The sequence below is a fragment of the Chelonia mydas genome, chromosome 21 (genome assembly GCF_015237465.2).
Source record: "Chelonia mydas isolate rCheMyd1 chromosome 21, rCheMyd1.pri.v2, whole genome shotgun sequence".
In the NCBI taxonomy this organism is placed as follows: Eukaryota; Metazoa; Chordata; order Testudines; family Cheloniidae; genus Chelonia; species Chelonia mydas.
The window spans coordinates 14,114,942-14,257,051 of record NC_051261.2 but is presented as its reverse complement, the minus strand read 5'-3'; the positions used below and the strand labels follow the sequence as shown (position 1 = coordinate 14,257,051).

General features: G+C 52.0%; 2 protein-coding genes across 4 annotated transcripts; one reads left to right on the top strand and one right to left on the bottom strand.

The window, feature by feature from the left end:
* The first annotated feature begins 5,701 nt into the window (after window positions 1-5,701).
* On the top strand, window positions 5,702-33,427 carry MYBPH (myosin binding protein H). Its single transcript, XM_043533762.1, has 11 exons — window positions 5,702-6,446; window positions 8,257-8,391; window positions 13,669-13,836; window positions 18,499-18,587; window positions 20,638-20,833; window positions 21,680-21,819; window positions 27,004-27,163; window positions 28,030-28,166; window positions 29,131-29,317; window positions 32,343-32,384; window positions 33,210-33,427. Exons 1-10 carry the CDS (start codon window positions 6,281-6,283, stop codon window positions 32,351-32,353), a joined length of 1,389 nt encoding a protein of 462 aa, XP_043389697.1. The 5' UTR covers window positions 5,702-6,280; the 3' UTR covers window positions 32,354-32,384; window positions 33,210-33,427.
* A 10,904-nt stretch (window positions 33,428-44,331) lies between these two features.
* On the bottom strand, window positions 44,332-137,555 carry ADORA1 (adenosine A1 receptor). 3 transcript variants are annotated; one of them, XM_043533741.1, is made up of 4 exons: window positions 137,438-137,555; window positions 118,763-119,087; window positions 111,075-111,455; window positions 44,332-47,362 (listed from the first exon to the last, which is right to left on the bottom strand). In XM_043533741.1, the coding sequence occupies exons 3-4, from the start codon at window positions 111,413-111,415 to the stop codon at window positions 46,609-46,611; spliced, it is 1,095 nt and encodes a 364-aa protein (XP_043389676.1). In that variant the 5' UTR covers window positions 111,416-111,455; window positions 118,763-119,087; window positions 137,438-137,555; the 3' UTR covers window positions 44,332-46,608. The 3 variants fall into 3 exon arrangements, with proteins under 3 accessions (XP_043389676.1, XP_037741144.1, XP_037741146.1); XM_037885216.2 differs by lacking the exons at window positions 118,763-119,087; window positions 137,438-137,555 and adding an exon at window positions 112,573-113,137; XM_037885218.2 differs by lacking the exons at window positions 118,763-119,087; window positions 137,438-137,555 and adding an exon at window positions 111,974-112,269.
* Window positions 137,556-142,110: the final 4,555 nt, after the last annotated feature.

Sequence of the window (142,110 nt, the reverse complement as noted above, 5' to 3'; positions counted from 1 at the left end):
CAGTTCTGTGCAGGGATGTTACACTTACCTTGTGCAGAAGGTGTGCTCCCCCGAGTTACACATTTTAGCTGGTATTATATATATGATTTTACAAGTTACACATTTCTTTACACATCACTAAAATTCAATCCATCAGCTTGTCCCAGTTCCCTAACTTGTTCTGGTCTTTCCTTCTCTTTGTTTTGGATCTTTGTTTTGGTATTGATCCATGAAGGTCCTTCTCTAGCTTGTTCTAAGACATAGAACAAATGTATCTTGATTTTGACAAGTTTCCTATCTGCTTAAGTGAAATGCTTACTTCAGCAAATCTAAGGTGTTATTGGATACTTAGCATAAGTGAATGGGATTTTGATACAGGCCTGTTTATGCTATATCACTGTTATAATATTTGTGATTAATGTTGTTGGTGCTTAATGTATACTAATATGTATATATATGGTGCAGATAATATGTATTATTGATATATATTTATGTTAGCCAGCATATATAGTCAACAAGGCCCCTGCTTGCTGTCTGGTTTGTTGTAGTCAAGGTGATACTTTTGCCAATTTAATATATGAATTAGTGGTGAGGACCCTTTATATGTAATTAAAAGTGTTTTAACAAACGGTGTAAGCGGCAATACATAATTACCACAGCTAAAACGAATCCACCTTGTAACACAAGCAAAGCCTTAAACACAACTTCATCCAAGTGCAGGAAATCAGCATGTCGAGATCCCCACTATGGACCAAGTTACCCGAGGCCTGTTTTGCCTTGTGCATGTTATTGCTAATGTGAATAATGTGTGTGGCTTTTTTGGCTAGTCATGTTTTAAAGTGATTAATACGCACATTAAAACTGGTAGGTAAATGTTAACTTCGTTTTGGTATTGAGCTTACTTCGGATAACAGATTTGTTTTGATAAACTGGGAAAGGCGTTATGAGTGTGTTCCAAAGGCTCGTACAGGAGGAGCAAAACAGAAATCTGGAGCAGTGACATTACAAGTGACATTTCTTGTCATTAGTGACTACACAGTACTGTCTATTCATGTTACAGGTCACCCTTCCCGCTGACGTTTACCATTTGGTAAGCTTTACTGGGCAGGAGATAGGAGCGTCGAGCTTCTCTGTCTCCGATGCTGGGCTGAGCCTTTCTGGAGTTGTGATGTTAAAAACATCCCTGGCATAAGAAGCTGCGTGGGGTGCTTATCAGGTGTGCGTTGGTGCATGATACACCAGTAGTTGACGTAGATTCAGCTGTTTTTGTAGATAATGCCTTCCAGTTCAGTGTAGATACTGCTGAATGGACAGTACCCAATTTATTAAATATTGCGGTGCCAGGATCCAATATCGGTAGTGATACCGTAAGAGAAGTATACATGGAACCAGATACTAAGCAAGATTGTTTTGAATAACATGTGCCTTAATTAGGATGTCGTGTTACTGACCTCAGATGGTTCTTAAAGGGAATTTGGTTACATGCTTTAACACACTGTCAGTTAGCTAGAGTTTTTATCAATTAGCTAACTGTTTATTGTTAATAAGGTTGGGCAATTTTCCTTTTTCAGTGTTTTCTAACGAGCTGGTTATGGGAGTTACACAGTAAGTGGTACATATAATTTCCCTACCATGATTTCCCCTTGCCTTTAGGTTGTTTACTGTAAATAATGTATTAATTTGTACTTGTGTTTTTACAGTTTAGCATATTGCATATTGTAAATAGTGTACCATTTCTTAGTGGCCAGGCCGTCAGTACCATACAATGGTTTCCACTGCCTGGTGGTCAAAATAGTTCATGATTTATATCTATCTATCTATTATATCTATCTATCTATTACCCCTGTTTCAAGAAGATATTTAGATTTAGATCATCTTGAAATGTAGCCAAGAATTTCGTCTGGATTTTGGAGTGTTCTACAGTATTTTGAAAGACACCAGACTGTGAAATAGTTTTTTGACCAGCCCTTGAGTTTTGTGCTCATTTCTGATAAGATGCTATCATATTAATTAATCAAGAAATATGCAGTAATGATACATTTGTTTTTACGCAGTAACCAAATTTCGCCATATTTTAGTGAGAAAGATTTAAAACCACAGGTATATCCGTGAACTTACTTTGCTAAATAATATACAGTTTAAATAACAGTTTGACCTGGCCCGCCTATTGGTTTTTATAATGTTTCCATAGTTGATTGCATCCTCATTTGTCCATGTATAGTAAGCAGAAGTGTAGTGGACCAGTCTGTTATTTATAACATACTTAAAAAAATATTTTCAACATGGCAGGTTTTTTCCACTGTGTACTGATATTTCCTGGTGTTTGTGGTCTGTGGGATGCACCCTTAAATAGCTTAAGTTGGTTAACAGGATATATTGTTTGTTTGTTTGTTTGTCTGGTGTTACATTTCCCTTGTTTTTAGTAACCCGAGTGTATACACAGATTAATTTAGTTTATTTACAATATAATACGGCTCAAGTCATTTATAACACAAGCTGTGCTTTGGTACAGCATATGAGAGAAAAATGACCTGTTTTTTCACTCTTTATCCCCCCCCCTTTGTTAAAATACATTTTTGCTTTTTATTCTGATTTTTCAGTTCTTTAGCATAACTAGACATGTTTTAGGTGCTTTTGCAGTTTTTGCAAAGACATTTATTTTTAACTTGTGCATTACTAGTGTTCCATAATAAACATGGGTGCACTCTTCTTGGACGTGATTTTGAGTTGTAGTCAAGGGAGGGGCACCAACCACCCTCAACAGCACCTTCTGTCCCAGCCCCGCAACCCTAATCCCAGCCTGGTGAGAGGGGAGGCCCTGGGTGGTGGTGGTGGTCTGGAGAGCTAGCCCACTCCTCACTCACCCCACAGCAGCAGCTCCTGTCCATTGGGTCTAGGCTTAGCTCCCTGCACCCGGCGTCCTGACCTGGTGCATGGGGTCACAGCGCCACTCAAGTTTGGCACCCTTGGTTTCATGATTTCTGGGGGTGGAAAGGAACCCAGGCTAAACCCACGCCTGCATCTAACACAGCAAAAAATAGCAGAAATGCTGAAGGAAATCTGAGTCAGGCCCAGAGCCTCAATGGACATTATGAGCCTAAATACCCTTGTGGATCTATCTGGGCCTCAGACCCACTTCCTTCCTAGCTTGTGAAAGTGACTTGACAACAGCTAGGACTACTACTAACAGATATTGTCAATACCCCTTTTCAGACGGGTCTGTGCATGTGGTATCCAACTGGTACCCAAGAAGCCATCTCTTGATTTAACAGACATTACCTGCTACTGCCTGGTATCCTTCTTACTTTTGAATATAGTAACTGAAAAACCAGCAAAGAGCCATTTACAACTACACCGGTGTTCTAGATCCCTCCGGGCTGGGATGTGGAGTGACAATAATGCTGGCCATGCTACTGAATGGACAGAGGGCGAATGACCCTGGACTGTGGTCAGAATGTCCATATCCGTATTAGTGGATCTCTCGGTGGTTTTGGATGCTAATGATCACGATCAATTACTCTCCTGGTGTGAAGCTAAAGCAGGAGTTAACAGAAAAGTGGCCAGATGGGCCCAACCCTTTCTTTCTGCAGTTCCTAGAGAACAGTGACTACCTTGTGGAGTTACACCTGGTTCTGTTCTTTTCCTCATCCTATTTAACATCTCCACGAGGCCACGGCGGGATCAAGAGATATCATGGACACATCGGCAGGTGAGCGCTGTGCTGGAGAATGCAAATACTGGAAATACTGGAAGTGCCAGCAGATGCTGTTCTGGCTCCCCATAAAAGTATCGGAACGACGTCCTGGAGGGTTTTGGCAGGACTCAAGGACTGAGTCTCAAGTGCCGGCAACATGCAGATTACACGTCGTTTAACATATCATTTACGTCTGCCACTGTGAATGCTCCTGTCTCTCAGCAGGCCCAGTGCCTGGCTGACATTGGCACCTGGATGGTTGGCGGTTGGCTGAAACTAAACCTGGTGACTGAAGAGGGAAACATTCGGAAGATCTGGCCACCGCTATAACTTTGCCCTCTCTTGAGTCTGCTTTCAGATGGTCAGAGCAGTGTGCAGCCTGGGGCCTTCTGGACCTTGCGCTGCTGATGTTGGATACGCAGATGACTACAGTGGCTAAAAATGTCTCCTCCACGGCGCAGCTGCCCAGAGCTTGTCGCTCTCCTTGCAGATGCTGACTAGGCCGCAGTGTTCTACACTTTCATGCCCTCCCTCTTGGATTACTGCAACTCACCCCACCTAGGAATGAGCCCCCCCAACATTAAAAATGCTTTAATTAGTCCAGCATGCAGCAGCCCATCTTCTCAGCCAAATGGGCTGCTGCGAGAACATCACCCTGGTGCACTGCTCCCTATACCCCAGAGTGGCTTAGATTCAGGCTTTAATACCTTCCAGATAACTGGCCCAAGCCTGCCTCTCTGCAGCCATGATCTCCCTAGGCAGGCAGGTTTCTCAGGGACTATGAAATCGTGCGGCCCCAGGGCAAAGCCCACCAGGGCAGCGGACAGAGCTTTCTCTGCAGCTGGTCCAGAAGGGTGGAAACAGACACCGTAAAACTTTTCCCCGGCCATAACATAGACAACTACAAATGTGGAGAAAGAGGAGAAAACTTTCTGGCTGCCTCAGGGAAAGGTAGGGAGGAAAAGAGACCACATGGGGCCTTTATTCAGTGGTGATGACACTTCTGTTAGGCACTGGCATGCAGAGATGAGTGTGGTAAAAATGGAGAGAGAGAGAGAGAGAACAAAGAGTGCTTAATCCTTCAGTGCTATTCTTGCTTTGTGGGTGAATTTGATATAACTTGAGTGGACTTTATTTCTGTTAAAAGAACAAAGCCTCCTCCCCTCTTGGCCCACAGGCAGCTGGACAGAGTAACCCCTGCTCCCATGTCCACGAGACCCTGTTGGGAAGGAGGGGGCACCTGCTCACCTTGTTTGCAACCCAAGATGACTAATATGGATGCCAGGGACTCAGGAAGTGCCAGGCGGGAGCAGATGAGTCACTCATGGAATTCAGGTTTCAGAGTAGCAGCTGTGTTAGTCTGTATCTGCAAAAAGAACAGGAGGACTTGTGGCATCTTAGAGACTAACACATTTATTTGAGCATAAGCTTTCGTGGGCTACAGCCCACTTCATCGGATGCATAGAATGGAACACCTAGTAAGAAGATATATATATACATCCAGAGAAGGTGGAAGTTGCCATACAAACTGTGAGAGGCTAATTAATTAAGATGAGCTATTATCAGCAAGAGAAAAAAACTTTTGTAGTGATACTCAAGATGGCCCATTTAGACAGTTGACAAGAAGGTGTGAGGATACTTAACAGGGTAGGTCAGGGGGGTGACTCAGGGAGTGGGGGTCAGGGTAGGTCAGGGGGATGACTCAGGGAGTGGGGGTCAGGGGAGGTCAGGGGGGTCAGGGAGTGGGGGGTGACTCAGGGAGTGGGGGTCGGGGGGGGTGACTCTGGGAATGGGGGTCAGGGGAGCGGTACCCACAGCCGGCTCACTTTAGGAGACTCTGTGGCCATCGGGTTTGGGGAGCGCCCCGCTCTGCCCTGGGGGCGCTGGGGGCCCGCTGCGGGGCGGCGGCGCACTGGGCCGGTCCCGGGCGGGCGGAGTCAGGAGCCCCACAGCTCCGGGCCGGGTCGGGGTGGCCGGGTGGGGGGAGTCGGGGACGCGCAGCTCCCGGGCGGCTATTCCTGGCGGCGGCCCCCACCCGCGGCAGGGGGCTGCGGGGAGGTGACAGGTGGCAGCCGGAGCCTATAAAAATTCCCGAGCCTCCAGCGACTCACAGACCCGGTCTCCTCGCGCGGAGACCCCCCAGATCCGGAGCAGAGACCAGGTCCCAGCCGGAGCGGACCCCCCAGATCCGGAGCAGAGACCCGGTCTCCTCGCGCGGAGACCCCCCAGATCCGGAGCAGAGACCCGGTCCCAGCCGGAGCGGACCCCCCAGATCCGGAGCAGAGACCCGGTAACAGCCGGAGCGGACCCCCCAGATCCGGAGCAGAGACCCGGTCTCCTCGCGCGGAGACCCCCCAGATCCGGAGCAGAGACCAGGTCCCAGCCGGAGCGGACCCCCCAGATCCGGAGCAGAGACCCGGTCTCCTCGCGCGGAGACCCCCCAGATCCGGAGCAGAGACCCGGTCCCAGCCGGAGCGGACCCCCCAGATCCGGAGCAGAGACCCGGTAACAGCCGGAGCGGACCCCCCAGATCCGGAGCAGAGACCCGGTAACAGCCGGAGCAGAGCCCTCTTCCCCCCTAGAGCGGAGCCCCCAGACCTTACGGTCATGCCCGGCAAAGAACCAGACCCAGAGCTGGCCCAGGCGACCCCAGCAGCCGAACCGGCCGAAACCCGGGCAGCAGAAGCGGCTCCCGCCTCGCCAGCAGGGGGCGCCCTGCCGCCTGAGCCCCAGCCCCCGGCCGCTGCTCCGGAGCGCGGGGAGCCTAAAGCAGGTGAAGGGGGGCTGGGGGGGGTGGGAACAGGGATCTGATCAGAGAGGAGCGTCTGTGCAGGGGGAGCCAGGCGGACCTGGGAGCCCATCCTCGGGGTTCGGGGTGGGCAGGGGGAGGCTGGGGTGCAAAGAGGGGAGGAGGTTAGGCTGGTGGGGGAGGGGTGTATTTAGGGGATGGGGTGGGCAGGGGGAGGCTGGGGAGCATAAGGAGGGGAGAGGGTTAGTCTGGCGGGTGGGGGAGGGGTGTATTTAGGGGATGGGGTGGGCAGGGGGAGGCTGGGGAGCATAAGGAGGGGAGAGGGTTAGTCTGGTGGGTGGGGGAGGGGTGTATTTAGGGGATGGGGGGGCAGAGGGAGGCTGGGGAGCATAAGGAGGGCAGAGGGTTAGTCTGGCGGGTGGGGGAGGGGTGTATTTAGGGGATGGGGTGGGCAGGGGGAGGCTGGGGAGCATAAGGAGGGGAGAGGGTTAATCTGGCGGGTGGGGGAGGGGTGTATTTAGGGGATGGGGTGGGCAGGGGGAGGCTGGGGGGCATAAGGAGGGGAGAGGGTTAGTCTGGCGGGTGGGGGAGGGGTGTATTTAGGGGATGGGGTGGGCAGGGGGAGGCTGGGGGGCATAAGGAGGGGAGAGGGTTAGTCTGGTGGGTGGGGGAGGGGTGTATTTAGGGGATGGGGTGGGCAGGGGGAGGCTGGGGGTGCAAAGAGGGGAGGAGGTTAGGCTGGCGGGGGGAGGGGATGTATTTAGGGGATGGGGTAGGCAGCGGGAGGCTGAGGTGCCCAAAGTATGACTGGGTTCCAAAGGAGCTGGATAAGTCCATGGAGGACAGGTCCATCAATGGCTATTAGTCAAGATTGTCAGGGACACACTCCATGCTCTGGGTGTCCCAAAACCTCCAACTGGACAGCAGGGGATGGGTCACTCATTAATTGCCCTGTTTTGCTCATTCCCTTTGAAGTACCTGGCCCTGTCTGTCAGAGACAGGATACTGGTCTAGACAGACCATTGGTCTGACCTGGTATGGCCCCTCTTACGTTGATAGGTATCTGGGAGTAGGGGGGTGGGCAGTGTAGGATGGGGGGTGTGAATTGGGGGATGAGGGTGGGTGGAGAGGTGGGGGGTGTATTGGGAGGCTGGGATGGGCAGGGGAGGCTGGGATGTGTGTCTCTGGGTGCATGGGTGTGGGCAAGGGGCTGAGATGGGTGTATTGGGGGCTGGGGGGGCAGACGGGAATGGGGTGAGTGTGTGGGGCTGGGCTGGGTGTGTTTTGGGTCATGGGGAAGCTGGTGGGTGCATTTAAGAGGGAATGGGTTGGGCAGGGGAAACTGGGGTGGGTGTATTTGGGTGGATGGGGGTGGGCGAGGGAGGCTGGGGTGAGTGTCTTGTGCGGGGTGGGCGAGGGAGGCTGGGGTGGGTTTCTCAGGGGATGGGCAGGGGAGGCTGGGGTGGGTGTCTTGTGGGGGTTGGGTGGGGAAAACTGAGGTGGATGTCCATGGGTGGATGGGGGGCCAGGGGAGGCTGGGGTGGGTGTCTCAGTGTCTCGTGGGGGTGGGTGAGGGAGGCTGAGGTGGGTGTCAATGGGTGGATGGGGGGCCAGGGGAGGCTGGGGTGGGTGGCTGGGGTGGGTATCTCTGGGTGGATGGGGTGGGCGGTGGAGGCTGGGGTGGGAGTCCCGGGGTGGCGGTGGGAGGCTGGGGTGGGAGTGTGTTAGGCACTTGGGGAATGCATTGAGAGGCTGTGTGTGGCGAACAGGCCTAGCCAGAGGGGTTGTGTCGGGGGGGTTCTGTGTCTTTCTAACATGCCTGTGTTTGTTACAGAGCCGCCCAGCTGCCCATTGCACCTGGCAGTGGAGGACGTGAATGATAACTCGGTGTCCCTGACATGGAAGGCCCCAGAGCAGGCGGGCTCCACTGGCCTGGATGGATACCTGGTGGAGTGCTGCAGAGATGGAAGTAGGCTTGAGCTTTACTCCTTTATAAGCATGAAGAGCTGTGTGTTAATGGGGAAGATGGTGTGACACACTGGCTGAGTGTGTCATGTCCCTGACTCATGGACAGGCCACACAGGGGAGGAGCTGGTTGAAAACCAGCAAAACATTTTTGTGTAAAATTTCTTTTTCTTTGAAAGTTCCAAATAAGTAACAGTTGGCCAGCTCTCTGTAGAGGATAGGAGCTTCCTATTGCTGCCAGATAGTGGGTTGACGCCAATAACTCCACGGGAAGAGGGCCATGCTTTTGGTGCTGAAGGCCACAGGTTTAATGTCCAGTGACGACCTGTAGTGGAAGCGTTGCTCCCATGGGATAAAGGGACTTGATTATGTCGATAAGTAGCTACACGGGGAACATATTTTTAATACTGGGCTCTTCAGTCTAGCAGAGGAAGGTCTAACACGATCCAATGGCTGGAGGTTGAAGCTAGACAAATTCAATCTGGAAATTAGGGGTATAGTTTTAATGGCAAGGGTAATTAACCATTGGGACAATTTACTGTGGATCGTGGTGGATTCTGCATGGCTGACCATTTTAAAATCACGATAGGGTGTCTTTCTAAAAGTTCTGCTCTAGGAATTATACTGGGGCAGATCTCTGGCCTGTGTTATACCAGAGGTCAGACTGGATGTCACAGCAGTCCCTTCTGGCCTTGAAATCTGTGAATCTATGAACCCAAGTCTCTCTTCCTGAGCTGCATACTGGAGTCAGGAGACAGCGGTGGGAACAGCAGGGTGGTTCCTTGCCCTATGTTGGGGTCTCTGAACATCTGAATCACTACATATGAATGTGGATCTGGATGCCAGAAAGCCGTAAAAACATCGGGAGGAGGAAAACGTTTGCAGAGGAACAGGAAGGGGTGGGGGGCTAGGGCCAAATGGAGGGACACTAAGAAGGTCAGTCCCATATTTTCAAACTTTTGTACTTCACTTCAGGGCCCTGTGGCCCAGATCCTCAAAGGTATTTAGGCACCTGATTCCCATTGATTTCAATGGACATTAGGTGCCTAAATCCTTTTGAGGATATACGTCTGTGTCTCTATTTTGTCTCCTAAATAAATGACCTGATTTTCAGTGGTCTATTGAAATCAGCAGGTACTGTGGCTGTTCAGTGCCTCTGAAAAGCAGTTCATATATTTAGGTGCCTATATATAGACATAGATCCCTAATTTGAGGCACCGAATTTTGAACATGTTGGCGTTATGTTTGGTCAGCAGGTGCAATATGTTTTGGCTTCAGACTCAGGATGATTGGTGAGGGGGTGGAGATGGGCAGGGAGAGGGGAAATATTTAATCCTCATGGACCTGAAAGGAAATGTAAGGATTAGGAAGAGAGGGTTGGGGAGAGCTGGCAAGTCATGCTTGGCTGAAGCTGTAGGTGTTGGTTCCTGGGTTGAGGACTGGTGGTGAGCTGGATGGTGGCAAAGTGGATTGGACGAGGCCAGTGAAACTTGGCGGGCTGGTGGCAGCTGGCAGGCTCTGGTTGGCAAGTTGATGGTCTTTGATTAGCCCACTGGTTGCTTTGCTGGTTGATGGAATAGGGCAGGCTAGGGAGGGAGACCTTATCGGCTGGTGGCATTTGGCAAGTTCTCATTGGGGCCACTGGCAGGCGTCGGCTGGCTGATTCTTTGGGGCTGATCCCTGGCTGGTGGCAGGATTTGCTCCATCGTGTTTTTCAGACTGGTGGTTGGGGGATGGTTGGGGATTCCCCATTTGCATTTGTTGGTGGCTTGGGTTTTGGAGGATGCTGGGGAGCTGTGGCTGGGTTTGTTGGTGGGAGCTGGATGTGTGGCGCGGTTCCTGAGCCTGGCAGGGCTGTGTGAGCGGGATGCTATGTGAATCTTTGGTTGTTCAGTTGGATAGTGGGGGTCCCTGATGTCTGGTTGCAGCAGACCCTGGTTGGTGGGTTTGGGGCAGAGTGCTAGCCATAGCTGGCTGATACGGAGAGGTTTACGGGCACTGGCTGGCTTGGGGTAGCCCATGAGCCTTGGTAGGATGGGAAGCTGCCTTACTGGAGGTTACATCGCCACCAGCCCCTAACACTGAACTGTGTAGTGAAGGAGGAAAAAGTGCTTCCCAACCTGGCACTCCCAAGTCTGGTGCTAAACCAAGCACCTGTTTGGACAGAGCTGGGCTAATATCCAATCTGTTATGATCCTTGATTGTATCGGGCCTGGTTAGTTGGTAAGGGAGCCCTGGCCATCTGGCAGTGGGTAGCTCTTGCGCCCTGGCTAGCTAGTTGGATCTGGGCTGTTGGTTGGTTGGGGCCAGCATGAGAGTTTTGGCTGGTTGGAAAGTTTTGGCTGATGCACAGACCTTGCTGGTGGTTAGGGGTGGAAGGGAGGGCTTGTGACCATCGCCTGTTTGGGTGCTGAGGCAAGCTAGCTCTGGGGGGCTGCTTTGGTGGGGACGGACTGGTGGGTCTTGAGGACTTCTTCCAGGGCGTGGATGTTTCTGGTTGGATGGCATGGCTGGCAATCCTTACTTTGATTGACTTTTGGAGGCTCCCAAGCCTTGGCTGTCTAGCACGTTAGAGGCTTTGTGCTCCCAAGCTGTGGCTGGTTGAAGGCAGCTGATTAGCCCTGGCTGAGGTTGACTAACAAGCCCTAGTTAGTGTTTAGCGGATGGTAGAGGAGTCCTACTCTTGCTTATTTTGGTGCAGCTGTCAAGCCCTGGTCAGGAAGCCCCGGTGAGTTGGCTTGGGGAGGCCAGGGCATGTAGATTGGTTTGTTCGGGTGGCTGACAAGCCCTGCTATGTGGCTGTCAACTCACCAGCAACTCGTGGTGTTGCCTGCTACGCTACTGATTCACCAGAGGCGCAGTGGGAACGCGCAAAGCGGAGCAGGATGGAGCCTGAGGCTCGCAGCTGTACGGTCCCGAGGGGGAAGCAGCAGTGCGCGAGCTTCTGTGCAGCTCCTGAAAGTGCAAAGTTCCCCACTTTGTGGGCCATTCCCCTTCTGCAGGCTCTTCCCCACTGGGACGCCGGATGGCACGCCAGTTTTCTCTCTGAGAGGCGGATAAGTACGAATGAGTTGGCTGGTGGGGATGGCTAACAAGCTCTGGTTGGTTGGTGGATCCGAGGGGGCTGGTGAGTGTTGGTTGGCTGGGGCCGAGCGTTGGGTGAACAGTTCAGAACGAGCAATTTATTCAGTGAGTTTCGCCCCTTTTTCCTGTTTGAAAGGTGTCTGCTGTTCCGGATTGTTTGATGGATATTTTGTGTGAGTAAATTTCAGCCTGCATGAGCACTCCTTCCAGTATCTGATATTCACCGTTCCATAGTCACACTGTGCAAATGGTCACCTCTAGCCGCATGGCATTGTTTCTGTTCCCTGCCTGGATAACCTGACCTTTATAACTTTCTGCTGCCTTTGCCTGAATCAAAGCAGGTGTTGCAATGCAGTGGCATTTGGCTCTGAGCCTAGTGTAAAGGGATTGTTGGCCCCTTACTAACATTCAGTGGGGGTGTTTTGGTTGCTAGCTCCAGTACTAAAAGGGGGAAGGGTCTATGGCAAATCAGGACTCTGAGACTGACAGTCCCCAGGAACAATGGGGAGAGGCCATTGCTCTAGGTCAGTCTCAATGACAGGGCCGGCAGGCTAATCAGGGAGTCAGGAGGCCAGGGAGGTCCCGTCCACCGTGTGAGCTGGAATTGCCTGGGTCAGACAGAGTGGGGTCGAGCTGAGGAGAAAGCAGGGGCCCAAACTGAGCTGGGGGGCAGAGCTGGGCCAGATCTAGAGGGACCAGAAAAGCAGCCCAGAGAGAGCAGACCCTGTCCTGGGAGCAGAGCTGCAGCCCCAAAGCCAGAGGCACAGCCCTGAGAGAGCAGACTTGCCCTGGGAGCAGAGCTGCAGCAACCAGAGCCAGAGGGGCCAGAAAAGCAGCCCAGGAAGCAGGTCAGTGCTGGGAGCAGAGTCACAGAAGCAGCCTGCAGAGCAGACCTGTTCTGGGAGCAGAGCCGCAGCAGCCAGAGCCAGAGGGGCCAGAGCAGCAGCCCAGGGAGCTGGAGGCAGAGTAGCAGCAGTGCAGAGACCGAGTGGTGGAGCTGGGGCTGGAGCAGTCCGGAGCTGGGTGCGGTGAGCAGCTGGGGAGAGCGAGGGGGACCCTGGGCAGCGGGCCCAGCACAGGGAGACACCTCAGCCAAGAGGCTCTGCAGGCCAGGCTTGGATCGTAACCCCGACAGGGCGGGGGCGACACTGGGAAGAAGGGTCCCACCACTTAGAGCCTGAGAGCGTGTGGCTACCACCAGAGCGAGTGTCCAACCCGCAGCATCCCTGCAACACAGCCAGGGCCTGAGCAGGGGCCTGGGATTTACAAGGAACAGACTGTGAACTGCCCTGACATTCCAGAGACACTGTTTGTGATGTTCCCTGCCACAGAGCGGGGTGATGTGTTTCCTTTCACCTTTCCCATTTTTCCTTATTCTTTTTAAAATTAATTGTTGATTAAATAACTTGCATTTGCTTTAAATTGTGTGTAATGGTCAGTGGGTCAGAGAAGTGCCCAGTGCAGAGAGAGTACCCCGGAGTGGGGACACCCTAGCCCCTGTCCTAGGTGACCACAGCAGGGTTGGGGGTCGAGCCCCCCAGGAATCTTCGGCCCAGCCTTGTTGGGGTTACAAGGACTCTGCCAGACAGGAGAGTGGAAGGGGAGTCCTCAAGGGCAGCAAGGCCACTGGGTAAAGGAAGTCAGAGCGAGGACTCAGATCCTTTCGCTAGCCCACTTCACTGGGGTCGTGCAGAAGCCAGGAAAGTTCCCCACAAGAGCGGGACTATTCCCCCGCTTACACTAGCTCTGAGAAAGCTGCTCTCTGGGAACATTAACGCAGTCACGAATGCTCAGGAAAAGTGAGGGAAAGAGTAAGTGAGCGGAGTCCCACTGAAAGTCTGATCAAAACTCACCAAACCAGCATTACTCACTCTTTAGCCAGCTCTGCTGGGGATGAAGGAGGCTGCACAGAGGTCTTTTGGGTTGCATTCTGCGGGGAATGAAATTGACAACTTGCTAGCTAAGGATTTGAACGGTGGCACAGGTGCACTGAAGTAGTTTTGGGAAACTCCCGTATGGAGAGAATTAGATTTTGTAGACAGGTGCATTGCACTGCCACAAAACTGGTCCCACGCTGGGCCTATGAACATTGTCAGAATCCATTTAACTTCCGTCATTTACTTTATTTGGCAGTTAGGTTTTTTCCGCTTGTCACCTGCTGTCTTATTAAGGAAGATCTTTTGTTTGTTTGCTCCAGCTGAAGACTGGGAAGCTGCTAACAAAGAACTCTTTCTTTCTGTCCGGTACACGATCCGCAACCTGACACCCGGAGATAGACTTCAGATTCGCGTGAAGGCAGTGAATGCTGGGGGCATGAGTGTTCCAGCTGTCCTGGAACAGCCTGTCGTCATCAGAGAGATACTCGGTACGGTATTGTCCTCACTCCATGCAGCCTATACAGAGGCGACACTGGTGCATCGTTATGGTAGCACAAAGACGCACACAAGTCAGTATGTGCTCAGCTAAGGTTGAACTCTCATGAACCCTTAACTCTGCCCACTGATGCATTACAGTGTGGCTTTCGATTGTGATCAACTGCTATTTCTCAAATAATAGTTACTGGGTCAAATTCAGCCAGGATGTAAATGGGTGCAACTTCCATTGATTTCAGGGCACTCCGTTTGGACGTCCCTGACCTGTGTCTAGACACTTCCTGACAGACCACTAGATAGCTCATGGAATGCCCATGTATCGTCAGACCGCCAGCAAAAGGCGTTCATTTGAACGTTCTAATCATTGAAATAAACATTTGCTGTGTTATTTCAATGTGTGCACTTACACACCTCTATTTATACACTCATAGCATCTGGGGCTCACTTGTCCTTTGCACACTCCTGTGTTGTTGCACATTCACACACATGTATGCAACTGTCTGTGTGCTAGAATGATGCCGGTTTATTTTGCTCGGAAGAGTTACGCACTGTCTGTGTGCAACATGGGAACGTGACTCACTTCGAACTGGCTAAAGAATCATGGTCCCCACACTCAGCAAGGCTCCTGTTCCTCTCGGCGGGCTAGGAACATGCCACTCGTGACATGGGAACACAAAGCTGTTTGTCAGCTAGCCGAGAGCAGACAGGACTGAGAAATTGTTAATCTGTGTGTTTTCATGTTCCTGTAACTCAAAGAGCTCAGTGGATTTTCTTTAAACACTCCCCCCGCCCCCACAAAAGAAAATAAATAGCTTCTGAGAAATGATAACCCCAGAGGAAAACTCCGATAAAGCTATCAGCAGCTGAAAAAGGGATGTAAAGCTTGAATGGCCATTGCTATTCCTGCCCTGCAGTATCCCGTGTGGAATGCTGAGGCCCTGTACACCGTTAGTAGCAGGATTGTGCGTCCCATCAGCTCCCGTGGGTTTCTCTGATCACTGTGGAGACGGATTAGGATTAGACTGTCGTGCTGGTGGACGACGTTCTCTCGATGAGCCCCCTCCCCAGCAACGCAGTTGACGGCGGAGGTAATGCAGTTTGTAATCCCGTCAGGCAGGAGCACAAACTGTGTCGGTATTCACATAAGGATTCTTTGATGTATCTGATTTGATGTATTTTGATTACTACAGCAACCTTAGCTCCAGTGTGTTATTAGCATACACAGGGCCTCTGGCCTCTGCCAGGATGTTGCAGGCAGCGTTGTCTAACCCTGCTGAGATCAGTTGTGCCCAAACCAGTGTTTAATATGCCTGCAGCCACCAGCACCTTGTCAACACCTGTGCTCCCAGAAGCAGAACAACGGGTAACTTTAGCAGATATCCTAGTGGAGATGAGGCCAGTTTTAGTTTACTCTGCAAGTGAATTAAACTAAATCAAATTAAGGCCATTTATTTCCAAATGAGCGTCCACGTAGGAGTTTAATGTGGTTTCACGAATCCACTGTAAATTCACACCTTAAGTTAGTTCAGATTAATTTTCCTAAGTGTCCCTGTGTAGACATGCCAGGGCTCATCTACATGGTGATTTGCTGGGTGGGAAGCCAGGCATGTGACTCTATAGTGCACCAATTTCCATGTGAACTAAGCCACACTCTGGGACTTTCACTGCACTGTAGCACTGTGCAAAGGATGAGTTATTGCACGGCAAGCTGGTGCGCTCTAGAGTCACATGCCTGGCTTGCCACGCAGTAAGCCGAGCCCACAGAGTTTAAGGTCAGAAGAGATCAACATCAAATCTGAACTCCTGTATCTCCCAGGCCGCTAACCATCACCCAGCTGCTTTCTGAAAACACAGTCTCTTCTGAAAACGCATGCTAAATACAGAACACTGCACTACCGTGGGCAAATGTTTGAATCAGGAAATTCAAAGATGGGTCCTGAATAGTACAGGGTGAACTTTTGTTAGTGAATAAAGCAATTCTTTTGCTTTGTTTTTTGCTGAAAAATGCATTTTTCAGGGTCCGAAACATTTGCCGAATTTGAATTCGATGAATAGTTTCAACTGGAAATTGTTTCCAGAAAAGGTGACATTTTTTATTTCGACTGTTTTGTTTTAAAACGTTTTGTTTAGATTTTTTCATTCAAAACAGTGTTTCAGTTTTAAATCTGGCCAGTTTAAAAAAACACACACACACATAAAGGGTGGGAAACACCTGAAAAGGCCAACATTGGAATGAAAAACTAAAAAATAATAATTTTATTTTGAGTCGACCAACATTTTGATTCCAAATGAAACTTTTTCGAGTTATTTGATGAAAACGTTTATTTCAGGTTGAATCAAACAAGACTTTTGGGGGGGGGGGGTGGATCTTTTGGGTCAGCCACCAAACCGAAAAAATTGGAAATGAAAAAAGGAACACTGCTCCTGAGCAAACTGTAACTTGGCCACCTTGCGTGGTATTTTATTTTTCTGTATCTATGGTATGTTGGCCAGTTTGATGCCTTCATGCTTATGCCCTGGGGCCAAGTTACAGTTTTGAGTGTCCTGGTTTCTGTTAAGCTAAAATCTCAACCAAAAAGTGGCATTAATCTAATTTTTGCATTTCATTCTCAATGTGTACCTGTCACTGCTTTCCTCGCTGTGCTGGGAACAAATACTGTGCATGGCTTATTAATGTTGCATGTTTGTTCTGCTAAACCCTACTGTGCGTACGTCACTCTGCTCCATCTGTTATCTTCCATTTTCACTTATTTATTGATGCAGTTCACTTGTTTCAACAAATCATGTGGAGTGCTCAGAAGAGATTTTAAATAGCAGCAGACAGTTAAAAGCAGGAATGGGGAATTGTGATGTATCTGTTGGACAGTCAACACAATGCACATTTCACATGTAACTAGGGCAGGAAGAAGTGTTTCACACCTGGGGAAACAATTATCATGAGGTCTCTGCCAGGGTAAGGTACACCTGACGATGTGTGCGTATAGGCGCTGAGACGGATACACGTGAATTAACATTTTTTCTTGGAGGGGTGTGAGATTTCTTTGTTCCACCGAGACTGATAAGGGCAAGCGTGGGCATCAGGAAGAAATTCCAGGACCAAATAGAAGCATGCGAGGAGGGGATGCTAGCTCAGCTGTTGGGCAGGCCATCTGGGAATGTCAGGCATTCCTTCGCTACCCGCACCGCACTGCCTGTGTTTTACTCTCACAGCTGTTTAGGCATCATTCAACTCAGATTTAATTCTAGACACCCCCACCATACAATATCCCTCCTAGAGGTAAGCCCCTGCACGTTTAATCCTGGGAGAGGCATACGCGTCTTTTATTATGTATTAGCATAAACCCTTTGCCCCCAAAGGAACTGCCAGCAAATGCAGCCATATTAGTTACCCTGCTGCTATTTTGACTCTGGGAAAGGAGACAGAAAGTCCGTATACACGCGCAAACATTTTCTGCTTCCCTCTGTTATGTTCCCCAGGGAACACAGAAGTAAGTTTCCAGCACATGGTGCTAGCACCAGAGGTCCCAGTTAGTACCCCTCACCGTCCAGCCTGCACTCTTCTCTCAGCTCACAGTCAGGCAGGGAACCCCAGCTGCTGCAGGAAATGGTGCTGCGTGACTTAGAAGTGCTCTCTCTCCTGCGTCCGTAGAGAACCAATTTCCCCACTAGGAGGCGCTGTGCTACAGGGAGGGGTGTTGGATGACTCTGTAGGGGGCGCTCTCTCCAGCGGGTGAGCACTGACCCCAATGACCCGGTGTGGTGCTAGGGGGCGCTGTGCTGCAGGGAGCGGCACGGGTGACTCAGCAGGGGGCGCTCTCTCCAGCGGGTGAGCACTGACCCCAATGACCCGGTGTGGTGCTAGGGGGCGCTGTGCTGCAGGGAGCGACACGGGTGACTCTGTAGGGGGCTCTCTCTCCAGCGGGTGAGCCCTGACCCCAATGACCCGGTGTGGTGCTAGGGGGCGCTGTGCTGCAGGGAGCGACACGGGTGACTCTGTAGGGGGCGCTCTCTCCAGCGGGTGAGCACTGACCCCAATGACCCGGTGTGGTGCTAGGGGGCGCTGTGCTGCAGGGAGCGGCACGGGTGACTCTGTAGGGGGCGCTCTCTCCAGCGGGTGAGCACTGACCCCAATGACCCGGTGTGGTGCTAGGGGGCGCTGTGCTGCAGGGAGCGGCACAGGTGACTCAGCAGGGGGCGCTCTCTCTGGAGCGAGTTCCAGGCCCAGCAACAGCGTTATTTAGTACTACGCTGCAGGAGGCACAGCCATGAAGATGCAATAAAATACCAACCCCGTGACCACCTGTGGGCAGTAACAGCTCCGCAGCCCCTGTTCATTAGAGACGGGATGTTCTGGCCCAACAGCAGCCTGCCCAGGTTCTGCTGGAGAAGTAATTCCCCACTTGCTCCGTAATCCCCTTGTGTTGTGTTACTGGTGTGAGCTGGCAGCCACGCTCCAGCCAAGAGGTGGCTGCATTTTAGTGCCAAGTCAGCCAATCCTGTGCTGCCCAGGCGGGGAGCGGCTGGGGATACCTGGGACAAGAAGTGCTCTGGGGGCCCGAGATCCTGCTGTGGGAACTCCCGCTGAGAGCGCGGGGCTGTGATTTCCCGAAGCTCTCATGAAAATGACGGGCGTGTGTGACGTCTGCTTTGTCTAGAGCACCCGAAGATCCGAGTGCCGCGCCACCTGCGGCAGACGTACCTCCGGCTCGTGGGGGAGGCGGTGAACCTGCTAATCCCTTTCCAGGTAGGTGATTGATGTTTCCAGTGAATGGCTCTTGGGCTTGGCCTCTGTCTACACAGCAAACCCCCTCCCATGTGTGGAGCTGCTGGGGGGCTCCGTCCTTGCAGCAGGTGGCTCAGGGGAGACCAGCAGAACAGACAGGAGCGGACACGTGGGGAGGGGAGAGGAAGCTTGAACTTGGTGGGGTGAAACGGGGAGCTAGTGGAGGGATCCAAGGGGCATGTGGAGAGCAAAGGGAAAAGAGTGGTTAGGCTGCGACTCAAGAGCCGCTGGTTCAATGCCTGGCTCTGCCACAGAGTCCCTGTGCGACCTTGGGCACGTCCCTTAGTCTCTCTGTGCCTCAGTTCCCCAGCTGGCCAATGGGGAGTAGCAGTGCCCTGCCTCTCAGGCCTGTGTGAAGGTAAGTATGGTCAAGGTCGGCAGGTGCTCAGAGGCGCGAGGTGAGGAGAGCCAGGAAAGCACCATTCAGAGGTGTCAGCAGCTGCACTTGGCTTGGCTCAAGGGGGTCTAGGCAGAGGAGACCTGGTGGGGAGTTTAGGCCCCCGGGACAGAACGGGAAGGCCACATGCCGGAGGAAGAAGAGATGAGAATGGGATGCTGCCTGGCTCTGGAGGGTTGATGAGGAGGCCTGGGTGAGATCCCAGGTGGTGGCCTTGGGAGGTCAGCTGGGCCCACGCTACCCGGGAGATGGCGGAGAGCTGGGCTGAGATATGGGACAGGCTGGAGGGAGAAAGGAGCTCTGCCAATTACAGGGCATGGGGAAATGCCCTTTCTCCCCTCAGTCAAAGCCATTCACCCCTCCCCCAGCTCCTCGGCACCAGGTCTTGGGGGCAGGCCCCAGTGGGATTTTACCCCCCAACCACATGGGGGGCACTGGGAACATATTTTCTGCTCCACTGACTGGGTGGGAGGGGCTAGAGCCATACCATCAGGGTCTTCACACCCGGCAGGAGCAGGAAGGCTGCTGCATCCCCAGGGCTGTCCTCCATGCCCTGCCCCAACGCAGAGAGAGGGGTTGGTGGGACCCCTGCAGAGTGGAGGAGGGGGTTCCTGCCTGCTCCCAGGAGCGTGACTTGGGAGCTTGGGGCTGTGTTTCCCTCGCTCACCTTGCACGCCACGTGCACCAGTGACTGGCTAGGACAGGGCATCCTCCAACTCACTTTGGCCCCAATGGTAGAGGTTGGCCCCAACACCACGTCAACAGCCTAGGGGCCCCAACGGGGGCTGAGCGTCCTGTCCAGCCCCAGGGTCCGCCCTGTCTGTTTACCTAACCAAGCAGCTGCAAAGGTCTATTCTGCATACCCTGCGATCCTCCTGCTCTGGCTCGTGCGGGCGAGTAGGTGCCTGCAAAGTGCCGTGCATTCTCCAGCCAGGTGCCTGGTGCTGTGATCTGGGTATCGTGCCAATTAAAGCACGGCTGTAATGAACTGTCAGTGCCCTTCAGTAGGTGACACTCAATGCAAATGCTGAGCGCTCCAGAGCAGCAACACCCCCCTCGTCCCCCGCTGTCTGCACATTCTGGTCTCTCTAGCAAAGACAAAACGAGAATTTGACACTGCTGCAGCTAATTAGACTAGATTGTAAGAGTGGGTGGCCGGAGCGGGGCAGGGGCCATGGAGATGATCCTCTGTGGCTCCCACTGGAGGATCAGGGCCACAGGCTATCCGCTTTCGGATGGATGCTGTATTTTCGTGTCACAGCTGACACGTTAGCCGTAGTCTTAGCATGCGTGGGCCCAGCCGGCATTGTCCTCTTGAGGCTGTTGACTAGCCGCGACTGCTCCCAGGGACCACAGCTGCAGGGGAGATCAGAAGACGGGCGTTGGAAATGGCATCGCAGCCAAGCCACAGATTGAGCCACTAGGCAAAGCCACCCGCCCCCTAAAAAACTGACGTCTCAAAAGTGCTCTCAGAAGGCACGTCTCTGCCCTATCCTGCGCATCGCCAGCAAAGACCGCATAGGGACCACTGGCAGAGAGCTGGCTGGGTGGTGCCCGGCTGGTGGAATGGAGCTGAACTGCTCTCCTGAGCTTTCTCCTCCGCCTTTGTCCTAGGGACAGCCGAGGCCCCAGGTGAGCTGGAGCAAAGACGGCCAGCCTCTGGATCCCAAGAGGGTGACCGTGCGCAACGGTGACAGGGACACCATTTTCTTCATTCGCAAGGCAGAGCGCAGTGACTCTGGCCAGTACCAGCTGAGCGTCAAGATAGACAGGCTGGAGGACAAAGCTACCATTGACATCCGCGTCATCGGTAAGAACGGAGCAAGCACTGGGCGCGGGGCAGTGCCTGGATGGAGTTTTGCGGCCTCTGCCGGCTCTCATGGGCCTGCAGCCATCAAGCAAGATTCCCTGCAGCACGGGACCCCTAGAATTCACTTCTGCCACATGGCAGCTCCAGCTGGGCTAGCCAAGCCCTGGTGTGGCTGGGGATGGCGTTGCCAGCAAAACGCCCTGCTGGCCAGCACCCAGCAATGGGGGGAGAGAGTCCAGGGCAGAGGGTGGGTGTGTTGTCCTTATGTGTGAGACGCTGGAAGCTCCTGCAGCACCCCCCCGAGCAGGGCGCTCTGCCCGCTGCCCTGTGTGCGGTCAGGAGGAAAGGTCTGCATGAGAAACACTGCAGGGTTTGGGGCTTGCTTCTGGGCATAAGGCTAAGATGCCCTAAAGGGATGAATAAGAGGGTACAAAATGGATAGAAGGTAGGGACGGAGAGAGGGTCATTATGGGCTGGGGGACAGGATGCATATTCTTGCTAGACTCCTGGATGCTGCTGTAGGCTCCTGCACCCATGAATAACCCATGAAATCAGACAGACACACATGCAGGTCTCTCCCTGCTCTGACACCATGGTGATGGGCACTATAGATTCGTAAGAGAGGGGGCAGATTCTGGGTGAGGGACCAGCCAGGGTTCCCCAAGTTACTCCCACGCCATACAGATCCACAGAGCCGCAACCCATGGACTCAGCAAAGCAGCTGCCGTCTCCGCAGGCAGGTGGCTGTGTGAGCTCTCTGGCTACTGCTGTGAGCTGCCGTGCCCACCCCGTACCTGCCAGGGGATGGCCTCAGGGGCTGGTATGAGCCTCTGGTTGTCATTGCAGAGCAGCCGGGCCCTCCAGAGAACCTGAAGCTGGTTGACGTGTGGGGGTTTAACGTGGCGCTGGAGTGGAGCCCGCCGAAGGACAACGGGAACGCAGCCCTCAAAGGGTACACGGTCCAGAAATCGGACAGGAAGAGTGGGGTGAGTCTGCGGCCTCTGCCTGGCGTACCCCTCTGAGCAGCGGGACCTGGGGAGGGTGTATGGCCTGAGCTGAGTCAGATGCTGCGGACATGGCAGCGGGGGGGTTGGTATCGATAGCCTCCTAACCTCCCCCAGCAGGCAGCACCGTGGAGATGGAGCCCCCTCCTGGGGTCTGTTTGCGCGGTGTAGGAGAGTCCTCACGTCGCGGCGCAGGAGTGGTTTGCACGGGGCGTTCTTGGGTGCCTCCGAAAGGGTTTGGTTCCCAGCTCTGCATGTGTTCGGTTATTTGCACGAGAGCCCCAGTCGGGATCCGGGTCCCGTTGGGCCGGGTGCTGCACGGCCAGGGCTCGCAGGCGAAGGCAAGACAAAGCAAGAGGCTGTAACAGGCAGCTGGAAAGAATGGGGTGGGAGGTGGCCCATGCCTTTACCCAGGCCAGCTCTGTTCACAGTGACGTGGTTTGATATCAGCTATTTCCAAAAAATAACAAAGCGAGTGAGAAATCAGGTGTCTGTCCAAGGTCCCTATAGACCCGACGTTCTCAGCTGGGAGTCACCCATAGGTGACCCAGTGAAGTGAACTTCCGAGAGGGGCTTGAAAGAGGCGAGGGCAGAGGTCACTCCAGGAGGATGCTGCCCACCCCAATGGCGTGCTCCGAAGAAGATGCATCGGTGGCTTTGGGCGTGGAGGTTGGCGCTGTAGGGGCAGCAGAGCGGGGGAAGTCAGGGCCGTGTGGTGTGGATAAGCAGGGAGGCACTAAGCTGTGTAGGACCTGAAAAGAAAGGAGCAGAAGCTTGTGTGTGATGACATGGAGGAGGAGCTGGTGGTGGGGCGTGGGGCTCGAGGGATGGACGTGATCAGAACCACCTGCCATGGAGATGGTCCGTCAAGTGGAGTTTTCCCGAGGAAGCACTCTGAGGTGCCGTGCCTCTAGCCGGGGCATCTCGTTTCCAGCTGCTGCTGCCTATGGGGCAGCTGGCTGCCGCCCTCGGGAGGCAGAGCCCTGAAGGCTGGAGAGCAGTGAGTAGCCCTGGGCCCAGGGCTGAGCAAGTGGCGGGTGCCCTTCTGATGTGAGCGGAGAGTCATTGCCAGGCCCCTCGCTACCCAGTGCTCAAGCCTCATGGTGCAATGGGGCGCAGACCCGGGCCATAAACTGTCTCAGTGGGGCGCATAGTTAGTACCACTTGGGGACCACGCCCGATTGGCTGCTTTCCCCACTTACCCACCCCCTGGGGAAGAGCAGCCAATCAGATCTGTGCAGGAAGTAGACAGGGTTCTGTCCCCCCTCGCAATGACGTGACACCTTGTCAAGCGGGGGACGGGGGGAGAGCAGAGAGACCCCAGCAGCTCCACTTCCTCCCCGTCCTTCCCCTTCTGAGCAACAGGGTCTGCTCTGCCCCTCCCCTCCCTGCATGCAACATCCTGCCTGGAGAGGGGACCCTGCTGCAGCCCCTCCCCAGGCCTGGGAGAAGGAGGTGAAGAGCCCCAGGAGCTGCAGGAGGAGAGATGTGACAGAACAGGGGGAGAGTTGATGGGGGACAGGATTGATCTGGGGGTTGGAGGGTGGAATTAATTGTCGGGCGGGGGAGTGGGCAGATGTAGGGGTCATGGCAGCTCCTCTCACCCCCCATTGCTGCTACTGAAGGAGGTCACGGGAGGGACTGGCCTGAGGAAGCATCTGGGGATACGGAAGAGGAAGGCGGAGAGGTGGGGTGGGCTGGGGAGGGGAGGAGGCCTGCCAGTTTCAGCACCTCTTGCTTTTCAGCCTTTAAAGTAGTGCGATCCCCCTTGCCCAACCCCCACCGGCACCTGTTGAGAGACCAGTCGCTGCTGAATGATGCTTGGGTGCAGGCGAAAGGGAGAATGTCATGCAGGCAGGACCCGCTGAGCCAGGCACAAGGGCAACTGTTCTCTGTTGTGTCAGCAACTGCAGCCTCCCCACGAGCAAATTGCTTACCCTGCACATTAAAGGCTCACCCTGGCTGAGGGCCGGCTGCCATGCCTTGTCTGTCTTGCTCGGGGCATTCAGTGGCTCGTACTTTTTGCAGCTGAGGGAAGATTCTCCACCAGAACGACGTCAAAGAGAAGTCATTAGGCTGGTATCTCAGTAATGATCTGAGCTATCAAGAACTGTCAGTGCCTTTTTCTGCAGCTCGCCCAGCAAAACGGCCCCAAGTCGTTCTCGAGGGTATCCCAAGGGGAGGCAAATCGGAGTATCAGAGGTTTGCACAAAGAAGACAACCACGTGTCTCCTCCTGGCGGAAATCAGAGTTGTGGGCTGTGTTGGTTTTTGTTTTTCACCTGCCCTACGGGTAATTAATAGGCTAAAATGACAGTTGAGGGGGAAGGTATCAGGGTCCACCCACTTCAGAGTTGCCCAGATGAGGAATCTCTTTCCGTTCTTAGGGGGTGTCTACACTGCAGCTAGCCCCTCCCTGTTGCGGCTACATGGCTTATTTTTGGCTGTAAGTGTGGCCCCAAGGCCTGAGTAATGGGACAGGCCCTGGATTCTCTACTGGGCGATATAAACTGGCCATCAACAAGTTTAGGCTTGAAATTAGGCGAAGGTTTCTGACCATCAGAGGAGTGAAGTTCTGAAGCAGCCTCCCAAGGGGCACAGTGGGGGCAAAAAGCCCTAACTGGATTCAAGACTGAACTTGATAAGTTTCTGGCAGGGATGGTGTGAGGAGTCTGTCTACATGGCATGGAGCTGATCTGCGACTGCTAGCAGCCAATATCTCCAACGGCCGGAGATGGGCCACCAGATGGGAAAGGCTCTGAGTTACTACAGAGAATTTCTTCCCAGGTGTCTGGCTGGTGGGTCTTGCCCACATGCTCAGGGTCTAACTACTCACCATGTGTCAGGGTTCCTTCCCCACTCTGAGCTCTAGGGTACAGATGTGGGGACCCCCTAAGCTTATTCTTACCAGCTTGAAAGACCCCCTAAGCTTATTCTTACCAGCTTAGGTTAAAAACTTCCCCAAGGTACAAACTTTGCCTTGGCCTTGAACTGTACGCTGCCACCACCAAGCGTGTTAAACAAAGAACCGGGAAAGAGGCCACCTGGAGACGTCTTCCCCCAAAATATCCCCCCAAGCCCTACACCCCCTTTCCTGGGGAAGGCTTGATAAGAATCCTCACCAATTTGTACAGGTGAACACAGACCCAAACCATTGGATCTTAAGAACAATGAAAAATCAATCAGGTTCTTAAAAGAAGAATTTTAATTAAAGAAAAGGTAAAAGATTCACCTCTGTAAAATCAGGATGGAAAATACTTTACAGGGTATTCAGATTCAAAACACAGAGGTTCCCCCCCCCCCCCCCCCCCGGGCAAAACCTTAAAGTTACAGAAAACAGGAATAACCCTCCCTCTTAACACAGGGAAAATTCACATAAAACAAAAGATAAACTAATCCACCTTGCCTGGCTTATCTCTACTGGTTGCAATTTTGGAGACTTGAATTAGGATGGGTTGGAGAAGATGGATTTCTGTCTGGCCTCTCTCAGTCCCAAGAGAGAACAAATACGTAAACAAAGAGCACAAACAAAAGCCTTTCCCCCCCCAAGATTTGAAAGTATCTTGTTCCCTTATTGGTCCTTTGGGTCAGGTGCCAGCCAGGTTACCTTCTTCTTTCCAGGTAGCAGGATGTTGCCTCTGGCCAGGAGGGATTTTATAGCACTGTATACAGAAAGGTGGTTACCCTTCTCTTTATTTATGACACCATGTTTGGAGGCGGGAAGGAATTCCGCCCCCCGGGTCAGATCAGCAGAGACCATGGGGTGTTTTCGCCTTCCTCTGCAGCATAGGACACGGGTCACTTGCAGGTTTAAACTAGTGTCAGTGGTGGATTCTTTGTAACTTGATGTCTTTAGTCACGATTTGAGGGCATCAGTAACGCAGCCAGAAGTGGTGGGACTACTGCAGGGGTGGGCGGGTGAGGGGCTGTGGCCTGTGATGTGCAGGAGGTCAGATGAGAGGATGGACCCTTCTGGCCTTTAAGTCGATGAGCTCGTTCTTTGCCATGCTGCCCTCCAGCTGAGGTGCCGGAGCCAGGGACAGACATGAGACAGAGCGGATGGGCTGCGGGGGCTTTGAGGAAGGTCTGGGAGATGGCAGCTGAAGCCATCAGAGCACATAAGGTCACCCAGGCAAAGGGGGAAGAGGAGGGTCCCCAAGGAGAAGCCCCTAAGGGACACCCATGGCTGGAGGTGGGGGGAGACACCATAGGAGACACGGAGGGAGTGGCCAGAAAGGCGGGGGGGAGAACCAGCCATGCCCAGGGAGAGGCAGCTGAGACGAGTGGTGCAATCAACAGGATCAGAGACGGTGGGAAGGTCCAGGGAGATGAGGCTGGAGAAGAGGCCAGGTGGCCACTGGGTGCCTGGGGTGAGATGTTAAAGCTGGACTGCCAAGGCTGCGTGTCTGAGGATCTTGGCTGTGAGGGGCAGGCGGGGAGGCTCAAGGGAGGGATTATGAGAGGGGAGATGGTAAAATCCGGGAGAGAAGAGCCCGTGGAGAGCGACGGGCCGATGGAGGGTGTTGGGCAGGTTAGGAGGGGCTGAGGTCAAGGGGCCAGCAGAGGTCTGAAGAGAGCAGAAGGGCCAGGCCACCACCAGGCCCTGGGGCGACAGGATTCGCTGAGGGTGGGATGGAGGGCAGGGGAGGGGTCTCACACTGAGTGGGGGGTGGGTGCGAGTGGGTTGGAGGAGAGGGTGAAGGTGGAGCGGGGCGATGGCCGGGAGTGCCGTGGAGCAGGGAGAGAGCCGTTAATGAGGAGGAGAGAAAAGATGGGGGAGAGCGGAGGGGCCGAAGCTGGCTGCCATGCTGGCTCGAGCGGCGCATCCATCTAGGGAATCTCAGCTCCTGCCCGGCGCCTCACGGGAGGGTGGAGGCCTCGGCCAAGCTGGGTTCGGCTGCTCAAGGCAGAGGGGCTGCAGCGGGGATGCAGGCACGGAAAGACCGACTCGGTGCCTGGGTGGAGCCCGGGCCCATAGCTGGAGCGCCAGGGCCCCGGGCTCCCCCCAGGGTCTGGGCTGAGGGGCTGCCTGCCAACCTGTGCTGTAACCATGGCGGGGGGTTGACCCCACTCTCCCAGCACTGGGGCTTGCAACAGGAAGAGCCCTGGGGACTGGGTGGCGTCCGCCAGTCCCCGCACTAACAGCCCGGCTCCCCTTGGCTTCCAGCAATGGTTCACCGTGGTGGAGCGCTGCCCCCGGCTCAGCTGCACCGTCTCGGACCTCATCATCGGCAACAGCTACTCCTTCCGGGTGTTCTCGGAGAACGCCTGCGGGCACAGCGCCGTGGCGGCCGTCACCACGGAGCTGGCCCACATCCCGAAACCAGGTGGGTGCTGGGGGCGCCCAACAAAGAGCAGCAGCCAGGCGGGGAGGAGGCGCTCTCCCTAAGAGGTGGCCAATGGCAGAAGCAGGAGATCTCCAGCCAGATCCCGGAGGGGGGCCAGACAGCTTGGCTGGGGAAGCTGCAGCCGGCCGCAGCTCAGCAATGCTGATGTGAGTGAAAGGAGGAGGCCCAGGGTTTTCTAGACGTCGAAAGGTTGCAGCGTTCAGCTCCAACAGCTCGGGCCCTGCCCGGCTCGAAATGGGAGCGCTCTCCCGTTAGAACAGGGGGAGTCCTAGCGCAGCCCTTGTTCCTGACCCCACCCAAGAGCCTGCGGTAGCGGACGGTACGGTGTGAAAGGCACACAGCTAGCTTAGAGCACTTTAGGGAGGCTCTGTGGACCTCTTCGGGATCCCTAACATGGGATTCAGCCCCTAGCTCCAAAGGCGGAAGGATATGAAAAATAGTCCCAATAAATACTCTCTTAAACCTTCCTAAAATAGCATTTTTTCCAGGAGGAGTGGTCTCCCTGGTAATTTCCCCCCAACCCGTTGCTTTCTCTCCTGTGATCTCCTGCCAGGTAGCATGGGGTGGCACGGCCTCAGAGCTGCTCTCCCAGCATGAGATGTTGGCCCTCTGAGACGAGCTGGGTGGCTGCGGTGGGATCTCAGGGGACATCAGGGTGTTGCGGGGTGGGGGTTCTCCTGGGCTGGTACAGAGCACGGGGCGGGGACACATTCCAGTGACCCACTCTTGGCAGGGTTTGATTCTGTTCCTGGGAGGAGGGTGTTCTGGAGGAGTCCGTGCTTCTCTGGTGAGGGTGCCCCGAGCCCCACCGCCGCCTGGCACGAGCACTGCTGTTTGTTTCCTAGAAATTGTTTACCAGCCCGAGAAATACTTGGGCCGGGACTTCTCCGAAGCTCCCAAATTCACCCAGCCCTTGGCGGACAGGTCCACCACCAGAGGCTACAACACCCAGCTCTTCTGCTGCGTCCGGGCCTTCCCCAAGGTGAGACTCCGCCCTCTCCTCACCCCGCCTTTCCTCCGCCCTCCCTCGCACGTCTGGTCACGGGGTGGGTGCCTGAGCGGCCGCCAGAGCCTGCAGCGTGACTGTGCTGGGCGCTTGGGTGGCACCAGGCGACCGGCAGGAAGGAGCGGGCTCGGAGGCTGCTCCATTAGTGGGCTCGGTGTCTGAAGGGGCCGGAGGAGTTATCTGAGAGCACTGGGAATGCAGCGCACGTTTTGGCAGGTCAGGGGCGTGCGCCAACCCTGAGGGGGGCGGTGCAGAAACTCTGCCCAGGCTCCCCAGCCACATGCACCGCCCTCCTCCCATGGACTTTCCTATGGCGGGGAAGAGGCAGTGGCTGGAATGCAGGGCCAGCAGCTGGGGGACCTGGGTTCTAATCCTGCTGGCGCTGCTTATTTACAGCCTCAGGCAAGTCACCTCACCTCACCCTTAATTTTTCCACCTCTAAAACGAGGCTAGTTATACTTGCCTGTTTCCCCGCGGGGCTGCGGAGGGCAAGTGTGTTAGTATCTAAGGTGCCCCTCTCCGTGGCATCAGGGTGTTTTACCACCGCCGAGGGAACAGTGCCACCTGTGTGGTTAACCCACTCCTCTGCTGCACCAAAGCCCCATTCCACGCACACACGGGGAGCTACCCCATTGCCCCGTCAGCGATGGGCATGGGGCCCTGGACGGCTGTTCCCCCAAAGGCCCTGCTGCATGCCCTGGGGGTCCTGTCCAGAAACTGACAGATCACACCAGCTGGGTGGCTTCTAATTCACCACGGCAAAGGGGCTCTTCAAAGGTCTCACTGCCAGGACCAGTGCAGAAAAGCCGTGAAGACGACCAGAGGCAGAGCACTGGCTACAGGAAGAAGCTTTGGGCTGGTGAGGTGCCTCCAGCTGCTGCGAGCAGCTGTTCAGGAAACAAGCTCATTTCTACGGCTAACGAAACCCGCTGTCTTTCAGCCCAAAATCATCTGGCTGAAAAACCAGACGGAGATTCGGGAAGACCCCAAGTATATCGCAGTGATCAACGAGGGGGTTTGCTCGCTGGAAATCCGGAAACCCAGCCCATTTGACGGTGGCGTCTATACCTGCAAAGCGGTCAATCCCCTCGGGGAAGCCTCGGTGGACTGTAGGCTTGATGTGAAAGGTAAGGCTGGCGGCTCTTGTGGATCTGTTCCTCGTCCCAGTGCTGGGGTTGCTTGTCTTTGAAAATCACAGCCTGAGATGTCCAGGAGCCTTCGGTGCCTGGGTCTTACTGAGATCTGGGGCATTAGGCTTCTTTAAATCTCAACCCTGCATGTTTTACTGAAGCCCACGGCATTGCATTGGAATCTCCTCCTGCCTCACTGTATGTAGGAGGCTCTGACGGCTGCCATTTTGGGGGACAGCAGGGATTGAACCGGGGCCCTCCAGAGCGAAAAGCATGAATGGTGCCAGTTTGAGCTAAAGAGACAAACCTCCCTCCCTGCCCCTCTAAGAGTCTGGCCCAGTGGGGGACCTGTAACACCCACTCCTCAGTGGGTGACATGAATGTGTCATGGGGGAAGGGCTGTATCTGCCCGAGATTTAGGGTGATAGGCAGCAGGCTCTAGTTAGGACATTCCCAGCACCTTCTACAGCCCTAGAGACAGATGCTACCCTTGGTGCAGCACAGGGGGTGGATGAGCACCCCATGCCCACAGGGAAGGGGCCCCAGGCCGGCCCTTCAATAGTACTTGGGAGTGAGGAGGGCCATATAAGCACCTTGATGGGTTGGATGGGGCGTGCATCCTCCATAGCCCATCGGGTGGAGACTGCTGGGTGGAGACTGCTAATAGGAGAGCCAGCGAGAGCCCCATTCCCAAGGGCTCAGCATCCTCAGCTGTGCCCCGGTTTTCCCAAGCGCTCAGCACCCCCCATGAACATGTGGCCAGAACCGTTGTGATGCGGAAAGCTGTCCACCAAAGCGGGGCCTAGGTCCCTCACTGAGCAGCTGCCAGCTAGTCATGGCTCTCCAGTCGTGGCTCTCCGGGCCACAACCTCATTGCCATTCTCCGAGCCTTCCCAGCTCGCTCCCTGGGGCGGGTAAGAGGGGTGTGCTCAGGCTGGAAGGCCTCAGGGTTTCCAGTAGAACGTCCCTTTTCCATCTCACGTGGCCTCTGTGCACAAGGCCCAGCGCCCAGATGCTACAGCCCCATGGCTGCGGCTAGATGAGCCAGATTTGTGCCTGGCTCCCCCAGACGCCCGTGGCTGGAATGAGGAACTGTCCCGTGGCGACCCGCGTTCCCTCCCTCTGGAGCGCCGCAGCGTCACCGTATTGCCCTACTGTGATCTCTTTAAGCCGAGCTCTGCGGCTGGGATATTAGGCTCCAGGGGTGGCAAAGAGCCTCCGGCTATGCTGGGCTTTGTAACAGCTGCGCTAGGGCTTCAGGCCGGTGTGGGGTGCAGCCAGCCAGAGCCCATCTGCTGAGCTGCCCGCAGTGTACCAGGAACCAGGAGCGCTGTCTGGCGACCAGGCAATGACAGTGGCATGCAAGGGCACCTCCATTGGGAAGGCTGAAAGTAGGAAGCTGCTAGCCAGTTAGCCAGATCGCCGCTCTAGGCACCCCTCTCCCCACCATATAAACTAGCAGCCCAGCTGCTGGCCACACCCCTTGCCCCCTCCACAAGTAGGCCCCTAAGCAGCTAGCCTGGACAGACACGCCTGGCTTTGCGGCCTAGGAGTCACCAGACTTGGCCTCTGCCAGGCCACGAGAAGGAGCGATTCCGGGGCTGAGCGCCTGCTACCTCACCAGTGCCCCCGGGAGGCGAGCAAGAGCATTGCAGCTGCTCATAATGGAGTGGCGATGAGGACAGGTCGTCCTGAGACTGTCTGAGGGGCTCCAGTATTAACAGCTTGAATCACACCCGAGAGTGAAGCCTGGGCGGGGCTCGGGCACAGGTGTTAGGTGTTCACATTGGCTTGCCCTGCCGACATCGGGCAGCCGTGTTGCACAACCTGCAGCTTTTGACTAGCTCTGCAGCGTAGCGCCAAGTGACGTGCTCGACATAACCCTCCTGCACGGAGGGGCTGGGCCTAGGACCCAGCAGTGCAGGGGTCAGCGGGGAAAAGGGACACAGCGCCTGGCCCAGTTGAAGATGGTAGAAGGCACCTTTGCTATCGCCTGCAAATGGCTCCGCTGGAGAACCACCATGGGGGGCATATCCCCTCCCTGGAACGAGCTGGCACGGCCCATCAGTGCCCCCTGGAGCTTGCCCGGCTGCCTGCTCTGGGGTGACCTCAAAACAGGTGCCATCCCCCGCCCAGCACCAGCACCCACAGTCAATGAGACGACAACAGAGCCCGTCCCCATCAGTTGCCAGCTGGCGTAGGGATGCGAATGCCCAGTAGCTCATTGGCTCCCCCCTGAGAGGACTCAACGGAGATACCAAACAGGCCCAGCCCTGGCAGGACTCACAGCTGAGGGACGGTTCACGCCCACTCAGTCCCCATCTACAATAGTGGCTCAGCATCACTGGGGCTGCATCCTTGCTGGGCTAAGGGTACTCATTCTGTCGGCGTAAATGCAGCCGCAGCGACAGGACCCCAGCGGGCTGAGCCGGTGCGGACCCGCTTCTGCAGTGTGGTGTGGCTGTAGAAGCTAGGGCTAGTGGCCGACATAGGCACGCTGCAGGCTGGGGGAGTCACACGGACCCTAGGGGCACCAAGCCCTCAGGTGGGGACAGTGTCACTCTCCAGAGCCCTGGCCCAGGCTGGAAAAGCTAGAGCACCACAAAAACAGACAAGGAGAGGACGCCTGGGTTCATGGCTAGGAGCCATGGGAGCTGTGCGTGCAGTCCAGCAAAGCGGAGTGGCCACGAGTGCAGCCGCCAATACCTTTAGGGGAAGAGTAGGAAGGGGAGGAGCGCGCCCAGTCTGGGAAGATGGCAAGGGACCCGAATGTGGCAGGGCAACAGGTGGTGGCTTGAAGCCAAGGTGGAGTGGACAGGGAAACATTCCTACATCAGACTAGTGGGTCTGGGTACTGGATTCCCTGAGAGCGGGGTTTGTGGCCCCCCCCCATGAGGGCAGAGCTTGAGGGGCAGGGCAGAGAAGACGGTGGTGGGAATGAGGGACGGCATTGTCCTGCAGCACGAGTGGCAAAGGCCCAAGGGGCGGTTTCCTGACTCTGCTATGGGATTGTTTTTCACAGTACCCCAGTGAGGGCCGTGTGGCGGGTCTGAGGAAGGACAAGGTAGGTTGGCGTCTAGATGGGGCTATAATCAGGCCAGTTGGGGCAGGGGCGTCCGGCCCCAAGGACCCAAACACGGTTGCTACATTTTAGGTCGTGTGATCAGTACCATCCCCGCTTGTCCCCTGTGGGCTGCCTGCTGGTGGAGAGAGGGCTGGTTGCACGGTAGGGCGTATTCTGGCCAGCGCAGCGTGGTGGGGATGGGGAGCAGAGACCCGGGCCTTGCTGTCACTGCGTGAGTCTGGTGACAAGCCAAGCCCTGCGAGAGAAGCCGTTCCCAATCCTGGGGCCGTGCTGGGCATGAGCCTGGGAGGCGGGGTGGTGACGGTGGAGGTGTGCGGAGAGCCCTGTGGGTGAGGGGAGCTCTGGCGTGTCGGGGAGCACAGAGTCTTTGGGAGACATCAGTGGTCACAAACAGGGAAACGAGTGTAGCCGGACGCATGGAGGGTAGGGGGTGGGCATGTACAGGGAGAGCAAAGCATCGGTCGGATTCTGGGTTGGGAGCATCTGTATGGGGGGGTCCAAGCCTGGGCCCTTGGTGCCCATGCAGGGGGAGTGGGACGGGGCCAGTAGGGAGACAGATGAGTGGAGCTGGAGCCTGGTCATGCAGTGGGAGGGGCAAGGGGCAGGACACATCTGTAGGAAGAGAGCTAGGCCAGAGCATGGGAGGACGCTGTGTGGGCGTCGGGAAGCAGCTCTGGGCCAGGCTTTCCCCTCTGGAGCTGGACAGACGGGCTGCACAGCCTCTCCTTGCCCCCCAGCCCCGGAGGCGCCACTCTCAGCACGGCACTGTCCCGCTGGCTCAGGCCTGGTCTCTTTGCTCCGTAGACGGAAGCTGCAGCTTGGAGTGAAGTTGCCACTTGGTAGCGTGGGCAGCAGAAATGCAGCGGACCCTGGAGCCTGCCGGCTTTGGCCCTGTCCCCAGATCTGTGATCGTCTTCAGCTCTGTCCCGCGCTGAAGCAGCGTCCTGTGGCGGCAGCCCTGCTCCGGTGCTCCAGTCCCCCAACGTGCCTTTAGCTGTGACAATAAAAAGCTTCCCAGTGAGCGTGCGAGGCACTGCTGCGTGATCTCTGCGGGCGAGGCAGGGTGGGGGCTGAGCCAGAGCAAGGCTCTGGGGCAGGGGCTGGGCTGCTTTCTGGGGCCCTGCTCCTTTAGGTGCTCAGAGGGCAGGAGCCCAAGGGAGCTCTGCACCCAGGAAGGAGGGGTCCCTACTGGTCAGGGAGGGGTTAGCACTGGGCTGAGCCTGAGGATCAGGTTTGTTTCGGTTGTCGGGATCCTGGACCAGCCTCACAAGATGGCAGCGTGTGCGTGTGTGCAGGGGGGAGATGAGAGTCTTTTCCCCATGCATGGCTGCTGGAGCATCTGGAGCTGCAAGGGGGCAGTTTGGGGGCAGGAGCTCTGTGAGGGGGGGTGCAGCGCTTCTGAGCAGCAGGGGCTCTGCCTTAGTGACTGGAACTGGGCACGCCTGCCCGTGGGGCCAGGCAGGGCTCAGACTGCCTGTGGGCCCCCGGAAGGGCCCGTCACGCTCCCCTGTGGGAAGCTGCGGCCCCGTGCAAGGAGCGGCACGAGCAGGCGGCCAGGGTGGGGAGCGCCGGCGTTAGCAAAGCCATGAGGCAGAGGGTGAAATGGGATCCGTGAGGATGATGGGGCGTGGACAGGGGACAGTCAAAGGGGTGGGGGGAACCAGGGGTCGGCACCGCCATGTTGCGCGACGGACACTTGACAGAATTCCCGGACATAGTGACGGACAGCGGGAGAGTTGTGTCATTCATTACCGCGGACCTCGACATGTTTACCACAGACACTCATGTCCTTGTACGGACACATTGCTGACCCCTGCGGGGAGGGATAGCTGCGGGGAGGGATAGCTCAGTGGTTTGTGAGTTCAATCCTTGAGGGGGCCATTTAGGGATCTGGGGCAAAAATTGGGGATTGGTCCTGCTTTGACCAGGGGGTGGGACTAGATGACCTCCTGAGGTCTCTTCCAACCTTGATCTTCTATGATAAGCACATTGGAGCAGGTTTGCTAAAGATCTCAGCGTACAATGCAGCGTTTTACACCCACTTAGCCCTGGCTGCAAGACAGTGGGGGATCCGGCCCCCTTGTGCCGCAGGAAGCAGCATGGCTGGCTCAGCTGATGTCTCTCTTCCTTAACTAAGCTAACACCCCAGCAGCGTGCTGGGGCCGGGGCGGGGCCACGCTGCTGCTTTCCTTCTGCAGAGCTGGGAAGCCGAGGGCCTGAGCCCTTCAGGCCACGTTTTCAGGCACTCAGGGCCCACCTCCGGGGCCCAATTTTCCAAAGAACTCAGCACCCAGCCGGCACCCCTTGCACTGAGCTCTGGTGAAAAGCTGGCCTTGGCCTGCTGCAAATGGATTGTTTGGCAGCAGCAGGGCTGTTGGCCGGTGACGCTGCCGCCTTCCCCTCCAAACCGCCCCTTCCGCCTCTGCCCTTGCTGCAGAGAGAATTCCCTTTCCCTGCCTCAGCCCTGCAGTCTCACTGCAGAGCCCAGCTGCCTCTCCACCCTCTGCCCCGACCCGCTCTGCCCCCCACCCCAACTGCCTGCAGCATCAGTCCTCACGTCCTATCCTGCACTGCGGCTTAGCCTTGCTGGGCATTTAAACCAGCAGCTGCCTCTTACCCTGGAGGGGTGCATTTCCTTGCTGTCGCTGGCTGGGGTCTCGCACCCAGCCCAGCCCTCAGTGTGGCATTCTGAACACTGCTCTCTACACCCCTAACCCATCTCTGGGGGCTCGGAGACTCACCCAACGTCTGCAACCCACCCGTGAAAGGCACAAAGCTTGGGAAGCCGAGACATATCAGCTGGGTAACTCAGGGCTTGGTCTCACACAGGCTCCTTCCTTCTGCCAGCTTCCCCCCATACCTCCACAGATCCGCAGGGCCTCCTGCCTCTGACCCCCCCTTTGCGATGGGTCACGATGATCACTCCCTCCCAGAACCTGGCAGCAGATGCTGCTGCTCCCCCAGGGTCTCGAGGAAGGATACCCAAGTACCCCATGCACCGCAGAGGCATTGCTCCCTTGAAGAGCTGTCGTCCCCTGGTGTCTAGAGTTTCATATACAATAAGCAGCATTTCTAGGCGGCTGCTTTATGGCGCCCCTAGAGCAGACAGGCCCCCAGGGCAAAGGAAAGCCAGCACAGACAGTGACACCTATGGAGCGACCGTAGGGCTGGACATCAGGAAACCTGGAAGGGAGAATGCGGCCACAGACTTTACCTGAGCCCTCTTTCCATGCACGGGCGTCAATCGGTGGTGATGGTGGGGTCTCCTCCACGTCGTGATCTTGGGGGCACCATGTAGCCCAATAGCACAGGCTATCACAATATGCTGCAACGGTGGGTGGTGGGGGGTTAGTTCATAAAGATCTCAGCAACATAAGCTATTGAACGTGATCCAGGCTGACTTTCCAAAGCAACCGAAGCAGACCTTAGCTCCTTGACACATTCATCAGACCACCTGCAATTGCTTCCTTCTAGTTTTAAAATTCCCAGCAGAACGAACCACAAAGGGTGCCCCTGCAGAAGCTAACTGGGGTTCAGCCTTTAGCATCACTGGGGCCAGGAACTCACCCCAAATCATTGCAAAGTTCATCCTGAACCCAGAGAATTTCCCTGCCACGTGTCCTGCCTCCTAGAAATCTGAGCGCTGCGTATTCCCCTATATTAAAAGTATATTTGCGAGCACCTCAGTTGTTAGCTCTTGCAGCCTGCGTGGTAGACCATTGGGCTAATCCCTGAACCCGGCTAGAATAACGCACAGCAGCGGCCCAAATGTACTGTACCTTGGACACCACAAAATCCCCAGCCGAGCATCCAATAAGCCGGTGATGAAAAGGGCGAGTCACGCAATATAAAAGAAAAATAATATTCCTTCTACACAACAGCTGGCGGCCCATAGCCCCTTGGTGCGTTAACGAGCCCCATCTACTCTCAGGCTTCAGAGGAGCAGCCGTGTCAGTCTGTAGCCGCAAAAAGAACAGGAGGACTTGTGGCACCTTAGAGACTAACAAATTTATTTGAGCATAAGCTTTCGTGAGCTACAGCTCACTTCATTGGATGCATTCAGTGGAAAATACAGTGGAAGGATTTATATACATAGAGAACATGAAACAATGGATGTTACCATACTATTCTCAGTCGCAAGATGTGGGCATGAGACAATGCATCAATACGTTACAGGGAGATGGAATAAAACCCTTTAACTAACAATAACTCAATAACAGTGAGGAAGCTTCGTTACTTACAGAGCGGAGACTACTCAGGTCAGAGGCTGTTTATTATCATAAACCCTAGACTGATCCATCGGTTAAAAAGAAACAACTGGTAACCGAATGGCAGGGAAAGGGCTTTAATCGCTTTATGCAGTAGCCTCTGTTCCCAGTCAGTCACTCAGCAACCAAGCCAAGTCAGCGGTCACAGCCCTGCAGGCTGTATGTCAAGTCCCGGTTAACAATGGCTTGTGCCAGACACAAATCCCCCAGACAGCGAAGTATGAATTCCGATGAAATGAGCTGTAGCTCACGAAAGCTTATGCTCTAATAAATTTGTTAGTCTCTAAGGTGCCACAAGTCCTCCTGTTCTTTTTGCGGCTACAGACTGACATGGCTGCTACTCTGAAATCTTGCTTACAGGAGAGTCACTGCATGCGAGCAGACAGAAACAATGGCCCTTCAGCCTTCTCAGGATAACTAAGGGCTCAGGGAGGGAATCCGCTTGCATTGCCCCTAGGTCCCTGGGTCCTGGTCCCCGAACGGGGCTGCTCAGTGTAAATCAGCAGCATCAGCTGGCCAAATGGGCTCAGATAGTTCACAGAGAATTTGTAGCAAACCTTGGGTGTTAGGTAATAATGTGGCAAAGCAGAGGAGTCATGCTCAGCATCTATAGAACACTACGCATGTTCTGATATACCGAAGCCCCACCATGCATCGGACGAGCTGGGTATTCGTTTTCCTTCTGCCTGCTAAAAGATTCTCTTGGTAGCAGGTTTGTGCAATGGTGCCGAGAACAGATCAAAGATCCCCTGTGTAGAGACGGTCTGTCTGAGGCTGGGGACAAATCACAAAGCAGCCCCCCGCCCCCCCGCCGGCACCCATCTCGGTCAGTTTTATACCCGTTCAAGGCACACTGCTAGGTCAGCTTTACAGGCTTGCTGCCGTGGTCCCTACAGGCTGTAGCACTGCAGAGGAGCTGGGGTTTAGGCATGTCCCCGCCCGGTCCCCAGCACACCTCCTGCAGGGGAAGTGAGGGACAGGTGGCATCAGCTCTGACCCTGGCAGAGAGTCCATGCATGTGGGGAATCGCCCGGGGCGGGGACAGCTGGACAGCTGTTTTGGGGCTGCTTGGTGCTGGCATAGCTGCCATGAAGGGGCCATGTGGCAGTGATGAAGTCCCGCATCGGCGGGAGCACTGGGGAACTGGGCTGCAGGCTCTTTCTAATCCTGGGTGTGTGGGAACGGCTGAAAGGCTCAGCTTGAAGAGCTGGAGGACGTGTCTGAACAAGGGCCTTCCCCAGGGGCAAGTGCACTCGGGTGCCAGGCTGCTGGGCTGGACAGCTAGCCCTGACCCTGCCGCTCTGCCCCTGGCCTGCCACTGGAGAGTGGCCTCCCCAGCCCCAGCTGCATCCCTGGGATACACGCCAGGACAGGGTCACACCTTACAGCTAAGGGGGAATCCTATTCCACTCCTATAGCCCTGCTGCCCTGGGAAGGGCTCGCCGTGGGACCCCAGCCAGGCAGAGTTCAAGACACCCCTCCCCACCCCTGTGGTCCATCCCATCGTCCCTGCAGCCCACCCCTGTTATAGGGGACCCCACCTTTGCTGCCCCTGCCTCCTGCTCCCTCCCCGCTGCCCCATTCCCAGTGTCCACAGGCACCCTGGGAGCTGGGCACTAGCAGAGGCAGCCTCCAGCCCGAGCACCCACCACCCTCACCAGCCCCACCCTGCTTGCCCGAGCAGCTTTCACCGGGCAGCGCCCTCACGCTACTTCCACCACCAGAGGGCGCCATTGCACCAATTTCTCTGCCCCCATCTCTGCAGGCAGGTGCATTAAACAGCGGGGATGACTCTGCCAGCGAGCCATGCCAGGGGAGCCGGGGGCTGCAGCCACCGGGGCGGCACGTTCGGGGGCCCAGCGCCAAAGGGCATGGAGCGCGCTCCTCTCCCTTGGCCCTTTGTGCTCGGCCTCCCATGCTGAACAGGGGAGCCAGGCCGGGGAGAATCTCCCCAGCCCATCGGCACACAGTTCTGGGAGATGCGCCCCACAGCCCGTGTCCCCAAGGTGGGCAGGGCAGGACAGCGAGGGGCTTGGTAGCCATCCGCACTTGTCAGCCACGCGCCATGGCCATCGGGTTCAGCGGCACCAACCTGGCAAGGTCAAAACATCAGGCCCCCAAATATCCTGGGACTGGCAGAAAAATCACGAGCTGTTTTGTTTTTAAACTAACTTCTGGTTAGTTTGTGTTTTATCCGCCTTCACCCTCCCTAGGGTGAGCAGATGTCCCGACTTTATAGGGACAGTCCCGATTTTGGGGGCTTTGTCTTATATAGGCACCTATTACCCCCTACGCCCCCCATCCCGATTTTTCACACTTGCCCTCTGGTCGCCCGAACCCTCGCCCACGGTGTGCACGCGCCAAGCACGGTGTCTCCAGCTCTCACCAGGTAGAGCGAGCCAGGTGATTTCGGCCCCCCCACTGCAGGAGCACTCATGAAATGACCCATCTTCAGTCAGGGTCATACCACCCTGCAATCAAGGAGCGTGACGGCAGGCCGTGTGGACATCCCCGAGCCAGCTTTAATCTCGCTACGCTTGGGTACCGATAGTGGGGAAGCTGCTCCAGCCTAGGCTGTAGATGCCTGATTAGCCTGGACTGCCATGGCCTCTCAGCACCCCAGCTAGCTAGATTGCAGCTAGCTACGTTTGCTGCAGTGCAGACGTCACCTAAATCTAGCGCAAAGCCTGGAGGTGGGTTTGCGATGTGAACTGGGAGCCCCCAAACTCACCTCCTCATCCTGCTGGCAATCCTCAGGGGATGGCCTCCTTGCAGACCGAGCGCCACCCACATCGATCTTTAGCTAGGTCCTGACGCTGCAAAGCACTTTGTATAGGAGCCACCAACTAGCTCTTCGATGAGATAATTCCCGATGGTGCAATTGAGAGCTGGGGGGCGGAGGGGAACCGGGGTGCTGGATTCAGACTGGCGCCCTGCAGGGGAAAGGCTCTACCGCTCACTAGCAAGGCCCTGCGTATCCAGCCCCACCCCCGGTGCCCGCGTTGCACCTTCGGGAACGCAGCTCCTTTCGGGGAAAAGCAAGATGATTAACTCACGTCCTGCCCTTTTAGAGCTCGCCTGGGCCAGGTCTCTCTTCTCCACTGCCCACGGGCTGCTCCCCATCTCCGGCTGCGGCCTCTTGTTGTTAGTGGGGCGGCTTCTGTTCAGCAGACAAGCATAGGAAATTCAACAGTAAAACCAGCCTCCCCCCGTTCTAAACACAATGTTTTTACAGTGTAAAATCACCCCAGTAATTATACCAAGGTCTTTACACTACTTTTGCTACAGGTCAGTATTCCCCATGGCACAGCTGTGTCCACGGATTGCCACTCGCACAAGAAAGAGGCGTATGGTGCTGAGTGTACGGGGCTGTGTGTGTAGGGTCACCAGAGAGCGAGTGTGAAAAATCGGGCCAGGGGGTAATAGGAGCCCATATAAAAAAAGCCCCAAATATCGGGACTGTCCCTATAAAATGGGGACATCTGGTCACCCTAGTCGTCATCACACCCACCGCCAAAGCCCCCTCACCATCCCCAGGTGTTCAGGTGTTGGGTGACAGCATATTTTGCGTCCCGTCATGGTAATGTTGCTGGCTCTCACACTGATTTTAGCACGTCTCCTGACATTAAAGCCCCAGCTCCTGGAGTCAGGGATTACATGGGAGGCTCAGATTTCAGTTGTAAAACATTTCTAACCCTTGTGCCTGGAGGGGGAGTGGGGGGTGGGGGGCAGAAAAGCTGGCAAATGTGATCCCGAAAGGCAAAAGAAGAACCCCCAATCGTTACTGTGTTTAATATACCATGATTTTTTTTTAACCAATCTGGTGCTTTTGAGGAGGGAGGGGGCTGATTCATGATTTTTGAACATTATGATCCCTAGCTTTTATACAGGACCTTTCATCAGTATCTCTCGAAGCACTTTACCAAAGAGGGCAGTATCATTATCCTCATTTTACAGATGGGAAAACTGAGGCACGGAGGAAGGCGGTGGTGCGCCCAGGGTCACCCAGCAGCAGAGCCAGGGGTAGAATCAAGGACTCCCGAGTCCCATTTCACTGCTGTATCCACTGCACCACCCTGCTTCCTGATTCTGCTTTAAAGACCAATACCACGTTTTAAGAACATAAATTTGATCTAGTTGCTATGATTGAAACCTGATGGGATGATTCCTATGACAGGTATCTTAAAATCAATGACTGTAACCTATTTAGGAAGGATTGAGCAGGCAAAAGTGGCATGGGATGCCAAAAATGGCATTATCTGTTTCCGAGTCACTGAGAGCTCAGAAAAAGATTATCCTGAACGCTTATGGATCAATGTCCTAAAGCACAAGATGGGATATAAGTCGATGTCGGTACATGACCATCAAATCACAGTAGGGATCAGGATAACTGGCTCCTTAAGCACCTATCTATAATGTGTAGGGAAAAAAGGGGGACTTCATGGGGGACCTCAATTTGAGCGACATCTGCTGGAGGTCACATGCTATCAGTACTCAAACAGCCTCGGAATTTCTAAAAATTAGAGATGACAAATTTCTAACTCACAAAGTGTTGCATCCAATCCAGAGGGGTTTTATATTAGACCTTCTCTTGACAAGTAAAGAGGAATTGATCACAGAATCCAAAATCAGTGGTAGTTTAGGTATGAGTGATCAAGGCTTGCTCATATTTATGTGCAAACAGAATAAAGGCCAAACCAGTAATATATATCTCTATATATTTAGTGATTTTAAAGGGACAGTTGCAGAAAGTTGAAAATATTTATGAACCAAATCATCTGGGGGGGGGGGGGGAATGTAATAAGAAAAATATGAAGGATAATTAGAAATTGTTTAAGGTCACTTTACTAGATGCCCCCAAAGGCCCCAATCCCACAATCAAGGAAGAAGGTTGTACTAGCTTAAAAAAAATGACCTGGTTTAGAGGGGAAGTGAAGACAGTTATAAAAAATAATATGTACAAATGGAAGAAAGGAGAAGTTGATCGTAATGATGGGAGACTCTCAAATACATGCCACCGCTGCTGGAATCCTATGTCCGGTTCTGGTGTCCACAATTCAAGATGGATGTTGATCAATTGGAGAGGGTTCAGAGACAAGCCAGGAGAATGATTAAAGGATTAGAAATCATGCCTAAGCGTGATAGACTCCAGGAGCTCAATCTATTCAGCTTAAAAAAGAGAAGGTTAAGGGGTATCTTGATCACCGTCTATAAGCCCCTACATGGAGAACAAATATTTAATAATGGGCTCTTTAGACTAGCAGACAAAGGTCTAACACGACCCAATGGCTGGAAGTTGAAGTCAGACAAGTTCAGAGGCGAAACAAGGTGTAAATGGTTAACAGGGAGGGTAATTAACCATTGGAACAATTTACTAAGGGTTGAGGTGGATTCTCCATCAATGACTATTTTTAAATCAAGACTAGCTGTTTTTCTGAAAGATCTGCTCTAGGTATGATTATGGGGAAGTTCTCGGGCCTATGTTATGGAGGAGGTCAGACGACAATCAGAGTGGTGCTTTATGGCCTTGGAATCTATGACTCTGAAGGGTAACTGGTACTAAATGAGTTCACTGCAATGTGAAGCCATGGGTAAGGGCACTGACCTGCCTCCTCAAATACAGAGTTCTCCCCACAGGTCACAGAGTGGAAAATTTTTTGCAGAACTCTGCTGAGAACAATCATCAGAGTGGATTTTAATTTATGAGCCTCCCACCCCAGGGCCTCTGGGCACCTTTGCAAGTCCCAGCTAAACATGTCGATTCCAGGAACCTGGCCGCTTGGCTGAATATGATTCAACGTGGGAACGAGGCCCCATGATTTACAGTGACATCAGCAATAAACTACAAACATCCTAGAGGCTGCCTGATGGGAATACGTCACCCAGGGCAGGTCATTCATGCCACATTTTTGCCAAATTAAAGTCTTGGAAGACAGAGTTATAGAAGTGAATAAAGAGTGCTTGAGTTGAAACAACATTATCAGCATGGTGTTTTACAAACAAAGAGACGTGAAAATGAAGCGATTGTAAAACCAACCTCAAGTTTAACTCTAATTCTCAGTTTACCCACTTATCCTGAAGGAGAGCATGTTTGTAGTTTGTGTAAGGTTATCATTGAAAGTCAGCCATTTCAAATATTTCTAAAGCTGCAATGATTTATGCCAGCGAACCCTCCCCCACCAATTAGGTAGACAGTGTGCAGGATTATGGGGGCAGAGTTAAGGTTAATTAACAAAGACTTTTTTTAGGTCTGTGTATTTGTTTGCTTGGTTATAGAAGCTTCATGGACATTGAATGTTCTCCAGGTCATTGGAGATTTTAAAGCAAGTGAGAGCACCGGGAAATAGCACGATATTTGAAGTCTCTGTCAAATACTGTGCCTGTGGAAATGATCACTCCTGGCATCTATGCCAGTGGCGAATGCAGCTTCCATTAGGCCAGGCAAAGCCCATAACTGCTTGGAGGGTTCTCTTACAGCTCAAATGGGGTAGGGGAGCAAATACAAGTCTAGGGAAATCTTATGTAACCCGTTGGTTCATGTGTTTTAGAGGTACCACTCTGTGCCGGATCCACAGAGGACGTGAGTTTGTCAGACAAGCTTGACCCTTTAACTCAAGGTGGAGCAGAGCATGCTTTTAGCTCTGGAGGTCCCTGGTGTGTCAGCCAAGATGATGTCACAAAACCGAAAACAACTATGAGCCAAAACAGCTGGGAGAAAAAATTTAAACAGAAAAATGTGAATGATAATTGAGAGCTGGTTAAGAACATTTTACTAAATGCCCCAAAAGCCATAATCTCACAATGGAGAAAGAAGGCTACACTGGTTGAAAAACCAACCTTCCTTAGAGGGGAAGTGAAAGCAGCTATAAAATATTATATATTATGTATATAAACAAATGGAAAAAAGGGGAAGTTGATAGTAATGAATATAAATTAGAAGGAAGGAACTGTATAAAACTGATAAGCGAAGCAAAAAGATACGAGGAGAAATCTATGGCCAATGGAGTTAAGGACAATAAGGAGTTTTTGAAGTATATCAAGAACAAAAGGAATCCTAACCGTGGTACTGGTCCATTACTAGATGAAAATGGTAGAATTGTTAATAATCATGCAGAAAAGGCTTAAGTGTTCAATAAATATTTTGGAAAAAGGCAGATTCAAGTAGAATAGAATATCAGGGGTGGAAGAAACCTCAGGAGGTATCTAGTCCAACCCCCTGGTCAAAGCAGGATGAATCCCCAATTTTTGCCCCAGATCCCTAAATGGCCCCATCAAGGATTGAACTCACAACCCTGAGTTTAACAGGCCAACGCTCAAACCACTGAGCTATACCTCCCCCCATATAATAATCATACCATATAATGATAATGAAATACTTTCCATCCCAGCAGTAACTCAGGAGGATGTTTAACAGCGGTCACTAAAGTTAGACATTTAAAAAGCAGCAGGTCTGGATAACTTGCAGGCAAGACTTTTAAGACTTGTTTGAAGACTTCGCTGTAGTGTTAATGTTGATTTCTTTCAACTTGTCTTGGAACTCTGGGGAAGTTCCGTAGGAGTAGAAGAAAGCTAGCGCTGTGCCAATGTTGAAAAAGTATAAATGGGACAACCTGCGTAATTATAGGCCTGTCAGTCTGACATTGATCCCGGGGAAGATAGTGGGGTGGCTGATACAGGAGTCAATTAATAAAGAACCAAAGGAGGGGAATATAATTAGTACCAATCACCATGGGCTTATGGAAAACAGAGCCTGTCAAAGTAATTGCATATCTTTTTTTCTGATAAGATTACAAGTTTGCTGATAAAGGTAATAGTGTTAATGTAATATAGTTAGAATTCTGTAAGGCATTTGACTTGGTACTGAATGCAATTTCAATTAAGAAACTAGAATGATACAAAATCAACACGGCACATATTAAATGGATTAAAACCTGACTCACAGCTAGCTCTCAAAATGTAACTGGGAGCAGGGAATCATCACTGAGCGGGTCTGTTTCCAGTGGGGGTCCCACAGGGATCGGTTCTTGACCCTACACTATTTAACATCTTTACCAATGACCTGGAAGAAAACTTAATATAATGAGTGATAAAATTTGCACAAGATAAAGTGATAAAGGACAGGTCACTCAAACGGCACAATCTGTGTGATGGGGAGTGTGATGGGGAGGCCCAACTTGGGTGAGTACAGAGCGTAGGGTAACAGGGCCGTCCCTAGGGGGATGTAGAGCCCGGGAGGAAGTGACTTCCCCCAGCCTCCCCAAACAGCCAGGTGTGGCCCAGCCCACACTCCACCCCCTAGAGCCCGGCTTCCTCGGGGCTGCTGGGCTCCAGGGAGCCGGGGCCATGCCGCCCTCCTTCCTGGGGCTGGGGAGGTTGCAGCTCCGGGGCGCGCGCTCTCCCTCAGGTGGAAGACTTTCTAGGGGAGCTCAGAGTGCAGATCAGTGACTCACAACTCAGAGCATGTGAACGAAGAGGCTGCAGCCCCCATGATACAAGCTTCTACCACAATGGAGTCTGGGGGCAGATGGCTTTTGCTCTGACCAATGTCTCTAAAGGGCAGCCTGAATATCTGCCAGTCCACAGATCATGGCCTGCTATGTCGTTGACCTGGCAGCGCTGGCTAAGGCTATTTGTGTATTTTCACCCTTGTGGCATCTACATACAGGCGCCACCTGGCTCCAGAGCTTCCAGAGCAACCAATTCAGGCTAATGAACCTGAGGAAGCCAACCTCCCTTACCTCGGGAAGGCCTCCGGCTCCGCAAGCAGGCCAAGGCACGAGCGAGAGAAGCTGCAGCTAAAAGTAGCCCTGTGTCCCGTCAGGCCCTGTCTTAGCCTGGTTATGAAGCACGGTTAAGGTCTGGGCTAGGCTCCACATCGGAGGCCTGTCTGGAAGCAAGTTGTGGGTTCAGTGTAGACAGAGAGACCACCTATTTGTAGTCCCCGAGGACTCATCCCCAGAGTCCCCGGCTGAGCATCTGCACTGGGAGTTTCAGGTGTCCCAACTCCACCAGTGGAAGCTATAGTGCGGGCACGACAGGGTGGCCTCTGACACATCCCCAGAATACTGGGCATACCCTACCGCCATGACCTGACATGAACCATTGTGACCTTGCATGGACCATGCATATGAGGTCATTCTGCCGGGGGCAGAGCCATGACCAGTACTAGATAGGGACAAACCTTTCCAAAAATAGGACTGTCTGGCTAAAATCCAGATGCCTGACCTGCTAGACTTGGGCAGCTTAGCCCTCATGTCGTCAACCTAAATCTGGTTGGAAAATAAGGGTTTTTTCCCTCAGAAAATTAACTTTTCAGCAAAATAATTTGGTCAAATTTTGAAATGTTTCTATTCAACATGCTGCCACGGTGCCTTATGGGAGTAATAGTTTGGGTGCCTTATGCTTCCATTCTCCATAACAGGCTGGACTCCCTGGTCGGACTACATCTCCCATGATGCATGACTCTCCCCCCTCGGTGAGGGGAGGGGCTGCATCACAGGAATCCTTATGGGAGATGTAGGAGAGAGGGACATGGGAACATTTACAACCTCAAGCCACTTCCCCATTGTCCCACTCTGTGCCCCTCTCCTGTCTCATACCCCTTTTAGATTTGAGCAGCCTCTGGCTGTCCCAGTTCTAAGAGCGAGCACCGCAGTGAGACCCCGGGAGCGAGAACCCATCCATAATGCTGCAGAGCTGCTGTCTTTCTTTTTTATTTGAGTTAAAGATAAATCACATCTTTGACTGGACAGTTCCCCTTTGAATATCTAGATACACTTCACCCTAAAAAAAAAAAAAAAAGAACAGTGCAGGCTACAATATCAGAACAGTACAATGGCTGTGAATAAATAATGCCCTATGCTAGCTCAGGTAAACGTCGGCTTGGTCTGACCATCTCAGGTCTCCTGGGTCTTTGCTTCCCCCTTCCCTACCAGTCATTTACAATTGTGTGCGTGTGGAAGGGGTGAAGCCAAGTTTGCTCTTTGGACATTAAAGGGACTTTTTAAATCAAGGAACGGCATATCTGGGATGGTCCCTGCTCTCTGTAGCGGCCAGGCGCCCAGCTCGTTGTTGTCCAGGTTGTTAGCGTTCTTGTCGGTTTCACAGCAGATGTACTGGTGCCAGATTTGCAGGAACGTGGTCCTGAATTTTTTGATCCGGAAGGCGTAGACGATGGGGTTCATGGCCGAGTTGCCGTGAGTCAGGAAAATAGCGATGTATGTCAGGATGCTGGGAGTCTGGCAGGACGAGCAAAACAAGGTGATGCAGTTGAGCGTGTGCAGCGGAATCCAGCTCAGTGCAAACAGGAAGAGGACCAGTGCCAAGGACTTGGCGATCTTCAGCTCCTTCCCGTAATACTTCTGAGGATCCGATGAGCTGGACGAGACCTTCTTGTCGAGCTGCTTGCGGATCAGGTTGAAGACCTCCAGGTAGATGATGAGCATCAGCAGCAAGGGGGGCAGCACCCAGACAAAGAAATTGAAATAGACCATGTACTCCATGCTGATGACGTTCTCGAACTGGCACCTGATGATGAATGCCGTGTGGCTAGCGTTCGCCTCCTGAGTCCTCCTTATCTTGTTCAGGTTGTTCCAGCCAAACATGGGGGTCAGCCCCACGAGCAGGGAAACGATCCAGCAGCAAGCAATGGCCACAGCTGCTCGTTTGGGTGTCACTACACTCTTGTACCTGTGGAGGAGACAGAAAACACCACGCGGCGTTAGATACAGGTGAAATCGCAGCTTGGGTCACTTCTTAGCTCCATGCCCTGCAGCAAAAGGGGATTTTTGAGAGATCAGCTCCCACGGAGTCACCCAAACAAGTGGCCCAATCTGCAGAAGAGCCCATGATGGGCGCATGTGGGATACTGAGCTCTTTGGAAAATCTGGCCTCAGCATCACCCATAGAGTGAATGCCTGAGGAGGGTGGTGGGGGTGCACCAAGAGGGGTGCCCGGATCAGGGAGCTGAGATGAATGGAGAGGCAGAGAGGCACAGGCAGGCTGGTCAGAGGCTGGAGAGGAGAAAGCTCCTGCACTAAGGGGGTGAGACTTTGTGGGGGCAGAGAGAGGGATGGGGACTGAATCTGGTCTTGCAGCAGTTTTACGTTGACCTCAGAGGCCAGAGACAGTTTTAAGCCCAAAGAGGGTGGGGGTCAGAGAATTGCTATGGCCCATTCACTTCTAGGTTACCTGTTCACAGTCCAGCCAAGTTAGCAGTGGCTGGAAGTAGAACACTCCACTCCCACCAGTGGGAGCATTTCACACTCACTTTGCACACATGCAAATGACACACAAGGTGCAGGGCCGGGCCCTGAGATCCTGTGACAAAGTTAAGGAGTACTTGTGGCACCTTAGAGACTAACCAATTTATTTGAGCATAAGCTTTCGTGAGCTACAGCTCACTTCATCGGATGCATACTGTGGAAAGTGTAGAAGATCTTTTTATATACACACAAAGTATGAAAAAACACCTCCTCCCATCCCACTCTCCTGCTGGTAATAGCTTATCTAAAGTGATCACTCTCCTTACAATGTGTATGATAATCAAGTTGAGCCATTTCCAGCACAAATCCAGGTTTTCTCACCCCCCCACCCCCACACACACACACAAACCCACTCTCCTGCTGGTAATAGCTTATCTAAAGTGACAAAGTTATCCCCTTCCTGTCGGTCAGGAGGGATTTTAAAGGGCCAGGACTGTCACCACAGCATGACGGCCTGATGTTATTTTGCATCGCCGTGTGGCATAAATAGCAGGGGACACTGACATGGCAAAGTCAGGGTGTCCCAGCAGAATGACTTTCTGGCTTTCTGGGGCTCTGCCCAAGGGCGCTCTCCAGCTCCGTATGGCTGTATTCAGTTGGAGTGGAGTGGCCTGGGAAGCCCCACAGAAAAGAGTCCTGACACCGAGGCAGCAATCAGCAAAAAGGTTCCTCCCGTACCAGCTGGTGGCTGGAGGAGAAATCGATTCCCCGCCCCCCCGCTGCCAGTAAGAGAAGCTTCTGGACAAGAACTTTTTCATTTCCTAATGTGTCAGTTCCTGAGGACCAGGCCTACCTTCTCTGAGGCCTGGGCTGAGGGGCAGGAGAGACAGAGCATTGTCTAGTCTTAGGTGGTGCTCTGCACTGCTCAACCCTCCAACGCACCCACCTGCCACAGGAAAACATTCTGGGGTTGTTCCCCTTTGAAAAATATCTTCAAGACCAATCAATAAAGCCTGGAAGGTTTTATTTCACACCCCCCAACAAAAGTTTTACCATCAGAACAGCAGGTCTTGCCTTCCCTGCTTTTGCAAAAAATCTCCAGGGAGGGTGTAGAGGTGAGGAGCAAAAGTTTTATTAACGCTTAACTGAAGGGATGGAGGTGTTGAAACTTTAACCAGGAACGCCTTTCTATCAACTGTTTGTTGGGCATTTCAATTAGATAGGTGTGAACACCAACAAATTGGAACGTAGCAGTCAGACTAAACCTCCCTCCCTCACCTATTGCTCAGGGTTCACTTCTGTGGTGCTGGTGGTATCATAAACCTGCCAGGTCTCCAGCGAGTCTCCCAAGAAAAAATGGGGAGACAAGCTCAGTAGCTCTGATGCAAAAACCAAACCGAAAGGAACGGTACCACCCCCATATGCTCAGGGTTTAGCTGATCGCCATATTTGGGGTCGGGAAGGAATTTTCCTCCAGGGCAGATTGGAAGAGGCCCTGGAGGTTTTTCGCCTTCCTCTGTAGCATGGGGCATGGGTCACTTGCTGGAGGATTCTCTGCTCCTTGAAGTCTTTAAACTACGATTTGAGGACTTCAATAGCACAGATATAGGTGTGAGGTTTTTTTTGTAGGAGTGGTGGGTGAAATTCTGTGGCCTGCGTTGTGCAGGAGATCAGACTAGATGATCATAATGGTCCCTTCTGACCTAAATATCTATGAATCTATGAATCTATGAATCACTTCATGGGGTTTTATACATGAGTAAGCAAAGTAAGGGCTCAAACCCATTGCAGGTCACCTTGAATGACAGCTGTCTGGGCTTTTGCTGTCCTAATACGCAGGATGTCAGAGGGTGGAGTGAGCCCACTGGAGTGTGTCATGGCCCCCCAGAGCAGCGTGAGGAGGGGAGGTGCTGAAGGAAAGGCTGCCAAGCTCATTAGAGCACTGAGCATAAATTATTCAGTAACCATAAGCGTGCTCTGGTGTATCTACCGTCGGAGAAGGGTTTGCTGCAGTCAGTCCCCCTTTATTTCCCCTGCTAACCACCTCTCGTCTGGGAAATGATTCCCATCAACCGGAGGGGCAGGCTGGCTCCCACGGGAAGGACGGCTGGCCTGAGAATTGCTCGCTGTTCCCTTTGCGAGCAGAGCCCGTGTTCTGAGTCGGTGATTTATACTCCGGAAAGGGAGCAGCCTCTGGGCAGCAGCGGGTGACTCAGGAGAAAGGCGCCATGTGGCATGAACAGCGAGGCAGGGGCCCCGGGAGTAGAGGAGGCAAGGAAGGGCTGGCTGGTGGCAAGCACAGGGGAGCTTGGGCAGCATCGCTCTCTACTCGGGGTGGTCCTGTGAATTTGGACAGAGCAGGGAAAAGGGGGATATGCCTCACTCGGAGCGATGGGAGGCAGGAACCTCCAGGGCTAGAGAGAACTCTGGAGGATGGGGAGCCCCTGGAAAGGCAGTGGACTGGAAGGGCAGCAAAGCTGGGACAGAGAGCTCCTCCAGGGAGCTAGACAGGGGGCTGGGAGGGGGAGCCCCTCAGGGGGAGCGGGGTGGGACATGCCCTGTATATGCCACATATTTTACTGATGTTTAAATACTGCCATTGGGCAGTACAATATTTCTTGTACCCCTCCGCCTGTGAAGGCCAGTGCCTTCGCCACCCTGAGTCCAGTGGCGCCGAGCTCAGGGGAAAGGGGAATGATAACTGAGCGGTTTCAACCCCACTCACAAAGACTTACCTAAAGCCATGCCCATCGGCAGCCTATTCTCTCCGGCCCTCACAGGGCTAGGAGCGAGCCACTGGGAACCCCCGGTCCAACGGGCTGCAGCTCCCATTTCTGAGTGTTAGTGGATTTGCTGGAAGTGGGGTGCGCAGGCTGCCGGTGAGTTGAGTGGGAGCAGAGCAGGCTCCGTACCAGTCCCTGGTGCAGGCCCCTCAGAGCAGCGTCACTTTGAGGGGAGGGAATGGTGGGGAGGGGCTGTATCTCATAGCTCAGAGAATGGGCTGCGTGAATCTGCTGTGGGCGCTGGGGGGCTGGAGGTAGTTGGGGAGCCGGGACAGTGCGGAGAGCGGAGGGGTGGGGTGAGCAGAGGGCGCAATGCATCGATCGCCTCCGCGTACTGCATTTTACAGCAGGGATTGGTGCTGTCTCGGTCTGAGGAATCTGTCTCCAGTGCCCAGAGGCCCCTGGTGAAGAGCCCTTTCTGGGCTCGAGCTGCTCAGACAGCATCTCTGCCCTCTCCTGTTGAGATCCTAGATATTTACAGCTTGTGCATTTGAATCCCAGCAGAGAGCATGTCTGCAGAAGGGAGCTCTGGCTGTGTCACACCCGCTTTCCACTAACCAGTGGCCATCTGGCGGGCATGGTATCCCAGAAGAGGGAGGGCGTTGGGGGGGCTGCAGGAAACCTGCCTTCCCCACTCTGCACCAGGGCACTTCAGCCTGCTGGAAATGATAGTCACCCTGCCAAGCTCCAGGGTGTGTGCAAGCCAGCGCTGCCCAGAATTGATGGGCCTCCACCCCCTTAGACTCCCCCGTGTAATGGTGTGCCCAGCACGCACCCTGGCTTCACGCACAGACACCCACCCCTTCTCACCCCAAAGCCACCAAACCCCATTCCTTGTGCTCCCCAGTATGTCTGTATCCACCTGGTGTCTTGTCTTCTACTTAGACCGGAAGCTCCTTGTGACGGGGGCTTTTGTTTTGTTCTGTGTTTGAACAGCGCCTGGCACAACGGGGATGGGGCCATGACAGGGAGTTCCTATGGGTTATGGTAATGCAAATAACACCCACCACAGCCCCATGGTCCCCCCTGTACTCCACTACACCCTCCCCGTGCCCGCCCTGCCCCACTTCCCCACACGGCCCAGCCACATCATGCCCAGCTTGCTACACCGACCCCCTCCACATCCCACATCCCATGGGTGACACCCTCAGCGCCCTCCCTACCTGGTGACACACATAGATCACACACGGCCTCTCCACCCCCACCAACACAAAGACCCCGCCACACACACTACCTATGCCCCAGGGAGACGCCCCACCATACACCTTCTCCTGCCTGCACCCCCACACTCACACAGGTCTCTTATAGTCCTTGCACACCATCTCCCCTGACCACACACACAGAGTGTACCCATTGTCCCATCATTACCCCCACCCAACCCTCCTAGAATCCTACCTTCAACCCCCCCCGTACCCCACATACATCCTGCGCTAAAGCCCCCATCAGCTCTCCACATAACCCGTCCGATCCGTCTCGGGCATTTGTAACGGCCACGCATCTGCATGTCACCCGCCATCCTGCCTGCTCCTCTGTCTCTGTACCTGCACACAAGTCAGTTCCCAGTACTCTACGGTTTCACAAGCCATATAGCACCCCCCCCTTCCTAAATTGCACTGGGGGAGAGCAGACCCCTGGCTCAGGGACCCTCAGACAGCTCCTCTCCACAGCCATGTCCAGTGCTTATTGGGTGGGAATACAAAACTGTCAGCTGTGGTCTATGTCAGAGGTGGGATCAGAATGTTTCTGTGTCTGTGTGCACACGTGCGTAGGCTTGCACATGCCTGTGCGTAGGTGTTTGTACATGCTTCCCTGCCCTTTGTTACCACTATTGCTTTGTGCCTGAGAATGACACGTTACAGCACGGATAATGGTGAGCATGCCTCCCGAAGAGCATGCAAGAAGAGGCAGGAGGAGTCAGCGACACTGGGAGAAGGGCTTAGAACAGCACTAGTGTGAGGTCACTTGGGAGACACTAATGTGTGAGGCTGGGGGCAGTACAGGTTTTTTGCATCATAAGAACGACACACCCCACCCAGGTACCCCCTTCTACCGAACCCCTGACTTATCCGGATAAATAAACAAAGTTAAATAGTGGAATTAATAACACCTAACCAAATCAAAACCAAACATCCTACCCCAAGGATTGACCCTGAAAACAGAGAAGCTTCAGAGATTCCAGAAAGTCCACTAGGGACTTGGCTATTTTACATGGAAAGGTGCCCAGATCCTATGGTGATGGGCAGCAGCATAAAACTCTGACGGATAGATAGATGTCATCCCCTTTTATGTCATCCCCTCAAGCCCTCTCTGCTCCGCCAGTGCCCCCTGGGTACCCCTTTCGTCTTCTTCCTCATGCTTCTTCCATCTCCACGCCACTCCCTCACCTCACTGAAATCCCACCCAACACTCAACTCCAGCCACGGAGCCCATGAGAAGTGAGGGACCATCGGGGTGTGAATGGACCCTCATCCTCCTCTGTCCTCCATCCATCTCCAGGACTGTTTTTACCTTCATTTATGTCATGCTGAAATTAGTCTTCCTCAGGGCAGGACTGTGGGCTTATGTGGTACCCCGCACTTGTTCAGGTGCTCAAAAAAATCACATTAATAGCAAATACATTCATTATTGTTATGCCTCATGGTTAGAAGTGGAGAAAGGCAGAACAAGGAGAGATGGCTGGGAGTTAAAACCAGACTGATTCAAATTAGAAATCAGGGCCAGATGTTTAATTGTGAGGATGATTGACCCTTGGAACAAACTCCCCAGGGAAGTGGCAGATTCTCCATCTCTTGATGTCTTCAAATCCAGACTGGAGCCTTTCTAGAAGAGAGACTTTAGCTAGACACACGTTATTGGACTCAATGCAGAGATAACTGGGTGAAATTTAATGGCCTGTGTTATGCAGGAAGCAAGACTAGCTGATGTAATGGTCCCTTCTGGCCTCCAACTCTATGAATTTACACTTTTATTACATCCCCCTTCAGTATCTCATCATTGTGCTAATGGATTTTTCTTCTCTCTTGGTTTTCAGCTCCACCTATCACCATGACAGCGAAGATTCACACTGAACAGCACAACACTCAGGTTACAATTACAGTATTTTTTCAAAACAGCGTCTGCTTTAAAGCTTAGCCTGATTCCATTTCCAGCAGCAGCCTCTTATTATTGTAAGTCGGAGTTGGTGGCTGAGTGTGGCCCTGTTCACATTAGAGAAATTTGTACTCATGTATTATCTATAATGATTCCATTCTCCAGGGCAAACCACAAATGGCACTGGAAGACATGTAATTTTCATCCAAAAGGGTTTTTTCTTTTTACAAAAAATGTTTTTCGAGCAGCAAAAACAAAGGTTTTTACAGAAAACGGCCGGGTCATCTGAAATTTTTCAATTTCATTTGGGTTTAATTTGAAACAAAACATTTTCAGATTTTAGGCCCCGCCCCCTCCTTTTCCAGTGGAAAAATGAGGGAGGGAGAGATGGGGGGGGGGATACCCTCAAAACTGCCCCCCCAATTATTCATTTAGATTCAAATCAAAATGAAATGTTTCCCTTTTGTTTTGACAAAAAATTAAAAATTTTGGAGAAAATTTTCACACGAAACAAATGTTCTTGGTTTCTTTGGATTTTTTGTGTGTAGAAAATAGCTATAATTTTCCAAGTAGCCCAAGCAGGTGCGCTGGACTCAAATAAAGTAATTCTTACAATGGTACATCTTATTCCAGTAAGATCCCCAGGGAAATAAATCAGTGAAAAGTTCTCTAATGAAGACAGGGCTCAGCTAATCACATGAAGCTGGACAAAGTGCATGGGGAAGAGAAAGTACAACTGAAATGCAGCTTATCTGAGTTATGATTACACAGAAATAAAAGCCAGAATGGCTGCTGATCTCATGGAAATCCCCCTGACAAAAAAGCTTTGATCTCTGGTAGTTTAGGTTTCTGTTCCTTTTTCCCTTGCCTATCTTTGCTTCAGATCTTGCAGACTCCTGAAGGCCGCTGCACAGAGACATGGACAATGAGTGCTATGAAGAATTGTAAAGAACAGCTGTTTCTCCAGGAAGTGTTTAAAGGACACGTTGTAAAAAAGATAAACTTTTATGAGGCTGAAGCTGGGTACTTATTCCCAGCTGCTTGCTCACTGACTGAAGATAATCACTTATCACCAGAGGGAGTCATAATGGAAACTTGTTAATTTATCACTGTTCTTTAGTTCTATGGTGGCAGCCCCCCAAAAAGGTTACTGAGTGCAGGCCACATACGCTGGAAGTGAGCAGGGCCCAGGGCTGTGTCTCATGTTCCTACAAGTTCACGCTTCAAGGTTTCAACCAGCCACTTGCCGGGGTCAGAAAGCGATGTTCCCCCGCCGCAATGTGTTCTGGTTTCGGTTTTTTAAATCTCCTTCCTCTGAAGCATCCAGGATGGCCCCAGCTGGAGATGGGACGTAGGACCAGGCGTGCCAGGGCACTGAACGGTCGCTCTCTGAGGTGCTTGGCTGGCTGTTTCTTGCTCACATGCTCCGGGTCTAACTGATTGCTGTATGCGGGGTGGGCAAGAAATTCCCCCCCCGTCAGATTGGCCAGGACCCTGGGGTTTTTTGCCTTCCTCCACAGCTAGGGTTGCCAACTTTCTAATCACACAAAACCGAACACCTTTGCCCTGCTCCCTCCCTGCCCCTTCTCCGAGGCCCCGCCTCCACTCACTCCATCCCGCTTCCCTCCGTTGCTCGCTCTCCCCCACCTTCACTCACTTTCACTGGGTTGGGGCAGGGGGTTGGGGTGCAGGAGGGAGTGAGGGCTCCAGCTGGGGATGCAGGCTCTGGGGTGGGGCCAGAAACGATGGGGTCAGCATGCAGGAGGGGGCTCCAGGCTGGAGCAGGGGGTTGGGATGTGAGATGGGGTGAGGGTTCCGGCTGGGGGTTCAAGCTCTGGAGTGGGGTCGGGGATGAGGGGTTTGGGGTGCAGGAGAGGGCTCCAGGCTAGAGCCGAGGGGTGTGGGAGCAAGCTCAGGGCTGGGGCAGGGGGGTTGGTGTGCGGGAGGGGGCGCAGGCTCTGGCTGGGTGTGTGGGCTCTGGGGTGGAGCCAGGGATGAGGGGTTTGGGGTGCAGGAGGGGGGTCAGGGGTGAGGCAAGTGGTTGGGGTGTAGGAGGGGGTGCAGGCTCTGTGAGGGGGCTCAGGGCTGGGGCAGGGGGTTGGGGTGCAGGCTCTGTGAGGGGGCTCAGGGCTGAGGCAGGGGGTTGGGGTGCGGGCTCTGGGAGGGGGCTCGGGGCTGGGGCAGGGGGTTGGGGTGCGGGCTCTGGGAGGGGGCTCGGGGCTGGGGCAGGGGGTTGGGGTGCGGGCTCTGGGAGGGGGCTCAGGGCTGGGGCAGGGGGTTGGAGTGTGGGCTCTGGGAGGGGGCTCAGGGCTGAGGCAGGGGGTTGGGGTGTGGGCTCCGTGAGGGGGCTCAGGGCTGGGGCAGGGGGTTGGGGTGTGGGCTCCGTGAGGGGGCTCAGGGATGAGGCAGGGGGTTGGGTGCAGGCTCTGTGAGGGGGCTCAGGGCTGGGGCAGGGGGTTGGGGTGCGGGCTCTGGGAGGGGGCTCAGGGCTGGGGCAGGGGGTTGGGGTGTGGGCTCCGTGAGGGGGCTCGGGGATGAGGCAGGGGGTTGGGTGCGGGCTCTGTGAGGGGGCTCAGGGCTGAGGCAGGGGGTTGGGTGCGGGCTCTGTGAGGGGGCTCAGGGCTGAGGCAGGGGGTTGGGGTGTGGGCTCCGTGAGGGGGCTCGGGGATGAGGCAGGGGGTTGGGGTGCGGGCTCTGGGAGGAAGTTTGGGTGTGGGTGGGAGCTCAGGTGGGCTTGGAGTGTGGGAGGGGGTGCAGGCTCTGGCTGGGCGGCACTTACCTCAGGTGGTTCCCGGTCGGCGGTGCAGGGACAGGCAGGTGGCTCTGTGCAGTGCGCGCTGCCCATGCCCGCAGGCGGCGTCCCCGCAGCTCCCACTGGCCATGGTTCCTGGCCAATGGGAGCTGCGGAGCCAGCACTCGGGGCAGGGGCAGTGCATGGAGCTTCCCTGATTGCCCCTGTGCCTAGAGGCCGCAGGGACATGCCGGCCACTTCCGGGAGCCGTGTGGAACCGGGCAGGGAGCCTGCCTTAGCCCCACTGACTGGACTCCTAGTCAAAAACCGGATGCCTGGCAACCCTATCTGCAACATGTGGGGCAGGTCACTTGCCAGGATTATATGGGTCTCTCTCACGTAATCATTTCTCTACCATTGCGGGGGCTTCGGGCACTGGTGCACCTCAGACCCTCCTGTTCTCTGCCTGTGGCCCACAATAGTCTAGTCTCCTGTGGGCTGTAAGACTTCGGTCTCATTTCAGTTGTGTGGTTTAGTGTGTGGGTGCTGGGTGGGGTTGGTGTCCTGTGATGCACGGGAGGGCATGCTGGATGATCTGCTGGTTCCTTCTGGCCTTAAACTCTGTAACTCCAGAAACCACAGCCCCTGCTCTAGAGAGCTCGTGTGATGGCTGCCATCTTGGCCAGACCCAGGGATCCACTCAGGGATCTTCACAGCTGACGAGCCAGCTCTCTAGCTTAGAGCTGTAACAGACTCGCACCCTCTGGGTCAGGCACAGAGGAGTACACAGCACACACCACCAGAGAGTTCAATACTTCCTCTGGGTCCAGGTCGTTCATTTCAAATGTCTGAGGGCAGCAACCATTCAGATCCCGGCTGAAACCCCCTACATGAGAGCGCTCATCACGGCTAGCAGCCGGGGACCGCCAGAGCTAAAAGCACGAGCTGCTACAACTTGAGCTCCAGAGGCTACCTCACCAGGTGGGACTGTAACAGACTCCCAGCCCCTGCAGATCAGACACAGAAGGGGCTCTATAACCAGGGAGTCACCCTTACAGACCTATGGCAGACAGCATAGGAAAGAAAAGAACTCAAACTTGACTGATGGACAAGACAATCCGGTACAGAGAGTCTCTGAACCAACACCATTGCCAAGAAGGGTGGGAAGAGTTCCAACTTCTCCACCAGACAGGCTGCAAAAACACAACCCACAGAATTCTGCATAAACTCAGCCACAGAGTCCAGCACCTCCCGCTGTCTTCTCACTTTGTAGAGAAGATCTGTTACATCGGGGACAGCTGCATGGGCCACCGAGAGCAAGACCAGACGCACAGCACCCTCCTCCGAAGCATTCATGCTGGTCACGCAATGAGTCCTGGATGTACTGATGGCAACCCAGGCCACAAGCTGTGACGCTGACCCCAGGCGTGTCTGCGTGGTATGGAGAACAGAGAACAGCTGGGACCCTGCCTCTAAAGAACCGTCAACATCTCCCATGAGTGCAATCTACCACCTATGCTACAGCATGCAGAAACCTCACCTTAGACTTTGCAAACTACCCGGGTCTAGGCTCCCTCTTCTAAGCAACTTGTTGAAAATCTAGCAAACAGTCTGCAGTGCTAACTGCCAATATCCTGGATCTCTGCCAGGCTTCAGGTCAGGGGATGGTATTGAGACAGCACCTGTTGCTCTGGTGGGTGGCCTCCTCCTGGCCGTAGGCATGGGATGTTCATCCACACTCGTCCTGCTGGGCCCCTCGGCAGCTCTTGATTCTAAATCCTCCCGTCTCACCTGTGGAATGGAAACTCCCGGAAATGGCCCAGGTCCTTCCTCTCAGGGTGAACCCGGACAGTGTAAGCGATGCACAAGGTCCAGGGTGGTGAGCAGGGCTCAGTGGCGTGACTGGCAGTGGGAGTAACACAACTAAGTGGATAGCTCCCAGGCAGCCAGGTCAGTGGCACGGGGAAAGCAGAAACATCCACAGATACAATTAGAGGTGTCGTTTCTTTTGTGTAAATGCCACAGTGCCTTTTTTTCCAAGGCCTGATCCAAAGCCCGTTGAAGGTAACGGGAGTCTTTGTGTTGGGCCAGTAATGTGCACAGACCTCCCGGTGCAACCTGTGATAGACAAGCGATGGGGTTAGCCGGTCACGGAACCTGCGCTTCTCCACAGAAAGTCTCCCGTCAGCCTTCACCTGCCAGGAACCTTCGGTGCTATCCAGGGGCCACCCAATGCAGCTGTGTGCAGGAGCCCCCTGGCTGCCACTGCTTCTCTGCTCCAAAGCAAAACATTTGCCTCTGAATTTGACCCATTCCCAGCAGCTCCAAATAGCCGGTCTGAAGGGCTATGAACAAAGAGGGCCTTTCCAGATACTGTCGTGACTGGAACTCCGCCATGCCTGAGAGCGCTGGGAAAGGGCGACTGGTGGTTAAAGCACCTGGCCAGGAGTTGGCCCAGCATGCTTCTATGTCAGTCTCAGACAACTTGCGTGACCATGGGCAAGTCACTCAAACACCACTTGGGTCTGAGCCCTTGTTTGTTTCATCGTGGTGGGTGATGCGGCTAGGAACGGACCCTGCACACGCACATACAATGTTTCTTCTCCTGCCTTTTTTGTACCTTAGGCCTGGCCTACACTCGAAAGGGCAACGGGGAGAACGCTGTCAGTTAGCGTGTGATTTTATTGACCAGTCTTGTCATGCCAGGACCAAGTCCACTGTGGACGCAGTTACACCAGTGCCTTATCCTAGTACACGTGCCCTTCCCCTGCAGAACTGCTATACCAGTATAAAGCTTCTTTATAAGTGAGCCCACACGAGGATGTGGGGGTGGGCGGTGGTAGTACTTTAGCTATACCACGAGAGTTAACACAGTACAACTTACTAGCATAGACAAGGCCGTAGCGGCGCCAGGAGGGTCAGCCTGACTGTCCCCCCTCTGTTGGAGATGGAGGGGCTCCTGGCTGTTTAATCTTAAACACAAAAGCTTTCCTTTCAGCGCTTTATTCAGGCGTTTGAGCATTAACAAAAGCAACCTGAAATCACAGGCCCTGACCCTGGCCAGCACCCCAGCAGCTCAGGGGGCCTGCAGCAAAGGTGGCTTTCAGTCCCTTTGCAGCTCCTTGATCTGTGGGCTGTCCAGTGCCCATCTTGCTCCCAGATGTAAGCCAGAGCAGTCGAGGGAGAAAGGGCTCACCCGGTTTCTCTTACCTTAACCCCATCTCTGCTGCACAGTGTGTGCAAGGCTCTTTGAGATCCCCACAGAGAAAAGCTCTCGGGCCCTATCTACGCACAAGGGAGCAGTGCCGCTGTCTTTCAGGATCTCTGGGCATGTGCTCAAGTGGCTAGTCCAGGCTGGCATAGCTTCCCTGCTCCTACAAACTAGCCAGATTAAAGCTAGCTTGAGTACATCTACCCATGCAGGGGCGCTCAGTGGAGAAGAATGCCCTGTGGTGGCTACTAAATATGAATCGCGAGCACAGCAAATCGATAGCAGCCTGCCCTCTGTACACAAGCCATCAACTGCACACTGCTGCTGTCACACCTTTAACTGCAGTGTAAACCTGGACACCATCCTGCTTCCTAGTTCTGCACTGCCCACTGATGCTGCACTGGCTTTACAGACACAAGCTGACCTAACTGAAGGCCACTGGAAACCAGGATTGTGTGTGTCCACCCTGGGTTTACTCTGGTTTAAATAAATTGTTTAAAAACCGACTCTAGCAAAGCCAATCCAAGTTCGGTGCGTGTCCAGGGCCAGGAGTACAACGTGTTATATTAACAAAGACACTCTGATCTTTACTGGTAGCTCTGCTGGCAGCAGTGCTCAGGAGCCCCAGAAGTCACTGATGGCTAGTTTTGGTGGAAATGTCCTAGCGACAGCGATGAAGACGAATACAAGGGGGGAAAAAAAATCTAGGTTGCAGAAATTGACCAGTCCTTACTTTTCCTGTCCACCGTGCCCTTTCCGCTTGTCATCTCGCTGATTGTGTGTTTTCTTAGTGTATCGATGAGTGGAGTCCGATCTGACTAGCATCATTGTTGGAAAAGTACTAAACATTGGATAAACAACAAACGATGGCAAAAAAATAAAAAATCAGCAGAAATGTGACAGGTTCTGTGCTTCCAGCCTTGCCAAAGTGAGAGGGAGAAGCTGGGTCCGGGGAAAGCAAAATGCAAAATGCTTAGGCCTGACAATTAAAGCAGGAGAATGACAGGACACCTGTATGGAAATGACTATGCCCAGGGGAGGAGGAAAAGGCAGGGGTGAGAGGGAGAGAATTTATAGAGCAATTGAAGGCAGATGGGCCAAGTCAGCTGAAGAATAAATCGGTACGTGAATCTGTCCCTACTGTAGTGAGAGCAGGCAACATAAGATGAGCAAGAAAATGATAGTTTTGCAGAAAGCGCCCAGTGAGGGTAAATTGGATGGCATAATGGGTAACATTTTCAAAAGCATCTTGCCTACACATAGAAGTTATATCCCTTTAACTATACCTGTACAGTAAAAGCTGGACAACTTCCCTGCGGCGGATGAAGTTATCTGGGTATAAAAGCACGGACACCAGTGTAGATGATTCCCGTACAGGACGATCACATTTACACTAGCCAACACTAGGGGTTGTAACAGTGCCACTATATTGATAAAAAGTCGCACACATGCACTGACACTGGTACAATATCCGTGTGTAGTCCTGGCCTGATTCTCAAACTACGTGTTCCCCATCTATCTCGCGTGTGGGGCCAAGCCAGCAGTCATGCTCAGAGCAAGCCTACTGGAGTTGGGTCCTGCACCAAAGGCGGCACAGGGGGACCAGGTCAGGAATTTTTCGGTGTTGATTCCTCTGTATGTCGCATTATACCCAATAGTCCAGTGTTCTACCAAAATTTGCACAAAATCCAGGAAAACAGGATACTTCCGAACTCATATTCCATACAAGAAGCCATTCCTACGATATTTACATGCCCAAACTGCTCCAGCTTTCAGGCTTCAGGGGTCTGATTTTTCACCAGCTTTGCACCTTGTGTGTCATTTACAGGGTATGTTTACTCTTCGAGCTGGAGATGTAGTTTCTCCCCCGTCTGGTACTGGGACAAAACCAGAAGTGCTTTTGTCCAGGGTTAGACGGGAGACACCGTTTTTAACAGCGCACCGCTCTTTCTCCTCTGGCATGACCTGGAAAGCACCGTGTGTGAGGTCATGCTGCTGGGGGCTGGGCAGTGCGCTCTTAAAGATGGTGCCCCACTCCAGCAGCATGTTGTCACACACACTGTGTGTGCGAGTCACGCCAGCAGGGGTGAGGCAGTACACTCCTCAAAATGGCATCCCTTTTGGTGGCATGACCTCGCAAGCCCTGTGCATGAGAGGTCATGCCGGCGAGGGCCGGCCCACGCTGCTTCCGGAAGTAATGTCCGGTGTTCTGGGAATGTGTGTGAGGCTGCCATAGTGTAGACGTGTCCACACTGGTGCAAACCTTTCTGTTCTGATTTGGGTGCACTTCATATTTCGTTTGCATGGATGTCAATGACATATGGCTCAGGGCAGGGTTGTCCCAGGCTCAGCTGCCCAGGGAGGCTCAGCTGGACCTGTTCTAGGACCTTCAGTCTCTAGGCAGAGGCTTTCAAGTCAGCACTGAACCATGTATTAGGGTCCTTAATACAAAACGCCTATTTCCCCATCCCCTGTATGGCTCAGAGTGGGAAGCCCTAGGAATTAGGACACACACACTGCCCTCATAGCCTGGATGGAGAGGAACCTGCCAGGCCTTCTCCTTGTTCCTTACACACCCACACCTGCCCAGCTCTGGGCTCGGAGAGTGACAGGGACCAACACAGGGACTCTGGCCCCTTGTACAGGCCTGTTGCCAAAGAAGAACTTGCTGCGGACGTTAGAAAGTTCTCTTGGCTGTCTTTGCATTGCTGCCCGCACAGATATACGGCATTGATTCAAAGCCAGACCAAGCAGAGCAAGGTCAAGCAAATCGAGGTGAATCCCATCATGCGAGGCCAACAGATCTCCCCCGACGGATAAATGAGAGCGACAACAAACAGGGAACCATCGGCATGAATTCACTTTGTTCTACACTTGCTCCATCAATTTGCCTAAGGCTTGAAGATGAAGGGGATGAGAACGCGGCTCCCAGTGTTATCACAGCACAGAGTGTGTCATTTGCAAAGAGCAAGGCTGCCCGCAGGTGAAACTGAACCAGTGGGACTGTATGAAACCCTGTGCACTGTTTTGTCCGTGTAGCTGAGCTGCTTCCAGTTGAACTCACCCAGTTCCCTGTGCATCTGGTGTCCCCACTCCCCCAGTAACAGGCCTCCAGGGAACACGAGCCCTCTGACTCCAGTTCCACCAACACAGCCCCAGTGCAGGGACTGGGGAGAAATGGGTCAGAACTGTCTGGGAAAAAATTCTGGGGCCAGGTCATGTTGTCAGTTGGGCACACTCCAGTTGCAGCGTGACAGGGCCCAGATTTAACTGGCCAGTCCAGAGTAGCCACAGCCATGGCCTGGCTTGGCCTGGTTTCCTCTCCACACTGTGACTGGGGGTGCAGACACCTGTGTGGTAGAAAGGTGCCCAACTAGATATCTGGAGGGTGTTTTACAACGCCTGGCCTCCCTGTGTACAGAGTCACCGGACTCATACAGAGTTGACACTGCTCCCTGATTGGTTAACTGGAGTTGTTTAATCCGCTAGGACAATGAATGAGTAGTGAATACAGATCGGGGACCACTCTATGCAAACAAAAGCTCAGATGTCAACAAATAGGAACTAACAAGGAATATCGGCATAGTTAGACTGCACACCTGTTTGGACGCTGAACGGGCATTCACAAGCACTGTGACTGTAGGCTCAGGCCAGCTCTAACGCGTATTACGTAGAAGACACATTTAGCCCAGAACCTTCATAGATTCCAAGGCCAGAAGGGACCAGTGTGATCATCTAGCCTGACCTCCTGCATAGCAAAATGCAGGTCCCCAGAGACCTGCCCTGAGTTAATTCCTGTTGGAACTAGAGCAGATCTTCTAGAAAAACACCCAGTCTTGATTTAAAATTTTCCAGCGATGGCAAATCCACCTCAGCCCTTGGCAAGTTGTTCCAATGGTCAATTATCCTTAGTTTAAAAACTGCATCTTATTTCTTGTCTAAACTAGTTCAGCCATTGGAACTTGTTATACCTTTTGTCTGCTAAACTGAAGAGCCCTCCCTTCGTACATTGCTGTTCCTCAGGACCTTAGAAATTGTCCCAGCGATACCCTGATTGGGGAGTGTTAATTGAGAGTTGATATAAGGCTCAGTGTAGGGAAGTAACTGGGTGGAATTCTATGGCCGGTGTTATATATGTAGGGCCCTATCAAATTCACAGCCTTGAAAAACGCATCCCGGACCATGAAATCTGGCCCTTTGTGGGCTTTTACCCTCTACCATCTCGATTTCACAAGGGAGGCCAGCGTTTCTCAAATTGGGGGTCCTGACCCAAAAGGGAGTTGCGGGGGGAGGGGGGGTGTCACAAGGTTATTTTAGGGGTTGGGCGCGGTATGGCCATCCTTCTTGTGCGCTGCCTTCAGAACTGGGAGGCCGGAGAGCAGCGACTATTGGCCAGGCACCCAGCTCTGAAGGCAGAGCCTCTGCCAGCAGGAGCGCAGAAGTAAGGGCAGCCTGGTATGATATTGCCACCCTTACTGCTGGCGTCAGAGCTGGGCGGCTGGAGAACGGTGGCTGCTGACAGCTCTGCAGGCAGCCGCGCAGAAGTAAGGGTGGCAATACCATACCGTGCCGCCCTTACGTCTGCACCGCTGCTGACAGTGGCTCTGCCTTCAGAGCTGGGCTCCCAGCCAGCAGCCGCCGCGCTCCAGCTGCCCAGCTCCGATGGCAGCCCCACCACCAGCAGCTGTGCAGAAGTATTAGGGAAGCAGTCCCACAACCCCCCCTACAATAACCTTGCAAACCCCTCCCCCCCCCCAAAGTCCTTTTTGGGTCAGGACCCCTACAATTACAATAACATGAAATTTCAGATTTAAATAGCTGAAATCATGAAATTTGCTCTTTTAAAAATACGATGACTGTGAAATTGACCAAAATGGACCATGAATTTGGCAGGGCCCTATATATAGGAAGTCAAACTAGACGATCTGATGGACTCTTTTAGCTTTAATCTAGGAATTTATGAAGAAAGGTCCACATTCCACCCTCCGGAAGCAAGCCACTGACTTCCAGGAATCTACAGATCCCCTGGTAGGTGTCCTGCCCTCATCCAATAAAACAGCAAAGTAACGTTAGCACGACAGACAACTTCCTACTCCCTATGACAACTGAATGGAACCAACCAGCGAAAACAGAGAATAAAGAAGAAGTGCTGCAAATTAGCGAGGTCTTTAGGAAATAACCGCTGGAATGCGGGAAGTAAGGAGTAGGTGGGATCGCTATGTAAGATGTGTGGCATGCATGGCGACCTCATACCCCTTCTGCATCCTTCATACCACACGGCATTGCACAGGATGTAATGGATGTTGTCCAAAGAAGGCAAAGAAATGGAACTCATCAGTGATGAGTGTGTGGTGTGTTCACATTCTCACATATTTCATGAAGTGTCCTTCAGCCAAGCAGTAAAAACAGTGATTTAATGTACAGAAAGTTGATCCTCATCCTCTGTGAATGTTTTACCCACTGACTGACCCTCTTTGATTTGTAGCATTCACTCTGTTCCCAATGGGTTTAAAATAAACTCTCAAGATACGAGCAATGATACCTCATGAGGGCTGGGCTTACTGTTGCCAACCCGCAGCACTCGGGTGCTGTGAGATGCGGTTCCCAACAGAATGGGGACATTATCTCCGAGATATAGTGTTTTTATTTAACCACATGGACGGTGCGAAACCCCGAAGGCCAGAAACGTACGGCTGGCGTCAGGAAAGTGCCGTGTGCTTTTCAAACAGCCTGTTGGCAATCAACACGATTATTATTATTAGTACTAATTATCTTGTTTTAGTCCCACCGCTCCAAGGAGCCGCCGTTATGGACCGGGACTCTGGGGTGATAGACGCTGTACAACACACAGCAAAATGATGGTCCCTGGCTCCAAGAGCTTTTGTTGAACCCATCCACTCAAGCAAAACCATGCTAGGAGGCAGCAAGGGCCCCTTCTACCAAAGCCAGCTGCTGTCTTGGCATCAGCGGGGAGGTCCCTAAACCTACGGGTTTGATCTGTCATGTCAGGCTCTGTCCAGACTTGGGCAGATGTCTCCGCATGGCTTCCAAAGAGACCTCTGGGGAAACAGCTAGGGACACGGTGTCAGTGCCATGTGATTGTTCTATGCAAATATTTTAGTGATCTAATTTGCATAGATGCATACACTGCATGTTTGCATCTGACCATAAACTTTAGTTTTACAACACTGTGTCATGGCTTTAAGGCACGTGAAAGGTCTTGGATTGATATCCCCGGTGTTATACATTATCCATTTATCTACAGGGCAGCTGTAGTGGAAGCTACCCACACCTATGGCCCTGCCAGCAGGCATCAACCCTGATCTGGGGGATTCCTCAGAGATAGCTCAGTCTTTATGGCCCCTTTTAGTCTTGGCCTCTCTGCTGAGCCCGACCATTAGTGAATGCCTGCCTGGGTCAGAGCACTCCACGCTGCAGCATTTGTTCCCTGGAGTTTCAGGGTGCTGCACTGGCTTCTTCTGTCCCGAGACCACGAGATCTTGGCAAGGGACAATTTCATGATATTGCCAACCCGGAGCATTCACAGCTAATAGTTAAGCCATGAAACAATGCAATTGGCTTAAAAAGCTTAAGACAGTGAAAAATAAAAGCTAGGGTTTTTGTTTGTTTGTTTTCTGAGACTTTGGGTCTCATCCCATTCACATTTGCGAGCAATTCTCTGCAACCACAAGGGTTAGAAACATGCTTTCTTTAAAATGAAAGCTGAGGTTCTCACATAATAACATGACCGCAGGAGCTGGAGCTTTATGTAAAACACCAAATATCATGACACTAGCAATTGGCTACACTGATTTTTCTCACCAAGCCCTTGTGCATTACAAGACAAAAGAAAATATCGAGACGTTTATAGAAGCCATTTCCATCCTCACAACTGAACATCTGCTGTTTTGGTAAAGAATAGCACATTTTACTTACACTTTTGAGACTACAGACCAATATAGCGATGATCAGCCACCCTTCCTAGATTAAATCCGGACATGGGATGTTTTCTTTAAAATCTGTACTAAGGATGAATTGGGGAAGGTGGCTCTCCTATGATCTCACTCAAGGCAAGCTTTTCGTCACAGCCATGAAGGCTAAAAACATCATTTTTTAAACCGAAAACTGACATTCTGTTACCACCACCTGACACCAGGATCTGGGACTAGAAACATCCCAGTGTTGCCAGCTCTCACGGCTTTGTCACGAGTCCCGTGATACACTGCACTTTTCTTGAAGCCTCATCTCCTGGCTTCACGCGATTAGAGAAGAATCTCAGCTTTCCTTTAAGAAAGAAAGAAAGAAAGTTCCCAGCCCCCCTGATTGTGGAGAAGAGCTGGAAAATGTGACTCCTAATGATTCAGGGCCCAGAAAATGAAGAACAAGAACCCAACCCTTATTATTTTTATAATCTCATGACTTATAAGTCAATTTTACCATTTTTTGGGAGGGCGACTCATGATTGTGAATGTTTGCAAATGGTACGGCTGCATTTTCTAGGTTTAACACTGGTGCGGGGTCTGGTAAACTCCAACCTGAACATTCCTGTCACAGTTCCTGGGTGACCTCCCCCGCCGACCCCCGCCTGCTCTCACCAAGAGCACCTTCATTCTCAGGTGCCTGCGGGTGAACTCACGATTCTTCCACTCTCAGACTGGCTGGGGTGGCAGTCCCCTGGTCCTAACCCGAATTACCTCTCCGGGGCTGACCTGGGCTCAGAACCTGCAGTTGCGTTCCCTTCTGGAGCAGTGCCAGTGGCTAGCAGGGACCAAACAGCCTTCTTCTCGTAACGTATTACTGATCAGACCCACACGCTCCTGCTGCAGTGTCTTCCTCTGTGTCAGCCTGTCTCCCGAGCCAGCAGCTGACCCTGACCCCTTTCTACTCCTGATAACAGTTTTAGCCCTGGGGTGCCCTTTTGATCTCCAAGCTCCCAGCATGCAGCTTGTTGAAGATAAGATACAGGCTCCTTGATACACTATCTTTCAAATGTGTGCTGGGGTGCCCTTATCTAAACTGGTTGTGTGGCCTTCCTGTTGCTATTTCCCTATAAAGTCAATTCCCTACATTAATGGAGGACATTCTAATCACCCACCCACATTACACAATTACACCCACCCACATTACACATTACATGGCCTTGCTAGCCAGATCATAATAGTCATGCCAATATGACATAGCTTAATATATAGGAGCTCCTTATCTCTCACGTAATGATTAGCTGGTAGATGATGACACGGGCATATCTCATCAGCCAATCTAACCACTCACTTTCAGCAACCAGTTGTATAATAAGGGGAAATGTAGTTCTGTGCCCAGGAAATACTAGACACCAGGGGTGAGACCAGGTGCTCTGAGTTACCCCAGTGTAAACCCACTGACTGCAAGGGAATTGCTCTGGATAACGGAGAGCAGAATCTTAGACCCCCAGGTGAGAGCAATGGGCGATTGAATGAATGTTGTGTCATTCACTGTAAGCCATCAGCCTGTTGATGACGCTGGCAATGAGGCCTGCACAAGGAACAATGGATGGACTAGACCTACAGGGGAAGGATTTCCTCCGAGATGTAGCTGCTGTCGCACACATTTCCCTGTGATGCTCACAGGGCTGCCAGGGCTGCAGGCAGAAGAAGACCTGAAGCAGGGCTGGTCTACAGGTAGAAATGGCACAGCATTACTATATGGGTATAATAATACAGCTATAGAATAAGAGTGACCCCAGGGGGAGCAATACAAGTATAACCATAGCTGTCTAGTTATCCTGCAAGAGTAATGCCAGGGCATTTCCCCGTGTAGACCAGTCCTAAGTCTGCTAGGGCTGCTCCTCCCACTGCTGCTTCTGGACGGTGGGAAGGGAACATGTGGGGAGAAGCAGCAGGAAGTGGGGGAGGGCCACAGAGGTGTCCAGATAGTGACGGAGAAGAGGCGCCGTGGGAGACAATAGGGTTGCCGATTCTCAACCCCTCCTGCTGTGGAAACACTCGCACTGCTGCCACCACGCCGAGGAGAGAGGAAAGCAGGCGACGGCCCCTGGCACAGCTGCGCACCTGCCTCTGAACGCTGCCACTCATTCACCGGCAATGTTGATCCAAACCGAAGGCAGCGAGCAAGTCCTCGGGCAGATTCTCCAGCACCGGTCAGGCTGGTATCGGAGCAGAAAACGAACACCACGGAAATAAAACCAGTGCCAAAATGGTTCTGAAGTGTCCGCTCTGGAGAGAGCACAGGACAGGGCTGGGACGCCCAAGGACACAGGTGAGTCTCCACAGAGCCAGGACAGCTCTCCCCCGTCTCACTATGGCACTGCTCTCTGGCAGCGAGGCGTCCGCTCAGAGAGAGCTGTCATCGGGGCAGATTGGGTCTGCACAGGTAACCAGCATGGGGAAAGGATATGGGGACTGGCCCATCATGCCCAGTCTCTGACACTAGAACTGTGATAACCCCCCATATGTGGGCCAGACAAGGACACTCCTCAGGCTGGTGAAGCAGGGCTGGCATGGCAAGAGTGCCCTTGAAGCCCCATTCACTCTGGTCCATGCCAGCCTTAGACACAAGGCGCTTCTCTTCTGCCCTGTGCTTTGGGTGGTGAGTCACACCAGGGCAGGGCAAGGGCTGGGTCAATAGGGGTAGGTACAATGGACTGTTCTGCCTGGGGAAGGTTTTGCTCCAGATCACCCAACAGATCAAGATGAATCAAACCACAAGAATTCGTCTTACGTGACTCACTAGCATCTTCCTGGTTTAAACGCTCAGCCCACAAAATAGTCACAGTTTCTCCTTGAAGGAAAAGCAGATGTTGACGCGGGCAAATATTCTCTCCCCAGCACAGGCGCCAAAGAAGAATGCAAACAACAGTGAGAATCCTCACCGAAGCTGCACCCAGCTGGGAACCCTGCAGGACACTTCTCCTTCACCACCTCTGTAGCTGCTACGCTCATTTACCCAGGATGACTTCAAAGCTCCCACTCAACCCACCATCACAATCCGTTGCCAAAACAGCCCGTATCTGCTCTGGTAATGCCAAAGAAAGGCTCTCTTTGTACAAGATTTGGAGTCACACGGGTGAAATTCACCCCTGAGCCAAGGCCTGCGCATTAGTGAAGGGTGTTGCGGGGGGCTTTTGCTGGCCCTCTGCATGGAGAGAATTCCACCCACACTAAACGCTCTCTTTCTTTCATCTCTCCTCCTGTCACATTCACTAGTAAGTTTTGCTGCCCTTCTCAGACCTTTCCTCTTTCTGCTCGATCACGGATAAGATGAGGTCTCCAATAGTCAGGCCGGATTGCCTAGTGGCAAGAGCACTAGCCTAGGATTTGGAAGACCCGTGTTCAAGTCCCTGCTCTGCCAGACTTCCTGTGTGACCCTGGGCACGTCACTTAGCCTCCCTAAAGCTCAGCTGCCATGTGTCAGTCAGGGATAATAGCACTGCCTGGCCTCATGCCGGTGTGGTGAGGGTCAATCCATTGAAGACTGCGAGGTGCTTGGACAAAATGACAGCTGAGTACCTTAGACAGCAGCGGGGTCAGGTGCACCATTTGCTCCAGACTGACAGTGGCATTACTGTGCAGGCAAGCTACATATTTGCCCTGTGTATCCTTCTGTTCCAGCCAGGGTCTCACACCAGGCTCCTTCCCTTGGTAGCTGAGCACACGTCTGTCTGGACCTTGCAGTTTACAGCTAGGAAGTCAACTTCGCCTGACAGCAGGAGACGCGGTTGGGGAAGATGGCTTTGGTTATCCTAAGGATAGACAGCAGCAGCAGCCAGGGAGGGACTGGGGAAGAGGAGGTGACAACTCCAGAGAGTCAGGAGGGAGAGGAGGGGGTGGGCTTGTAGAGGGACAAGTGGCAGCTGAGGAGAAGCAGGAGACAGTGTAAACGTTTGGACTGGAGAACAAAAGCATTGCCCTGTGAGCTAAAGAACAAACTCCGTTAGCTGGTAGCAGTAGAAGGCTGTGGTACTCTCCTGGCCAGACACAACACATGTTGCCTGTGCTTAGCTGCAGCTCAAGATACTACGGGAAGATAGGTAGGAAGAGACAGGCCCCGGGAGAGGAACTAGTTCCAGAAGAGCAGGGGTGACGGGTGGGTGGGGCTCCAGTTAACAGTAGGCTAGAGAGAAGGCAATTTCCTCTGTTCATTCATTTATGCTGCAGGCTTCTCAAACCGGTGAATGCAGGGCATGTCAATGAGCACGGATTCACGGGCTGTGGGAATTTTCCACCTCCTTCTCCTGCTCCTATTTGCATAAAGATTTTCATTAAAATAATCAAAAGTGCCAGCCAGCTACAAAGAAACCGGCGCTGGGTGCAGCATGCCCCAGTTCCGTTAGCGGAGGGAACTGGGGCTCTTGTTCCACAGCTCACTCCCTGCCCTCCCTGGGAAACAAAAACTAAGGGAGAGAAAAGCGAAGAGGAAGAGCTGGTGGGAGGCAGGACAGATGCAGCAAGATGTCTGCATCTCGCATCACTACTAAGGATCCTGACCCCAAAGGCAAAAGTCCCATTGATTTCAATGGAGTCAGGATTTCACCCTACATGTTGCAATTTCGTACACCTCTAAGGAGAAACCCACTCCCATGCCGATGGCCAGCGCCCAAAGCCATTCAAAGCCCACCACTACGGTCCCCTCCACTAAAATGGCACATAAGTAAGGCAACGAACCTGTCACGGATTCTGTGATTTTACAAGAACTCTGTGACTTCTTGAGAATTCCAGTAACTCAGCCCTGGGCAGCAGGGCTCAGGCTCGGGCCCCCATAAATCTGTGATTTATTATTGCCCGTGTCCTGTCCTGTGCCAAAACTGTAGCCACACACATAAGTGATGCGTGGACCGTCTCTGCGCAAGGGAGATTTTCACCTCCTACGAGTGCATTTCAGCTCAGTGCCGATGATTTTGTTTTTAACCAGGATGCTGTCAGTTCAAAGCTGGCACTCGTATCTGAACACGGCTACGTGCCCCCAAGCAGGCTAAGGAGGGGGGTGGACGGGCTGGCTGGCTAGCGCGGTGCATTTGGCTCACAGCTGTTTAGGAAGGGACCCCGAGTGCTGTGTGGCTCTTTGTGATTGCTCTGGACTTTGTCAATCGTTCTTTCTTGTGATCAGGTGTCTTGTGTGAGAGCCCGGGGCTGGCCAGGAACAGCTCGGGGGAGTCACCCTCCCTGCCAGCACCCAACGAGGATGCTCTGCACAATTAGAACACTTGTTTCCGACCAGCTAGCCTCCTTCTTTGGAACTCCGGTCCAAGTGATGCTCATCTCTGAGCACAGAGAGGGGAGTGGGCCGGGTGACAAGAAGACTTCAATTCAGTTAAAAGCCCATGTACCTTAGAAACCAGTCTGGGTGTACAGGGCAGGTCTCCCGATCATCCTTCCTCAACTACTGTGCACCCCTCCCCACCCACATCCTCTCCACCTTGCTCCCCTCCAATTTATCCGATGACATGTCAAGTTCCCCTCCCCCAACAGGATACCCCGGGGGAAAGACAACAGATGTTTTCAGGGATAAATTGGTACTGTTGGTAGCAGCTCAGCTGTGCTGGCTGTCATTCCCGCTGGAGATGCCATTCACTCCTGGGGATTTAGCGCTGTTTAACCTCTCAGATTGGCCCATCGTCTCTCTCACTCCAACACAGCTTGCTCTTTGCTACCTCTAATGAGTCACCCTGGGGGAGATGGTTCCCCAAGCATCCTCTGTGGTGAAAGCTCAGGCCTTTCACTCCCTGCCTGTCTAGTGGCCTTGATGTTTCTCCACTGGGATTCCTCCTTCTTACTGATCAGATTTCAAAGGTTACAGTATTTGTCTTTTTACCTGACGTTATCTACACAACAGACAAGAGTGGCTGTCATCCTGCTTCCTGTGAACTGCGCCTTTAAAAGCAGAGAAATTCCCCTGATATTCTGTGGCTCATTTCAGATGCAGATTGTTACAGAGTGAATCACCCTGTGCTCTCTCAACCATAAGACATTATACTGGTTCTTTCTTTCTCTGTGGTTTTCCTTAATTTGAACTAAAGGTCACCTCGAGTGACAGACATGTGATTTGCTCTTTGGGCATTGAAGAGACAGATTAAAAAAAAAAAAAAGCCTGGAAAAGCTATAATCCTTCAAGCTTCTAGGCAGAAAGCAAAGTTTCATTAGGCAGACGCTTCCCCTGTAGGCAGGTTATTCCATAATTGCCCACTTGGGGGTTCTCGTCTTGCACCTTCCCCTGGCCACTGCAGGAGGCGGTATACGTTGCTCTGATCTGTTATGGCAATTCCTGTGATCCTAAGTTATACTGGTGTGAAGCAGGAGTAACTCGGTTCACACTAGTGTACCTTCGATCAACAGTTCACAAACTGTGGGTCGCAACCCCAAAGTGGGTTGCGACCCCATTCTGGTGAGGTCACCAGGGATGGGGTTAAACTGGCTGGGGGCGGAAGGGCCCAGGTTACAGGCCCCCCGGCCGGGGATGAAGTCCTTGAGCTTCGGCTTTGGCCCCCCCTGCCCAGGGTGGTGGGGCTCAGGTGGGCTCAGGCTTCCGTCGCCCCACCTCCCCCACACCGGAGCCGTAGTAATTTTTGTTGTCAGAAGGGGGTGGCCGTGCAATGAAGTTTGAGAACTGCTGCCTTACAGCAAGATCTGTCCATTTGTCCCTTATATTTCCTCATACAGCCACTCTGGCTGTCTCCATGTCTCACGGCAGAGTTTCGGTTCCATTCCATAAGCCGCACCGACAGAGTGCGCTCACTGCTGGGGCTCCCCCTAGTGGCTGGGCTGGCACAGCGGGCACTTCTCCTCTAGCGGCCCCTGTCGGAGTCAGTCCATTGAGCGTGTGACAATATCCTTTGCCTTTTGCTTTTGCTCTCATAACCCGCACTCCATTCCTGCTGCTCTGGGCATAATGCCAGGGCCATCCCTGCAGTGCTGTGGTTGAGCCAGCCTGTTATATTTCTAACTTTCAGCCACTTTGCATTTGTCTCCGTTGATGCTCGCGTTAGTGCTCACTGTAGTACTAGGATTTTATGTTTTCTGTATTTTGTATACTTTAGAATGAAGGATAAAGAATAATGATGTAGCATGTATTAAATGTATTGAATGATTTGACCATATTCTGCCAGCCACCCTTTCTGAAAGCAGAAAGAAATGGCCTCGTGTGCCATTGGTAAAGATGCATCAGCCAGAATCTTGTGTCTGAAGCTGATTTCAAGGCAGTAATAGACCTTTAGGATCACCGCTTTGTTGTAGGTATAAAATTAGCATTTTGAAATAAGTAAAAGAATGCCATGATTGTTTTCTTCTCCATTGCAATTTAATGTTCCTGTTTAAATGTTCTATGTAAATCAATCCTGTTTTGTGTGTGCATGAGGAATGTGTATGTTAGAAGATAAGTGTGAAGGCCATCACCGGACCAGATGTTCTAGGGAGGAACCAAGGACAGACGACATAAAGACGCCAGGATTTTGCAACACGCCCCACTGAGATGTCAAAGGAGGGTAGATTGGCTACTCTAAAAATGAGGGAGGCACCTATCAATTGGGACAAGATAGCTGTGATTAAAACCATCATGGGGTAACTCCCCGAGAGACTGATGAAGGAACAAAATAAAGGATGAGAAAAACAATTTAAGAAAACAAGCACTCGTCAAACAGCAGTTGTTTACAACATGATGGTGCAAAACTCATTGGTCCCAAAGGAGGAAGATCACTATATAAACAGGGTGCCTTGCCATGAAACTTTGGGTTTGTCCTGCCAAGACTTCCCCGGAGCATCGTGTCATGACCAACAGAACCCGGCTCCTCCCTACCCGTGATCAACCTAGCTGGGCAATAGATTGCTCTGGACTCTAGACTGGTAACTGTAACATCAACTGGCGGGACAGTGTGTGTGTGTGATTGAATGCATATGCTAATTGCTGTATCTCCAATAAACGCAGCGTATTGCCTTTTCCCCTGAAAATGATCCCATGTGCTTCTTATAAGCATAACATCACTCACCAGCATCCTAATCTCAGTGAGTTTCCTTCTGCCTCAGTCTTCCTCTTCTGCAGGAGTTGCTAACAGAGCTAGTTTAAAATTTTCCAACAAAACTTCTACCCTGTTGGGAAATCCTGTTTCATCAAAACCAAACTGTTTCACGGGAACATGTTGGTTTTGATGGAAATTTTGTTGGGAAAAGGAAGTCGGGATGTCCAGAATATCCCAGTGGACACAACACTCCCCTGGGATAGGGAACACAGGTTCAAGTCCCTGCCCTACCTGCTTCAGTTATGTGGAATAGGGACTGGAACCCGGGTCTCCCCCATCCCACTGGGCTAACGGATATTCAAGCAGGAGGGGTCTCTCTCTGCATTCTGACAAGGGACAAAACAAATTTCAAAATTGGTCGCAAAACAAAACTTTGGCTCTTCGGCCAGCCCTAGTTGCGAACCCTCCCAGCTCTCTATGACCTGGGTCACTGTCGGTCCCTCCTGGTAATTAACAGCCACATGTAGGCCACATGCAGGAGAAAATCAGGCCTGTGGTGTTTTCCAAGAGCCCTTCCTTGCTGGGCCAAATTGACCCTTCGGAATCAGTTGGCAGTTCTACCGTATTTCACACCTTTAATAATTAAACGGCTGCATTCAGCTTTTAACTGATTCCGTCCCTGTCTGACATTAGCCTAGGTGAGCCCCGATGCTGCAGGGGACCCATACAAGGTGTCAAACCACTTTTGAAAGAAACAAGATACTTCTCGAATTCCCATTGTCTAATGTCTAAAGAGAAGTGACTGCAATGGGTTCGTTCCTCACATGCTCAGGCAGGTGGTGGTTTCACCTCACCCTTATTTTACAGGTGAGCTGCATTAAGACTTTTAAAACTATAATTCGTCAGAGGAGGAGCTGGCAAAGCCCCAGGGGATCCTGCTCTCTTGGCCAGCTGCCTTGGCTGCAGGACTGATTCATGGATGCGTGGCACTGTGCTGATGGAAAGGGCTCTATACATGTGTCCAGGCTCATTTAAACTCTCCGGGCACTCGGGTTAACAGCACTTTACTTGAACTGAAGTCACAGATTGATCTATGGCTTCTGGCATCACCTGCCTTTCCCCAGTCTCCAAGGGTTGCTCAGAGGAGACAGTGGCTGGTTCCTTCTCCACACCCAGGAGTGTTTCATTCTGCCAACTGATTCCGAAGGGTCAATTTGGCCCAGCAAGGAAGGGCTCTTGGAAAACACCACAGGCCTGATTCTCTCCTGCTCACTATACTTGGGACTTATCACCAAAGGATCCAGGCACCTCCATGTGATGTATTTACCCGCACAATGTCCCTGGGGATCCAGGCCCAGAGAGGCTAAGTGACATGCCCCAGGTCACACAGAGAGCCTGCGGCAGAGTAGGGACTTGATCCCACGTCTCCGTAGACCAGGCTAGTCCCTTAACCCCTGGGCTACCTGCCTTTCAGCTGGTGTGCCATGTGCAGAGTGCGTGTCCCATGCTGCCCCACGTGAGTGGGAAATGTGGACGTGGAGCACTTTATACCCACATTGCACTGTCCTGTGGGGTGCCCCCACAGCACAGATTGTCCCAAAGACCTCAGTGGCCTGCTGTTGCCTTTGCTTTCCCCCATTGTGCTACAGGCCCACACCCAGTCCTAATGGGATTCAGGACCAGGATACGGCCCAACGTGAACAGCTGCCAGCAGCTTCTTTCCCAATCTTCCTTCAAACAAAGAGCCCTGAAAACTTCTTTCATGGATGCTCAGGCCAAATTATTATGCCACATAGTACAAAGTATGAAAATAAAGTATAAAGTTACTGGGAAAGAGCTCTTGTGGGCTGCACAGTTATGGGTGAGCTGCGCTTTGCACCTAAACTCGGCAAGACGCTCAGATGCTGCGGGGATGAGTGCGGCATAAAAACCTATGTCGACCAGAACAGAGCAGGGATCCAAGCCCTCTGCTTTGTATGTGTATATACAGGCTGATTACTTTGAACCACTTGTGCCTACAAGTTTACTGCCCCTTAGGGTTAACAGACATCAGTAGTGCAGAACAGAGCTGAGAGAATCGTTGATTTCTCAGTTCCGGGGCCGAATCACAAACTCTGAAAATAAAACCAAAGCTGGTTTATTTTTTATAACCAAATTCGGGGGAGAGGGGAGGGGAAAGAAAAATTTCATTTCAACTCAAACAAAACATATTGTTTAACCCAAAACATTTTTTTCTTCTCCTTTTCATTTTTTGGTTTATTTTGGGCCATTTTTCCGGGTGTTTTTCCACCTTTCTATGTATGGGTGTGTGCACTTTAAAAAATAAAATAAAATAAAATAAAATGAAAATTTGAAATGAAATGCTGTTTTGAAGCAAAAAATCAAAACGTTTGAAGTGGCAGAAACGAAATGGTTCTAAATGAAAAACTGAAACAAAACATTTCGACTTTATATGTATTTGTTTTGCTGAAACTATTTGCCAGATTCAACCCCAGTTCACAAATAGTTTCTGTGCACCGAAAAATGCATTTTCCAGTTAATTTACTAGTCAATGAAAAATTTCCTCTCTGTTTTGGTGCAGAATGAACTCTCTGGAAGTGGACCTTGCCTGGGAGTTCAGGCGATGATTCATGTAGTCAACGATTTCAGGGTAGCTTGTTAACTAAAGCTAGATTGGACTTCAAAACCCTGAACGGTTCGACAGAAAAAAGCTTCAGACTCTGCCGGCATGAATGATCCAATCTCTCTACAGGTTAGTGTTCTGGGGGCTGCTGTTTAATACTTATTAAAACAGGCTGATTTCAACATTAAAATTAATGAGAAATGCCAGTTCAGTGAAGAGTATGTTAAATTGCATTTCTGCCTAGATTTCCTTAGGTGCAGAAAATATTGTGTATTATTAATAACATAACAAAAGCAGGCTAATGCTTTCAGAAATGTCCCAGCTCTGCCACTGACCTGCAGGGTGCCCTTGGGCAAGTTACTTCCCATCTCTGTGCCTCAGTTTCCCAATCTGTAAAATGGGGATAATGATACTGACCGCCTTTGTAGAGCACTTGGGAGATCTATGGATGGGAAGCGCTGTGGCAAGGTATTATCATCTCACAGTATGCCCAATGAGCTATTTATAAACCAGTCTCATTGTCAAAGTACGGCTCACATTGGGTTTCTCTGGGATTTGTCCCCTTTCTGGGTCTGACTGGGCCACTCTTACTTACTCCGGGGAGCAGTTCCTTGTATGAGTGGTCCCACTGTGCCTGAGTCTCCGTCAGGAGTCAATGGGACAGACTTAAGGGCTCTGCAGCTGGACAGTCTGTACCCCAGGACGGAGGTCACACAAGCACAGTCGTGGGGTGCCCGCGGCTTCCATTGTGGGGAAACACCACGGCAAGCGTTACGTAAGAGATGCGTCAGCGAGGCGCAAACACAGCACTGCTTTCCTGGGAGTCTCCCGCTCCTTGTAAAGGGTTTGGGCTGGTTCTGCTCTCCCTCCCCGACAGACACTGTTCAACAGCTGCAAAATCATAGACACTCTTCCACTGCCAGCGAGGCTCCTTGCAAGCCGGCCTTCAATGCTGGGCACACCAAGCCCTTCTTAAACACGACAACAACGTGAAAGTCACCCCGCTTTCTGAGCACCCCTACTACACGCCCTTTGCACCAACTCCTGGGCTCTGCCGAGCCCTTCCTGTTCCCAGCTCTTTTAGCCAAGCCCACGGCTGTAGGTCTGAAGGCCCTTTTCCCCAGCAGGTTCCCCCTGTCACCCCCCTGGCAGCCTATCCCAGGGGCCACACGACTGCTCCTGCTTCCTGTTCTCCCTCCCAAAGGAGGGCCCTGCTCTCTGTAGGAAACACCTGTTTCCTTCTGCATCTGATTAACTACCAGGGCAAACTGGCCCCAGGCTCCAGGCCCTTGAACAGGGGCTTGGTGGCTTGGAGTTTGTGCTTTTGGCTGTCCCTGACTCCTCCTGTTTTCTTGCATCACTTTTCCCTTTTCCCCGCCCCAGTAACTCCGACAACAAGACTTGTGGGAACCTGGACAATCTCTTCCCAAATTCCAAGGAGCTTCCAGCTGGTTTTACTCTACAAACTCTTAGGAGTCGGCGTCTCCCGCCTGCAAAATTACAGCGACCCCCTCGCTGTCCTTTTGTCCCTGCAAGGCCCATTACATCCCCTCCCAACAATCGTCACACACACAGTGGCTGCGGGTTTGGTGGCTTCATTTCTTTATAGGAGCACCAGGGCTTCACAACTGTCCGTCGCTTAGTGCGGGGCTGGATTTGCCACGTGAGCTCTGCACCAAACCTGCTGAGCGCTTTGGAAACCATGGCCCAGAGCGACCGCTCCGGTGCTGACACTATTCCTGTCTGAGGCGTCTTACAGCTTCCTCCGAACCTTGCGGTGCATTGTCATGAGCACAGAAAAATGAATTTTCATGATCCCTCGATCCTCGCGGATCACGCACCAGGCTGACAACCAGGGCTCGTTCCCTGGGACGGACTGATTTGGATTCACAGGTCAAAGCAGAGAATGTGACTCTTGCTGCAAACAGCATAATCAGGAGCATATTAATTCAATGATGCCCGATTCGCCTCTCATTTCTGAACTCTGCCAGACAGGTGACCCTGGACCCTGTGCTCCTGAGGAAATCTCCATTCCACCTCTAGCTCTCGGCTCCTCCTCGCTACCGAGCAGGGTCGGCATCTCGAGCTTTGAAATCGGGACCAGGGCTCAGTGTGGCAGCTGTTTCCAAACACACCTCAGGCACATCCTGTCTTTACGAACTCCCTTTTCGAGGCCTCTGTGGGGCTCGAACTAAAAACAGGAACACTCTCCCCCTCCAACTCCTCGTTAAGGGCCTGAGCCAGCTCCCATTGAATTCAGTGGGCCTTAACCCCACACAGATGGGAGTTTCGGTTTGTCCTCATGGCCAGAGCGCGCCCACATGCCAGGATGTGGCATTGCAGGGGTACGTCTGGTCTACCACTCCCAGCTGTCAGACGCATCCTCCCGTCCCAGCGGGTCACTTTTCAGTTCCGTCCCTTCCCGGGAAACAGAAAAACCCAAAGTCTAATGGCCTTTATGTCACGCCGTTGGACCCCCCTCTCAGACATGCCAGTCTCTGCCTCTTTTAGGGCAGAGGCTTGTGTTTCCCATCATGCGGAGAACCCAGGTCTGCCCTCTCCCCTGGGTCCCAGCCCAAGGACTCTGTGTTGGGCAGCTAAGGACTGCACCTTACACGCCCTCACCCCTTCACTGGGCTGCTCCTACCCTTCCAGTTTGTGGCGTCTCACAGGGCTGTAGCCTCCATTACTCCCACACTGGACTTCTGTCTCCTCAAAGCCACGCTCAGCCTCTCTGGCAGCCTCACATCTCAGTCTAAGCTGCTTTATGCCAGCTGCTGCTAATTTGCCCCTGAGTCACAGCTGGTGGGTAACTGGTCTGTCTATTAACTCCTTCCTGGCTGTCAGAGTGGGGGGTGGGGGGGGTTCCATCTCATCTCCTCACCCCCTTCCCCCTACGTGTGGGGAGCACTCATGCCACCCAGAAATTGGGCCTAGAGTCCATCTGAGCAGGGAAAAGTCTCTTCTTGCCTCACTCACTCCTCGTGACGTACGCAGGCAGAGCTGGGAGCGTGGACCAGGAGAGATGACGGCATTTCAGGCTCTCTCCCAGCATACATTCATTTTCAGCTGAATACGTGCATGCGAGTGGCTCAGCTGAGAGCGAGATCCTTCTCTTATAACGGGGCTGCTTAGGTCAGATTCCCATCCTGCTGCAATGCTGAGAGCAGCTTTCTTTCGGAATGGCTCTCTCTGTTCGCCTGGATTTAGGGGTGGTTGTTTGCGGGTGACTTTTCAACCTTAGAAACCGGCAGAAATTTCAGACACAACTGATGTTACACTCCATATTCTTTATGGAAATATGCTTACGATATGGATATGACAAAACTGAGATGTACTTTATGCAAGATGGCTCATGTAAGATATCATTGGATAGGTTCTGATTTACTGAATGCGATTATCCAGTTTGTATGCCTGTATCACTTCTGTATCTGAAGTGAGGAATATTGGCCAGATATCTGTATTTCAAATGGGTTACTTTGGGTGTCACCCTCAACCAGCCCTTCAGCTACAACAATCTTAGAATCATAGCATATCAAGGTTGGAAGGGACCTCAGGAGGTCATCTAGTCCAACCCCCTGCTCAAAGCAGGACCAACCCCAACTAGATCATCCCAGCCAGGGCTTTGTCAAGCCTGACCTTAAAAACCTCTCAGGATGGAGATTCCACCACCTCCCTAGGTAACGCATTCCAGTGTTTCACCACCCTCCTCGTGAAACAGTGTTTCCTAATATCCAACCTAAACCTCCCCCACTGCAACTTGAGACCATTGCTCCTTGTTCTGGCATCTGCTACCACTGAGAACAGTCTAGATCCATCCTCTTTGGAACCCCCTCTCAGGTAGTTGAAAGCAGCTATCAAATCCCCCCTCATTCTTCTCTTCCGCAGACTAAATAATCCCAATTCCCTCAGCCTCTCCTCATAAGTCATGTGTTCCAGTCCCCTCATCATTTTTGTTGCCCTCTGCTGGACGCTTTCCAATTTTTCCACACCCTTCTTGTAGTGTGGGGCCCAAAACTGGACACTGTACTCCAAATGAGGCCTCACCAATGCCGAACAATCACGTCCCTCAATCTGCTGGCAGTGCCCCTACTTATACAGCCCAAAATGCTGTTAGCCTTCTTGGCAACAAGGGCACACTGTTGACTCAGTGAGAAAGCCAGACAGTGCTAATGGGCCGTTAGCAGAGACAATGGTCTGTAAAAGAGCTTAGTCTTCCTGTTGATGCTCGAGACAAGCAATGGCTGCCACAGCCCTGCAAAGACACGGGTCCAAGTCACCTGGTACTGGACACCCCTCCTCCCCTTCTGGAATGGCAGAGCAGGTGGGCTCAGTGGTATCTCAGCACATCAGGTGGCATCTTCACCTGCCACAAAAACAATGAAAACCTTTCCAATCAAATCTTCCCCCACCGACCAACCTGAGGGGAATGGGGAGCAGAGCGCTGTGCAAAGAGAGATTGTTAATGACTCACATACCCCTGAATGTGCGGAAGGGCGTAACCCTCCCTGCTGCCCCCGCCGCTAGCGGGCCTCAGGAGGAGAATGACCCTAGGTGGACTTTATCCATAATTGCTTCGGCAGAGTTTCTGACGCCGCCCTCTGCAGCTGGTGGGATCAGCCATTGTCAGCAAGAAGAGTCTGGGTAAGGTGAGTCACTGCTCTGAGCCGCTCTGTCAGTGGGTACATGGCTCAGGTCAAGGGGGCGAGCTGCGCCTGGTGATGCAAATTGCCTCGTTTCCACAACCCCGTCTGCTCTCTCTCGTCTGAGCACACCGTCTGCGTTACGCCGTCTTCCTGCAACCCTTGTTGATGCTTCACGCAGGCTGCAGCCACCGTGAGCACCTCATGCACGGGGCTCTAGAGCCACGACAGTCGTGCACCAATGTGCAATCGGTGTGCCCTGCTGCACGATTCACTCGCACAGCTCCTGTGCCTCCTCTTGGAATTTTAGTCCTAAAAGTCCAGGAATCGACACTTCCGCAAATGCCAGGAAGCCCCTTTATACCCCTCTGGCGAATGAGCAAGATTCAGGGCCCTTCCCCCTCCTTATTGCTGGGATGAAGTGCCCTGTTACCTGCCCTACTGGGGGAAGAGGGGGGCTTATGGACCCTCCCTCCCCTCACCCTACTTCCATCAAAGGGCGGGTTGCTGATGCCATGGGAAATCCAGGCACTTGCAATAGGGATACGGCAGCAGACACGCTGATTAGAGCCCAGGTTAATCCCTTTCTGACTGGCTTGGTGGATCCGTGGCTTATTGAAGTGACCTGATTGTGTATGTGATTGTCAACCAACGACGCACGGCGGCGGAGCGGCAGCTGTGCGCCCTCCGAGAGCAGAATGTGCCGTGTAATCCAGATTTCCGCCTGCCCTGCCAAGGGAAGCCCCCTGCTGCCCAGAGCTAGCTTTGATCTCTGGCTTAATGAACACGGAGCTAGGGAACGCCTGACTGGATCGTGCTAGCCACACTTAGGGCTTGTTTACACAGGGAAATTTACTGGCAATACCATACCCATGTAGACAAACCTGGGGCCCCAAGACACCTGTCCTGTCAAAGGGCTTTGAATGCTGATTCGGAGCAAACACTGTCTGTCATAAATAAAGGGAAGGGTAACCACCTTTCTGTATACAGTGCTATAAAATCCCTCCTGGCCAGAGGCAACATCCTGCTACCTGGAAAGGGTTAAGAAGCTCAGCTAACCTGGCTGGCACCTGACCCAAAGGACCAATAAGGGAACAAGATACTTTCAAATCTTGGGGGGGGAAAGGCTTTTGTTTGTGCTCTTTGTTTATGTGTTTGTTCTCTCTTGGGACTGAGAGAGGCCAGACAGAAATCCATCTTCTCCAACCCATCCTAATCCAAGTCTCCATAATTGCAATCAGTATAGGTAAGCCAGGCAAGGTGGATTAGTTTATCTTTTGTTTTATGTGAATTTCCCCTGTGCTAAGAGGGAGGTTTATTCCCATTTTCTGTAACTTTAAAGTTTTGCCCAGAGGAGGATCCTCTGTGTTTTGAATCTGAATACCCTGTAAAGTATTTTCCATCCTGATTTTACAGAGGTGATTCCTTTACCTTTTCTTTAATTAAAATTCTTCTTTTAAGAACCTGATTGATTTTTCATTGTTCTTAAGATCCAAGAGTTTGGATCTGTGTTCACCTGTACAAATTGGTGAGGATTCTTATCAAGCCTTCCCCAGGAAAGGGGGTGTAGGGCTTGGGGGGGATATTTTGCGGGAAGACGTTTCTAGGTGGGCTCTTTCCCAGTTCTTTGTTTAACACGCTTGGTGGTGGCAGCATACGGTTCAAGGCCAAGGCAAAGTTTGTACCTTGGGGAAGTTTTTAGCCTAAGCTGGTAAGAATAAGCTTAGGGGGTCTTTCATGAGTGTCCCCACATCTGTACCCTAGAGTTCAGAGTGGGAAAGGAACCCTGACACTGTCTAAATAAGTTTTCTTCTGAACTCTCGGGAGCAGAGTTGGATGCATTATTTGGGTGAATAGATTTTTCTCCAGAAAAATGCGTTTTTTCAGGGCTCCAAAATTACTTGTGAAGTCACACTGAATTTGGCATATCGTTTTGGCTGAAAAAAAATTGGATTTTTTTTTTATTTTCAACGTTTTGTTTCAGCTATTTTGTTTTCAAAAACCAAATACAAAAAGAGGGTGAAACACACCTGAAAATGGCTGAATCTTAACCAAAATCTTGACCACAAAATTGTTTTGAGCCAACCAAAATGTTTTGGTCAATTCTGAACAAATTGAAAACCTGAAAAATATTTGTTGCTAACCGACCCAAAATGTTCAGGTCAATTTGAAACAAAATCTCTTTGATTTGATGAAAAATTGTAATAACAAGGTTTCAGTTTGAATCAAAACAGTTCTTGTACTGAAAATTACATTATTCACTCAACTCTGCTTCAGAGTCTCCTCTCATCCTCAAGTCCCGTCCCTGCCTCCTGAACTGGGTTACAATCAGCTTCTTTTCCCGGGTGCCACCCATCGAGCACAGTGAGCTCACGGTGAGCCTAACATGGGGAAGCTCAGAGGGTCTGTCTACACTGCAGTGTAAGCCCAGGGGTAGTAGAACTCGAGTTAGCAGAGCGTCTACACTCATTTGTAACCCCAGGTTGAAAATCATTGAACCCTGGGTCCCGACGTGGGGCTCCAGTATCTATACTGCATTATGTGGGTCCGAGTCAAACTTCCCAGTACCCCAGATTTCCTAGCTCCCTCCCAAAATGTGGCTGCTCTCGCCCTTCGTTCGTGGTGCAGTGTGGGAAAACATGACAGTTCAGAGGATGAAGAAAGCGGGCCTGGGGGATTGTGGGATACTTTTGTCTGATTCCTGGAGCACAAGTCCAGTGGGATTGTGTCTACACTGCAAAGCAACAGGGCTTGAACCCTGGGTCTGGCTTGACTCAGGCTTGGACCCCTCAACGTGATGAGGTCTTGGAACCCTGGTCTGAGCCCTGGGTTAGCGTGATTTGTGTGTAAACAGAAGAGGGGTTAGGCTTGAGCCTGAGTTTGAACCCTTGGTTTACACTGCAGTGTTGACGTACCCTAGGAGACAAGGACGTGGCTGTAATAGAGAGACAGAGAGAGTCTGGAGCACTGGGCCAGGTGCAAGCCTGAGGCCTGAACCAAAGTTAGCAAAAGCCATGCTCTGAGCAGAAGTCAGGCCCTGTCAGAAAGCAGGCACTTGTTTGCAAATTCCCTGTCCAGTACATGAAGTTTGCAAAAGCACAGCTGGTGTTGCTAAAACACAGGCACTCCCAAGAAGTATGAGGCACAGGGTATTCATGTAAACACCTTCCAGAAGGCTAGTACAGGTACGCACCAATACAGAGATATGGCATAAACACAATCCCAGGAAATGGTACCGACCTCGAGCAAAGACAAAGACAGGAGGACAGGATGAACGGGGATGTTTTGTTTGAACCAGCAGGTACAAGCGGTGGGTAACTACCCATGTCAGGAGTGCAGTATGTATCAATGTCTAAAAGAGAAATCCTAGGAGGGGCACCTTTGTCCAGCCTAGGGGGTAGCAGAAAGTCCTGCTGCTAACTATGCTGGTCCTTGGCACTGCACACTCGAACTCGTGGCCCTGTAGAGTCTATGGGACGTTAGCACTGTGTGCTGAGGGCGATGAACCTGGGCCTAGTGCCTTTGCCACCTAACCAAGTCAGGTCTTTCTGGGCAGTTCCCTCGAGATTGCTGAGCCAGCTACCCGCGCAGAGCTGAGACAGCACATGGAGAGAACACACACGCAGGCAAACTGACAACAGTGGCTAGCGGGGGACAGTGGATTATCCCAGTTCCCACTGAGCTCTCACAATCCAGGTATCTAGACAACTTGTTTGTTCCCAGGATTTGCAGAAATTACATTGGTACCCGGAGCCTTTGAGGATGGACCCAAACATCAGGGGTTGTACTTACGTAAATTGTCAGTGCGTTGGCACAGGGGCTGTCTTTTTGTTCTGTTTGAGCAGCATCCCGCCTAGCGGTGTCCCGGTCCAGGACTGTGGCTGCTGGACATTACTGCAATACAAATAATATCTGGGTCTCCCTGACGTCAAACTGCACCTGGCTCACAAATCACTATCCACCCTGAAGACTAAAAATCCCGGGCACCAGAGATGGAAAGAAGTTTTTCTAAGGAAAAGGGTTGTGGAGGTAGGTGCCTGAATGGCCCATCCGTGGCTTTGAAACACTGAGGGCCAGGGTCTGAGAATCGTTCGTCTCCCGTTGTGACACGTGGCTGGATTAAGCACCTAACGTGCTGAAGCCTGAAGACTCTGGAGTTGGAGCATTTAAAAATGTGACCTAGAGGGACTCAAAAATTTCTGGCTGCAGCTTAACCAGATACTGGACTTTGATCCATCTCCTGATCTTTTATTTTTTGTCCTCGGTGACAATGGAGTTTTCAGTGGATTTTACCTATTTCCTGGGAATAAAGGTGACCTCCGGGCACCCTCAGTTGCTAAAAATATAATTCTGCACCAGTGGGCAGCAAGAGAAGAGACTGAAATTACTCTGGGGGAAGGCCCACTGACAGAGCAAGCAGGTTCTACAAGAGCCCCCCAGCTCTGGAAAAAGGAGATCTTCCTTAGAAGTACAGCCAGCCTTTTCAAACACACGCAACTAAAACTCCAGGAACTATAACTAGATACCAGCCTGGCTTATAATTGGATTCATCGTAGCAGCTTGCTTGCTTTCTTTTTTTGCAGGTTTTGCTCTGCACCGCAGGAGAAATACAGCTCTATGCGATTTCTGGAGGGATCTAACTCCTCCAGTTTTCATCACTTTCCTCTTTTCAAACAGCATGGGAAATCAGCCTCCCCCCGCCTTTGCTCACATGCCAGTAAGAATGGTGTGAGAGAGTCTAATAATGGTAACAGGTACATTTTTCAAAAGCACATAATTAACATAGGATCTTAAGTCCCATTGATTTCCAGGGAAATTAAGGCTCCTAAATGCCCAAGTCACTTTTGGAAATGAGATTTAGGTGCTTAAGGCCAGATTTTAAAAAGTTTTTAGGTGCCTAACTCCCCCTGATTTCAAACCTTTACAAATCTGGCCATTGGGCACTCTTGATAATTTTACCCATATACTAAAAATAAGCAGTGAAAGAACCATTCAGTAGTTTATTCAATTGGCTGAGTAGAATTGCTCCCAATTGCATTTGCACGGTATCTGGGGCTCTGTCCAGCCTACATGTCAATACCCTCAGTGTCTAGGCTTCCAGCTGTACCCGTGGGGGAGTTCCCAGCAAGCTACAGCTCACTGCAAGGAAGACTTCCATCATATTCGACATACAGTTCCCTTTCTTAATGTCACCCCCTCATTCTTAGCTGAACCCTTGTGCCACCCTAACCAACTTCTCTTGATGGTTCCACCCTTCAGATATACACAGTGTGAAAGGGTTGGGCCAGATGGCTACAGGAGAGTGATCTTATTGGGATCCAGGAAGTGGGTGGGCAAAGCCCGCCCACTGCTAAAGGATCCCCCCCAGCCTAAGAGAGGGGTCCACAGGACCTGGAAAAACCAAATAATTACAGGGGACAACTAATGAACAACAGGGTACAGGAGAGTGATAGAAGGCAGATATATTAGCCCCAGGTTAAGCAGGTCCCTTTTCCCTGGGGAAACAGGGGCAGTTCCAGAACAATCAGGAACTTGCTGGAACCAGTTAAGGCAGCCAGGCTAATTAGGACACCTGGAGCCATTTAAGAAGCTACTAGAATCAATTAAGGCAGGCTAATTAGGAGACTGGTTTAAAAAGGACCTCACTTCAGTCAGGGGGGGGCATGCAAGGAGCTGAGATGAGAAGGTGTGCTGCTGGAGGACTGAGGAGTACAAACACTATCTGGCATCAGGAGGAAGGTCCTGTGGTAAGGATACAGAAGGTGTTGGGAGGAGGCCATGGGGAAGTAACCCAGGGAGTTGTAGCTATCACACAGGTGTTACACGAAGCACTATAGACCGCTGTGATCCACAGGGCCCTGGGCTGGAACCTGGAGTAGAGGGCGGGCCCGGGTTCCCCCCGTTGGATACAGGAGGAGTTGACCTGGACTGTGGGTTCCACCAGAGGGGAAGGTCCCTGGCCTTTCCCCCAACCCACTAGGTGGACCAGCAGAGTCTGCGGGGATTGTTCTCCTTCCTTTTCCCCATGCTGGCCAGTGATGAGGTTAGCTGAGTGAACAGCAGGTTTGAGCCACTGGCAAAAGTGGCCAAACTGAGGGCTGCCGTGAACCTCTGAGGCGAGCAAAGCCGCCAATAAGCGCAGGACCCCGCCGCACACACACACTCTCCTGCTGGTTATAGCTCACCTTACCTGATCGCTCTCATTACAGCGTGTATGGTAACACCCATTGTTTCATGTTCTCTGTGTAAATAAAATCTCCCCACTGTATTTTCCACTGCACGCATCCGATGAAGTGAGCTGTAGCTCACAAAAACTTACGCTCAAATAAATTTGTTAGTCTCTAAGGTGCCACAAGTCCTCCTGTTCTTTTTGTCACAACAGTTATTCCAATTCCCCTTGCATCCATGCCCAGCTCACCCACTCTCTGCGCTGTGAAAATGGGAGGGGGCCCCTCAGCCAAGCCACCCACACTTACTAATTTTAATTCTCTTCCTAACTCAACCCACTTGTTCTCTTGGAGCCAAAGATCACCCAGACAGATTTCCACACACTCAGCACCCAACACATCCACGGAGGTAGGATAAGAAGTAATGGGCTTAATCTGCAGCCAGGGAGATTTAGGTTAGATATTACGGAAAACTAACTCTAAGGATAGTTAAGAGGTAGAACAGGTTTCCAAGGGAGGTTGTGAAACCCCTGGCACTGGAGGTTTTTAAGACCAGGCTGGACAAACACCTGGCAGGGATGGTCTAGGTTTACTTGGTTCTGCCTCAGCACAGGGCGCTGGACTGGATGATCTCTCGAGGGCCCTTCCTGCCCTACATTTCTATGATTCTATGTGCCCAGCTCTTTGAAAATTTGTCCACTACCTTTGGGAGTCAAGCCCTCCTGGAAATTGTGGCACTAATGATTTTGGTCACTGCTTTCTGAACTCCTTCCACTTGATCTTTCTCTTCCTAGTGCAGAGGTGCTCCAAACAGACGGCAGGATTGTAGGCTTGGCCTCCTCAGGGCCATGGGGACACTAGCACCCCCTAATCCCTCGCTCCATGACGTGATCCTTCTGCACGTGTGTTGCAAAAAACCCACAAGTCTCTTTTGCTGCCATATCACGTTGCAAACTCACGTCTAATTGGCTTCGGCCTCTCTGCCCTCGGTCTCTTTGGACATTACAGCTTCCTCCTCTGGTGCGTTACCATCGCTTGCATCTGCCAGGTTGAATCATCCCTCATGTCAAACCCAGGTCTCAAACCTCTCTAGCAAGGATGGCCAGGCCTCTGGGTGTCTGTGCTTTCCCTAACTTCACAAAGGACTTTATGGGTCTGCAGGAGTCCTAGAACTAGTTCCACCTGGGGAATTCCCCCCCGTTATCTGAATCCATGGTTTTTCAAGGCAGATTCATAAGCCTCTTTCTATCTAAGGAGAAGCTTGTGCTGTGTATTGGAACAGGAGCTAGAACGGCACATGCCCCTAGGGCAGCCCTACAAAGACCAGGAGTAATTGCTGTTACACAAGGGAAGTGCTACTAAAGAATGAGTGCCCTGACACCTGCCGTCAGGCTGGCTTTGACCTTGTTCATGGTGCTTTTTGGTCACTGGCAACAGGATGTGATGTCACTTAGCATTGTCATCACAGGGAGCAATACATATCGGGTGTCAGTGTAACCCACTCCCATCAGTGTGATGCTCCGTCCCCCTCTAGTGCTGGCTGGGCCACTTACAGATATCAATGATCCTGCTACATTCTTGGTTGACAGAGCCGGGCCTTTTTACTGCAAGCAGTGGAAGCTCATGCTTGAAGACCCAGAAGGCCCAGGTTCAATCCACACGGCTGCTGATCCACCCGGGGGCTCAGCACGGCATTACCCTGCTTGTAAGAACACTTCCCGTTCATGGCGTAGCTGGTCTGACGCCCGGCTCTCAGGCATCGGTGAACCACTTGGAATATCTGCAGTAGAACTCATAGTCCAAAGCACTAGGGGGGCCAGGACACAAATAAAGCAGCACTCAGATTGTCAAGCAAAGCAGAAGGCAGTTTCTTCACCTGCTACAGCCCATTCCACTGCCCACCATTTCCACAGCCTCAGACTGGTCGATGCACATACAGCTAACCGGGGTGAGAGCGCCACTGGTCTTCAGGCTCATCACTGGCAGAGGGGTGTTGGAAAATCACCACGTGATGGTGACTATCTGACAGGAAAGTTACTCCAGAATAAGGCAGGCTGTGGATTTACAGTGCTATAGCTATTGCGGAATAGGTCCCTGTGTGGACACACTTATAGAATCAAAGAAATGGGGAGCTGGAAGGGCCCTTGAGAGGTCATCTAGCCCATCCCCCAGGGCCAAGTAAACCTAGATCAGCCCTGAAAGGTGTTTGTCCAACCAGTTCTTTAAAACCTCCAGCGATGGGGATTCCACAACCTCCCTAAGTCACCTGACCCAGCCCTGAACTACCCTGAGAGTTAGAAAGTTTTTCCTAAAAATCCAGCCAAATCTCTTTTTCTATAAACTAAGCTGATTCCTTCGGGTCTACCCTTGGTGGCCATGGTGAACCACTGATCACTGTCCTCTTTCTAAGAAACTTTCTACATTCGAAGACTGTTATCATGTCGCCCCTCAGCTTTCTCATCTCTAGACTAAGACCAAAGGGGATTAAGATAAATCAGAAAAAGGCACTCTTGTTCTGGATTTCCCCAGGCTGGGTGCCCGTACAATGGCGTAGTAGCAAAGGAGAAGACACAAGTTCACACCAATAGAGTCTGTGCTGTGGGTCTGCAGTGGCTTCCCTGCCTCGGCACAAAATCCCAGGCTCAGCACCTCTTTACCATCTCAGTGAAAATACAGTTCTGGGGTTGTCCCATAGCGCTCACAGAGTGTGCAGAACTGGAGCAGCTACGGGCGAACCAGCCACCTTTGCCGTCAGTGGACTTGCCGTGAAACTCCTCCCGCCAAGTGCCCCCAGGGCTGTCTTAAATTAGATGTCTCTTTCCATGTGCTCTGCTGTAGCTCAACCACAAGCTATGGGCTGGATGCAGGAGTCCCTGGGCAAGCTTCTCTGGCTTGTGTGATACAGGAGATCAGAATGGTCCCTTCTGGCCTCAGCTATGAGGTTACACCTTAACCCAAAGGGGCAGGCGTCAGCAGTATTGAGGCCACACCAACCATGCACCCAGCCTGCTCTGCTGTCACCTGCACCAATACACATCTCCTCCTTGGCCTTTAGGCCTCATCTTGTGTGCACCTGACCATTGTCCTGGGTGACACACCTCCCAGGACAGGGCATTTGACCAAAATCCCAGTTAAGGTTGAGGCTGCAGAAAGTTTTTAACCTTCTCTACGTGTTTGGAAGCTGAGGGGTTCTCGTTTTCTGAGGATGGTTGGGGGGCGATAATTACCTCAGACTACAGTTGTCATCTTGAAAAAAATGATTTATTTAAAAAAGAGGGAGAAAACATGGAAGAAACGGTTTTCTTCACATATCTGGATTGACCCTTCTCTCACGCTAAACTAGATACACCCTTGTTAACTTGTGCAAATGTATCGCGACTCTGACAATATTTGGTATTTTTCTTACAGCCCCACTTTCTGGAGTCATGTTATTGTGGGGAATCTCAGCTATCATGTGAAAAAAGAAAAAACAACACCCCAACAGTTTCTGGCCTTCATAGTTGCAGAAAAAAGCTGGAAAACATGACTCCTAAAGCTTCAAAACCCAGAAGGGAAGCAACGAAAACCAGAGAATTATTCGTTGTTTAAATCTCATTATTCTGGGGGGATTCTAACTCATGATTTTTCAACACGTGAGGTTTTCAGTGCTGCTTCCATCTCCCGGCAACGTTGCCCTCTGATCACGCCCTACTCAGTTTGCCACAGGCTCATAGACTTGAAGGCTGGAAGGAACCATCATCGTCATCTAGTCTGACCTGCACGTCGCAGGCTACAGAACCTCCCCTGGTTGTCTCAGATAACACCTCAAAAGGGGTGGGGAGGAAGCGGAGCTCCAGCCTCATCAACCCCACCCAGCTCCTGCAGCTCTCTCCTGCCTATCCCGGATTTTGGGGGTCACAGGGCCGCACTTCATTCACCTGAGCTCCCTGGGAACTACTCCTCAGAAGCAACTCCACATATTTTATTGCCCTTGAAGGCAACTAGGGTCTGCTGGCCCAAAGCCACAGACTGGTTGGCTAGAATCATTCCCACGCCTTAGCTATTATGGGTGTCTTGTCAGAAGGATGTCTGGAATTCTCCCTACTTCTGGCTCTCGGAGGCCAGAAGCCTCCCTGTAGCCCGTGACAGGGCTTATCAGGAAGATTTATGCCCCTGGTTTAGCTCAGCTGTTTTATCTTGGAAGGCTCAGCTTAACGCCTCTGAAAGGTGCTGGCGTTACCATACATAGAGCTGTTCCTCTGTAGCCACCCTTGTATCCGTCACGTAGCGCCTGTCTCACCAGCTCCCACATACTCCCTTCACTGAGCCGGGCAGGCATTTACACCTTTCTCTTCCCCGCGGAGCGGCTGTCCAGTTCGCACCTCCGAGCGACTTTTCAGCCTCGCTTGAGGCGATCGCATGAAATCGCTCGAGGCGATCATGGACTGTTCCCCCCCACACCCCCCCGTCACTCACCCCCTCCCCCCGCCCCAAACCACAGCCTAAAACTCCTTGTGAGATGCAAACTTTCAGGCCGGAAGGAAATGGTTTGTGTGTCAGGGCTCTGGAGAATGAACCCGTCTGACTCCCTACAAATGCGTCTTCTCTTCTTCTGCGTGCTCTGGCTGTTAGGAGAACAAGCACCCAGGGGAGACGCTCGCAGAGCAACAATGATGTGCAGCGCTTTGCCTTTTCAACCACCGGCCCCGGGCTGCTCTGTCCCATGTTAAAACCCACTGTAGCGTCTTGGCTTCCCCTCCATGCAGCATCCCCTGGGGGCCTCCCTCTGACTCTGCATGTTGCACGGCCTCTGCTCAGGAGTAAATATAGCCTTAGCCTTCACCACACACAGCTTCAATATACAGAACAACCTCCTCATCCTGCTTGGACTCCTGCCCGAAAACTCCCCTTGGTCATGAAGCCTGCATGAAATATTGGCAAGGGCTAGCCTGCTGGTGTGCTGAGACCACAGTCTGTCATGCTGACCAGTATTCTCTCATTTTCTTCCTTGGGCTCCCCCGTCCGTCTGTGTCCACCTGTTGTCTCTTGTTTTATACTTGGATTGTAACCTCTCAGAAGGAGGGGCTGGTTTTGTTCTGTGTTTGTACAGCGTCAAGCACAGTGGGGTCCTGATCCGGGACTAGGGCTGCTAGGTGCTACTTGAATACAAATAATAAAAGTACTAATATATGCAAAGAGTGGTGTGGGAAAATTCAGCCAGGAGCTCCCAGTTACCCTTTCTCATGCTACAAGATAGACCTGTCACATCGGAGCAGGGGGACCCATCTGGTCCAGTGTCTCATCTCCAACAATGGCCAGTGCTAGACATTGCAAAGGAAGGCGCAAGAAAGCCCCCAGTGGGTGATTATGGAATCACCTGCCCTCAAGGGAAAGTTCCTCCAATTTCTGTTACATAGTGATTGGTTTATAAGGGCTCACGCCCCATATGTTATGTTCCCCTTAGCTAGTGTGATTGGAGATGTTCTCATTATAATAATAGAGTATTTTAATTCCCCCCCCCCCCCATAGATCTCAAAGTGATTTACAAAGGACGTCTTTATCATTATCCCCATTTTACAGCTGGGGGAAATTGAGGCACAAGGCAGTTATAAGTGACTTGCCTGAAGTCACCCAGCAGGCCAGTGGCAGACCCAGCAATCCAACTCAGGTCTTCTGAGTCCCACTCTAGTACACTATCTACTAGGCCACTCTGCCTCCCCTATACATGTCTATTTCTTTTTTAAACCAAGCTAAGCCTCCATGACATCCTGGGGGAGAGAGTTCCACTGGGTAACGATGCACTATGTGAAAAAGTGTTCCCTTCAAGCCATTTTGAATTTTCTGTCCATTTCAAGAGATGTTCAGACCAAAAAGGGATCAACATGACCACCCAGTCTGAGCTCCTGCACAGCACAGGCCAGAGAACCATCCACAGGGATTCTCGCGTCCAACCCAGAGCTCACGGCTAAGATGAAGCAGAACTTTCAGAAAGACGTTCTGCATGTTAGCAAGGAGGGATGCGAAGCCCTGCTTCTGGCTTGCCTCTCTTTTGAAAGAACAAGGAGCCATGGTCTCAAGTTGCAGTGTGGGAGGTTTAGGTTGATATTAGGAAAAACTTTTTCACTAGGAGGGTGGTGAAACACTGGAATGCATTACCTAGGGAGGTGGTGGAAACTCCTTCCTTAGGTATTTTTAAGGTCAGGCTTGACAAAGCCCTGGCTGGGATGATTTAGTTGGGGATTGGTCCTGCTTTGAGCAGGGGGTTGGACTAGATGACCTCCTGAGGTCCCTTCCAACCCTGATACTCTATGATTCTATGAAGCCATCCAGAAGAGGGCTCATGGCAGGTCTTACTGGCAGAAGCCCACCCAGACCATTTAGATCTCAGGTTTGCACTCATCACAGAGCAGGAGCTTTATTCTCCCTGTAAACAGGGTTACCAGTCCCTGGTAGTTCACAGGCCCTGCCACCCCACCAAGCATATCCCTGCAGACTGCAAGTCTTAGGGGGAGGTGGGAAGACCTGATCAGACCAGATTCCTGAGCCCTTTGGCCATTGCCTTGTCTCTCACAGGGGCTAGCAGCAAAGTAAAGTGGGTATGAAAGAATTTAAAGGGGCACAAGGTTTGTAAGTGTCAGTAAGATCCTTCAGGCTTTCCAGAGCTGGAGGGGTGATGGTTCTTCACCCTGCAGCGCTGGCTATGCGGCTTTGTTTGCTGTTCCCTCAGGATTCACCAGGTTCTGCCGGGGAGCAGCTTCCTCCATGAGTAGCCCCAGCAAGACCAATAGGACCACTTGCAGGGGAAGATAGTACTCGGCATGAATAAACGCTGGCACGCGCTGGTCCTACGGGGCTGCTGTGGACACAGGAGTTGAGGGACTCACTGCGGTTTTGGTCCGGTGGTTATACTGAAAAATCCCGCCAATTTCCGTTTTCTTGGTGCCAGAACCAAACCATCAAGAAGCTTCTGTTCGGGTCAAAGAGAGCGATTTCAAACCTTGTTTCGAAACAACTTTTTGAAAGCCAAAAGGCCAAACGATTTGTTTAAAAAAAATATCAGAATGAACTGTTTCCAAGTCCTCGTTTTTACTGGGCTGAACCTATCCACCATGCTTGCAGATAATTTCGGTCACCCCAGAACTGCATTTCCAGGTGAATTTCCTGTTCGCCCAAAACATTTCAACTACCTCTACTGGCCTCTACTGAGCGAAGGGTGGGATTCGCTTGCCAGCAGTGTCCAGAGAGCTTTTTGCCAATCCAGAGCTGGTGATGACGATTTACTATTTGCATTGCAGTTTCACCAAGGAGCCCCAGCCACGGACCAGGGCCTATGGTGCTAGGGGCTGTACAAACACAGAACCAAAAGACGATCCTTACCCCAAGGAACGTACAGGATCAGCAGGGCTTAATTTGTAATGAAAGAGGTGCTGGGGCTCAAGCAATTTTTTTACATTCATAACCGATGCTGCAAGCCCAGAGGGGCCGGGGCTCTGACCTGCCGGGCCCAGAGGGGCCGGGGCTCTGACCTGCCGGGCCAGGGTACTGGGACGTAGCCCGAGCGAGCCAGGCATGAATTAAGCGCCGAGTGTCAGACAAGAGATAACAGCTGGATACAGACGGGTCGGGGAGCCCAACGGTGATGTTAGAAGACAAAGGAGCAGGATGACCCGGAGGCGGATTTGAGCGCGGGCTTCTTTATTGCGATACTCGTTCCCCTCGACCCAATTGTCCAGTAAGCACTAGATTAATTACAGCACGCTCCTTTTAAATTTAAGTTAGTATGTAAATGCCTACATCCGTTACAACACCCCCAAACCCCCCGTTAAGTAATAGAAACACCCACACTATTAGTAGACCCACCCCTTTCTATTGTTCACAGCATTACGCATCTTAGGCATTTTTACCTTGAAAATACATTTCTTTCCAGTGATTTGTCGCTACAAATTCCCTGAATCAGCAGTTCTCAGGGGCGGGAGGAAGGGGCCATGACCCAGGGCTCGCTTGTGTAGCTGGGAAAGACGGGAGGGGGAGATCACACTTCTTTTACACAAAGGGTATTTTTTCGGACCACGACATTTCTTATGCAGCTGCAAGGCTTATTTATTCCCAACACGCTGAGGGGGAGGGGGAGGGATGACACTTCTCTATTAAGCGAAGAAACGATGCCTGCCCGTGACTCTACTCCCTAATACCATCCCAGCACTCCAGCGGTTTCCCAGGTCTCTACTTAGCCCTAACATCTTCCAACAAGTGAGACAACACTAATCCGCGCCTCCCTCCCAGGCTGATTGCCACTGCTGGTGTTGTTTATGAAAGTCCGTCCCCCAGCAGCCTGCTGGGTCAGATGGGTCACGTCCCTGGTGGGCACTGACCCCTCCAGATCCAGGCTCACTCTGCAATGGGTGGCAGAGGCAAGCAGCAACTTTGGGTGCTCACCTGGAGGGCAACTTTAAGGCAGCTGGCTGGCCTCAGAGCTCTGCCTTTGGGGCGTTGTGCCATAAAAGCATCCGGCCTGAAGCAGTTTCTCAGATCAAAGATGCAGGCTCTCTGCATACAGGCCTTCACAGCTTGCCTCCACCATGTGATTTCCCCCCAAGAATCTTGCAGGGAAGTTAAGACTTTGGTAAAGACCCAGAGGAGGGAGCCAGTCCCACCCGCCGATTCTCTCTGTTGATATCTCTACCAGCATCCTGGATATGGGACCCTATAGGTGGAAGTGGCCCTCGGCGGGGTTCTGTTCCTGCCAGATGCTCCCTTTCATTCATTTCCGGCCCCTTTGAACTTGTTCCGTCTTCCCAGTAGTTAGCACAATGAGTCAAGAGCGTGGCTGCAGGACAGGAAGCCCAGGCCTGCGTGTCAGCAGTCGTATGCATTGCAGATGGGGCAGGGGAGTGTCCCTTCTCTGTTCTGCTTGGTACAGATGGGGCTCCTGAAGTGACCTTTGCTTCCATGCTGCTGGGGCGCGCGAGGCACAGTGTGGGAGCGAAAGGAGACACGTTACCCCCCGCCCCCCATCTCCCACCTTTAGGAACATCATGACTTTCCTGCAAGATTCCTCCAGCAAACTCACATCACATGGTATCTCTCTGGCCCCCTTCATCATATAACAGGATCTGGGCAGTTCAGTAATTATCATTTTAACCCTCATACCCCGCCCTCCAGAAGGCAGGACAGTGCTATTATCCCCATTGTACAGATGGGGAACTGAGGCCCAGAGAAACTAAAGGACTTGCCCAAGGTTATAAAGCCACCTGTGGCAGAGCAGGGAATTAAGCCCAGCTCTCCCAAAAACTAGGCTGGCACCCAACCACTGGACCATCCCTCCTCTCACATGTGACACACACTGAGCATCATCAACCACCCCATTTGACAGGCAATGAAGACTCAGACAGAGGAAGTGACTTGCCCAAAAGCAGGGCCAGGATCCTAGTCTGGGGCTTCCAGCCCTGGCCTCCACCCTCCAGGCCGCGCTGCCTACCTCCCCCTTACAGAATTACACCTCACACTTTCAGACAATATTGGGTGGTTTCGCCCAGGTTCCTGCTGTGGAGATGGCAGCGTGCATAGGGGAGGAATCTCTGACAGAGAGAGGGGTGGTGGGTATCAAGTCAGAGCAAATAAGAAGCCTCACAAATCCCTAAAACCAGCAGCAAGCTGAGCCTGCTCGGAGATCAAAGACGTTTCGTTAAAATCCTTTTGTGGTGCCTGCACAAGGAGCCCGCAAAAGGCTTTTCCTGTGATATTTCCAGACCTGGCGTCTCCTGGGTGCAGCTTGCACAGACAAGGGAGGGAAGCTCCTGAGCTCCTCATTCCACTGCTGTGAGGAGGAGGTTGGGCGGACGTGGGAGGCAGGAGCTGAGCCATTGCACTCAGCAGTGCTAGGACCGGCAAGCAAGCGGGCGGGATAAAAATCAATGATTTTTTGAAAAAAAAAAGAAATTAAATTGGATTTTTTTTATTTAAATCAGATTTTGGATTGTTATTTAAATGAGTAAACCTGTTCTAACGAAATCTGACATTCGTATAAAAGATGTGACAAGCGGTCTGTAATTTTTGCCTGCTTAGGAATTTACCGCGGAAAGTAGGTCACGTTATTTTCAATAAAGAACGTTATCAACAGGTGCAAGAGAACATCAGCAAGAGAGGGCCTCCAGATATAATTCCATTGCCGAACGAATATCAGGTGCGGTGAAGCCGGAAGTTAATGAATCAAAATTGATGTGTCAGACAGTAGGCCTAATTGTGGACAAAATAACAAGAGAATGGGCTATTTCACCCACCGTTCCCCTTTGTGGGTCTTTAAAGAAAGGAATTTTACTGAAGAACAGGGGGAAGGGCGGGAGGGAGGAACAGACAGAGGCTACTAGAACAAAAACTTCACCATCACAGCTGCTGCCCGCACCCTTTCCCGAGACCCAGGCCTTTGTTAACCTGATCTTGAGAAATGTCCTGACAAACCAGGCTAGATAGAGGGACTCAGATGACACTGCCCCTCTACCAGCTCCGGCTTGATCCCAACCACCACCTGAGATGAGATGGAATCGGATTTTAACAACAGCTCCAGCCCAGCTCAACTCACTTCTTCCCTTTGCCCGCAAACAGCAATTATATCATCTTGGATACCAGCTAAGAGACTGTCAGACAGGGGAGGGTCTTCCCTCTAAAATCTCTCTCCAGCTAAAGGGAACAAGGGACGTTGTTCGAATGAAAGCCTTATTTAATACTTTACATTGCAAAGACTTTAACTCGTTTTCCTTCTTTTCTGTAATTTTAATAAAAGGTGAAAAGGCCTTTTCATGGTGTGTTTGCCATGGCACCGAGCAGGCGGAGGTCTCTGTATACCAAACCCCAAACCTTGTTTAACACTATTTAATGTTGGACAGTGACTTGGTTATGCTAACGCTTTCGGCCCATATGTTTATAGATCCACAGATATTAAGATCAGGAGGGACAACTGTGATCATCTAGTCTGAGCACAGGCCAGAGAACTTCCCCGATATGATTCCTAGAGCAGAGCTTTGAGAAAAACATCCAATCTTAGATTTAAAAATGATCAGTGATGGAGAATCCACCACAACCTTTGATAAACTGTTCCAGTGGTTGCTCTCACCGTTAAAGATGTATGCCTTATTTCCAGTCTGAATTTGTCTAGCTTCAACTTCCAGCCATAGGATCATGTTAGACCTTCCTCTGCTAGACTGAAGAGCCCATTATAAAATTTGTTCCCCATGTAAACACTTCTAGACTGTGATCAAGACTCCCTTTAACCTTTTCTTTGTTAAGATGAATAAATTGAGCTCTTTGAGGCTATCACTCTAATCCTTCAATCATTCTTGTGGCTCTTCTCTGACCCCTCTCCAATTTATCAACATCCTTCTTGAATTACGGGCACCAGAACTGGACACAGTTCTCCAGCATTGATCACACCAGAGCCAGTGGGCCAGTTAAAGTTAGTTGTGATCTCTAAGTAAGTTAGAAAAGTTTCTTTACCGAATAGCTGGACAACCGTGTGTATTCCACGGCTGTCCCAGTCTTTAAAGCTCTCTGGTTTGCAATTTGAGTTAAGAGCTGGATTATGTGCAATGGGTGTCGCTGGTGAGGGGAAAGAACTGATCTTATCTCTAGTTCTATCCCAAACCCCTAGAGAAGCCTTTGCTAAAGGATTTGTGTAAATTTCTGGCAGGCGTGATTTTTTTATTAATCCATGGTAGCCTAGTGATGTTTTATACTGTAGCAATTTTCTTGTTCAACAGGACCCACTGTTGGGCTGGGTTACCGTGCCCCCCGTCCACTTCTGCTTTGAGTGGGTTGGCTTGCTAGCACCACAGAATATTTGAAGCAGTTAGTCCACCCAGTTTACTGGATCTGTACAAAGTATCTGCGCTCACTCTTGGTTTTTTTTTAATTCCATATAAATTCTAAACAAGCGCTTCTGTATTTCTGCTAGGGTTTTATCTGGGATAATCACAGAAAGATTTGGAAACAAGACTGAGATCCTTAGCAGAATATTCATTTTGACTGTGGCTATTCTTCCCAACCAGGAAATTGCATGCTGCCCCCAGCCCGCCAGAGCTTGGTTCACTGGCTGACGGAGCGGTTTGACATTTCATCTTAGAGCTCTTCTAGGTTGTTTGAGATTTGAATTTGCAGGTTCCTTATAGAATTTGTTACCCGTTTGTACTCAAATGTTTTCTGGAGGAGTGACTTTTCAGAGTCTGGCAAATGTACAGCGAGCGTGTCAGATTTGGCATAATTTATGAAAATTCCAGGCACTTTCCCAAAGTCCTCATTTCTTCAGAAACTAATTTTAGGAAAATGTTTGGGTTAGATAAAACTGATATTAGATCATCTGCATAGAAGGCTCTTTTCTAGGATGTCAGGACCGGGGTTTTAACCACAGCATCAGCAACAGCTGCTCTAGCCTATCTCAAGGTCTCCTTTTTTCCCCCAAAAGGACAATTACCATCATCTTGGATTCCAGCTAAAAGACTGTCAGACGAGAAGTGTTTTCCAAAACACTCTCTCCCCCAAAAGGAAACAAGGGATGCTGTTAGAATGAAAGCCTGATGTAATCATTTACATTGCAAAGGCTTTAACCGTTTTTCCTCCTTTTCTGTCTCTTTATTAGAAGGTTAAATGGAGTTTTCATGGTGTGTTTGCCATGGTACTGAGGAGGTGGAGCTCGCCATATGCCAAACCTTATTTAATACTGTCTATTGTTGGACAGCGGCTGGGTTATGTTAACACTTTTAGCCCATATATTCCATTTGAATTAATACAACAGGGCTAAACTAATTATAATCTATTACAATATTTAAATAAAAAAATAAATATGAGAACATAAGAACGGCCCTACTGGGTCCAGACCAATGGTCTATCTAGTCCAGTATCCTGTCTTCTGATAATGGCCAATGCCAGGTGCTTCAGAGGGAATGAACAGAACAGGTCATCATCAAGTGATCCATCCCCTGTCACCCTTTCCCAGCTTCTGGCAAACAGAGGCTAGGGACACCATGCCTGCCCATCCTGGCTAATAGCCATTGATGGACCTGTCCTCCATGAATTTATCTAGTTCTTTTTTGAACCCTGCCATAGTCTTGGCCTTCACAACATCCTCTGGCAAGGAGATCCACAGGTTCACTTTGCGTTGTGTGAAAAAAAATACTTCCTTTGAATATGCTGAATCCGTGAGACTCTAGCAAAAACTCTGCATTAAAGGCTGCTTTTCTATATAAAGAATCAGGGGCAAAACATCTAGTTTTTGAGATCACGCTTTAGAAATATTGCAAAACAGCAGCAAATAAGCAATGTATCATTCGCCATTTTCTGCCATACTAAAAATGTACAATTAATAAGAATATGAAAATATTAAGTTATATAATTGCTTAAATAAGCGAATATAGTTATCGCATTCCCTCCTCGGAAGCAAAAAAGATGAACTAAATCTAGTGTGAAGGCTTTATTTAGCTGTAAATCAACACATTTTAAACGGTTACGTCAAGCAATAAAAAGGCACCGTTCCTTAGAACATAACTGACGTACAAATGGGGAAGTTGATTAACACACACAATTTAAATTGAGGCTTTCCTCTCGGTGATTTAAGTCGCGATTTAAAGGGCCTTGATTTAATTCAATCTGGCCTGCAAGCGGGGACGCTGAGAGTCAGGACCGAAAGCAGAGGGTTTTTAAAAAGGAATGAAGGATTCGGAGAGGAGATCGTTGTGGGAAGCTGCTGAAAGAGGAGCAAGAACAGGTAGGAGAGAGAGAGAGAGAGAGAGAGAGAGAGTGTGTGTGTGTGTACACGCACATGAGAGAGAGAGAGAGAGAGAGAGACCAGTGCAGCTGCCCCACCCTTATTTCTGAGGTGACCCAGTGGAGGAAGGTGCCTGGCTTGGTACCTATCGGTTTTCAGTGGTGATGCCCCATACGCTGTTCTCAGAAACAGGGATATACAGGGTGCTGCAGCTCGACCCAACCCAGTCCAGCTGTGCTCAGATTCTTATTACTTTATTGTATTGTGATGATAGCCCCTGCCCGAAAGAGCCTACAACCGTCTCTCTGCATGGACATCAAAGAAAGCCACTTACAGTCCGTTTTATTTTTCTTTCCTTCTGCCTGTTGACATGTATTTATTTATTAACTGACAGGGTCAGGTATTTAAGCAGTTTACCCCCCCTTTCACTAGGAAGGTAGAAGCAGAACAATTGGTGATGTAGCTTTAGACAAAACCAGGTACATTCATTCCGGGGAGTCCTAGGGCTGGTGTTAGGCAGGAGCTGCGGCTGGATTATCATAATGGTCCCTTCTGGCCTTAACCTCGATGAATGTAGGAAGGTCACTAAAAAGCCTAAATCTCCTGTTTGCCACAAAAAAACAAAGTAAAACGTCACCTGGGCCTGCTGGCATCTCAGCTTCCTGTGCATTAGAGCCCAAACACATCATCCAAAGGGTCAGCATGCTCTCCCCAAACCAGGCACTCACTAGCATCGCTTGGCAGTCACTTTCCAAGATGGCCTGTTCTCAGACAGACACTTCTACAAGCAGGACGAGCTTGCCAAGAGCTCAGCACGCTGGGTGCACACTGGGTGCAGAGTTCTTTGGAACATCTGACCCTGGCTATGCTTGGGAACCTTGCCCTGAGCTGTATTGAAAATCACGGTCGGGTGAGCGCTTAAAAAGCACGAGGGAAGGTTAGTCCCCTGTTCTGAACTGTGCATTCCATTCCCGAGCAAAGAGTTCTTCTCCGCGCTGATTTGGCCTTGGATCTGTGAACGCGAACTTCAGAGTGAGACATGCACCCAGCCAAGCAGAGGCAGAAGCCGGGCAGCCAAGCTGCTGCTGCTATCTGCCTCCCAGCTCCTTGGGTCACCTCTGGCAGCAGCCCAGAGCGTGTCCGTGCCGTGAGTATCCCCCGTTTGTCTTGCAGCCACGAGGCTCAGAACGTTCCAAATGTTAACCAGATGCCTCAGCTGCTTTGGATCGCTTCACATGTGGCTTCTTACACAGCAAAAAAACGGGAGCCAGGCAAGGAAAGCACTCAGCACTCTGGGTTCCCTCACGTCTGCTGCTCTGCAACTGGACTTAATTTGATCATGCAGGTTTCTGGGAAAGTGCACTGTGGGGGAAGGGGTGGGGATGGGGGGACGGGACCCAGAGTTGAAGCAGGAGCTTTAGCTTTAATCACTGGGTCTCAGGAGTCTCTTGCTAGGATGCAAAACAAAGCGTTTCCTAGTGCACCAGCCTGCCTATTTCCTAGCGGTAACTGCAAAGCCTGCTTGCCCTGGTAGGTGAGCACTAGACTGCGGAACACACAATATTGGTCATCGTGGGTAGCAATCATACGCTGACCTGCCGTGGGGCTTCCATCGGAGGAGCCTTTGTGACATACCCTGTGAGCTAGCCGGGCGTTAGCCCCATTTTGCAGGTGCGGATAACAGAGGCAGAGGAGGTCAAGTCAAACGGTTCAAACGTGGGGCCAAATTCAGTCCACTCACATTGTTCTCTCATCTGGCCAGTGGTCCCTACTGGAGCAGAACTTCCCCGTGGCCACTAAATGACTGACTGTGAAGAGCCCTCCTGAAGCCAAGTGACCCCACCACTCTGGGGTCTGAAAAACAAGCAGGACCCTGAGACAGAAGCCCCAGAACTCAGGTGGACGCTGATTTGGAAGGAAGACCAGCATGGCCGCTTGCACAAAGATGGAGCTGAGGTGCTGGCCAAGGACGCATTGCTCCTGCTCCACTCACAGGGAGCCCGCAGCATCAGACAAGCATTCCCCCATCTGCTACCGGCGCACCTGCCCTGCCAGCAAACACAGAGCCAGTGCTCGCTGTGGGAGCTGCTGATCGGAGACAGGGCTCTGGGACAATTTAAGAGCAAACAGAACAGCCGAAAGGGTTGGCCTTATTGCCCTTCATCAGACAAGGTGGCAGCTACTTGTCAGAGCCCCACCTTGTCACTGGTGTCCACCACGTGACTGTCCTGCCTTGGGCGGTCAGTGACTGTGGTCCATGTCGGGAACTTCCCTTCCTCAGGGCTACTCTGCTTCACTTATCTTCAGCGGCTGATTTAGAGTTAGGGGGGCCCTGTGCTCAGCTTCATTTATGGGGCCCCTCCGTGGGGCCCAGCCAAGAAAAAGAACATTCGCTCTTATCTTCCCCCAGCCCCTGTTTTTATTATTTTTTTCTTCATCCTCCTCCTATAAGTAGTAGGAAGTAAATGAAAATAAAGGGAGGTACCTTGATTGTTTTTGTAGTTTAACTTGTTTGTCCACAGACCACTTGAAAATCGCAGAGGGTCTCGGCAGACCATTTAATGATCTTTCCAAATATTGTTTGTACCGTTAGCAAATGATTGTAAAGTGCTTTGGATAAGAGGGCCTTCGTTAAAAAAAAAAAATGAAAAACACATTGGGGTGCAGGGTCTGGCCAGGAGTTAGGGTGCGGGAGGGGGCTCAGGGCTGGGGGTGCAGGGTCTGGGAGGGAGTTAGGGTGCAGGAGCAGGCTGGGGGTTGGGGTGCAGAGTCTGGCCAGGAGTTAAGGTGTGGGAGGGGGCTCAGGGCTGGGGCAGGAGGTTGGGGTGTGGAGCGCTTACCTGGGGCAGCTCCCTTTGGTGCGAGGGGTGCAGGTGAGGATGTGGGGGGGGGTTGCAGGAGTCAGGGTGGGCAGAGGGTGTGTGAGCGGGGTGCAGGAGTGAGGGCAGGGGATGGGGGTGTGGGCTGGGGTTGCGGGGGTGCTCCTAGCCCCCACCCCACCCCAGCAACCTGTCTGATTCACAGCAGGGGACTGGGGGGGGGGTATGAGTAGGGGGAGTGCGGGGGCCCTGCCTTTGCTCCACCCTGTCCCGATTCCACCCCCTTCCCCAAGGCCGCACCCCTGCCTCTTCTCCACCTCCTCCCCCAAGTGCACTGCGGCCCCGCTTCTTCCACTCCCTCCCAGAGCACCGGCTATTTGGTGGCAGGGGAACTGCTGGGAGGGGCGGGAACACGGCACACTCGGGGGACAAGGTGGGGAAGGGGCAGCTTGGCTGCCGGTGGGTGCGGAGCCTGCAGCAGGAGCCCCAGGACCAAGCTTCTGCCCCTGCAGCTGCCCGGTTTTGGGGCCCCCTGTCATTGGGGGCCCTGTGCCAGGGCAGCATGGGTTTTATTGTAAATCCACCTCTGCTTATATGCCCCCTACTACTGTAGTATCTGAGCCCCACCCAGTCTGTACCATGTACATGCATGGAACAATATAGGTGCTATTATCTCCACTGTACAGATGGGGAAGTGAGGCAGAGAGAGAAACTAAGTGACTTTCCCAAGGTCACCCAGGAAGGCTGTGGCACAGCAAAGAATTGAACCCAGGTCTCCACATTCCCAGACCAGCTCCCATGCCACTTGGCCATCCTTCCAGCACAGCCAACAGCATGACTGTGGCTAACAGCATGATCCAGTGGGGGCTGGCTTTATCAGCCCCCTGTGCCATGCGCATGCTGGCAGACAGCCTGGTTCCTCCACCTGGAAGACCATGCCTGCTTGCACTGCCTCTGAGCGGTCAGTCCCGAGTCCTCCCCAACCCAATGGGACGGAGGTGAAAGAGGCGAGAAGCGGCTCGTGCAGAGGTCAGAGCTGAGCCCCTTCTGCTGTGTGACAGGGTGGCAGCGTGTCTCTCTCTCTCTCTCTCTCTCTGTGTAAAGCCCTGTTGTGGTTGCTGACAGATTCCAGAATCCCATCACAGCCTGGTTCTCTGCTCCCTCGTGTCTTGGTGCCTGAACTGCCAGACACAGGACCCTGGGCTAGCAGCCCGCCCCGGGGTTTCCCAAAACACCAGCTGGGGCACACAGGCATGGGGATTACGCTCTGGATGGGGATTACGCTCTGGCCCTTCCTGACTCACCACCCCCTTTAGAAGGCACCTATTCCTCTGCCCTATCCCATCAGCCAGTCATAGCCCGCTCATCCCTGGCACGCTGTCTGAGCCAGGCTACGCAGGGCAGGGACACGGCCTGGCACTTTATCACCATACTTCTCCCAAGCAGCCTGATCTGCAGCGATGCCGAGCACCCAGGTGTGGTGATCAACTCCTTTGTCAAGCTGGGCAGCCGCAGCCGCTCACTGCGGTGACGGGAAGGGCTCTCCCGTCAGCAGAGTTCATCCACCGCCCCGAGAGGCAGTAGAATTCTTCTGTCGACCGCATCCTGTCTGCACTGGGTTGGCTGAACTACATTGCTCAGGTGTGTGGATTTATCACACCCCACCCTGAGCGCCGTAGCTGGGTCGACCTGGCCTCAGCGTCATCCTGATCAACGGTGCAGTGACGCGGTGCTTAAAGCTGCAAGCTCCAGACCCAGTAAGAATATTTTTGGAGTAATTTTAACACATGGGGTGGGGGGAGGTGGTTACACAGTGATAAACCAAGTATAAAATTATATATAGCTCGGAAAAATCCTTCACAAACATTGTCCCAGCCTTGAACTACGATATTGTATCCCTGCAGCCTTAACTGCTACACTAGCAAGCTGCATAGCGATGGGACCTGCTTTGCTCCTAGTTTACTGTGGCAAATACACATAAAAGCAAAGAAATTCCCACAGCAACACATTTGTTAAAAATGTAAGGGTTAGTATGTAAAACAAGGGAACCACCAGGCAATTCTCAGTCTGGAGCCCGGCTAACTGTGCCCCCTTGTCTCACTAGCTGTGCCCATACACTTGTGAGATTCCTGCAGGCTCCTGCCCCTCAATTCACCCTCTTGAGAAGGCCTAGAGATCTCTGAACAACTATCCTTCCGGCACTCCTGGGCTGGGAGAGATGGTCTTTTAGTTCCGTATTGGTGCGGTGCCTTGCACAACGGACTCTTGATTCATGACTGGGGTTCCTAAGTGCTACCACAATAGAAATGAATAATAATACAGAATAGTAATGGTCGTATCATCATGGATCCAAAAGAGCGGTCAGAGCTCTGTTTGGTGGAGGGGGGGCGGGTACAGCTCTCAGGTGGGAGGGGTGCATGCATACTGCCTTAGGTTGGTAGATAGGAGATGGGCAGGCTGCAGGGACAAGCCTGGTGCTGGAATTTCAACTGTGCATTCCCCAGCTGCTGTGTTTAAATTCTTTACTCCTGGCCAAACTGGCACGGATTTTTTTTCCCCTGTGAGATAAATAGAATACTCTTAAAGGAGAAGGCCAGTCTGGGCTAATCAGGCCATCACGCTCACCGCAAGAGCTGGGGGTGGGGTGGGGGGTGTCGCTCGCAGAAAGGACAGTAGCCCTGCCAGGGACACCCTGTCTAGACAGTCCAACAAAGCAAACTCTGGCTGTTCAGCTGGGCTGTGGCCACAGCGGGTCCATGCAGTGTGGAGAAAGGTTTGCAGAAGTTTATAATTTAGAGACGCTCCCTTATAAGGGACAGTATGATGAATCTAGGAGTTTAGAGCTCTGCCCAGCAAGAGGGGGGGTGGGGGGCGGGGGCGCCAGCCGAGCTGAGCAGAGCGGTTCACCACAGACGCTCTCTGGTTTGTTTTATTAAAAGTTTTATTCCTTCCTCGTTCACCGCTTTGTTGGTTAATGAACCCCAAGACCATTACTTGCTGTCACAAGTGCCGAATGAGAAGGAAACCGCAACTAATAAGAGGAAAAAGAGAGAAAGAGGAATCATTGGGGATCCTTAAAGAAGTGATCATTAAAGGTGGCCTGTAGAAAGAAGCAGCTGCTGCCCAACTATAAGAGACCATTGGAACTGCAGGCATGAGCTGGCTGTGATAGATGGGGTGATTTTCACGGGCAGTAAGGCTGTCATTCCAATGAGCCTCCAAAAAGAAATGCCACAGAAGATCCACGAGGGTCATTTAGGAATTGAAAAGTGAAAACAACAAGCACGAGAGGTGCTGTATTGGCCGCGGATCAACCACGACATTACTAATGTGGTAGGAAACTGCTTTTCATGCTTGAAATTCAAGACATGCCAACAGGCAGAGCTGCTGAGACCTCACCGGCTTCCACAAAGGCCCTATGAGAAGGTTGGCCCAGACTTATTTACCTGGCAATCACAGCTTCTTATTCCCTGTATCCAGAAATTTGCACACTGCACAGTACTAATAACAAATCAGCGATAGCCGGCATGAAGGGAATCTTCTCCACGCATGGAATGGCAGATGAAATCTTTAGTGTTAATGGGTCACAATTTTCCAGCGCAGATTTAGGCAATTTGCCATAGACTGGGATTTTCATCACAAAACATCAAGCCCAAATTACCCCCAATCGAATGGGCTTGTGGAAAGTCCAATATGGACAGTAACGGACCCTTTGAAAAAAGATTTTTGACAGTGGGGGTGATTTGTATAAAGCGTTAGTGGTTTACCAACGTACACCCCTGGAGAATGGCTTCTCTCCAGCTCAGTTGGTAAAGGGGAGGAGGATCAGATCTAACGTACCAATCACAGATAACGTGCTGAAATCTCATGACAATGAAACTGTGCAGAAGATGAAAGAAAATCAGAATTGGAAGCAGAATTATTTTGACAAAAGGGCCGGGATCTCCCCATCTCTTAACCCAGGTGACAGAGCGTGCCTGAGGAATCACACGTCTCATATTTGGGGCCAAAGGGGTACCATTAAAGAACAGCTGCATCCAAGGGTTTATGTAGTCCAGACAGACAAGGGGGACACATTTTAATCAAAGGGATCTAGGAGTAATCCCAGAAAGTTCCAACACATTGACAGTTGATATGGACTCTGGCCTTTCTAAACTGACTAATCCTTAATCGTCAACAGACAAAGGAGAAACTGGCAAGGAACAAGAGAACAACTATTGAAAGGCAGATCCCGTGAAGATCAGAGAAGGAGATAAAAACGTCCTGAAAGACTCAGAGGACTTGCTAACCTTCCTGGAGAAAAACCTGACCTCCCCTCGGATCCTCCGTGTGACTGAGCAGCTACCGCAGCAACCCAGCGAGCGATGGATCCCCAGGACTGTCCTTGTGCTACTGGTGGCTCCTGACTCCAAAAATTGCAGGTGCACCTCTTGCAAAAAGGGCTGTTGCTCCTTGTTGCCCAGCTGGATGCAATAATTGTGCCACGGGCTTTGTCTGCAAAGCTCCAGCATCCAGCAAAGGCAGCTGCTGTCCCTGAAATGGCTATTTCCTGTTCTCCTGTAAATACTCTGGATGAAAGGAGACATTAATTTTGTTTGTAATGTAGCCATGACTCTTTTGTACCTTTCACAGAAATGCCGATTTGAGGTTGAATGAAAATAGAGGCCATGGCTGGCGAAAGGGAAAGGGAAAGGGAAAGTGAGTGGTAAAGACTCACTCCAGAGAGATGTGCTGGTAACCTCTCCTCTCTAGGCAGTTGACACATTGGGTTTGGAAACGTGCTGGACATGGGTTGAGTATTTAACGTCCATGTTATAAGATGGTTGTTAGCTGTTTATTTATCTATGTATGTATTTAAAAGCTAACTGGTTTCTCTTTAAGAGGGAAGATGCAGTGAGATGTTTGTGGAAGATTATAATGTAGAGACGCTCCCTGAGGAGGGTCAGTATGATGAATCTAGGAGTTGAGAGATGTGCCCTGGAAGCTGGGTTGAGAACCCAGGGTAGCTGTGCAGAGCAGTTCATCACAGACACTCTCTAGTTTGTTTTATTCCTTCCTCAAGGACCCCTACGATCACTACGTGCAGCATGGTCTGGGGGTGCCGCCCCTCTCCTTCTGCCATGGAGCCCTGGGAAAAAACTGCCGAGGGGAGCCAGCCAGGGACTCCAGCCAGTAGGAGCAGAAGCAACCAAAGCAGGAACCTCAGAGAGCTCCCTGCAGTACATATGCATCTAGAAGCCACGCAGCTCCAGCGCGGCCACATCTAGCAACCTTGCAGCTCCCCTCCCCCCACCCCCGCCCCCGCCAGGCATACCCAGGGCCCACCATGGGTTTCAGGGTCTCTGCCGTGAAAAGGCCACTGAGCCTGGCAGCCCAGGAGCACCAGGGCAGCAGCGGAGAAGTGAAGGGGTTAAACATTTCCTATCAGCACTGCAGAGTTCAAACAAAGGGCATTCCCTGATTTATACCCCGCATTCTGCCGGGGCACAATGTGATGCCAATTAGACTCACTTACTATGGGCTTGGCTTTGTCAACAAACATAATAGCCAGGAGGATAAGGATTCCAGAATTTCCTAACTTCTGGAGCATCTCCCTAGGCAGCCCTTCCTCTGGGCAGGCAGGTCTGCCCCAGGACGGAGAGGGGGGCAGGTGGCAAGCACTGATTCGAACACTGGCTCTTTCTCTGCCCCAAGGCAGCACCAGCACTGGACCCTCAGGAGTCCCCGCATCGCACGGGCACCAGACCACTGCCTGCTTTGAATGCCCCAGAGCCATTATAATCAGACGCTTGACTTCCATGCCCCGCTCTGAGCCAGGAGTCACACCAGGGCTGTCTTCACATTCCTGCTGTCTGAAGCATGCCACTGCCATTAATCCTCTCTCTAGTGGCGCTCAACTCCAGGGCACGCTTCCTTGTTCTGCGCTGGCCTGGGAGCGTGGGGGGGGGGTTACATAGCCACATGGCGCAAGGCACATGGCAAAGGAGCGCATTTCGCAGGCACATTCTAAAGAAACACATCCCAGGAGGAAGTGTTGAAGCAAAGTGTTAAGCGTGTGGGCAAGCCAGAGTAGGGCAAGCAGCTCTGTATCAGGTAGAGCTTCTGGGCCTCTTCTCTAGGGCAGCCGGGCACTACCAGCCCCCCTTGTGGAGCGGGACACATTCACTGCTGTCACGATCGCTACGGGCTGGCCTGTCAACGTGGCAGGCGTGTACCGCACGATGGCCGGACAGACCCCCTGGCCGTCCAGCCTGCTAAGCGGGATGGAGACACGGGGGGGTTGGAGACATGAGAGTGGCCCTGCTCCTGCAGAGGGAGCTGGGGTGTGCCTGATCTCAGCCAGGATTACAGGTGGACCTGTCTTCATGCTGTTAGCAGCAGCGTCCTGGCTGTGTCACAAGGTGACTCTGAAAGGTGGCAGCAGAGGCTCTGCTGTGCCCAGGGGCTTTCCTACCTTAGGGGGATCTTCACACGCAGGTAGCGATCCACCGCGATGGCCAGCAGAGCCAGGATGGAGCTTTCGGTGAGGATGAGGACGGGGCAGGCCACCGACAGGCAGGTGTAGAATTCCATCCGCGGCCCGACGTTGATAACGATGGCAAGTGGGATGACCAGGGTGCCCACTGCCACGTCAGCCACAGCCAGCGAGACGATGAAGCTGAAGGTGGCGTCCTGCAGAGCCTGGTTCTTCTTGACAGCCCAGATCACCAGGACGTTCCCTGGCACAGACACCAAGGCAATCAGCACTTCGATGGTGATGTAGGCAGCCTGGAAGGCAGAGACGGACTGTGCCATAGTGCCCTGGTCCCCGCTGGTGACAGGGCTCGTTGGTCACCTGCAAACACGTGGGGAAGACAGTTACCCCCGGCACTGGCATTATGCCTAGCCCACCAACGGGAGAGCAGCTGTGAGGACAGCAACCCCCACCTGTCCGCCCCCTTGCTGGCCACCTCCCTCGCCAGCCCATCCCCCAACTGGCCACCTCCTTGCTGACCACCCCTCCCCAACCTGTACACCCACCCTCCAGCCAGCCACCCCCTCTCCCACTTGTCCACCCCCCCATCCAGCCTACCTTCTCTCACCTGGGCACACCTGGCCACCCCTCTCCCACTTATCCACCCCTCCTCAGCAGCCCACTCCCCCCCGTCACCTGGCCACCCCCTTTCTGGCCATTCCTCCCCCACCTGTACACCCCCCCCCCCGGCCAGCCCACCTCCTTTCACCTGTCCACCCCTCCCGCAACTGGCCACCCTCCTTCCACCTGTCCACCCAACCCCCCCCCCCCCCCACGCCGGCCACCAACTCCCACCTGTGGACCCCCTCCCTCACCTGTCCACCTTCCACCCCCCTCACCTAGGCAGGTCCCTGCCCCCCCGGAGGAGCGGGCGCCTCCCAGCCGCGCCGGCCCGGCTCCGAAGTGGCTGCGCCCCGCACGCCCGTGCGCTCCTCGCCGGCAGGCGACGCGCGGCTCCCGCCGGTGCAGCCGGCCGGCCCCCGACGGGGCAGCGGCGGACTCAGCCCGTCCGAGCGGCCGCCGGGGCTACGGGGGTCTCCTCCATCCCGCCCCCCGGCACCCCGCGCCTGCAGCCGGCTCCTTGCCCTTGGCCGCCCGGGCTCGGGCGCCGCCGCGGCGCTCACCAGCCGGACCCAGCCGCGCAGCCCGGCTCGGCTCGCCGCCTGCAGCCGCCCCGGCAATCACATGGCCGCCCGCGCCGCGCTCTGGCCCGGCAACATTTTAAAGAGCTCGCGGCGGCCGGGCAGGGGGGGCGGCGGCCGGGGGCTCGGAGCGCGGCTGCCCCGGCGCCTGGAGGGGCGAAGAGGAAGCAGGGACTGCAGGGCAGGGGTGTGCCCCAGCCTCAGCCCCCCCGCCCCACAGCCAGGTTCCAGCACGAGCTGCAGGCTCGCCCCCCTATCTCCAGGACCGCCACACCCCAGCCCCACCCGGGCCTCACCCCTCGCTGCGGGGTTGGCTTTGCCGGGGGAGAGATTAGCGCGTCCAACCGCGGAGACTTGCCCTCGGGCTCGGATGAAGCGCCAGGCACGGGCTGTGCCGGCATCACCCTCTGTCCTTGCCGCGGTGGAAAGTGCCTGCAGCTCCCGTTTGCCAAGGGACCCGGCGCAGCCCGAGAGTGGGACCGTCAGCCCCGGGCAGAACTCCCAGGAGGGCGGCCTGTAAACACCGCCTGCGATCTGGGGATGACTTCCCCCAGCACCGCCTGGGCCCTTTCCAAATCAAGCCCCCAAGCAGCTTGGCTGGAAGTGCCTGCGAACAGAGGAGATGCAGGAGACGCGCTCATGGCCTCACCTGCACACTTGTGTTTAATTCACCAGAGCCAGATTGGGACCCCCTTACTCATGCTGGAGGGAGTCCAGCCAAGGGCAAGGGGGAAATGATTAGGGGGCTGGGGCACATGACTTAGGAGGAGAGGCTGAAGGAACTGGGGTTGTTTAGTCTGCAGTAGAGAAGAGTGAGGGGGGGAATTTGATAGCAGCCTTCAGCTACCTGAAGGGGGGTTCCAAAGAAGATGGAGCTGGGCTGGTCTCAGTGGTGGCAGATGACAGAACAAGAAGCAATGGTCTCAAGTTGCAGTGGTGGAGGTTTAGGTTGGATATTAGGAAACACTATTTCACTAGGAGGGTGGGGAAGCACTGAAATGCGTTACCTAGGGAGGTGGTGGAATCTCCATCCTATGAGGTTTTTAAGGCCTGGCTTGACAAAGCCCTGGCTGGGACGATTTAGTTGGGGATTGGTCCTGCTTTGAGCAGGGGGTGGGACTAGATGACCTCCTGAGGTCCCTTCCAACCCTGATCTTCTATGGTTCTGTGTTTGGGAGCACCATTAAGAGTTCCTCTGACATCAGCAGGGCTAGGCACAGACTCAGAGACTATTCCGTGTTAGGGGAGTATGGTCAGGGCCTAGGTTTGGAGGCAGAGCTGGGTTCGAAGAGATGCCAACAACATTCAAGGCCACACCTGTGCCATATGCCACAGAAGAAGCTGGTTAGTGGTGCTACCTGTGGAGTTTCCTGGTCTTTCTCTCCCCCCCCCCCCCCCATTGTATTCCCCAATAGCAATGCACTGTCTGTGTTTGCAAGGCTGTGGAGTAACTATGAACCCCTGCCTGGACCAATTCCAGCTCCTACAGTCCTAAAATCAGCATGCACAATTAGCAGAGACCAGAAAGTTTACCCAACTAGATTTGTCTTTGATTAATTAGGTGTAGTTCAAGCAAGAGTCTCAAAAATACCAGGGCGTAAACACCCACTGTGACCTGTGTAGCTATGAAACTGCTCTGCCTTTCACTTGAGTGTCCCCAGCCTTTAAACAGGGGAGCTCACGCAGCTCAGCCACCATTATGTTCCCAGGATTCAGCAGGGATACCCACTGTGCTCTCTTGGGGGCGTTGACTTTTGTTCTTTCTTGTTCAGCTGGTCTCATAAACCTAAATGAAAGGTCATTTGGATTTACTACAGTGGTTTTCAACCGGTGGTCCAGGCACCCCTCGGGGTCCACAGACTATGTCTAAGATTTCCAAAGGGACTTGCATCTCCATGTGAAAGTTTTTAGGGGGTCTGCAGATGAAACCAGGTTGAAAACCACTGATTTAGAAGACCTGTTTGCTCTTTGGGGACAGCAAGTACAATAAGCTTTGTAAGGAGGAAGGATGGGTTGGCAGAAACAATCTTTTGGTACTTCTCTGGCCCTCAGAATAGCTGAGAGCATCACAAGTTTTAAATGTATTTGTCCTCACACACGCCTCTTAGGCAGAACAATGCTGTTATCCCAGTTGGACAGACGAGGAACTAAAGCTCAGAGGGACTCAAGGTAGACAGCTGCTGGGAGATGTAATTCCCAGCACAGGTAGACACATATGCTAGCTCTGCTCCAGCTAGCACCTAAGCATAGCAACGTGGCTGTGGTGCGACCGTGGGCTAGCCACCCAAGTTCAGTCCGCCCTGAGCCCTGGGTATGTACTCAGCAGGCAGCTAGCCCATGCCACTAGACTGTGGTTTTTAGGTGCTAGCCCATGCACTACCCATTCTGGGAATCAGACCTCTCAGCTGCCATGTGCACGTACCTTCCATGACTTGTCCGAGGTCATGCAGGGCATCTGTGGCAGAGCAGGGAATTGAACCAGCTCTCCAAAGGCCCAGGCTAGCGCACTAACCCCAGGCCAGCCTTCCTCCAAGGGAGGAGCTCCAAGACTGCGAAAGAGCAAGAAACTTGCCTCCCGGTTAAAAAAACCCAAACAAACAGAACAGCTAAAAGGCCAACTATGGAAATATGGGACTGCTTCCAGTTTCACTAAAAGGAGGAACAAGGGGGATTTTATGTCTGCGGGTTCAAAGTGTATTTTTATGCAAATGTTGTGAAGGGTATTGATAAAAAAAGATCATTCTTCTAATGTTGTGGGGCCAACTAGCATTTGCGGCATTTAGGTTTTCCGCTGGGACTAGGTGACTTCCAGTAGAAAGTCTTGGAAGAGGTTCTTAAAAAGCAGGAGATGTCCAAAACTAACCTTGTAGCAGAAAGATCCAAGTTCCATCTAAGGGCACAAATCAAAGGAGAAAATATCTCTGGATTTCTAGCCAGTCTGCCAAAGCTTTCACTGGGTTCTGGCAAAGACTGCACGTTCATTTTGCAGAAAAAAGAGTAAGTTGTGATTAATGCTTAATACGAGGTGGCCATACGAAGAACACTCCTTTGGCCAGGCCCTGTGACGCATTGCATAATGTTTGCCATTTCTAGGTCATCTGACCAGATCACGTCAGATAATGATCCCCCATTTGCGTCTGAGGAATTTCAAATATTCCTCAGGATAGTAAAGCACCCTGATTATCATCCAGCAGAAAATGGATGAGCAGAGAGCTGTGGGCAGACACTTGGAGGAGGAAGGAAAAGCGTAACGAACGTTAGAATGGACCAAGTCCATGCAGAACAGCGTTAGAACATTCGGGTGCCACCATCTTAGCGTGATCATTTACCATTGCTGGCTGGATCTACCCAGAACATCGGGATCATGTCCCAAGGAAAATACAGACAACAAGACAGACAGATGAAGCGCAGAGCAGTGGGACCATCTCTTGACAATGAAATGTGGGGTTTTGATCACAGACGCCGAATTTCCAAAGTGCCGGGGGGTGCTTTGACCCCCAGCTCTGCCCCAGGCCCCACCCCCATCCACCCCGTCCCCCAAGGCCCCACCCCTGCCCTGCCTCTGCTCTCCCCCTTCCCTTCCCGCCCAGTCCCACCCCCTCCCCGGAGCATGCCCTGTCCCCACTTCTCCCCGCTTGCCTCGTGGGAGGCACAAGCAGGGAGGGGGGATGCTGATCCATGGGGCCTGCCGGCAGGTGGGAGAGCTAATGGGGGGCTGCCAGTGGGTGCTCAGCACCCACCATTCTTTCCCCGTGGGTGCTCCAGCCCCGGAGCACCCATGGAGTCAGAGCCTATAGTTTTGATAGATAAATAATAGGACTTAATTAAAACTACTGCTAGCCTGTCTCCGGAATGCGAGAGGTCAGCGTGGCCGTATTATTTATTATTGGTATTGTGGTAGCGTAAGGGAGCAGGGCACCATTGTGCCAGGTGCTGTACAAACAGAACAAGGATGGCCCCTTCTCTGAAGAGCTCACAATATACGTACAAGACAACGTAGGTGCATGACAAGCGACTACAACACACAGACGGGGGGCAGGCGCAAGGTAATAACGAGGCCACTCTGCGCGGCCTGACAAGCCGCGCTCTCCGCACACCAGCTGCCACCCTGTCGTCGAGTTCTTTGTCTGCATCCCAACAGAGGGGAGCGTTAAGAGGCAGCTGACTAGCAGAGGTTTATGGAGCGCTCCCCCCGCGGGGCGCCAGGGGAGGAAGCACGGAGGGGCTGGCTGGACAATTTGAGCAACGGGCGCTGGAGGAGCGGCGGCAGGCGTGGGCATCTCTGTAGTGTGTATGAGATAACAGGTAGGGTGGTGATAGGCCATGATGAGCCTTAAAAGCGAAGATGAGTAGCTAGCATTTGATGTGGCAGGGAAGGGGGGGCGAGGGACAGAGAGAGAGGGGGGATATGGCCAAAGCAGCAAGCCCAAAGCAGCAGCAAGGAGCGATTTAGATAGGCTGGGAAAGGGGGGTGTGTGTGCTCGTGGGGGTGAGGGCGCAGTAGTGAAGATGTGAGATGACAAGGGGCCTGGACAAGAGTTTAACCCATGTGGACAGAGGACCGGCCGATCTCACAGCTGTCCTGAAGGAAGAAGCGACCGGATTTTGACATGGCCATGGCAGAAAAGCCATTTGCTGTCACATTCCTAGCCCCAGTTAAAGCAGAGGGAAACTCTGCTCTGGCAGCAGAGGACAATGGGGATGCTGTGGGCATGGAGGGAGGAATGTAAGTGAATCAGGAAATCCCCATGTTGCCCTGTGGGAGGAAGTTTACATTGATTACAGGCCACAAGCCTCTCGTTAAAGGTCTGGGGTTGAAAGTAGGACTCCAGGGCTGCGTGATGGAGTTGGGCCCTGATGTTGGCGTCTTCTCGCCCCGAGGGCCAGAGTGCACCCGCTGCATTTCCAAAGCGCCCAGCTCCTGTTGAGAGCCCCACTGAGAATAGTGCGAGTTGCTAGGTGCTGATCTCTCTTGGAAAATCCAGCCCACGAGGTTGGGGAGAAGCCATCTGTTAACGCACCGGCCTCGTCGCCCGCACATTAGAGTGGGAATGTCCTTTTGGAGAACCTCTGTTTAGGAATGAACGTGAAGAAACCTCCACCAGAGAAAGATAAAACGGCCTGAACTCAGGCCTTGTGCAAGCCTTATAGGTGACGAACTGACCCCAGGTGGAACCCCAGATCATGCTCTCGCAGCTGTCTGCTACATGTACATGTCCTGTGCGTGACACCAGGAGCTGTGTGTGATGGGACCAGGAAGCAGTGATGTAGCATCCCCCTGGGTAGGTCTACACTGAAATCACAGGGTATGATTGAAGGTCAGGATTTTCTCAGGTGAATGACTGCATTTTTTCAGGTCAGTTCACCCTTTTTGGACTGTTCCGTCGCAAGAACGGTTCAAGAAAGTCCAAAGCCAGAACTGCCACTGCTAGGGTGACCAGACAGCTACTGTGAAAAAACTGGGACATGGGGTGGGGGTAATAGGCACCTATATAAGACAAAGCCCCAAATAATCGGGACTGTCCCTATAAAATTGGGACATCTGGTCACCCTAGCCACTGCCAGGCATTCGAACGCAATGAGAGAGGGCAGCCATTTTGGATAAGGGCAGACCTTCACCAAACTGGAAGATGAAATCAGAAATTCATGAGAACCCTCAAAGACCCACCGGACTCACGATGAAATCATGAAAGTTGGCAGCATGGCTTTCATTCTCCGGTCCTCTAGGGCAGGCTAGTGCATGCCACGGTTACTGAGTGGGGGTTGTGTGACCTTTGAGGAACTCAGCCTCTCCGAGGACACATGGGGGTCCCTGGGATGCCCGGTGAGGATGTCATATGGACACTGCATTAGCCATGCCCTCTCACATAGAGCATCAGGGTTGGAAGAGACCTAAGGGGGTCATCCAGTCCCACCTCCTGCTCAAAGCAGGACCATGACAGAGGGGCCAGGGTGACACATGAAGAGGGGCTTGGGAACAGCTCTGAGCCACCCAAAATACTGAGAACGTCTGACATGAAACAGACGGTGTGGGGACAGCAGAACTCCAAGATGGCAAACTCTGCTCCTCAAGTATGGGTGCTACACATCCAGCCCATCTCTCTGCTGTCTAGAAATTGCCCAGGAAGCTCTGCACAGGGGCCAAGAGTCAGCTGCCCTGTGGGGATAGGAAGCAGCCCCCCAGGGGAGTGGCTCACACTGCAGAAGCTGCATACATTCATTGCAGTAACCAACCCAGGGCAATCAGGCCTCCCTCAGGACCTGAATCTCCACTGGCAACGGGTTGCATTCATGATGGCGGTCATGTTGGCCGACACACCAGGCCCTGAACTAGGGATTTCCAGAGCTAAGAGCACAAACTGCTAAAAACTCCCTTGTTAGCTGTGTGACAGACTTATAGCCACCGCTGACTGGCAACAGAAGGGGGGCCTGACACGCCCTCAGCAGAGGGGCAGGAAGATACGGGGCAAAATAAAGCGAGGATACCTTTGTGCCTCCTGGTCCTCAGGTCCCAGCCAGCTCCTGATGTAAGTTAGAGCAACCCTCAGGGTGTTTCATTTTGTGTGTAGGCTGTCCGAGGCCCCTACGGGATGGTGGGCAGCTGAGTATAACCACAGCGCAGCAGTGCTCTGACTCCACGCCCTCTGCGCTGGGAGCTGGGAAAGAGGCTGGCTCTAATTGGCCGGCTGTGGGACTTCCTTTTTTTCTTTTTAGTCCACCGCTCAGGCTTCTTTCAGTTGCTGCCAGCTTTCTGAGCCATCAGGTCACATTTCTAAGCTTTTCTCCTCTGCCATGTGGGCTATAAACTTAGCTTTCATAAAAAAGAAAAAGAAAAAGAAGAAAAAGTGAGATTCTCACATAATCACATGACTCCAGGAGCTAAGGCTGTAAGAAGAACACCAAATATCACAAGAATTGGGAAGTTTCAGAGTAACAGCCGTGTTAGTCTGTATTCGCAAAAAGAAAACGAGGACTTGTGGCACCTTAGAGACTAACCAATTTATTTGAGCATGAGCTTTCGTGAGCTACAGCTCACTTCATCGGATGCATACTGTGGAAATTGCAGAAGACATTATATACACAGACACCATGAAACAATACCTCCTCCCACCCCACTCTCCTGCTGGTAATAGTGAGTTTGTGTGCGTATGGGGGTGGGGGAGTGAGAAAATCTGGATTTGTGCTGGAAATGGCCCACTTTTATTTTCATGCAGGTTGTAAGGAGAGTGGTCACTTTTGATGGGCTATTACCAGCAGGAGAGTGAGTTTGTGCGTGTGGTTTTTGGAGGGGGGTGAGAGAACCTGGATTTCTGCAGGAAATGGCCCACCTTGATTATCATACACATTGTGAAGACAGTGGTCACTTTGGATGGGCTATTACCAGCAAGAGAGTGAGTTTGTCTGGGGGGGGGGGGGGGCGGAGAGTGAGAAAACCTGGATTTGTGCTGGAAATGGCCCAACTTGATGATCACTTTAGATAAGCTATTACCAGCAGGAGAGTGGGGTGGGAGGAGGTATTGTTTCATGGTGTCTGTGTATATAACGTCTTCTGCAATTTCCACAGTATGCATCCGATGAAGTGAGCTGTAGCTCACGAAAGCTCATGCTCAAATAAATTGGTTAGTCTCTAAGGTGCCACAAGTCCTCCTTTTCTTTTTAAGAATTGGGAACTCGGCTTTCCTATTTATACAATGGGGACAATAATACCTGGTTCTTATCTAGCACTTTTCATCTGTAGATCCTGAAGCACTTTTCAAAGGAAATCAGTATCATTTCCCCATTTTACAGATAGAGAAACTGAGGCGCAGAGAAAAATGACTTGCCCAAACTCACCCAGCAGGCCAGTGTGAAAGACAAGACTAGGATGCAGGTCTCCTGGGTCCCAGCCCAGTGCTCTATCTAGTGGGCCACACTGCCTCCTATAAGCACAATGATCTCTCTGCATGACAGGGATCTGGGAGGATGAGCTCCTTCTTACTGAATGCTATTTGTGGTTCCTTGGTGCAAGAGAGTCTTCCAGAGAGAAAAGGAGTACTTGTGGCACCTTAGAGACTAACCAGTTTATTTGAGCATGAGCTTTCGTGAGCTACCGCTCACTTCATTGGATGCATAGCATATCGTGGAAACTGCAGAAGACATTATATACACACAGAGATCATGAAACAAAACTTCCTCCCACCCCACTCTCCTGCTGGTAACAGCTTATCTAAAGTGATCATCAAGTAGGGCCATTTTCAGCACAAATCCAGGTTTTCTCACCCTTCCTCCCCCCCCCCCCCCCCCCCCACATACAAACTCACTCTCCTGCTGGTAATAGCCCATCCCTCTTTGAAACCTCTCTTTATAATGCGCATGATAATCAAGGTGGGTCATTTCCAGCACTAATCCAGGTTTTCTCACCCCCCCCCCCACACCCCCCTCCAAAAACCACACACACAAACTCACTCTCCTGCTGGCAATAGCTCATCTTACAATGTGCACAGCAATAATCCAAGTTTAACCAGAACGTCTTGGGGGGGGGTTTAGGCTACCTTGCATAATGACTTAGCCACTCCCAGTCTCTATTCAAGCCCAAATTAATAGTATCCAATTTGCAAATGAATTCCAATTCAGCAGTTTCTCGCTGGAGTCTGGATTTGAAGGTTTTTTGCTTTAAGATAGCGACCCTCATGTCTGTGATTGCGTGACCAGAGAGATTGAAGTGTTCTCCGACTGGTTTATGAATGTTATAATTCTTAACATCTGATTTGTGTCCATTTATTCTTTTACGTAGAGACTGTCCAGTTTGACCAATGTACATGGCAGAGGGGCATTGCTGGCACATGATGGCATATATCACATTGGTGGATGTGCAGGTGAACGAGCCTCTGATAGTGTGGCTGATGTTGTTAGGCCCTGTGATGGTGTCCCCTGAATAGATATGTGGGCACAGTTGGCAACGGGCTTTGTTGCAAGGATAGGTTCCTGGGTTAGTGGTTCTGTTGTGTGGTATGTGGTTGTTGGTGAGTATTCGCTTCAGGTTGGGGGGCTGTCTGTAGGCAAGGACTGGCCTTTCTCCCAAGATTTGTGAGAGTGTTGGGTCATCCTTCAGGATAGGTTGTAGATCCTTAATAATGCGTTGGAGGGGTTTTAGTTGGGGGCTGAAGGTGACGGCTAGTGGAGTTCTGTTATTTTCTTTGTTAGGCCTGTCCTGTAGTAGGTGACTTCTGGGAACTCTTCTGGCTCTATCAATCTGTTTCTTCACTTCCGCAGGTGGGTATTGTAGTTGTAAGAATGCTTGATAGAGATCTTCTAGGTGTTTGTCTCTGTCTGAGGGGTTGGAGCAAATGCGGTTGTATCGCAGAGCTTGGCTGTAGACGATGGATCGTGTGGTGTCCTTACCCATAACTATTTTACATTTGGGGACAATGTATACCTTCAGATCAGCGGCACTGCTATGGGTACCCGCATGGCCCCACAGTATGCCAACATTTTTATGGCTGATTTAGAACAACGCTTCCTCAGCTCTCGTCCCCTAACGCCCCTACTTTACTTGCGCTATATTGATGACATCTTCATCATCTGGACCCATGGAAAAGAAGCCCTTGAGGAATTCCACCATGATTTCAACAATTTCCATCCCACCATCAACCTCAGCCTGGTCCAGTCCACACAAGAGATCCACTTCCTGGACACTACAGTGCTAATAAACGATGGTCACATCAACACCACCCTATACCGGAAACCTACTGACCGCTATTCCTACCTACATGCCTCCAGCTTTCACCCTGACCACACCACACGATCCATCGTCTACAGCCAAGCTCTTGGGAGAAAGGCCAGTCCTTGCCTACAGACAGCCCCCCAACCTGAAGCGAATACTCACCAACAACCACATACCACACAACAGAACCACTAACCCAGGAACCTATCCTTGCAACAAAGCCCGTTGCCAACTGTGCCCACATATCTATTCAGGGGACACCATCACAGGGCCTAACAACATCAGCCACACTATCAGAGGCTCGTTCACCTGCACATCCACCAATGTGATATATGCCATCATGTGCCAGCAATGCCCCTCTGCCATGTACATTGGTCAAACTGGACAGTCTCTACGTAAAAGAATAAATGGACACAAATCAGATGTTAAGAATTATAACATTCATAAACCAGTCGGAGAACACTTCAATCTCTCTGGTCACGCAATCACAGACATGAGGGTCGCTATCTTAAAGCAAAAAACCTTCAAATCCAGACTCCAGCGAGAAACTGCTGAATTGGAATTCATTTGCAAATTGGATACTATTAATTTGGGCTTGAATAGAGACTGGGAGTGGCTAAGTCATTATGCAAGGTAGCCTAAACCCCCCCCCAAGACGTTCTGGTTAAACTTGGATTATTGCTGTGCACATTGTAAGATGAGCTATTGCCAGCAGGAGAGTGAGTTTGTGTGTGTGGTTTTTGGAGGGGGGTGTGGGGGGGGGGTGAGAAAACCTGGATTAGTGCTGGAAATGACCCACCTTGATTATCATGCGCATTATAAAGAGAGGTTTCAAAGAGGGATGGGCTATTACCAGCAGGAGAGTGAGTTTGTATGTGTGGGGGGGGGAGGGGGGGGGGGGAGGAAGGGTGAGAAAACCTGGATTTGTGCTGAAAATGGCCCTACTTGATGATCACTTTAGATAAGCTGTTACCAGCAGGAGAGTGGGGTGGGAGGAAGTTTTGTTTCATGATCTCTGTGTGTATATAATGTCTTCTGCAGTTTCCACGATATGCTATGCATCCAATGAAGTGAGCTGTAGCTCACGAAAGCTCATGCTCAAATAAACTGGTTAGTCTCTAAGGTGCCACAAGTACTCCTTTTCTTTTTACGAATACAGACTAACACGGCTGTTACTCTGATTCCAGAGAGAAAGAACCCAAGTTCAGTATGGAGAGGAGTCTGAGTGGTAGAGACAGGACCCGTCTGTGCCGCTAGGTCAAATGTGTGGGCTGCCAAGAAACTGGCTGCAGTCAGCTAGGGCACAGCTTAGTCTAAATCTCAGGGTATGTCTACATTGCAATCGGGTCTGTGATGCGGCACATGCCTGATGCATCCAGGAGTACAGCTTGCAAGTACCAAGAGCAATAAAGCTGCAGCAACATGGACATCAGCATGGGCTGGCCACCCGAGCAATTACCCAGGGTCCCAGCTGGGCTTCCACACAGCCATCACGCTCTCGGTCACTGAACTAGCTGGATTAAAGGTGCAATCACACCCCCTGATGGCACTGTAGACAGACCCTAAGCGTGGTGGCAGGCAGACTGGGGCTGAAGGCCACAAATCTTGTGTCTCTCTCCTGTTCAGTATTGTGTTGCTCCCTGGTTCCGAGGACTAACTTATAGTACGGGAGGGCTGTGAGAGACCCCCTTACACAGCCCTCTGGTGATGATGCATGACTAATTTTAAAGACGGTTGCAGCGTTATAGCCATGAGAATCCCAGGATATTTGAGACACAAGGAAGGTGAGGGAATATCTGTTATTGGACCAACTTCTGCTGGTGAGAGAGACAAGCTTTCAAGACAGACAGCTTCTGAAGAGCTTGACTTTTTCCACAGTGGACGTTGGTCATAAGAACATAAGAGTGGCCATACTGGGTCAGACCAAAGGTCCATCAAGCCCAATATCCTGTCTTCCGACAGTGGCCAGTGCCAGGTGCCCCAGAAGGAATGAACAGAACAGGTAATCATCAAGTGATCCATGCCCTGTCACCCAATCCCAGCTTCTGGCAAACAGAGGCTAGGGACACCATTCCTGCCCATCCTGGCTAGTAGCCATTGATGGACCTATCCTCCATGAATCTATCTAGCTCCCTTTTGAACCCTGTTATAGTATTGGCCTTCACAAGACCCTCGGGCAAGGAGTTCCAGAGGTTAACAGTGCATTGCGTGAAAACATACTTTCTTGTGTTTGTTTTAAACCTGCTACCTATTAATTTCTTTTGGTGGCCCCTTGTTCTTGTATTATGAGAAGGAATAAATAACACTTCCTTATTTATTTTCTCTATACCACTCATGATTTTATAGACCTCTAGCATATCCCCCCCTTAGTCGCCTCTTTTCCAAGCTGAAAAGTCCCAGTCTTATTAATCTCTCCTCATACGGAAACCGTTCTATACCCCAATCATTTTTGTTGTCCTTTTCTGAACCTTTTCCAATTCTAATATATCTTTTTTGAGATGGGGCAACCTTTTCTGAACCTTTTCCAATTCTAATATATCTTTTTTGAGATGGCGACCACATCTGCACACAGTATTCAAGATGTGGGCGTACCATGGATTTATATAGGGGCAATATGATATTTTCTGTATTATCATCTATCCCTTTCTTGACGATTCCCAATATTCTGTTCACTTTTTTGGCTGCCGCTGCGCATTGAGTGGATGATTTCAGAGAACTATCCACAATGACTCCAAGATCTCTTCCTTGAGTGGTAATAGCTAATTTAGACCCCATCATTGTATATGTACAGTTGAGATTATGGTTTTCCAATGTGCATTACTTTGCATTTATCAACATTAAATTTCATCTGCCATTTTGTTGCCCAGTCACCCAGTTTTGTGAGATCCTTTTGTAGCTCTTCGCAGTCTGCCTGGGACTTAATTATCTTGAGTAGTTTTGTATCATCTGCAAATTTTGCCACCTCACTGTTTACCCTTTTTTCCAGATCGTTTATGAATACATTAAATAGGACTGGGCCCAGTACAGATCCCTGGGGGACACCACTACTTACCTCTCTCCATTCTGAAAACGGACCATTTATTCCTACCCTTTGTTTCCTATCTATGAGAGAACCTTCCCTCTTATCCCATGACTACTTATTTTGCTTAAGAGCCTTTGGTGAGAGACACCTTGTCAAAGGCTTTCTGAAAATCTAAGTACACTATCCACTGGATCTCCTTTGTCCGCGTGCTTGTTGATATTCCCTCACCCACCTTGTCTCTGTAATTTTAAAGTGACAGTACCAAAACATACCACAGCGAGCATGGACTTGCAAGGATTTATGCTTTGTTTATAGAAATCCAAGCCTCAACCACCGTACCTGCCAAGTGGGGAGAAACAGGAGGTTACAAGGTGCCCCCTGAGGAGCTGTTCGCAATGCACCCTAGGACGTCTGAAACGTCACTTGATGGAAGGGAAAAGAGGGGAGCATTCCAAAGCTCCAGAAATGACATCTCTGCCAGCTTTGTCCTTGGCAGGCTCAGTAGCTCTACCGGGCACATCTGATTTGCCTGAAGGAACAAATTCCTGACCCGCCCCTGAGCTTGGCAGGCTCCAGGTGAGCAGGGTGTGTCTCCCGAAACAGGCGAGCATCAGCACTTTGTCATTAGGATCCAGATACAAAGTTTCTTTTCTTTTCATTCATGAACACTTTTTCCATGGACAGAGCCTATTTTAATCCCAAGCCAGCGCTGGAAAGAGTTAACATTAATACTATCAATCTGGGAGCTAATCCAAGGGCAATTACTAATAACCATTTATAATGAAGTTATGTTCAGGGCATTGCAGGAGCAGGCCAAATGTTTCCATTGGGGGAAAAAAACAGCACATTGGTGTTCGTAGGACAAATAAGATCATTGCCCCCCGCTCCCCGACTCTGCCCGTCTCTTCCAGCAGGAGAGAGCTGCAGAAACACAGCACATAAAACTGGTTACCCCGCTGCTGCTGACAGATCTGCGGGTTCAGACACCGTGCCCCAGGGGAGGCGATTCTGTAAAGGGAAGTGCTTGTCTATGCTTGAAATGCTATAGTGGAACCGCTGCGTCTGCACAGCTATTGGGCTTGAGTGTAGATACCCGAGCCGCTTAGTCAAGAGGACCCATCCCCCTCCCTTGAGGAGGGGTTCTCCTGTTGGTATCGGTAATCCACTTCCCCAAGGGAGGGGGGATAGGTCAGCTTAAGTATGTCCCTCGGGGGGGGGGGTGGATTTTTCACACCTGAGCATTGTCGTTAAACCAACCTAATTTTCTAGTGTAGACTAGGCCTCTGGATCTTCTAGATTTTGACTCCAGAAAAGGATGCGTTTTCCTGGTGCAAGAGGCCCAGGTGAACCAATCACGTCAAGAAAAATAATAATAATAATAATAATAAAAAAAAATCTCACTAAAGGCTTTGCATGAGTGCCCGCATGACGTGATGTTTATTAGGGAAGATTCATAATAGGCAAAAACCTTTTTCCTTAATGGACCCAAGAGCCTGTTTAAGTGTTTTGAAGATCATTAAATAAGAGCATGTAGAAGAGGAAGAAAGAGAGGAGCTAAGTAGGAGGGAGAAGTCAGTGGGAATTACAGAGTGGGCAGGTTGCTTTGGTGTACGGAAGGGATGGATGATGGTTGTCTTCTACCCGTACCTCCATCACCCCTGTGCATGGCAGTGTGGCCTAGTGGGCACCACACTGGACTGAGGGTATGTCTGCATTGGCTGAAAGGTTCAATTCCCAGCTTACGTAGACGTACCAAATATCCAAGGGAGTGAGCACATTAAAGAGGCAGCATAGAGCAGTGGTGCCAGGGACTAGGAGCCTGAGAACCTATCCAGGGTTTCAGAGGGGATCATTCTCAGGGCAGCCAGCCTCTCCTGCCACTCACCTCCAGCGTAGACATACCCGGAGACCCCAAGAGCCTACCTTTGCCATTGCCCTGCTGTGTGACCTTGGGCAAGCTGCTGCCCCTCCTCTGTGCCCCAGCTTCTGCATTTATCACATGGGGAAAATGATACGTTTGCAGAGCACTTGGAGAGCGGCACAAGAAAAGCGCAAAGGAAGAGGGGAGTTTTGCAGGGCAAGGCAGAAAGCAGGGTGACGCGAAGAGAGAGGATGCAGGGTAGAAAGGGCAGGGATGGAAGAGAACTGCAACTGAAAACAGCAGAGGAGAAGGGAAAAAAACCCGATCTTTTAAAACAACCCAGTCCAGACACAGGGCGGAATATTTGACCTATTGCAACATTGTTTGTTATTTGCGGGACTGGGAGGCTTGCAGATTTTACAGGGTTTAAGGGCAGAAGAGAATACGAATGAGCATCGAGTTTGATCTCCTGCATAACACAGGCCATCTGGTGTCGAATGACGTTGCCAGGACCCCGCTAGCCACCCAGACAGGTTGATTTAAACACCCTTTCTCCTTTGCGCTTTTCCAGTTCCCATGCTCTGTTTTCGGTAACAACACACTGAACAGAACACAGGGCTCCATTATGGCTATTGTCTAGAGAACAAAGGATCCTCATCATACCGGTGACACATTTGTTTAGCTCATTGAAAGAGCTGATTGTGTTCTGGGCAGTGAGTGGAGCCAGGTAAAACACTGAAGGCAGGATTCCTCTGTGACCTGATTTTCAAAAGGACCATTCTCCACCGGCATAGAGTCATAGAGTGTAAGGTCAGAAGGGACAAGGTCATCCAGTCTGATCTCTTGTATGTCACAGGCCACCAGTCCCTCCCAGCACCTGCTCATTGAGCCCAACAAGTGAAATCAGACTCAAGTATCACAGTATTATGAAGTACCCAAATATTATGAAGGCTTCACACACTGGTGCACCTAGGTCCCTAGTCTATTTTCCACCTGTGGCACATAATAGTGCCTATTGTGTGCCGCAGGCAGAGAATAGGCTAGGGACTGAGGTGCACCAGTGTGTGAAGTCTTCCTAATGGCAGGGAAATGATTAAGTGTGATATACCCAGATAATCCTGGCAAGTCACCCCCATGTTGCAGAGAAAAGCAAGAAAGCCCCGAAGTCCCTCCTAATCTGATCTGGAGGAAAATCCTTCCTGATCCCACATATGGCAGTGTGAGACCCTGCGCATGTGAGCTCGCCAAGCCAAGCACCTGAGAGAGCAAATGCTGAGTGCCATCTCAAAGCTCTGGCCCAACTTGAATAATATCCCACCTCCAGCCATGGCCATCTCTCATGCTTCAGAGGAAAGAGACCAAAAAACGAAACAACCAACAACAACCTAGAATACATTAGAGAGGGAAACATCCTGTCCTGACCCCTGCCAGTAGCCGTCTGAAACCCTGAAGCATGAGCTTTTAGGAATGTAAGACAAACTGGAAGTGAGCCCCAGGGCAGCCGAGCCCTGCTCCCCACTGTCTCAAGCAACCCCGGCCAGGGGCGCTGGAACCATGTGTACAGCAGGGGTGCTGAGAGCCACTGAACCCAGCTGTCAACCCTGGATATGATGGAAACCACTTCAAGCCAGGGGGTGTTGCAGCACCCCATCCCCACCCCTAGTTCCAGCACCTATGACCCCGGCAGGCAGCCACACTCATAAATTTGTCCAGCATCTTCAAAGGCAACTTTGTGTGGCGCCAGAGCTGTGGATTGGAGGAAACTGGTGACTTCTTTGGGTTCAGAAAGGTCTTTGTGCTCTGTACAGGACATGGAGGGGATCTGGGCAGAGAGGAGGACAGTGTAGCTAGAGAGGAAGGATGGGCCAGTGGGGAGGCACTAGCCTAGGACTTGAGACATGAGGTGAAGTCCCCACTCACCTACAGATTTCTTGGGTGAGTCACTTAGTCCCCCCCATGCCTCATTTGCCCATCCGTCCAATGGGGATAACAGCCTGACCCCGCCTGACAGAGGAGTGTGAGAATAAATACAGTGTGCGGATATTACAGTAATGGAAGCCGTACAAGCTCCTGCAACTGATTGATACAGCAGGGCGGGTTGCATCCCAATGCTCTGCGGCTTCTCCTCGATGTCCTCCACGCACACTGACCTCTTCACGTTTGTCAGGGCTCACCGATTTTAAAGCCAGATGGGACCATTCCATCATCTAGTCTGACCTCCTGTATACCACAGGCCAGAGAATTTAATCCAATTACCCCTGCACCGTGCTGGGTTTGGCTAAAGCTGCACCATCGCTTCCAGCCCTGATCTGAAGACAACAAGAGATGGAGGATACACCGCTTCCCTGGGGAATTTGTTAATCACCCTCCCTGTTGAAGATGTGCCTCATTTCTAATTTGAATTGATCTGCCTTTAAATTTTCAGCCATTGGTTCTTGCTCTGCTCTGCCTTTCTCCACTAGTTTAAAGAGCCTTTTAGCACACGGTGTTTTCTCCCCAAGAGGGTGCCTACACACCATCATCAGGTCATCTTGAAAGCTTTTTGATTTTATTTGATTTAGAGCGTGCAGAGTCGTCTAGCCAAGCAATGGCCTCTTCAGGGGTGGGATGCAGTTCTTTTAGGCCACCGCTGAACCTAGTCAGCAGGCATTCCTCGACAATGTGTGTCATGGTCTGTGTCGCCCCGCAGCTGCACAAAGGGCTGTCCCGAAGGCCCCAGCGACACTGGTTGGCTGCACAGAGACCTTGCCCAGTCCGGAACCTGTTCAACAGGGACCATTGGCAATAGGGCAGGTCAAAACCAGGCGGGCAGATTGTGGGGTCGGTGACAAGGGACTGGTTTGGGATTATAACAAATATCCATTCCTCTCGCCAGAGTGTTTCTGCCCTACCATCCTGGCGTGGCGGATGAGACCATAATGGGCAACGTGACGGCAAACATGCAGCTGGTGGTTTAGAAAAAGTCGTTGTGCCGTGGCAGGCTTGGGTTGGCGCGTACTTTCTCCAGTAACTTGCCAGTGGCACCCTCTCATCTGATATGAGGAGGAGCAATATTGCTCAGAACTGGGAGCCATGGGAGTGGAGTCGGACCCAGGGTGCTGGAGATGATGCGCATGGCGGCAGGTAACTGTGTATCCACCAGTTTGGTGTGTGACAATCGACTCCACACTGGTGCGCAGGACTCCGCCACCGAATACGAGGCGGCAAGAGCGGACGTCCACAGAGTTGGAGCGCGAGCACCCCATGACGAACCTGCCAGTTTGCTAAGAAAATGGTTGCACATTTTCACTTTAGCTACTGTCTTCTTCAGGTGGGCATGGTAACTCCGTGTGCAGTCTAAGATCACACCTAGATAGACCGGTTCTGCTTCAAGCTTCGCTTCTGACCATTCAGTTCTCGGGCTGTGCTGGCGTGATGAAGATGGAACAAACTGGAGACTGTTTTTATGGCGTTTGGCTGGAGGCGCCAAGTCTTATAGTAATCAGGTAACTTTACCATGTCCCGGTTTAAGGTGGCATCGAGCTCGTGGAACGTCCAGGCCTGGGTACCATGACAGATGTCATCTGCATAAGTGAACTATCATGACTCCGTCGTTGCCAGGTCACTGATGTAAAGGTTGAAGAGGGTGGGAGAAAGAATAGAGCCCTGGGGTAACCCGTTGCTCCGTCGTCTCCAAGCACTCGTCTTCTCCCCCATATGGACTCTGGACTGCCTATCGCAGAGGAACAGTTCAACGATGCCTGTGACCCAAGGTAGCAGGACCCGTGATACCTTCATGGAGCAGGCCAGTGTGCCATGCCATGTCGTATGCCGCTGTTCGATTGACGAAAACATCTCCTGTTTTCAAGTGTCTCTGGAAGCCATTTTCAACAAATGTGGTCAGCGCGAGTACTTGGTCGCATGTGCTACGGCCTCGGTGAAAGCTGGCTTGGTCAGGGCTCAAAATTCTCTCCATGTCGGGTAATATGTGCTGTAGAATCATGCGCTCTAGTGCCTTGAAGCACACCGACAATGATTATATGGGATGATAGCTTGATGATTGACTTGGGTCCTTTCCGGCTTTAGGAGGCCAATGACTTTTGCAATGCGCCATATCTTTGGTAGCCTCCCTTCACTGATGACCCTGGTGAAGAATTTCGCAAGCCAAAACCGAGCACAGGGGCCAAGGTTTTTCAGGAAATATGTTATAGCCCGCAGCTGTTCCACACTTGATGTTACCCAGTGTCTGGTCCAGCTCCGTTCCAGTGAATGGTTCTGGGCAGCTTCTGATCTGGTGTACATGTTTAAAGGCACGCCATTCGTTCCTCACTTGTCTTTGCACCTGTTCCTCCAAAAGTGCTCTGACCACTTTAAATAGGTGTCCAGCTACCTGGCTGGGTGTCACCGGGGGTCGGCAGAGTGCAGGTGGCTGTTGCACTGCTCCAAGCCGTCGGCGCAGACTCCAACACAAGCAGCTGGAGCAGGTAAAGCTCATCCTCTCGGGCGTCTCCTCCCATCTGGCACAGGGAGCAGTGTTCAATGATTCTGTCAGATGGTCGGTGACATCTGGGACACCAGATGCTTCATACTGCTTGAGCAAGGCAGCGCTCTCCGCGTCGAGACAGGGGATGTAGGAGGGGTGGCAACCACGTGGGATGGCTCTGCAGGCTGCTTTGTAGATAGCACCACAGAAGCGACAATAGGTCTCATTTACTGAGAGATGCCGGGCTGGTATTGTCACCACTCTTCTCCAGTGCTTCCTGGAATTTTTCTTAGTCGGCCTTTCAGAAATTTCACTGCTTCTTTTTGGAACTCTTGACAACTGGGAGCTGTAGCCCAATATGGATCAGCGACGGTTTGTGTTGACTGTGTGGAAAGTTGTCCAAGACTTGGCATGTTGCTGGCCGAGGATGGCCATGAACTGAACTGACCCAGCACAAGTCAGGAGAGTAGTCACAATCCCATCTAGAAGAATGGAACGTGCCTTACTGCTTAGCATCATGGATAAGGGCGAGGTCATTTCGAGATGCCCAGTCTGCAAGTTGTTCACCATCGGTGTCAACCGCCTCATACCCCCAGTCTGTGTGATGGCTGTTGAAGTCTCTGACGTAGACAGCTGGGTGTGGCAGGCTTGGTAGAACCTGTTGGTTCCAGCCGACGCTTGTGAACATTTGCTAGCCAGAAACCGCCAACCCGGATGCTATCACGGAATTCAGTAGACCATTCAGCTGATGTATGTGACTTGGCCGTGCTTTGGGTGTGCCACATGGCACAACAGGTTGAAGCCATCGATACTAGAATGCCTGGCTTCGGCAGTTGTCACGTGTCTCTCTTGCAAGGAAATGATGTCGATAGTACGTCAATGAGCAAGAACGCCGAGTAAATCACGCTTGGCAGCCGACAAACCCTCCACACTGAGCTGGAACAAGCGTAGAGCTGGACCAACGACATAAAAGTCACCGGGCTGCACGCTGGGGTTGTCGGTGACGACAGTGCTGGGGTTCGCTGAGCTCGTGGAATTCGTCTCGCCGGTTGGATCATTAGCTTCCTTGACTGCTGTCAGGTACTGGTGGGTGGCGTGAGGAGGACGCAGATCCATTTCCCTCAAAAGCCCCGTTAGCTTTTTGATAAATGAAACCGACTGAGCTCATTCGTTCACTCCCTGTAAGGCACTTTCCCCAGTCCTCACGCACTAATATTCTGCAGCAAAGAGACGCTGTTGTTAATAACAGAGCTCTCTGTGAATCCCTCTAAGCTCTGCAATATCTGCGCAGCCAAGAAGTTGAGTCTGGGATTGAGTCTCTCATTGGCCCTGGCTAATTCCCCTTATTACAATCACGGGGTATTTCCAAACCCTGGCTGCATAGCCAAAGGTATGAGAGAACTGATTGTTTCCAGAGGAACCTCCCCTTGCGCAGATCCTCCTTTCTTATGCTGTCGACGTTCAGCTTTTGATGCTTTTCGCATCTAAAAATGTCTCGGAATCAAAGTTACCTGAAACAGTGGATTCCAGCTCCAAAGGGTACTACAGCCTTTCCCCTCCAGAGCCAGCTTCTCCAGAGCTAGGACTCGGAGCTCTGCTGCAGTGATGCGGCTTTGAGAGGATATGGATTCCAAGACAGGATATTTTTACGACACAAAAGCCAGAGACACTCAGCGCTGAAGTTCCCACAGTACATTAACTTTGTCCCTTGGGTATGCTCCTGCAAATGGCCGGGCTCCAGAACTTACCAGAAATGTTGCAAAATGCTACATAGTGGAATAAACTTGCTGGCTCCTCCTGGATATCTCCCTGTGCCCCGGCTAAGCTGGAGGGGAAGGATCTGGCCAGTAGAGGGTGTTGTGCTACCAAAGCGAGCGTCCATCCACAGCCCGCGGTGTATGGGAACAGATGGTAGCATCCGGAGGATCCGAGGGGACCAGACTCAGGGCAGGGACAGAAGCTGCGTGAGCAGGAGCAGCAGGCTGGGAACTGGGCCTGGGAGCTGGACAAGGAAGCAGCCCATTGCCTGTGGCTGGCAGGACAAAACAGGGCAGTGGCCTACTGGTGGGGCGATTATGGAGAGGTTACGTGGGGATACACAATTGGAGTTGCAGCTAGCAAGGGATGTGAAGGGTAACAAGAAGGGTTTCTACAGGTATGTTAGCAACAAGGTGGTGGTCAGGGAAAGGGTGGGCCCCTTACTGAATGGGGGAGGCAACCTAGCGACAGAGGAGGTGGAAAAAGCTGGAGTACTCAGTGCTGTTTTTGCCTCAGTCTTCACAGACGAGGCCAGCTTCCAGACTGCTGCACTGGGCAGCACAGCATGGGGACGAGGTGAGCAGGCCTCAGTGGTGAAAGAACAGGTGAAGGACTATTTAGAAAAGCTGGACATGCACAAGTCGATGGGTCCAGATCGAATGCATCCAAGGGTGCTGAGGGAGTTGGCTGATGTGATTGCAGAGCCATTGGCCATTATCTTTGAAAACTCGTGGCCATCGGGGGAGGTCCCAGACAGTTGGAAAAAGGCAAATATAGTGCCCATCTTTAAAAAAGGGAAGAAGGAGAAACCAGGGAAGTGCGGACAGGTCAGCCTCACCTCAGTCCCCAGAAAAATCATGGAGCAGGTCCTCAAGGAATCCATTTTGAAGCACTTGGAGAAGAGGAAGGAGATCAGGAACAGTCAACATGGATTCACCAAGGGCAAGTCATGCCTGACCAACCTGATTGCCTTCTATGAGGAGATAACTGGCTCTGTGGATGAGGGGAAAGCAGTGGACATCATATACCTTGACTTTAGCAAAGCTTTTGGTACGGTCTCCGACAGTATTCTTGCCAGCAAGTTAAAGAAGTATGGGCTGAATGAATGGATTATAAAGTGGATAGAAAGCTGGCTAGATCGTTGGGCTCAACAGGTAGTGATCAAAGGCTCAATGTCTAATTGGCAGCTGCTATCAGGCAGAGTGCCCCAGGGGTCGGTCCTAGGGCTGGTTTTTTTCAACATCTTCATTAATGATCTGGAGGATGGTATGGATTGCACCCTCAGCAAGTTTGAAGAGGACACTAAGCTAGGAGGAGAGGTAGATATGCTGGAGGGTAGGAATAGGGTCCAGCGTGACCTAGAGAAATTGGAAGATTGGGCCAAAAGAAATCTGATGAGGTTCAACAAGGACAAGTGCAAATTCCTGCACTTAGGACGGAAGAATCCCATGCACCGCTACAGACTAGGGACCGAATGGCTAAGCAGCAGTTCTGCAGAAAAGGACCGGGGGATTTCAGCGGACAAGAAGCTGGATATGAGTCAGCAGTGTGCCCTTGTTGCCAAGAAGGCTAACGGCATTTTGGGCTGCATTAGTAGGAGCATTGCCAGCAGATTGAGGGAAGTGACTATTCCCCTATATTCGGCACTGGTGAGGCCACATCCGGAGTATTGCGTCCAGTTTTGGTCCCCCCACTGCAGAAGGGACGTGGACAAATTGGAGAGAGTCCAGCGGAGGGCAACAAAAATGATCAGGGGGCTGGGGCACATGACTTATGAGGGGAGGCTGAGGGAACTGGGCTTATTTAGTCTGCAGAAAAGAAGAGTGAGGGGGGATTTGATACCAGAAAGGAGGTTCCAAAGAGGACGGCGCTCGGCTGATGACAGAACAAGGAGCCATGGTCTCAAGTTGCAGTGGGGGCGGTCTAGGTTGGATATTAGGAAACACTATTTCACGAGGAGGGTGGTGGAGCACTGGGATGGGTTCCCTAGGGAGGTGGTGGAATCTCCTTCCTTAGAGGTTTTTAAGGCCCGGCTTGACAAAGCCCTGGCTGGGATGATTTAGTTGGGGTTGGTCCTGCTTTGAGCAGGGGGTTGGACTAGATGACCTCCTGAGGTCCCTTCCAACCCTGATATTCTCTGATATGGTTCCCTTATAGCCGGGCACTTGGCTGGGCTAGGGACAGTTGTGCTGTTTTATTGTAACAAAGCCCTTGTGTGGGGGGCATTCACAGCTTGTAGTGGCTGGCACCCAGTAGAGGAATCCTCTGTTACCCAGAATATGTGAGGGTCTCTGGGGGCCCGTAGACCCCAGTCCTGGCCCGGGAGTACTACAGCGCTTGCCTCCACAGCACACCCCTGGAGGGGAGTTGATGACAGAGAGAGAGGGATGAAAACTGGATCACGTTTCTTGCAAAGATCGTCACGAAAGATCCGTCCATTTTGTTGTAAGCCTATTTCACAAGTGGGCATTGTTCAGCTGCCCTCACTCCCGTGGAGGAAGCCAGATCCTCGCCCCACGTATCAATGTTCCCAAGCCAGGCACACACGACGGACAGGCCGTAAAGGCAACTCAAGAAGGATTCGGTGGCTTAAAACTCTCTTCTCTGACAACATTTCTACCTCCTGTGGTTCTGGAGGGCACCCGGGGTCACTCAGCCAGAAGGAGATTAGAGAGCAGCTTTGTTTTGCTCGGTTTGGCCCATTTCATTTCTTTGCCCATTTGCCAGCATTCTCCACAGCCAGGTTCCTGGGCTGACTGGCTCTTTCACACAGCTTTAGGACTGCCTCCCTTTAATAGGTGCCATAGTTTGGGCAGTTCCTGCATCACAGCTCTCCTCTGCAGGGTATTCCTCTGCCTGTGGGTCCCCGAGCCAGGCACACAAACAGGACCAGGGCCCCATTGCCGCGATGCTGCACTTGAGAGACTCCCCATCTTCAACGGGCCAGACAAAAGAGTGTCAGAGCCCAGGCTCCAACCTGAAGCAGGAATGTCTACACTGCTAGTTTGAGCCCCGTAGCGGGAGCTGGAGTCAGTTGACTCCGGCTCTGAGACTCACTGCCTCGGGATTTTTTTGCAGTGTAGACTTACCTTAAGTGACTTGCCCATGGTCATGCAGCAGGGCTGTGGCAGAGTTGTGAACTGAACAGAGATTATGGGAGAGCCAGGTCAATGCTCTCCATCTTTCCTACGTCACCTCTCCCCTACCTGCTGCCCAGGGCTGCTTCCTCAGCATTCCTCTCTAGGTTAGGGGCTGGCAGTTTGTTCAGTGCTATGGATGCGGTATTGCCCTGAGGAAAAGCGAAAGCTGAGAGGAAGGGATGTGGGTTGCCTTGCTCTGAGGGTGGGGAGCGTCTTTGGGCTGAGTGTGGCCTGGGGCCAGAGCCATTGCACCAGGAATTCTCATTCTCAACATTGGAGCCCTGGGACAGTTACTCAAAATGCATCTTGGAGGGGTCTGATTAAGAGGAGAACCACCAAATGCTGTGTGTGCGTGTGTGTGTGTGCGCGCGCGTCTGCATGTGTACTACAGCGTGCTCTGTGTGTGTATATACACTAGCGAATGCTGTGTGCACACACGTGTATACCACAGAATGCTCTGCGTGTCTCTGCATGTGCATTGCCGAATGCAGCGGGCGTATGTGATGGCCCAGGGGTTGCTAGTTAAGCTTCATGCAGGGCCTTTCTCCTGTAGATCACCCAGCTAACGCCCTCAGCTCTGCAGTAGGGCATGTCTGGCTGTGTGGAGGAGAACTGTGAACAAAACCTGGATGGTCTCACCCACTCCCTAGCAGACGGCTGTACATTAGGCTAGGCTAGGCCCCGTCAAAGCTCTCCTTCCCAGGAGATGGAGCTGCTTGGTCTTTGCCAGAAACAGTCCCTCCAGCTCAGGGCGGAGGCCTAGAGGCCGGGCAGGGGATGGAGGGCGTTTGCTCTGCTGCTGACTCTACAGACAAAAAGGAGCTTTAGCCTCACCGGTGTCAGTCCTGAACTTCTCCCCATGACTATATTTGCTCAGAATAGACCCCAAGGGACCAATAACCCTGCCGCTCTCCTGCTTACCCCAGACGCGTCTGTTTCAACGGGGGAACTTGGGCTGAACGTCTCCACAGAATTAACCTTGCTAAAAAAAGGCAAACCCAGCTGCACTCTGGTGGCTGCAGTAACGCCCAAGTCCTATCTTAGCCTAACAATGCACCACAGGGGATTAGCAGAGCAACCACCGGGGCCTCAGATTCCCGGATTTTACTCTCCAAGGAACGTTTACCAATAAACCAGGTAATGAACCGTGAGCCTCTGTCTTACCGGAAGGAGGTGGCCTGAAGGCCTTTACCGAAACACATGCATGTTATTTACCTGTTTCAGTCTGAAGTGCTACATTGCCGAGCGGGCTGGGTGTAGGAAATGGTTCCTGGCACGTACTGAGCACAAGGTTCTGAACTCACCCCGAGACGTCTTGAGAGACAGAGACTTCGGCTGCCAAGAAATTCTGCTCACATCAGCCGTTTCTTCACAAGCAATGATTAACTAAATGACTCAAAAGTGACCAGCTGAGACACAGGCACTGGGCAAGAGCGTCCTGGGAACATGCTCATTTCCCAAAACCTTGCTAACTGGGTCTCTTCTGCACTCATGCTGAGAAACCGCTAGCTTGGAAGATAATTAGGGAAGTTTTTTGCACTGGGGGGGTGGGATTATAGAGGGAAACAAAAATCTTGGCATGTTTCTCTGAGAAACTCTCTGGCCTTTGTAACCAGGGCGGAAGTGCCAACGGGGGGAGGAGCACGCAGCGCCCACTACGTCAGCATGGCTTGGTTGGTGATGCTCTACCTTGCCCACAGGATGCTAAAGGTGCATAGCCCAACATTCAGAGGTAACAATCTCTATAGACTGGAATCACATCCCAGGGCTCATGGAATACAGCAGCGCAGGGACGGCGGGGGCTGCTGTGCTTCCCGTAAGCCGTCTGCCTGAGCTCCTGTCTCCAGTGCCCAGCCAGGCTGAAGTTCTCATCATCTTGGGGACAGGCGAGCGGAGAGGATCAGTAATGGGAGATGGCATCGTTCATCTCTAGGCCACCTCGATGGCTCTTTAGTGGCCTGCACCCTGAGCAGGGATCTCAATGCACAGATCTTCAGTAACATTCCCAGCAGGGAGGCAGAGGTTAGGCAGGGCATGAGGGCTAACACCCACCCCCTCCACGGGTCCCAAAGGTGCTGCTCCCACTGGGGCAGGATGGATGCTTGAGCAGCGCCGATGGTATGAATACACAGGGCATTTCTGGCACTGCCAGGCCAGCTGCAAGGCCACTATTTTAAAACAGCTCCTGAGGCTTTAGAAAAGAGTCGGCGTAGAAGGCAGAGTCCTGGCCAGTGCACCTGGCACTCAGAAGCCACTGCTGTCCGAGGCTGGATTCATCCTCAGCCTCTTACCCACAGCCTCCTCCTCCCACATCCGACTGTGAGGGGCATCCCACCCACCCCTCGCTCCCAGCTGCCCCAGCCTCTGCCTGCTGCCCACAGATACTCAGCCCTCCAGCCCACGAGTGCTAGGGGCAGACCAGGATTTAGAGGGGGGAAACTGTGAACCTGGGAGCACCTCAGGCTCTGGCTGTGTCCAGCAGCCTCTCCTGGCCTCTCTCCTCAGCCCTCCCCTCACCCTTACTCTCATCCACTTTCTCTCTCCTTAGTCTTCCTCCCTCATCACAGGGGGAGCCTGCATGAGCCCCAGCTATGCCGGCTGGCTCTGGGCATCGCTCAGTGGCTCCTTCCCCTCTCTGCACCAGCCAGTGTAGGACGAGGAGCAGAGGGCTGACAGCTGAGCAGTGGGGCTAGGAGCTGCCGAGAGCAACTTGCCCTTTCCCTAGTGTAACCTTCTGCCAGGTGGAGCCAACAACAACCAGGGCCCGGTTCAATATCTCGGGGTTCCTTTTCAACAATACAACATAGAACCGGCTTCAGCCCCCACCCAGTAACCTGGGAAAATTACACACCACCCCCAGGCGCCTCTGAGAGGCCATACTTCCCCCCTCGCAAGCACAGAGTGTAGAAAAGAAACATTTAATGAAAGGAGGGAAGTCACCTGACATTAATTAGGGAAAATGCCACACGCAGGATTCATAATCATAAAACCGTGAGGAGGACGTCCACACCACAGTGCGTGGGGCAGAGCCTTCTGCCGTGTGTTCTACAACCAACGGTTCCTTTTCTGTGCCTGTAGCAAAGGGACGACTCACCGGTGCGGCACCTCCTGCTGGTCATCTGGGAATTAGCTCTTTTCCAGCGTATGGAGCGTCCTCTGCAGGCCGGTGTCTCGCCTGCCGCTGGCCCCGTGTCCCTCCTGGACCCCAATGCCTCTTTACCTCAGGGTTCTGCCTCCAGCAGTACTCCCAAGCTCTGGGTCTCCCCTCCCAGGGGAACCCCCAACTCTCTAAACCCACCTTGCCTCAGTGGCTACTGCCAGTCATCATCATCATCATCTAGCCCCCCTTCCCTGGGGCAGGCTACAGTCTATAATGGCCACTCATCATTGGCAAGGGGGTTAAGACCTGCTGCCTCTGCCTATTCCCAGGCTACACCTCTGTAGCCCCAGTATCTTTCCTGGCCTTTAGCAAGGCCTGCAGCCTGGGGGTTTACCAGGCTGGAGCTCCCCAGCCCCCTTTACCCTTCCCCAGCACTGCTCTGCTTCAGGTACCTTGCTTTCAGGGAGCTAGCCCTTCCCATTCCAGGGCTAGAGTGAGACTCCTCCAGCTCCTGGCCCACAGCCCTCTTATCAGGGCCAGCTGGGCCCTAATTGAGCTGGCCACAGCTGTGGTCAGCTACTCCCTCAACTGCTTTCACTCTTTTTCTCCTCTCCAGGGCTGCTTTCAACCCCTGTTCTGTGGGAGTAGGGCATCCCCCTCCCCTCCCTCATCGCACCCCATTCACAGTGGCTGTCCTTGGTCAGTGAGGACCCAGGGTTCAGAGGTGCAGCTGTGTGAGTTCACCTCCCACCCGGGGAAGAAGACACCTGGCTTGCTCCATCATCTGAGCACTTGCTCTGGCTGGCCACTCTGTCAGCCGCTGTTCCTCACTGCCTGGGCGCCCCACCAGCTGCAGTTCCTTTCCTCCCGCTAGCTGACTGCTCGCCACTTTTGCTGGCCGCTCCCACCGGCAACCCATCAGTTACCTTCTGCTGCCACCTGCCTCTCTGCTGTGACCTCTATAGGTCAGTCCTTTTGTGATTTTTAGCTCTCAGCAGAAACACAGCCCCACCAGAAGTGATTTCAACATTTAAAATAAAAAAAGGCTCCTAATGAAGCCTGTTTAGCTCTACCTTTGAACAGTGGGGAGGAACAGGTTAAACCAGACCGGGGACCCTTAGGGAGCGTCCACACCACCTGGCAGGGACACCTGTCCCCACCCCTCTCACTTTCACAGGGTCTGGCATTTGAGCCCCTGGCTTAATGGGGTCCTTTCAAGCTGAGGGTGGCCCCCTCATTTGGGGCTGGTTAAGCACAGTTCTGCTCCCCTTTATTCATACAATAAAGACAACAACACTGATAACAGTATTTCACTCCCCCTGCATTGAGTACTACAGTGATTTGTAACCCAACACCAGCCTTTGAGCACTTCATCACTTTGAGCAACACTACTCTATCTGCTGGATATCTAGGCAGAGTAGGTGCGTTCATGTAAATACAGTTTGCTCCTGAAGTCTATCCCCATCCCAGCTAGTGGTCAGAGGTAAGTTCATTCAGACCCTGCTTACACTAGAATGGGCAGGGCACCAGGGTTGGTAGAGAAAGAAACAAGTCACCCACCTCCCACGGCCCTAGGGCCCACCCTCACCCCACTTTCATCCTCCTGGCTCTGACTCCAGAGATATGCACAGCTCCCTTCCCACCCCCCAGGACTGTGCTCATAGCACACGTCGGGGCAGGCTGCACTACTTTGAGATGTAGCTAGAGAGTTTTGCTCCTCAGACCACTTGGTGCATTTTCAAACCCTTCAAACATTGTTATTGCTCCGCCTTTCCCCACCGGCGAGACACTCCTGCAAAACCAGCTCACCAGGAGAATGCAGGGAGAAGGCAGGGTCTGGTATGCCATTCTCCCTGCCCTGTATCCTGGTCCCCGCAAGGAAGGTTTGACCAGACAACTGATTCTGAGCTAGTGCTGAGTCCAAAAAATGAGAATGGCCCATCTGCTGCCAAGAGCTGAAACACAGAGAAAAGGATCTCCTGGAAATCCCCTTCTCCCCATCCCGGAATGCCTCTCCCGCCTCAGGGGACACCCCCGCCCCCAAAGAAATTTGAGAGACAATATGGGCATGGGGGAGTGGAATGGAAGGATCACAGCAATGCTAATTACAGAGAGTCACGCCCCGGAAACTGTTCTCAGCTGGTACTCCACCCTCAATCAGCAAAAGCACCCCGCCGTGTCAGTCAGCGCTAGAGATGGACAACGAGCTGGGACTAAGGTTTAGCCCATCGGGTTTGAAAACCTCGAGGCCGGACTCATCTCTGTTGTGACATCAGTGGATTCATGCAGGGTTACCCCAGGGATGGTTTTACCCTGGAGAACTCAGGAGAAGTAGCACTGGCACTTCTCCAAACAGGGTGTAAATGGGCCTGGATGCACTGAGGCTATTGGAGATCCCAGTGCAGACACTTATACCAGGACTGAACAGGGCTTAGTGAGTTCTTGGCAAGAGAAGGGCCTGATTCCCCCTGCCCTGCACCTGGAGTTCATTTATGCCTGCTCCCAGTGGGAGGGAAATGCCCCCAGACTGGTAGTGTCTCACCCGCCTTGTCTCTCTAATATCCTGGGACCAACATGGCTACAACTACACCCAATCCGGGAGGTTGGTTCTCTGGGACAGTCATGAATTGGGCTGAAATGCAGAGATACTGACCAATAGCCCTATAATTAGGCTGCGGCTGCCCTCTGGTGTTAGCACAGAATCACTGTTGGTGATTGCCCATAGTCAGAGCTTTTGGAGAAGTCTGTTACCAGAACCTGGGGAAGACCCGATCCTCTGCTCCCTCCC

Coding starts and splice junctions, on each gene's coding strand:
- MYBPH (XM_043533762.1), top strand. CDS start 6,281: ATGCCCGGCAAAGAACCAGACCCAGAGCTGGCCCAGGCGACCCCAGCA. Junction 18,588..20,637: donor ACCTGCTAATCCCTTTCCAG/GTAGGTGATTGA, acceptor CCTTTGTCCTAG/GGACAGCCGAGGCCCCAGGT. Junction 28,167..29,130: donor GCGTCCGGGCCTTCCCCAAG/GTGAGACTCCGC, acceptor GCTGTCTTTCAG/CCCAAAATCATCTGGCTGAA.
- ADORA1 (XM_043533741.1), bottom strand. CDS start 111,415: ATGGCACAGTCCGTCTCTGCCTTCCAGGCTGCCTACATCACCATCGAA. Junction 47,363..111,074: donor CGTGTGAAGATCCCCCTAAG/GTAGGAAAGCCC, acceptor TCTCCTCCACAG/GTACAAGAGTGTAGTGACAC.